General features: G+C 43.7%; 3 protein-coding genes across 13 annotated transcripts; 2 read left to right on the plus strand and 1 right to left on the minus strand.

Moving 5' to 3' along the window:
• Positions 1–1,913: 1,913 nt before the first annotated feature.
• On the minus strand, positions 1,914–51,430 carry Fyttd1 (forty-two-three domain containing 1). Of its 4 annotated transcripts, none has more exons than XM_040750907.1 (9): positions 51,409–51,430; positions 27,145–27,273; positions 17,719–17,867; positions 14,287–14,399; positions 10,646–10,742; positions 10,106–10,167; positions 8,170–8,244; positions 7,293–7,419; positions 1,914–4,456 (listed from the first exon to the last, which is right to left on the minus strand). In XM_040750907.1, the coding sequence occupies exons 1-9, from the start codon at positions 51,413–51,415 to the stop codon at positions 4,358–4,360; spliced, it is 858 nt and encodes a 285-aa protein (XP_040606841.1). In that variant the 5' UTR covers positions 51,416–51,430; the 3' UTR covers positions 1,914–4,357. The 4 variants fall into 4 exon arrangements, with proteins under 4 accessions (XP_040606841.1, XP_040606840.1, XP_040606839.1 ...); XM_040750906.1 differs by lacking the exon at positions 51,409–51,430 and adding an exon at positions 44,889–45,048; XM_040750905.1 differs by lacking the exon at positions 51,409–51,430 and adding an exon at positions 42,214–42,265.
• Rubcn (rubicon autophagy regulator) lies at positions 33,443–93,479 on the plus strand. Of its 6 annotated transcripts, none has more exons than XM_040750903.1 (21): positions 33,443–33,866; positions 54,148–54,301; positions 66,419–66,502; positions 67,861–68,017; positions 68,531–68,637; positions 69,869–70,025; positions 70,973–71,506; positions 72,940–72,984; positions 75,681–75,796; positions 77,576–77,786; positions 78,374–78,475; positions 80,307–80,381; positions 85,964–86,021; positions 86,547–86,679; positions 87,244–87,389; positions 88,001–88,065; positions 88,470–88,708; positions 89,128–89,189; positions 89,591–89,744; positions 90,699–90,792; positions 91,001–93,479. In XM_040750903.1, the coding sequence occupies exons 2-21, from the start codon at positions 54,263–54,265 to the stop codon at positions 91,177–91,179; spliced, it is 2,757 nt and encodes a 918-aa protein (XP_040606837.1). In that variant the 5' UTR covers positions 33,443–33,866; positions 54,148–54,262; the 3' UTR covers positions 91,180–93,479. The 6 variants fall into 6 exon arrangements, with proteins under 6 accessions (XP_040606837.1, XP_040606831.1, XP_040606835.1 ...); XM_040750897.1 differs by lacking the exon at positions 33,443–33,866 and adding an exon at positions 43,595–43,854; XM_040750901.1 differs by lacking the exons at positions 33,443–33,866; positions 66,419–66,502 and adding an exon at positions 43,595–43,854.
• A 24,805-nt stretch (positions 93,480–118,284) lies between these two features.
• Positions 118,285–134,057, plus strand: Muc20 (mucin 20, cell surface associated). 3 transcript variants are annotated; one of them, XM_040750909.1, is made up of 4 exons: positions 118,285–118,440; positions 123,192–124,223; positions 128,177–128,268; positions 133,720–134,057. In XM_040750909.1, exons 1-4 carry the CDS (start codon positions 118,365–118,367, stop codon positions 133,786–133,788), a joined length of 1,269 nt encoding a protein of 422 aa, XP_040606843.1. In that variant the 5' UTR covers positions 118,285–118,364; the 3' UTR covers positions 133,789–134,057. The 3 variants fall into 3 exon arrangements, with proteins under 3 accessions (XP_040606843.1, XP_040606844.1, XP_040606845.1); XM_040750911.1 differs by having other exon boundaries at positions 118,292–118,440; positions 124,101–124,223; XM_040750910.1 differs by lacking the exons at positions 128,177–128,268; positions 133,720–134,057 and having other exon boundaries at positions 123,192–123,474; positions 124,101–124,223.
• The last annotated feature ends 7,892 nt before the right edge of the window (positions 134,058–141,949 follow it).

Genomic DNA, 141,949 nt, shown 5'->3' on the forward strand with positions numbered 1-141,949 from the left:
AACTACCATTCTAAGGAGAAACTGAACAAAAGGCAGTAGAGGACTATTCAGTCTTAGGAGTGGCCAGACGCCCCTTCTTCCTGTTTACTTTATAGGCTAAAACTTAACTCATTCGATACTAGAGGCAAATTTCAGTCCAATTTCAATAACTTTGAAAAGAGTCATTTAAAAATTCATTGTGGGTATTCCTTAAGTTTAAAAACTTGATGTATTGAATCCTCTTTAAATTTAGGAAACTGACTTGGTGAATATTAAACAATGTTTGGCCATTTTGTTTTTAGTTTTGGTTTTCCTGAGACGAGTCTGGTTGTCTGGCCTGGAACTCAAACTGGGACCTGCAGTGACCTTACTGCCTCTGTCTCCCTAGTACTGGGATCACAGGTGTGCGCCATCACACTTGCCTTTCTTATTCCTTTAATAAGGACTGATTAATTAAAAAAACATTTATACAACCAAGTTTAATGCTAGTTTCTTATTAGCGGTAAGGGGATAAATGGTTCAGGGGTAAAGTAGACATTAATGGCTGTATACACTAAATAAATAGCTTCCTATTCATCTTCAGCATAGTATATACACATTAGTATACCTCATGTGAGTATACGTAGAAGTTTACAATTTCCAAGCCAATCTTTATAGTTTCCAAAATTCTTTTCACAAATGCTTGGTGTTTACTGAAGTATCCATCCTGAAATGTCAACGGGGCTGAAGAGGGTTGAGAGAGTACGTCCATGGACACCATCACATACAGTGTATATTCATACATGTAGGCACACAAACACACAAATCAGTCTTTGAAATGTAACAGACTGGGTAGTGTGGCATATACCTGTAAACTTAGTTCTCTGAATGCTGAAGCGTAACAATGTGATGCATAGCCTGGAGAGGAAGGGGGAGATGGAGAGAAGGGGAGGAGGAAGAAAAGAAAAGGGAGATAGAGACTGACTGTAACACCAATCCCACCCAAACCACTAGCTCCAAATAGAATCACCATCTTCAACTAAGATTTTCATAGAGGCAAAATAAATAATTCCGAATAAATGGGAAAGGTCTACTGATCAGATGAGTAAGCACTTTTTTGCTTTAATATTGCCTGCATTTGGAATATATGGAATTCTTTGTAGTGACAAGTGAACTATTTTTTCTAATCTCCTTAGTAAAACAGCTCCAAATTGCATATACTGTGTGAATTACATTACAGATAGCAACTAAACAACTGAGAACAACTCATGTATGTTTCTTAAAGTATTTTATAATTTGATAATCAATGAAGTGAAAAGTTGGTGTGTGTTTAAAAATATGTGTCAGATTAGAACACCAGTCTTTTTCCTTGGTGTATTTGTTTTTTTGAGATGGGGTCTGGAATAAGCAATCTTCTTCTTGGTATAGGCTGGAAACATTGGCTTTTCCTAATGAGCTTCAGTAACTTCAAAAATAAAGTAGGAATTATAATTAGAAGAACAGATTTTCTGAACATGCCACAAATGTTGAGATAGGGCTATTACAGATTTTTAGATATCTGACATGTTAAATACCATAAAGCTACTGTTTATGTGGGAAATGGTTGATTATCCACTGAGAATTGTTAAGATGTGAGGCTAGAAACATGAATGCTTAAAACATGGTTCTCACTTTGCTAAGATGTCAAAAGGGGGCTAACGAAGATATCTCTAAAGGCTCACCTGGTTTCACGCTCTGTGCTATTAACAATTTGACTAGCTTTAGTTCCCCTCAGTTTCCTTATGTTGGAACCCCATGTTACCTATGCATGAAATGGTCAAAAGGTGGTTAGAGGGACACCAAGAATGCAGATTTCACTCCAAATTCTTAGAAATCACAAGTATAATCACTGCAAAATGCTTTGTAACACAGAACAAGCTAAAAACCACAACTCAATCTTTATAGCTCAGAATAACTCATGTGAAACCTGTTACATTTTATTTGTCAAAAATGAACAGCTTCAGAATAAATCTAATGTAACTTTTCCAAAAAACACCAGAAAGTACAGTGTAAAGCACCTCCTCACTAAATACAAACTTTCATTTTGTGATGCACTGCATCAATGTTTACATACACCTTGATGCAAAGGAAAATTTAAGTTGCACCCTGTTTAAATTAAAAAAAAAAAAAGGCTTCAAAAACTGAACAAGGATGACCACAACCACATTCCAAGAAAGGGAATTTTCCTTCAACAAAGCATATTGTTTTGTTTATATACAACATGTTAGCACTCAAGAGTTTTAACTTAGTTGTATCAAAGGCAAAATTCACTTTGAAAGAAAATTAAATTACAGATGCATGAAGAGCAAACATTTACTACACCAAAGACATTGTTTTTCAAATGTACTTAGTGTCAACATTTGGGCAATTTTTAAGATTTTCCAAAAAATGGAATTACTAATACCTCTGTATAATAACATTCAAAACAACAGGAAACAAAGATTTTTATATTGTATTTTCACAAATTGTTCCAAAGATAGTGTTCATGCTCAGTTGTTTTTCCTTTGCTTTAAAATAAGCTACCAGCAAACCACTCTAAAATGTTTTGTTCCTGAACCAAATATAAATATCCATATTGGCAAAAATGTTTTATAATGAGTCCTTGGCCTCAATGAAAAGCATCACAGCTAAGGAGAAACTAGTTTATTTTCAAGTTCTATGATTGGCTTCCAAAAATCCCTTATCAAGTAGAAGTACTAGCAAATAACAGACATTGAGGATCAGATTTGGATCTTTGGTATAAGCATGACATTGTTGCTGATTTTCCATAACTAGAATAAGCCAGTAATAAATTCAAAGAGCATCAAAGACAATGGAGTCTAGGGTGCAATGAAGGCGGGCAGGAAGCATAGTACTTTGTCTCGTTTTACAGGAGAAATCACATCAGAGATGCTTAAACACTCGGAGACTTGAAATCACAGCAAAACAAAAAGTCAAGCTTCAAAATGACCATTCTTGATAATCTGTAGCTGGAATATGTCACTGCATTTTGGCATTTTACTGTAATACAAATTGTACAACTATGTGAGGACTCTCAGCACTTGGCATAGCAGACCTCCAGAGTAAGAGAAAAGCCCTTTCTCTCTATAATGCCTGAATTTTGAGTAACAAGAAACAGTGAGCCGGGTGGTGGTGGTTCACACCTTCAATCTCAGCACTTGGGAGACAGAGACAGGAAGATCTCTGCTGAGTTCGAGGCCAGCCTAGCCTTCAGAGTGAATTCCAGGACAGGCACCAAAGCTACAGAGAAACCCTGTCTCAAAAAAAAAAAAAAAAAAAAAAAAAAAGGGTGGTGGTGGTGGAAAGAAACACAGTGAACGTGTACAGTTAAGTGTAACTTCATTATAACTTTTCTTTTTCTTTCTGACACGGACAAGTAGATTTTTGTTTGGGGGAGTTGTAAATTATTGAACTTATCTAACTTTAAAAAAAAACTTTTGAATATGAAGCAAAGGACTTTATGTCTGGTAAGTGTACTGTCAAAATACCCAAGGATTCTATTCATTTTAAAAAGTGAAATTCTTTTAAGTATCTGTGGGCCCTAAACTCAAGACAGCACTAAATCAAGAGTATAACTATAACCCAGGTTTTTATTTTTTATTGTTTCCAATCCTTTGATTTGCTACTACTTTTTATGTCTTCTTCATTTACTAAAGACAAACTATGAGGGTTTGTATTGAGCATCTCCTGCAAGGCCCTGCCAGATAATTTTGTAAATAAGCATTTCCAGCCCTGACACGTTGTGAGCTGAGACTAGTTCTGAGAGCCACATTCTTATTAAAAGTTCAACACTAAATGCTTAGAACTCAGGGGGTTTAATCCAACAATAACTGAAAAAAACAAGCCAAGTTCTAAGTACTTCCATAAATCTTAAAAGCCAAAACTGAAATTCTCCTATAGTTTAAAAAGTACCACTAATGACAAAAAGGCAACTGTACTTATTACCTCAGCACATTAATGATAAGTGACAACAACACAGGGATGTACTCTTATTTCTGAAGTTTAAGATTAACCATGGCAAAAGTCTACAAACTGGACAAATGTGATGAGATCCTAAATACCACACTCATAAAAAATAATCATTTCTATCTTTCTGTCTTCCTTCTGCTTCATGAGGAATCTAAGAAGTCAATAAAGAATTGCTTTGTTTGGGCCAACCATGAAATCTTTAAGAACAGATAGGTATATTCCCTGTTATTCTTTCAGGGCATTATTTATACATTAAAAAAAACCTTCAAAAATAAAGTTATTTTAGGCTTGTGAATATTCTGAAGTAAAGTTTCTTGAACTTCTCTGACGAACTCTTCAAGCAATTCAACTTTTCAAACAGTCATCACTAAAGAGTTCCTTTGCCGTGGATCTATCCCACAGTTACAAAGCGGCTTCCTCCTTTGTTGAATGCAAGAGTGGCTCTTTGTTCTTTCAATATCCCAAATCGTTCATTCAACGTCATCCCTGTCTGCAGAAAAAGAGGGAAAAATTAAGTTGACTGAAAAAAACCATTTTCTTTATACGTGATTTAAAGATTAATAGTAATTAGTAATAGCCATATGTAACATCTTGAATTGTGTACATAATTTAACTCTAACAAAAATAAGGCATACATAAAAGTTCCCTATCAGTAGCCCTAGAACTTAAAACTACGTAGTCTAAGAATCCTTATTTTCCCGTCACTATAATGCCTACATTGCATATTATGTAAACATATGCATGCTATTATTACTATTGTCTATAACAGACATCCAAGATATTTCTATCTGAATTGATTTGTGGCTCTGCAAACAGTTACAAATTCTAGTGATTCCTTTGGTAAAGAGTTACTTCAAATGGTGTTGGCATACACCTTTGATCTGGCACTCAGGAAGCAAAGATAGGTGAATCTATGAATCTGAAGCCAGCCTGATCTTTACCAAGTTCTAGGCTAGCCCAAAGATATACAGTGAGACCCTGTCTCGCCCCCAACCCCCCCCCAAAAAAAGGGCAACAAAAAAGTTTTTTCTGTCCAGAAATGGCAGCCTACTTTTAATATCCCAAGAGGCTGATGCAGGAAGAAAAATCATGTATGAAGCCAGCCTGGACTATAGTATGAGACTATGACTTAAAAAAATAATAGAACTACTGTTATTTTTAATTTCTGAGTATTTCAAAATGAAGTCTTTAGCTGAGTGCCCTACAAAAATTCAAATAAAACTCTGGTTTGATTAACAACTAACAAAATACTTCCAAACAGAAAAGAAATTAAGAATATGATCAAAAGAAAATAAAACATTTCTCTTTTTTTCCATGTTTGGTGCTAGAGACTGTACCAAGGACTTGGTCTATGATAAACATGTACTTTCTCATTAAACAAAACCAAGTCCGTCTGTGTCCTGTGGGCCCCCCCACAATACTTCTAATTAAATAACAGGACCTTAGTTCCTCATTTCATCCACTGAAGTGTATGATGAAATTCAACATAAATTCATAGCAAAAACTCAGAAAATTAGTAAGATGGGAACTCCCTCAATCTGATAAAGAGGATCTACAATAAACTTAAAGCCAGCAGAGATATGTATTTAAATTTAAGAACTATTTTGAGTTTGATAGGAAAAACTACAGGCAGGCAAGCTGTAATTCCCAACATCTGACAGAGAAGGGAAATGGAGAGTCCACAATGGAGACCTGAAAACTACTATAGAAGAGGAGGGGGTGTTTTCAGAGCAAAGAGCGAGAAGGAACCAAGTGATGCAGCAAGAACGATTGGTATTGGTCAGTATCTGAAGAAAAAGGGGAAAAGGCAAAGTTATACTTTTGAGTTCAAACTCAAAACAGTGGGCAAACTTAGGTATGAAGATCTGTAAACAACAGTATTGCACACATGGTTAACCTTTTTTTGGCACGGGACACACACACACACACACTTTCGAGACAGGCTGTCCTGGAACTAGCTAGCAAACTTAGGTATGAAGGGTATGAAGATCTGTAAACAACTGTTAACAGTATTGCACACATGATTAACCTTTTTTTTCGCGGGACACACACACACACACACACACACACACACACACACACACACACACACTTTCGAGACAGGCTGTCCTGGAACTAGCTAGCTCTTGTAGACCAGGCTGGTCTTGAACTCACAGAGATCCACCTGCCTCTGCCTCCCAAGTGCTAAGGTGTGTGCCACCATCACCCATGGTTAACCTTTTAATGCTTTCCTCAGGCTTTGGAACTCAGCAAGCACATTGGTCCTACTATGCCTATTCAACACTAGTCAATGTGCTAACCATTATAAGAAGAAAAAGTGTTTTAACACTGGAAAAGTATTAGAGAATAAACAAGTATTTATATAGAAAACCCCTAAGAAATCCAGAGATTGACTATAAAATCAGTACTTTTTTAAAAAGTAGTTGATCAATCAAGGTGTTTTAATTTTTATCATTTAAAAATTTATTTATATATTTTAAGATTGTGGGCACTTTGTTTGCATGTATGTATGCATACCAGAAGAAGGCATAAGATCCCATTATAAATGGTTGTAAGAAGCCATGTGGGTGCTGAGAATTGAACTTGGGACCTATAGGAGAACAGTCCATGTTTTTAACCACTAAGTCATCTCTCTAGGCCCCTAAAGTTAAGTAAACTTAACAAGATCAAAGAATACAACAATATACAAACTGTCAAAAACCATAGTGAGATATCAGCTTTACACTTACTTGTCACTATACTCAAAGTGACAGATGACAACAAATGTTGACAGGAATGTGGAGAAGTTTAGAAACCCCACATATGCTATAGTAATAGAAAAGACCATAGCCACCTCTTTGGGAAACAGCTTGGTAGTTCCTAAAAAGGTTAAATGTGGAGTTAGCATACAGTCTACCAAAATATCAAATATAGCCATGGCACTTAAAAAAAAGAAAGGAAGAAAGAAAAAAGAAAACATGCTAACATAAAAACTAACAAAACAGAATTATTTATAGTAGACAAAGAACACAAAAACTTACAACTAATTAAAGACGACATAACATGTGACATATATACGCGATGAACACTACTCAAATAATAAAAGAAAATGCTAATATGGATGAAACTTTAAATAAATTATGGAAGTGTAAGATGCCAGTAACAAAGATCATATATTACAAGATCTGATTTAAATAAAATGTCAAAGCAGGCAATCTATGAGACAAAAAACAGATTAGCAGCTGCCTAGGGGTTGGGGGCAGGGTTAGGCCACCCCATTAAATTTGCTGTAAAATATTGTTGGTTATCAGAAGACTGTCCAAAGAAATACAGAAATTGTTTTTTACCTGTTTCCCCACACTATTTATGTCAAACTGTAGAGGGACACCTTTAGGAACTTTCTTAACATCAGACTGCTCTCTTTTTGTTAAGAATGAGGGCACAGCAGTACGAGCTAATCGTGGTTTCTGAGGTCTAGCAAAAAAAAAGTTTCAATTAGTTTACCAGATAAAATTACTCAAAATGTCCTTACACAAGTTCAAGTAAATTACAACTATTACATTGTGCTCTCTAACAGTAAAAATACCGTGTTAGCTCTTGATGGACTACTCTACCAAAATTTATGACTGTTCCTAGAATACCTTTTTAAGTATAACGAATTTTTTAAAGTTTTTTTTTCATTTTATGTGAGTGCTTACCTCCATGTATTCAACATGCACCCCAAGTGTGCAGCGACCAGAAAGCCACGGAGAGGGTGTTGGGGCCCCTGAGATTCAAGTTACAGATGCTTGTGATATGCCTTGTGGATGCTGGGAACTGAATTCAGAACCTATGCAAGAATATCGAGTCACCTCCCTCTCCAGCCCTATCTACACAACATTTTTAACAAGTTAAATGATTGATGATTTTTAAGTCATGGTCCTTAAATTAAACTAACCTATGCTTTTTAGTGTAATACATATAGTGAAATGGTTAGCCCAAGATAACCTTGAACTCACTATGTATCTAAACCTGGTCTTAGAACACATGGTAATCCTCCTGTCTTAGCTTCCCAAGTATTGGGATTAAAGGCCTGGTTAGTGTCACAATTATTCTTTTTCCTTGCATCTTATTTTATCCTGATTTAGACAGTATACTCTGAGCACAAGTCCAATATTTTTCATTTTCCTATTACATGTAAGAGGTTACAATTTTTGAAGGAAGGGAAGGAAGAAAAAGACTTACACTGGACACTGTACTGCTCCAGGGTTGTCAATGGATACAGTCAAAATTCCTCCATTTGTGGTAGAAGTACGCCATCTAGGATTCAAATTTTTCTTAAAATGCAAACTTGTAAATCTTACAGTGCATCCCAATGGAAGATACTCATCCATCCCGCCTCTGCCCACAACTGTCTTAGTGTACCAGCCAAGTGTTCCACTACCAAAATGAACTCTCAGCTCTAAACTACACATCTGCAAAGGAGCTACTCATTTTTTAGATCTTTCTCTCTCTCTCTCTCCTCTCCCTCCCCCCCCCCCACATACACAAGAGATATGCTGGACCCTACCAGGATGTAGTTAATGCACCAACATATTAGGTGTAGGAACTGCAAACCTGAATTTGTGAGATGTTTTTCAATGTAATAAATATACAGACATTAAAAAAAACTAAATGCAGAGGAGTGTCTAATGAAACTAGCAGTCTCTCATTATTTTACTTTTCATTGTAATTTAAAATTCCAGTTCTTCCAATGGCATCTGATTTCTGTCTGCTTGTATGGAAGTTTAGTAGCCTCTCTACTTCTTTCCCACCTTGTATTTTCCACTCCTCCTTCTCCTCTCATTGGGTCTCACTATATTGTCTAGGCTAGTCTTGAACTTGGAATCTTCTCGTGTCAGCCTTCAAAACACTGGGATTACAGGTGGATGCCACAATAGTGCCAGCCCTACCTCTATATTTATGTTAGCCAAAATCTGGTACACTTTCATTATATTTTTCCCAAACTATCTTTTGTTCTAGCTATGTTTTACTCTCAAAGCTCAAAACACATAAATAATGCATACTGGCACACACATGTAATTCCAGCACTTGAGAGATGCAGGCAGGAAGATAAGCAGTTTAAGACTTAGGTCAGATGTCATTGAATTTGAGGCTGAGTCACACAAGACCCTCTCCCAGCATAAATAAACAGTATATAATACCACTATTACATAAATGTTCATTGAAGAAGCACACACAGGCTATGATTATTATTTATAGGCTATGATTATTATTTTCTTCCTGTAGTTTTTGGTTCCTGTTTCCTGGGCTAAAGGATACTGCCAGCATTAGGTTCAAATAATTTACTATGCTGGCTGCTCAAAATCACACTTCATTGTAGTTATCATTACATCTGGACCGTGACCACCTTTACATTTTATTTTACAAAAACTTAACTTCTTTTTTCTTTTAATTCCAAATTCGGGGGCTGGAGAAATAGCTCAGTGGCTGCTCCTCTAGAGGATCTGCGTTCAATGCCCATCACCCACATGGCAGCTCACAACTACCTGGAACTCCAGTTCTAGGGGATCTGGCACCCTTACACAGACACACACGCAGGCAAAACACCAACGCACATAAAAATAAATAAATCTTTAAAAAATTCCAAATTCTGGTAACTTTAGTAGAATTGGAGCAGCATACAAGTCACACTTGGGAAGAAAAATGGACAGAAGATGACTTTTAAAAGACTTTTTACAGGGTTGCAGGGAGAAAAAATTCTACTGTGCTTTTACGTTTTTATAAATTTTCTAAAAGCTTTTTGGGATTCTATTCTAGACACTCCCTAAACAGGCTCATTTGAATAAAACAAAGTTCAGAGAAAGAGACAAAGAGAGACAAGAAGAGAGGGAGGGAAGGAGGGAGGGAGAGGGAGAGAGAAAGAGAAATCTATACCATTTAAAGTGGACAAATAGTGAAGAATTAGCTTAGTAACTCAGTACTAAATGAAGTCTGAAAACCTGAATCATTTGGGGACTAAAGAAGTGGCTCAGTGATTTTCTAGCACATGGGGTCCTGGGTTCCATTTATCAACTGCAGGAAGAGTTTTATTTTGGGTGTCTCCATTTTTTGCACACTGAGACAGATGGCAATCTTACGAGTTTAGAGAGACATCTTAGAAAAACAAGGTGAAACTTACTGACGAGTTCTCTTTGCTACCACATCATCTAGCAGTTGTTCTGTGTTCAACTGGGCCTGAACCTAAAAGAAAATAAAAATAACAAAAACCCCAGCAGATCTCACAGAAAACAACTGGCCCTGAAACTAAAAGTAAGTAAAAACAACAAGACCCCAGCAGATCTCATAGAAAACAGAGGACTTAAGAGCAATCCTATTGCTATTTATACACTGTAGCTTTACAACCCAGGGTAAATAAACATGAACATGAGCCCAGGAGGGGCCTGCTCCATGTTAGCAACATTCTCAGTTGGGGCCCCTGGAACAGAACAAGTGCAAACCCAAGTTTATTAGTAAATAAGCAAGCTAAATTATTGTAAGATGCCACTATACAAACAATAAAAAGACAGGGAATAGGAAAAACATCTATTAACAGAAAGAACTAACCTAATGTCTTGTTTTCACATCAATACCTACTTCTCCCTCCCAACAATAGTCCAAGCTTATGATTAGTAAAGGATCCACTGGGAGTAAAGGAAGCACAACCAGTGCTTTTTAATACCTTCAGGCCTCTTCTGAAAAGAAAAGTTGCCTGACGAGTGTCTTTCTGATGACTTAGTTTATTTCCGCTCCTGGTAAAGTTAGCTGGAATGGTATTTCTGCAACAAAAAACATGTATAAATAATCTCAGCCTCTTTGCTTTCAAATACCTTGAGAAAAAATAAGCAAAACAGTTAAAACTCAAAAGCTTAAAATCTGATAAGCACATAATAGACCCCAATTTGCTTTCTTACAAAGTTGCTAAATTTGATTTACAAATATTTCCCTCTGCAATATACCACATAGCAGCTTGGTTCTGAACTAATCTATTTCCCAAATAGTTTGCTCTCTAATATTTCATAACTTCTAAAGACATTTACAAAATTACATTTTAGTGCTATTTCCTATCCCTAAATTTTGTTTCTTAAATTACAATTTACAAGATTAGTTCAAAGAAAATCATACCTAAATACACTCATAGTCAGTCTGAAAACACAAATAAAGACGTGTGGCTGGAGAGAGGGCTCAACAGCTAAGAGCACTGGCTGCTCTTTCCAAGGGACCTGGATTTGACTCCCAGCACCCACACAGCAGCTCACAACCATTTGTAACTCCTGTTCCAGGGGATCCAGCATGCCTTTCTGACCTCTGTGGGCACTGCAAACATGTGATTCATGACATACATGGAGGTGAAATACCATACACACAAAACAAAACTAAATCTTTATAAAAAGGATTTGGAATCTGGTGGTGGTGGAGCATGTCTTTAATCCCAGCATTTGGGAGACAGATCTCTTGAGTTCGAGGTCAGCCTATTCTACAAAGCTGAGTTACAGGACAGCCAGGGCCAGCAAGATGCCTCAGCAGGAAAACACACTTGCTGTGCAAACCTGAGAACTTGAGTTTGATCCCTAAAACTCACATGAGGCAAAAGGAAAAAAACAACTCCTCAAACTTGTCCTCTCACCTCCACACATGACATGCACACATGTAATGAATGATAAAAGTTTCAAGTTACACTTCTACTTTTTAATTCTTCCATACACGGAACAACACAATTATTAGTATTATTATTTTTGGTTTTTCGAGACAGGGTTTCTCAGTAGCTTTGGAGCCTGTCCTGAAACTAGCTCTTGTAGATCAGGCTGGTCTCAAATTCACAGAGATCCATCTGTCTCTGCCTCCGCAGTGCTGTGTGCCACTACCTCCAAGTAGAACAACACAATTATATTCGATTTGGTTTTTACCATTAAATTTCATAATTACCTACTACATAATCAAGTACTTACAAGGCTACCTAAATATCAGTTCTAACCATCAGAGGTTCAAATGCAACAATTAACACAGAAATCTTATATAAATTACAAAGGACCCCCTTTCACAAAAGATACCACCAAATGATTTCCAAAAATGATCATTAGGTAAAACTGCATATACATATATGAAGTCGTTATCATAAATTGTATTTTATGAGAGATAAATAACAGCATTTGAAATTCAAATAATTAAACAACTTTATAAATTACCAGCTGCCTTTCTGATTACTTCATCCTTTAGAGAGAACAGAAAGTCTTTTAACAATTCAAAAATTTTAGTATTTTTTTTAATGATCTTAAATTCAGTGTAAAAGCAGTTTAAATTTAAAAAGTATCTATGCATCCTAGGCTGGTGGTATACACCTGAATCCCAGCACCTGGAAGGCAGAGGCAGAAGGACAGTTTGATCTACATGGTTACAAGGCTATACAACAAGACTATCTTTAAAAAAAAAGAAAAGGAAAAACAAATAAAACCCAGAAATATTTATGTAAATTTCTAGAAAGCTTGCCAATCCCCCAAATAATCCATATTATGCTTCAGTATTTTAAGAGTCAAGGCTGAAAATAATCAATTCACCTTTCATAATTTCTAATTGTGAGTAACTATTATCCAAGTGCTAGGATTTTCACTAAAATGACTACTTTTTACAATTTTATTTTATATGTTAAGGGAGGTAAATAAGCAGAGTGAAGTCCAGAGAGAGCTCATCAGGTAAACGCGCTTGCCACCAATCCTGACAACCCAAGCTGGTTCCTTGCAACCCACACGGTAGAAAGAAAGAACCAGTGCCCTTAAGTTGTTCTTTGACCTCCCCATATGCATCATGGCACCCATGTATACACACAATTAAAAAGTAATACTTTTTTAAAAGTTTGCATTAATTGAAATCCTTAATATTATTGTGTCTAAGAAATAAGAAAGTTACTACAGAATGCCTTCCATCTTAGATTTCAGACAGATATTTCAAGTATCTTTATTTTCTGTCCCCCACAGTGTTAGGGACGGAACCCTGGGCCTCCCACATGCTAGCTAAGTACACTGAGCTACACTCCAGACCACACCAAGTAACTACACTGAAATGACATAGAAGGAATCACTGTAAATCCATTCTTCTAAACATCTATCCAAGAAAGTATTTTGATTGGCAACCTGGCAGGATTTATAATCACTATGGAAAGAAATCTCTGGACATGTCTGTGAAGGAATATTTAGATCGAACTGAAGTAGGAAAATACATCCAACATAGAGAGAAGACACCATTCTGTGGTGGTTTGAGTAAGAATGGCCCCCAAGGCTCATACACTTGAACACTTGGTTCCCAGTTGGTAGAACTGTTGGGGAAGGATTAGGAAGTTTGGCCTTGGTGGAGGGAAGGTCACTTGGGGTGGGTTCTGAAGTCTCAAAAGACTTCCCAGTGCTCTTTCTCTTCACCTCCTACTTGTGGATCAAGATGTGAGCTCTCAGCCACTGTTCCAGAGTCACATCTACCTGCTACCATGCTCCCCACCATGATGGTCATGGACTTTGAAATGCTAAGTCCCAAATAAACTCTTCTATAAATTGTCTTGGCCATGGTGTCTCTTCACAGCAACAGAATAGTAATTAAGGCACATTCCATAAGTTGGGGAAAAAGGAAAGTGAGGGCTGGAGAGATGGCTCAGTAATGACTCTCCAGTAAAGGCTAGGCTCAAAACCAAAAATGTAAGAAAAAGGAAAGTGAGCTGAGCAAATGACTCACTCATCTGTTTCATGTCTGTGGACACGGTCACCAACCTGTTCTTGCTGCCACACCTTTCCTGCCATGATCAACTATTACCTAAAACAAAACCCTCCTCAAGTTGTTTTCATCAGATCTTTTTTTTTTTAAAGGAAAGCAAACTTCTTTATTGTACACAGTACAGAATATAACACAGTTTGGCAGGGTGTGCACAGCCCAGCCCAGGGGGAGTTTTCAAATTAACTGGCAGGCTAAAGGCTTTCTACACTGTAGACTTTCCACACTCTGGAAAAGAAGCAAATGAATGAAACACACATCACACTCTGCAGGAAACAGCTATCTGGGAGGTACCTAGTCCAATGGGAATGCAAAGCGATGCTGCTATCCTATTTTCCTTGACAGCACAGGCTGTACAGTCAGTCACAGCAGGGGAGGGGCAGCTCAGGCTACATAAGATTCTTTTCATACCCAATAAACAGAGTAAGTTCATTAAACAAAACAAAACAGCATTTACAACAAATAAATCTCTAGCCAGCTTTCATCAGATCTTTTGGCACAACAAGAAGACAAGTAACTAACACAGATATTTCCAGATAATCCATTCTTCTCTTCTATTTGAGTACTTACTTTCTATTTAACTGGTTAGGTCTCTTGAGAACTGCAACTGGTTTCCTTTGTACTTCATTTTGTCTCAGAAGGCTTGTCTTCCTTTTTAAGGCTGGAAAATATCGTTCTATATTCTTTTAGAAGGTAAGACAACTGTGTTAGTCAGAGTACCATCTGTTAAACACCTTACTACAATAAAAACATTTTTTGTTATTTTTTGCTTTTGTTTTTTTGAGATATAATCTCTATATATCCTGAACTCACTATGTAGACCAGGCTGGCCTTGAACTCAGAGATCCACTTGCCTCTGCCTCCCTAGTGCTGGGATTAAAGATGTGCACTACCAAGCCTGACTAATACTTTCTAACGAGCAATGACAGAACTCTAAAACTCTTGAATACAATAGGGAGAGAACCTAAACTAATTTGAACTTTTCATAAATGACTGAAAAGATGTCAATCATACTACACTTAAAAAATACCTAAGTTACTGGGTGGGAAGGTGACCCGGTGATGGAGAAATGCTACTCTAGCACTCAAGAAAAGAATCCAAGGCACACTGAGAAAGTTCTTAGGTCACTGGGGAACTGTGACAACCCTACCCCCTACTCTTTCTCATTTCTGGCCTTGAGATGAACATTCTGTTCCACTACCATTTCTTGTCATGACTGATTTCTCCAGAGGCCCAAAGCTTTGTGTTCTGTTCCTCCTCAACTCCCAGCAGTAGAACCTAGAAACCCCTAAAAGTAAGGCTTTATTCCTTAATTATTTCAACTTTTTTACAACAATACTAAAAAGCTGACTAACAGTATGTAAAGAATAAAGGCTAGTTTTCAAAACAAGTATGTGAAAAAGATATCTTACTAACAAAGAAGACAGAGTATAGTTGATTGGGGTGGGATCTAATAAAAGTCAAATACATGAAATATCTTTTCTTTCTCCACATATGTAAATTATTTCCATCATACAATCCTAATTCAACCTTCCATATCTCTATGAAGATGTCTCCAAACTCCTTAGTATGGGTCATTTCTTATACATTATCTGCATTTTCCTACTGCTTTAAGCATGAGAAGTTCTTAATAAACATCCACTGACAATGGTTAAAAAACAAACATTATTTGAATATTTTCTTGAATATTTAACTTGGATTTATTTGTTTCCTTCCTTTCTCTCTCTCTCTCTTTTTTTTTTAGACAGGGTCTTTCTACATTTCCCTGGCTATTCTGGTGCCCACTATGTAACTCACTCATTTCAGATAGACTGACTGAATGGCCAGTAAGCCACAGGGACCTGCCTGTCTCCATCTCTTCAGTTCTCAAATTATAGGCTGTTTTACATGCAATGAACTAAGGGTCACATGCTTACACAGCCAGTGCCATCCTGAGCCATCTTCCCAGCATCCCCTCATTGGTTCTTAGAGAAAAGAAGGAACTATCCAAGCATTTTACTTAATTATGTATACTATGTCTGAGTATGGGTTTGTGAATATGCATGCAGGTGCCTACAGAGGCCAGAAGCAGCTATTAGAGGCCCTGAAGTTGGAGTTACATGTGCTCATAAGCTTTCTGACTTAGGTGCTGTGAACTGAACTCAAGAACATGCAAGAGCATCATGTTCTCATATCCCAGGAACAACCTCTCTAGCCCCTATTCCAAGCTTCTTAATTGTATCTTAAGTGACAGCACCAAAGATAAAGTGAAGGGCTCCTCTATGAAACATAATTATTCTTGTAAAGTACCTGGCATGTTGTAATCATAACTTTACTTATGCCAGATACAGTGGTGAAGTCTAATCATTCAAGCCTCCCTCGGCAAGTAAAGGCAGGAGGGATCAGTTGTTCAGTGGTCTTTGGCTAAACAGTGAGTTCAACTTTAACCCCACTCAAAAACAGGAGACAGAAACTAAGTTTACTAAATGTGTATATGGATATTTCTTGTCATTGTTTCTTAAATACAGCAAAACAATTATTTATACAGTGTTTATATTGTACAGGAATTACAAGTAACTGAAGGATGACAAGGTACACAGGAAAATGAGCATATTTCATATGCAAATACTACACTGACTTTGAGCCCTGTGAAGATCTAAGTATTAAAGAAGTGTCCTGGAACTAATTCCCACAGATATGGAGGGACAACTTTATTAGAGAATGAGGTATATTTATGAATGGCAAAGATCTTTACTTAGCTATTAAAATGTTTATGTAAGGCCCAAAGTACTTCATCTAAAAAAAATAAAGATCAGTCTGGGAATAGTAGCACATACCTTTAATCCTAGCTACATGGAAGGCAGAAGCAGGCTAATCTTTTTGAGTCTGAGGCTAGCCTGGCTTACATACTGAGTTCCAGTACAGCTAGTATGTAACAGAGAGAGGCTATCTCAAAAATAAATAAACCAAAATAAATAAATTACATATTAGTATGGGCATAAAGGAACATGACTGTAATTTCAGCATTTGAGAGGTGGAGGCAGGAGTCCAAGGTTAGCCTTGGTTACATGAGATCCTGATTCAAAAAGATAAATTAAAAATCAGGGCTGGAGCTGGGCAGTGGTGGCACACACCGTTTTTTAATCCTGGCTCTCGGGAGGCAGAGGCAGGTGGATCTCTGAGTTTGAGGCCAGCCTGGTCTGCAAGAGTTAGTTCTAGGACAGCTAGGTCTACACAGAGAAACCCTGTTTTGAAAAACAAACAAACAAACAAATCAGGGCTGGAATACAGTTCAATAGTATAGTGGTTGTCTAGCTCTGAGTTTAATCTCCACCATCCAAAAGAATAAGTACATAAATAAGAATCTAAATTCTTTGAGGTTGGTGAGATGGCCCTGCAGCTGTGAAAGCCTGATAGCCATCAGTTTATTCCTGAAACTCACCATAAAGGCAGAAGGAGAAAACAGACTTCCAAAAGTTGTCCTCTAACCTTCACACATGCATCCTTGTGCATATGTGCCTGCACAAACACACAGAACATTAATTTCTTAAAAATTAAAGTGGGTGGTAGAGAGATGACTCAGCAAATAACAGGTCTAGCTGTTCTTGCGGAGGACCTGAATTTAGTTCCCAGCACCCATGAAAAATGGTTCACAACTGCTTATAACTCCAGCTCCAGGGGATCTGATACTTCTGACCTCCAAGGTCACCTGCAAATACACATAGCCGCCTCCCCCCTTAAAAAGATAAAATCCTTAATTTTTTTGTGAAAAGAATCAAAAGGCTGTAAAGCTTATTCATAAAAACATTAATACAGGTGGCACACATCTTTAATCCCAGCATTTAAGAGGCAGAGGTAGGCAGATCTCTGTGAGTTCAAGGCCAATCTGTCTACATAGTAAGTCCTGTAGGTCAACAAGGCCTTTAAGACCTTGCCTTAAAATCACTACAAGTATGTAACAGTCTCACACACACACATACAGAGGACAATGGTATCTAGCCCAGGATTAAGCTATTATCCTACCTTGTCACTTAGAGGTGGACGATTCATAGGACTAATTCCTTTTCGAATTCCAGTTGCTTTCCTAGCTGCAAGGCCAGTGATAACTCCATAAGGACGTCTCTTTCCAGGCAATACTCTTCCTCTACGGCTCACACTAGTCTTACCAAAACCTACAGAAAGAAAGGATAGTAAAAATTTAGGAATACAACTGCAAAGTTGATCAGCTATTTCACTTCTGAAACAGGGTATATGTGGTGATGGGGATCCAACTCACAGCCTTACATGTGCTGTGTAAACATTCTACTTCTGAGATACACCTCCAACCCCTAACATTAATTTCTCAATAGGAGAGTCTAAACCAACTTATGCAATACAGTAACTACTCATTTATTTGTTTTTGAAACAGGGTCTCACTACATAGTCCTGGCTGGTCTTGAAATGCTATGAAGATGGGGTTAACCTTAACTTCATAGCAATCTTCCTGTTTTTGCCTCCCAAGTCTAGGATTATAGATGTGTGTCATCATGTTCACCAGTGGTCACCAATTATATGTGGTTAGTTTAATCTAAACTTAGATGGTACATAGTGTTTCATTAATGGTTTTGTATTTTATGCTAAAATGGTAATATCCTGAATATGCTTGTCTAAATCAAATTCCTTAGTAATGGTTCGATTTACTTCTATCAGTGTTGAGTCAGTAGCTCATCTTCCATTTACTAAGTTTTGTTTTGTTTTTTTTGGTTTTTCGAGACAGGGTTTCTCTGTATTGTTTTGGAGGCTGTCGGTCCAGCCTGGCCTCGAACTCACAGAGATCCGTCTGCCTCTGCCTCCCGAGTGCTGGGATTAAAGGCGTGCGCCACCACCGCCCGGCTTCAATTTACTAAGTTACAACTTGGTTGCTTTACTTTTTAGCCTTACTCTATTCAAACTGCTTTTGCTGAAATCTTTATTAGAGCCAATGAACTTACTTTAAATTCTGTGGCATGTAACATCACTAAGTTTGCTTTCCTGTTAAAAAGTTCTCTAATTTATATACTTTTTTAATGATTAAAAAAGCCATATATATATATATGAAATTATCAAAGAACAAAATATTCTAAATAAAAAAAGCTTGCTGCATATTTTTAGTTTCAGCTATATTTAAGTTAACTCAAAAAGTATTACCACACAGTAAGCATTCTTTCTGTATTAGTAAAGCACCAAAGGGTGAGATGAACCAACTTTTCACATAAACTAAATTCATACACTTGTGTAATATTTTATAGGCTACATTAATACTACACTATGAATATTATTCCACATTTTTTTGTTTTGTTGTTTTTGTTTTTCAAGACAGTGTTTCTCTGTATTGTTTCAGAGGCTGTCCTGGAACTAGCTCTTTTAGACCAGGCTGGCCTCGAACTCACAGGGATCCGCCTGCCTCTGCCTCCGGAGTGCTGGAATTAAAGGTGTGCGCCACCACCGCCCAGCTTATCCCACATTTTTATATCTTTTTATTATATTACTTTAAAATATGCTACACTCAGTCTAACCAACTTAGTAATCACTTCAGTTATCTGTTTTGTCTTTTTGAGATAGGGTCTCAGGTAGTTCAGGCTGACTCTAATTTAATCTAACAGCATGACCTTCAACTTTCACTTCAGTTACTTCTAACATTTCTACACACATCCATCCTCAACATATTTCTAGAAGGTGAAACACTAGGCCAAAGAATAAGGCAAACTCTTAAGTTGTTTTACTTACCTTACAAAAAAATCCCATATGATGCATTTACCTGTATTTTTAGAAACATATGGTAGACCTCCCTTTTCTATATTATTAACAACTTTTAAATGTTTTCATTATGAAAAATGTTTTGTGCAGTATATGTTTTCTAAAGATTTATTTTTGTTTTATGCATACAAGTGCTGTCTGCACATATGTAACCATACCCCATGTGCACAGTGCTTGTGGAGGTCAGAAGAGGGTGTCCAATCCCTACAACTGGAGTTACAGATGCTTGTGAGGCACCATGTGGGTGCTGGGCACTGAACCTGGTCCTCTGCAAGAGCAGTCAATGCTCTTAACCACTTACCAATCTCACCAGCCCCAGTATATCCCAATCTCACCCCTTGTGCAACTCAGTTTTTTTTTTCTTTAGTATTTTTGTGTTTTAGGTTCTTGGGGTTGAACTCCAAGTCTTGTACAAGGCAGGCAAGTGTTCAACAACTAGTCACACTCTCAGCCCATTTTTCATCTGTATTGCTTAGTATTTAGGAGGAAAAATTATGCCTTACTTGATAACTTTATTACCACTGAGAATAAACCTGTATCTTGGGTTTTTAGCTATCTATACTCTTTCATTATGAATTATCAACATTCATAAAACATATTTCTGTGACTAAGTTATGTATTTCAGGGGTTTAAGAGGGAAACTGGACAGTGGCACATGATTTTAATCCCAGCACCAGGAAGCAGAGGCAGGTAGATCTCTGTGAGTTCCAGGACAGCCAGAACTATGTTGAGAGACCCTCCCTTTCTCAAGAAAAACAACTCAAATAAGAGAAGGGTTTTATTTGCATTCATTTATAATTAACTTTAAGCATCTTTACTAAATTTTACTGTCCACCAACATGGTATATATTTCCACTATACAGATACTTTTGTGTCACTAGGCTGGTTAAGTGAAATTGTTTTTTGTACATTTCTTACCTTATCACTAGATATGATTCATTTCTCCTATTAATTTTCACACTGTCATTCATGGCATCATAGAAAGTTATTAAGGTTTTAACTGCTACTATTTTTTGAGCTGAGGATTAAACCCAGAGTCACACACATGCCAGGCTAGTGCCTCTCACAAAGCTACACTCACAGCCCTTAATTACTTTCTTTTCTGTTGATGAGGATTTAATCAGGGTCTTATATATGCTAAACAAGTGTTCTACCACTAAGCTACATCCCAAGTCCTCTTCCTTCCCTCAAATAGTCCTCCTTAGCTTTCATGTCATATGTTTGTGTATATGTGTACACACACACACACAATCTTGGGGGCTGGAGGATGGCATAGTGGTTAAGAGCACTGGCTGCTCTTTTATAGGTCCTCAGTTGGATCTACTTCCAGGAACTGCATGGTGGCTCACAACCATCTATAGTGGGATCTGATACTCTCTTTTGGAACAGAGGTATACATGCAGATAGAGCACTCATATACATAAAATAAATACAATCCTTAAAAAATAATTTGTTGTAGGATGCCTCAGGGCTAATATGCTATGTATCTCTAAGGGGAAAGTAATATAGTCATTCCCAAGCTTATTAATTTCTGAAATCTTTTTGTGTGATACTCTTACCAGTAATTTCGAAACCAGAGTACAATCTAGGAAAGCCTGTTATGCTATGGGATCTGTGAATTGTTATTAATTTATTACCTCTCAGATCATCCTTTACTACCTGCCTCCAATAAGAATACCACTTTATCAGTGGGCATGACACTGTTGTCAGTAGAGGAGGCTGGGGAGAGTCTAGAGAACGAAGGAGCTTTTCTTCCAGGTGCCACCGTGCTTCTCAAGGTTTGTTCCTGTGCATGGGACACTAAATATTCACCAGCCTCCCTGCCCCTGGCTGATACTATTTGGCTATCAAGGCTAATAGTACAAAATTTGTGAGTGGTATGTTAAATTTTATACCCTAGGAAGCACTTGTCTAGTTCCCATTCTTGTTCACCTCCCAGTAAATGTAAGCAACATCACCACATATCCATAGGCAACTTCCCGTTGAGTCACAGTAGGACAGAAACTCAATGCACTTCTCCTGCCATCCAGGAGACTATGTCATGGTCTCACCCTCTTCTAATAAGACCAATTCTTGGGTAGTGGAACTGCGTTTTGTCCAGGCAAGTTCCTTCTCAGGTATTCTCAGTCCTAGAAGTATTGGCTACTATTAATTTTAAGAGAAAAAAAGGAGTAAAGATACAACATTTCTAATTAAATCATGTGACTTTCTATTGGAATGATTAAAATGTTGAATGAATTTGTATATAAAATCTGACCTGTCATTTTATTTGTGTCAACTACTAAAACAGCTCCCACTTACAGTGCTAGACATGGCACTGTCAAATGCTAATTTCCATGAGAACCTAATGAGACTGATGCTTTCATCTTACTTTTGTAGGTAAGGCAAGGAACAATGATGACTGAGAGGTCGAAGAGAAGAATAGAACCATGCTGTAAACGCAGGTGTGTGCAGCTCTAAATATGGTGAAGGAAAAAGTAAGCTTTGGACAAGCTGTTATAAAATGAGCAGCATTTGAATAAGAAGGCAGACACGAAGAATTTTCAGTTAGTTTAATGACAAGACATGAGTGACCATAATATATTGAGAGATGTAAGTCTAGGGGAGGGTAAAAGTGAATGGAAGTACTGGGCATAAATCATGTAAGGCTTGGAACAGACATAGTTCCTGATAATATTACATCAGCTTACTATCAGTGTCTTAGACCCACTGGAAGAAAGGAAGAGAATGTGACAAGACCACTTAGGATAAATTCCATAGTAATACTCAAGCAAGACTTGATAAAGGACTATGAGAGGAACAACAAACTGAAATAACTACACAGGAGTTGGACTTTTATCTTATTTCAGTTTACTTTTCAATATATATTTGATCATGTTCTTTCTCCTCCCCACCTCCTTCCCACTCAACCCCCCCCTCCAAGAGTGAATTGCAAAGCAAAAAAGAAATGTTAAAAGAAGACAGAATCCATTATTATACCATAGTTTCAGCGTCAAATGAAACAAACAAGACTAACAGGAATAAAGTTGAGAGCAAGACAATACTGGTCAGAGTCTACCCTTTAATCTTTTCTACTTCTCAATGTCTGTGTATAGAACACTGCTCCCATACACATTCTTTCCACCGTGTTGTGATTTCTAGACACAGTGGATGCTGGGAAGAAGGGCAGAGATGACAGGAGACACAGAGTGAGCAGTATGAGCACTATGGAGATAACGTAATAAAGCCATAAGGCAGAAAGTGAATTAATAAAAATGGGTTGGTTACTTTATGTAGTGATATTTTGTTTGTAATCTAACAAATAAAGCTTGCTTGCAGAGCTGAGTCACTAGTTAGCCACACACCTCTAAGCCATTAGTTAGCCAAAAAGGCCAGATAGTAGTGGTACGTACCTTTAATCCCAGCACTCAGGAGACAGAGGCAGATGGATCTCTTGTGAGTTCAAGGCCACTCTGGGCTACATGAGAGTAAATCAGTCTAAAAGAGAAATAGAGTTCACACCTTTGATCCCAGCACTAGAGAGGAATACAAAGCAGGAGCTCAGTGCAGTCTCAAGTCAGTCTAAGGATTCTTGGATTCAGGATCACCCATTTTGGTCTGAGGTAGAGGTAAGAGCTAGTGGCTTGCTGCTTTGCTTCTGACCACCTTTTCTGATCTTCAGCTTTAACCCCAATACCTGTCTCTGGGTTTTTATTATTTGTGCTACATATAACATCTAGTTAGAAACAAGCCTAAGCTATCAGCTGAGCTTTCATAATTAATAAGAAGGCTCTATGTGGTTATTTGGGAGCTGGCAGGCGGAACAGAGAAAGATCCACTTTCACCATTCTTCCACTTCTCTTATCCATGAGAACTAGACTAGACACAGAAAAGTTGTCTCTTTTGAAACCCCACACTGGTCCTTTAATGAATTTTTTTCACATATACATCCTTTGCTTTAATCATTTTAGGAGCCTCTGAGAAATAACTGAAGTTATGAGGAGAGAGCTTTGACACTCTTACACAATGGACCCCAGAGGGTTCTCTACCCTCTTTCCACCACATGAGATTAACATAAGAAGTCCATGGGTTTCACCCCAGAAGGATCTCATCATAACTTGACCCTGTTGGAACCCTGATCTAGGACTTAAGACTCCAGAACAAAGAAATGCACTTATTTGGATTATAAACTACCTAATCCATAGTAGTATGTTTTAAAGCATGAACTAAGATACTGCTTCTGTATTCAAGCAATTTAAATTATCAGGAAGAGTCTATGTGCATGAGAGAATGACAATGCCTTGATATAAATGCAGTTTTCACCTCACATAACCCTCAGTCTTTAGGATTCTCTACAGGTATCCAGATAACATTTTGGTCACCTCTGTTGTTTGGTTTAATTTTGTTTGGTTTTCTACCACAAAACATTAAAGTTGTTTTTACAAGTGTTTAATGAGTTTCTAAGTTAGTATTTTAGACAAGGGGTTAAAGGCTTCAATTATGTTTTCCAGCTAACAAAATCATACTGCTTATCCAATGGTCATTTGCTGTTATTCTCTTCCCTCAAATTAATGTCATTACTGATACCACAGGTGGACATCTAAACTCTTCTCAGTCAATTGGATAGTAACAACAATCCAATAGCAGCAGCAGCTATTCTATTTTAAGCTAGCATGTCAGCAGAGAGCCTACCCCGTACAACATCCACTGTACGACTTGCTAAGCTTCCCTAGATATCATTTACCTCAAGGCTCATATCATAACCCCATAAAAGGATAATTTTTCTGATGTATCATGGATCAAATTTCATTTTAGTTATCAAATTACACTTTCCCTTAGCACAAATTTCTTATGTGAAGTCTATAATACTATATCTTTAAGAAATTATTTTATGTGCATGAGTGCTTTGCTCTGCATGTATGAGTGTGTGTGCCTGGTGCCCACCAAGGATAGATGGTGTTGGATGTTCTGGAATTGTAGTTACAGACAGTTTGAGCCACCATGTGAGTGCTGGGACTCCAACCTAAGTCCTCTGGAGGAGCAGTCTGTTCTCTTTCCTGCTGAGTCACACTGTAACCACCCAGCCCCCCCCATCTTGTCCCTACTTTGCCTGTTGTTTTTTAGGCAATCTCACTACATAGATTAAGCTGACCTTGAACTTGCCAGACATCTCCTATCTCCACTTCCCAAATGCTGAGATTACAGACATGCATTGCCATGCCCACCTATGACATTTTTTAAATTGTATCTTCTCTAAGTTATTTGTCACTAGAAATTATCTCCTTAAGTAAGACACTGTATCTTTATGCATTTCCAGAACGAGGAAGGTTCAAATCATTTATCAGGTATGTAAAATATTAATAAATTATATTTCTAGATACTCTGAACTCTAAATGATTACTTCAAAACAAAATATATAAACACATCATGGTATATTAAACATGGCAAACTGAAAAACATTTGCACAGGAATCTTTAAATCAAAAGAATTACATATTTATTTCTAACAACTAAATACCTATCACAAAATGTACTAACTAGATTCAGCTACTCAAAAACTATTAGAGGCTAAAGATATGGTTCAGCTGTTAAGAGCACTCGCTCAGTTCCCAGAACCTAACTAAGTCAGGTGGCTCACACCCACATGTAACTCCAGCTCCAGAGTCTCCAATGTCTGACTTCCATCAGCAGCTGTACTCACAGGCACACACCCCTACATAAAAATAAAAAACAAATCTTTAAAAACTCATTAAAGAACATTAAGTTTCCTGTAGGTTCCAGTCTCAGTAATATTTTTTAATACATGCTGTTAAATATATGTTATACTCAAACAACTGAAGATTAATTTTTGCTTTTCAAAATATAGAATAAAAATTAGTGGCTGAATAATTTGGAAAAGTTATTTATTTATTTATTTTTTTGGTTTTTCGAGACAGGGTTTCTCTGTGGCTTTGGAGGCTGTCCTGGAACTCACTTTGTAGACCAGGCTGGCCTCGAACTCACAGAAATCTGCCTGCCTCTTCCTCCCGAGTGCTGGGATTAAAGGCGTGCGCCACCAACGCCCGGCCTGGAAAAGTTATTTTTTTTTAATTCCATCTACTGTTAAATACATAAGATTCTCTTATTCCATCCCTTCCTACCTCCAACAAGTGTTAATTCATTGCTAACCCTGTTTTATTTTATTTTTTATCTGTTTTTATTTTTATTGATTCTTTGGGAATTTCACATCATACACCCCAATCACTCTCATTTCCCAGTCCTTCTTGTCCACCATTGTGCACCCCCCAAAATCTAAGATAATAATAATAATAAAAGATGTACTTTTTAAAAGGCCAGCTTGGTTACTCACACATTCACCGGAACATGATCAAATCCTCACTGGCCTGCCCCTTTGGTAGAACTGAGTCATTCCCCTCCTGTACCCCACCAGAAGCAATCAGTGGTAGGGAGCCACCCTCACCCTCCTTATCACACTTCCTAATACTTCTCTTCCATGGGTTCCTGTTGTTTAGGCTGGTACCTTTTGTTTGTGAGGTGGGGAATGGGGGTGGGGCTGAGAGGCAGGGGTTTTCCCTTCCTCCCAACTTCGTGTCTGCAACTGTCAATACCATTGCAAATGGAGCTTCCAAAAAAGTTACTTTTCTGTGAAAAAGACTTAAGTTTCTTTTTATTTGAACAAAGGTGCTGGTATCATTGCTAAAAAGTTAATTTATAATCTATGTGTTTAATTATTGCTCCCAATCTATTTTAGAACAAAATGATTATAGGTAAAGCAGCTGTCAGATTATCAAAAATGACTATATATGCACATTATCTAATTACATCTACAGCAGTCTATTTAGTGCCACATTTGAGAAATTTACAAATAAAGTTCTTGGATGATAAGATAAAGAGTCTGGAGGAAAGCTGGGCAAAGTGGCACAGGCCTTTAATCTCAGTACTTGGGAGGTAGAGGCAGGCGGTTTCTGTGATTTTTAGGCCAGCCTGGTCTACACAGCTAGCCATGGCTACACAGTGAGACTCTGCCTCTAACTAAATAAATCTGCAGTAATTTTCTTTGCAGAATAGCATTGTCCTTTACAAAGTGAGTTTGTTCCTGATATACTTAGACATGCTTTAATTCAAACTTAGAATTTTCTAGTAATAGAGCTGTCTCACAAGAGTCAGTTATCTTGTGGTGCAGTATGTTCTGTTGCCGGACAAACTCAAGCTGGAGTCAGTTAGCTATTCGTCAGACTGTCACTGGGGAGGGAAACAGGATCTGATGATTTTTGGCAATTCTAAACTCTAAATCTAATTTAAACTATTTATAAACTGAGATTACTCTTAAACAACTTAGTATTTTAAGGATCAATCAATCGGCTATTTCAGGAAATTTTTTTTTTTTTTTTGGTTTTTCGAGACAGGGTTTCTCTGTGGCTTTGGAGGCTATCCTGGAACTCCCTCTGTAGACCAGGCTGGCCTCGAACTCACAGAGATCCGCCTGCCTCTGCCTCCCAAGTGCTGGGATTAAAGGCGTGAGCCACTAACGCCTGGCTAGGAAATGTTTTTTTTTTTAATCAAGTTTTCAGAACTAAACAAAAATCTGAGAGTAAATAAAATCACAAAGTGGTACTGATGTATTCCTTCCAGGCTTTACGTCTATGCTGAACATATTACATTATGAATCCATAAATAACAGCATTTTAAAACTTACCAGAATTCTGCTGGATCCCCCACCGTACTTTCATCCTGAATTGCCGGGTACCACTTTGCTGAAGTCTTCTATTTAGTCTTGGAAAATTTTGCTTCTTTCCTTCCTTTCTATTCAGTTTGATAATATCATCTACAAAAGAGGTAATGCCATAATTATTTTCATTTTAACATGATGAATAAATTGCTCGGTCTCTTTATAGTCAATAGATTTCTCCTATATTTGTAAATTTAGTCCCCATTATTATTATTTTAGCTTTTTCAGACAGCTTCCATGTGTACCCAAGGCTGGTTTTGAACTTACTATATAGCTTCAGCTACCTGGACTCCAATCCTTTTCCCTCATCACAAGCTTCAATCAGTCATTTTATCTGATGAAATGCTTGAAAAAAGTTTCTCTAGCAAAAGTTCCAATCAACAGCGAAAAGAGGATCCACCATCTAATGAGTTCTGACAGGGAGATGGGACAGCAGGTAGAGTTAGCTCAGTAGTAGTGTTTGCCTAGAACACATAAGGTCCTGGGTTCAAACCCAGTACTAGAAACAACAAAATGTATACTCTTGCTGTTGGAGGATCAGGAGTTCAAGGGCTAGCTTTGACTACATATTGAGTTTAAGGCAAGCTTTGGCTCTCAGAAAGACCCAACCAACCAACCAACCCAAAAATAGCAATAAAGACCTCAAAAGACAAAATTTCTAAATTCACCTGAATTCAGAAAACATTTATTAGGTGTACACTTTATGCAATTAATTCATGTGTAAGTATACCATAAAGGAAACAAAAGTTTAAGATAGCCCTCATTCTCAGTAGTTTAAATTATTTATGGAAACAGGCAAGCAAAGAGCAGCAAAATTAACAAGTATCATCATAAAGGTATGGTACTCTGAGATTCTGTTTTCCTCTAGCAAAGTCATTCATAAATACTTCTTTCTATTCTGACCTCTCTAACTCTGTAAACTTCATTATTCCAAACACACCATCAAACCACCTCAGAATAATTCATAAACACCACCCTGTATTAATACAACAGTGAACAATGTAAAAGATGAGAAAATTAAATGTATTTCAAATTCTTATTAAGTGTCAAAGGTTACTAGAAGCCAACAATACACTCATTAAAAAAATATCTTGTGCCAGGGAGACAGCTCTTCAAATAAAGGCACCTACCTCCAGGCCTGATGGCTCAAGTTTATTACCATGGTCAAAGGAGAGAACTGGTCCCCGCAAACTGTCCTCTGACTTCCATACCTTTCCATACCATACTCCTCATGCTATGATGTACAAGCCCAGACCCTAAAAATAAGTGTTTAAAAAAAAAGGAAGAAATATCCAAACACAGCTGGGTATGGCGGCATATACTTGTAACCCTGGCACTTGACAGAATGAGGCAGGACTGCTGTAACTCCAAGGGCAGCTCTGGCTACATAACGTCATTCCATCTCAAGACAGAGAGGATGAAGGAGGGAAGGAAGAAAGGAAAAATTCTCTAGTCCCTAAGCCAAATATTAATTGCAATGACTGACAATGCAAATAACTAAAGAAACCGCATTCTCAGCAACTTCCTACTAAAGCTAAAGGCTAACTGCAATTGTTTTTCCAAATGACTTTAACCATAAAGATGTCAATAATTATTTTTCCTAAATCATACAAGAAAAAAAGATTAGAAGGATCATTTTTTACATGATTTATATTATTTCTCCCATAAATTGCTCTCTGAACTAAACACATACAGCAACATGCACACATATACACAAAAATATATGTAATTTAAAGTACTTCAAAGTACATAGTTGTCTTCTTGAGACCAATCTCCAATTGCAAAATAGCTTGCTAAATGTAAAAACATAAGGGCTGAAGGTGTAGCTCAGTGGTAGAGTGCTCCACACTAAGCACTCCTAAGAACCTAGGCTTGATCCTCACCACCACTTAATAAAAGACACTAAAAACCATTTGTCCATTTGTGTTAGTCACGCTCCTCCACTGAACACACACACACACACACACACACACACACACACACACACACACGGAAAGGTGTTTTTTTTTGTTTTTTTGTTTTTGGTTTTTCGAGACAGGGTTTCTCTGTATTGTTTTGGAGGCTGTTGGTCCAGCCTGGCCTCGAACTCACAGAGATCCGCCTGCCTCTGCCTCCCGAGTGCTGGGATTAAAGGCGTGCGCCACCACTGCCCGGCTAGGAAAGGTGTTTTTTTGAGGGGGCGGAGCTCATAATTTCAGAGGCTTCATTCAGTCTGTGGTGACTTGGCCCAGTTGTTTTTAGGCCTGTAATGATACATAACATCATGCGGGAAGAGCATGGAGGGGAAAGCTGACTGCCTCCTGACATCCTGGAAAAGAAGAGGGCGCTGACCTTCAAAGGCATGCCTTTGGCAACCTGCTTCCTCTAACTAGGCCCTACCTCTCCTAAATAACTCATTGAGTTGTGAACTCTCCATGCCTAGCCCATCGAGGGCATCAGTAAAGCTCTCAGTAACTCACCAGCTGGGGAACTAAGCCTTCAATTAGGGGCCTTTTGGGAGACACTAATTTAAACCATAACACTAGATTTTAACAAAAGGTCTCATAAATATCAGATATATGAACTTATTAAATTCTAATTGAGTAGAAAACAGGAATTTTCCCTTAATAGGCTACTATTCACATTCCAGTAGACATTCACAACCTCAAAGCTTTGAAAATATACCCAAACAATCAATTTGGTAAGGAGATTAGGGCAAGGAAGGTGTTAGTTTTGACTACTAGGCTAATTTTTTGTTGTTTTTGAGACAAAGTCCCAGTATATATTCCTGGCTGGCCTTCAACTCATAGACCTGAACTCAGAGTTCTACTTCCCTCTACCTCCAAGTGCTGAGATTAAAGGCATGTGCCACATTGCCCAGCATACCAAGATAATTTCTACACAGAGCATATACAGCAGAAATATAGTTGAAATTAACTGGAGACAAGGTCTCACTTTGGCCCAGGCTAGCCTCAAATTCATGAACCTCTTGCCTCATCTTCCAGAGTGCTGGATGCTGGATTACTGGTGTAAAACAATTCTTGACACAACTAAAAATTAAAAATAGAAAAACATTTTATTATCTAAGTCCTTAAACAAAATCTTTTGACATGAAAGGAGAAAATGGCCTCTCTGACCCAGTGAGTACACAGGATTAAGTACTAGAAGATAAAAGATCCATTACAATGAACTACTTTATAAAGTTTCTTCTGGGGCCAGAGATTGGTCAGCAGTTAAGAGCACTTGCTGCTCTTCCAGAAAACCCAGATTTAATTCCCTGAGACCACATGGCAGCTTATAATGAGCTACAACTCAAGTTTGAGGGGATTTGATGCCCTTTCCCAGTTTCCACAGGCACCAGGCACTCATGTGATGTACCAGACATTTGTAGGCAGAACACTCATACACATAAACCATTTCTTTTTTTAACAAAAGGAAAACATTTCTTCCAGGGCATTCTTCATGTGTCTGAGATAATTATAGTGCATTCAATTATTCTCACAGCAATCCTATGAAAAAAGGGTTACAATATTAATTTTTAAAGTGAGAAACTGAACCAATGTCAGTTAACTTGGTAGATAATCTACATAAGTTCTCATATAAATCCAATAGAGTAAAAAAAAAAAAAGAATGAATGAAAGCCAAATTTTTGGAGGAAGGGTATCTCACTATGCAGCCATGGCTGACCTAAAACTTGCTATATAGACCAGGCTGGCCTAAAGATCTGCCTGCCTCCACTTCTCTGCTGGGATTAGGCTGTGTCTAATCACACCCAGATGCAGATCCTAAAACTTCTGCAGACTTGCAGACTAACCATCTCTTTCTCACAAACCTCTAAGATTAAACTAAAAGAAAAGCACCTGAAAGACGGACCTACTCTCTTGAGGAAAAGACAGTTCTATTCCAGCTCTCCACAGCACTTTTCTTCTACTTTGAAAAGAATCAGCCCTCTTTAACTGATGTCCTAATTATCAAACAAAATACAAAAGGACTAGAGGGATGGCTCAGTCAGTAAAATGCTCACCCAACAAGCATGAAGACCTCAGTTCAGATCCCTAGCACCCATATACAAAAAGCTAGACGTTGTGGCACATGTCTGTAATCCCAGCACTGGAGAAATAGACACTAGACCTCTGATAACATGCTGGCCAGCCAGGTTAGCCAGAATGACAAGTTTCAGACTCAGTAAGAGACCCTAACTCATAAAGGTAGACAGAGATTAAAGACGACGCCAGACTTCTGGCATCCACAGGCATAACACCCACACATACACCTCAGTGGGCAACACACACAGGCATAGCACCCACACCCACACCTTCTTTCAAAACACAAAATGGCTAGTGGGCAAAAGTCGGATGACCTGAGTTTAATCTCTGGCACCAATGGTGGGAGAGAACCAACTGTCTCTAGTTAGTTACTGTCACCTTTCTTGAACTTTTATTTTTAATTATGTGTGTATGATTGCAGGTTTGTGCATGTGAGCAGTGTCTATGGATGCCAAAAGAGGGAATGGAACTGGAGTTCCAGGAAGTTGTGAGCCAAGCTGCGAAAAGTGGGTGCTGGGAGCCAATCTTTGGGTCACTGCAAGAACAAAATACGCTGTTAACCACCAAGCCAATCTCTCTAGCCCCCACCATCTCTTTTTTAGACAAAAAGTACTAACAAGTAATTTGTCCATAGTCATGGGGTTAGAGGTGTCAGAGGCAGGGGCCCACTGATATAGCATAGTTCTAGATTACCTATCACTAGGAGCACAAGGCTTGTGAGTTTATTAGGAAAGTAAATGTATATAAATGTTTAGTTCACTGCTTAGCAGCCTGTATACATCTAACATGTTATATGGATTCACGGTTTTCACGCAAAAGCTGCTCTCATTTTTTTTTTTTTTAGTTTATTACTGATCAGCAGTGTCATCAAACTAGAGGCCAAACATATTCCTGCCAATTTTCTAATTCAAACACTAGGCTCTGATTTGAGGCAACCCTAGAAACCAAGAAAGAATTCTCAACTGCTAATCAAAAACTTTCCAAATTAACAGAAAAGATAACACTGATGTAGAGAAATAGCAAACAAAACAATGTTTCCAGGCACAGTATTACCCTAAATATCATCCTCAGCAAAGGTCACACTTGAATTCAGCAGTCAGGTATTTCATTTTTAAAAAATCTATCAAAGTGGGGTGGTGGGGGGAAGAAAAGACCCGGAAAAAGAAAAGCAGGCAACTTGATTCTACAAAAATGGAATTACTTTGGAACCCGCTAAGCCAAACAGAAGCCTTCGCAGTGATGGATCTGAATTTTTTTACGAAAATAAAAACAACCATCATGCTTTTTAATTAATTTCTTTTTACATAATCAAGAGCAATCACGGCATTCTTTTTTATTACGTGTGCTGTACCCCTCGTTCTACCTGACGTTTTAGCAATCTACGTACATCTCTCCCTCCCCGCCCCCAACTGGCTAACTTTGAAACGCGGCTAGGGAACATGCTTCAGTAAACATCTAATGCAACACAGCAATACGGTCCTCGCCTAACGATGCTCAGAGCGCCCGTTCCGGGACCGCGTCCCCGCCCCCGGCGCTCCCCCTGGAGCGCCGGTTGGAAATCGCCGGTGCCGGGCGTAAGTCACTCCAGGCAAACCCTTCTCGCAGCCGCTGGCTTTGGCCGGTCGCAGCCCTGGCGGAGTTCAAGACTCTTCGTAAGGAAAAGGCCAGGGCTGCGCACACGCCTAAGGGAAACCGTGGCCCGAGAGACCGCGTCCCGCATGGGAAAAGGCCAGCACCCGCCGGCCCTGCGGGCCTCGCGGCCAGACCGGTCCTCGCCATGGCCCCTCCCTACCCCACGGGGGGTGGGCACGCACGGGTCTCCCCGCCCCACATCGGGGGTCCCCGCCGGTTCCGCCCACGCGCGAACCCGCCCGACAACCACGGCTAACCGCCCCTTCCCCCACAGGGACTCCCGCCCCCTCCCCCACCGCGACGCGGCCGCCCCGGCCCCTCACCCAGGGACATATCGATTTTATCGAGGTTCTCATTGCTGCGGGCTTTCGGCGGCGGCGGTGGCGGTATCGCCGTGGCTCCCACCAACCGGGCGCCGAACCGGTTCATGACTGGAGATGCGGCGTCGGAGCAGTCAGCCGGGAAGGCCGGAGTCGCAGGCCCGCCGCCTCCCACTCACGCACGCAGACTAGCTGCAGCGCGGAGCGCGCACGCGCGCTGGCTGCGTCCTCACCCTCCCACCCTCGGCAGAGGGAGGGGAGAGGGGCTACCGAGACGAGCGGAGGGCCAGAGCGGCCCACGCGCAACTGGCCCCTAGCGGCCCTTGTCGGCCGGGGGCTCGGCTCCAGAGCCGCAGCCTCTGGCGCTGTGGAGAGCCCCTGTCCTAGCGCCTGGACGTTCCGCACCAGCGGCAGCGACTGGACCCCAGCGCCTCGGACACACAACCTAAAACACTAGCCTAGCCCTGCTTGTTCTCCGGGTCCCTCCTGCCGCGGAAAGGCTCGGCACGCCCCTCTGCAATGCAGCTTCAGGAGACTGCACAGACCCCCCGGAGTTGCCACGTCCCGGTAGCAAAAGCTGCAAGGACAATTCTTGTGTCACCTTAACAATAAAAGTAAATGTTAATGTATCTGATCACCTCTCAGTCAGCACTCTATAAACATTTGGCCCGGAACTAGCTACCTTAGTCAGATCTCGTCTTCCCTTGGGAGGGTAAGTACTTCTGTTTATTTACTTGCATTTTTCGATTACTCAATTGAGTTATGAGAAGAATGAATATATTTATATATATATATATATATTTCCCTAATCATCTTTATTGGAAAACTTGGTTTGCATTCTTGCTTCATAACTCGTTTCCCATTTACAAAATGTCATATTCTACCCTTTTAACCTTATTTCTCCCACAACGCATTTGTGTGGAAGCATTCCTGTTACTCAACGCCCCTTCACCCAAACAGCTCAAAACAATCTCATCATCTAAGGGGGGGGCAGTATCAGATGTTCTTTTCTTGTAAAAATCTCTGTCACAATTTTCTCTATTTTCTAAAATTTCTTTAGTAGAGACCTGAGCCAGAGTTTTGTGGTGACCTAAAGTATCTAAAAACTACAGTAGCCTATGTTTAGTTTAGTAATGCCATGTGGTTCGAAAATTCAACAGCAGTGACACATTTTACTATTTTTTGCTTGGGACTCCCATAACTTAAAATATCTCTTATCATGCACAATTGCATTTATAAGTATTGTATTTTTTGACTTTTTTAACTTTACCAACTGAAACATCTGCCCTTTCTAATAAAGATTGTGACAGTTATTGAGCTATCTTAAAAATAAAACTACATGCTAATGCTTTCTATATTTGTAGTATGGTTAAAACCAAAAGCTATCCCAAGGTATGATTCCAGTCAAAAGCAAAGAACCATGACACACACACACACACACACACACACACACACGTGTGTGTTTGATGAACCTCGGCAGTCTCATCTTTTAAGACTTTGAGAAATAAAATTCCTTATTCTCAAAAGTCAGGTTGGGTCAGATGTGGTATTGAGTGCCTTTAATCTCAGCATTCTGGGACAGGGACTGTTGAATTTCTGTGAGTTGTAAGCCTGCCAGATCTACATAGTGATTTCCAGGACAATCAGGGCATTGTAAAGAGACCCTGTCTCAAAGCAACAAAAGTCAAGTTGGTTTTCTTTTCGTGACAAAAAATAACTACATATAGTCAGTTAACATAGTGTACACCTATGTAGGCATGCAAGACACCAATGGTGAAAGGTTTGAGTTCATCAAGATCCAGCAATCTGGTATATCAAGTAGAATAGCCTGGTGCTCTTGGCACAAGGTTCTTGAGTTTGCTATTCTACTCTCCAAACCCATCTCCATTGAACTGCTAGCAACTAGGGAAGCTAGATTGCAAAGAACATGAATGGCACCAGGCATGGTTAACAATGCCTTTGATCTTAGCACTCAGGAAACAGAGGCAGGTGGATTTCTGTGAATTCCAGGCTAACCAGGGCTACATAGTGAAACTGTCTCAAACCAACAAGAAAAAAAAAAACCCAATCAACCAAGCAAAAAAGTTACTATGGTTCCTTCCTGATTTACCAAGGTATACTAAATTACAAAGGTTGTACATTTATCATTTCTTTCAGTCATTAGTTATATTACCTTGTGAAATTCTATAGGCCTTAGTCATCTTCAAAACAAGAAAGTAGATATGCTTTTCTAAGTTATCTTAAGATTCTTTGAAGGTCTAAATTGGTCAGTGGTGGTGTAGGCCTTGAATCCCAGCACTTTTGAGGCAAAGGCAGGAGCAGGTCTTAGTTTGAGGCCAGCCTAGTCTACAGAGTGAGTTCTAGAATGGCTAGGGTTACACAGAGGAACCCAGTCTTGAGAAAGAAAATAAAAATTCTTTACAGTTCTGAGATCCTCTAAGCCCAGACATTTCTTTCTGCATTAACCCTTGTCATTAGTTATAACTTATATAATCTCTGCTCATTTGTAGGAGTAAACTATAGAGAACTGCAGATTGTTTCCTGTTTTCTTTTTTAACAGCAGCATCTCCCTGACTAGCCTGGAACTTCCTATGTAATCAATCAGGCTGGTCTTTTTTTTTTTTTTTTTTTTTTTTTTTGGTTTTTCGAGACAGGGTTTCTCTGTATTGTTTTGGAGGCTGCCCTGGAACTCGCTTGGTAGACCAGGCTGGCCTCGAACTCACAGAGATCCACCTGCCTCTGCCTCCCGTGGGCCACCAACGCCCGGCCAGGCTGGTCTTTTACTCACAAAGATCTACCTGCCTCTGCCTTCTTAGTGCCAAGTGTTCACTACCATATTCAGCCTGGAAATTCTGTTTACATTCATTCGTTTGTTTATTGTGTCTGTGTGCCTGTGTGTAAGCACATGTGACATGGCACATGTGTGGAATCAAAAGACAACTTGTGGAGTCCATTCTCTCTTTTACCACACAGGGATCCAACTCAAATTGTCAGGCTTGGCGGAAATTCCGCTCCCTTGCTCACTGAGCCATCTTACCGCCTTCTTTTCTTTCTTTTTTTGTTTTGTTTTTTTGATACAGTGTTTCTTTGTAGCTTTGGAGCCCACCCTGGAACTCAGGCTGGTCTTGAACTCACTGAGATCTGCCTGCCTTTGCCTCCTGAGTGCAGGGACTAAAGGTGTGGGTCACCACTACCTGGGGCACATCAACTTTTTAAGGAATTTGCAGATTGTTTTTCATAACACCTACATTATAAACATCCCAAACAGCAGCATATGAAGGCACTTGTATTTCTGCATGCTACATATTCATTAGTACTTGCTGCTATTTTTGTGAAGAAATTTGACTTTATACTTGTATATCAGTTAAAGCTTAAATATGAAGTTGTGATCAGAGAAGTGTTCTACTGGTACAAACTTTACCATAGAGGCTAGATTTAGAAGTAATCAATCCAAATCAATTAGATAGTATAGTCAAACTGATCTTTAAATTGATTTTAGAGTTACAGATCTGATTGATTCCCACAGGCTGTTACTTGTGGTAAATTGTGGTGATATATTGTTTATAATTCAGAAAGCAAAGTCAGCCACAAACCATAGAAGCCAGGCATACACCTTTAATCCCAGCAGGCGGAAGCTAGGAGGTGGTGGTACACACCTTTAATCCTAGGACTCCTTTAAGAGGTAGACGGATCTTTCTGAGTTCAAGGCCACTCAGGGATACATGACATTGAATCCTTCTAAAAGAGTAACAGATCATATGCCTTTAATCCCAGCATTAGAGGGGTACAAAAGATAGAAGCAGGGACTTCAGCAGTCAGTATCAGGCATTCATTCTCCAGCCAGAATGAGAAGAGGCAGCACTTTGAGACTTGGTGAAGAGCTTGTGTGGATCAGCCCTTTCAGCCTGAGATAGAGGTGAAACTTAGAGGCCAGATGCTTTTCTGATATCCAGCTTGAAGTTTGAACCCCAATATCAGTATCTGGGTTCTTTTATTTTCCATGCTACGGTGAATATTTAAACTCTCTGAATCACAATTATGCCTTCCTCATATCATACAAGTAAATTGTAGTGTAGGGGTGGCACACACCTTTAATCCCAGTACTCAGGAGACAGAGTCAGGCAGGTCTATGTGAGTTAAAGGCCAGTCTAGTCTACAGAGTGAGTTCCAGGACAGCCAGAGCTATTACACAGAGAAAATCTGTCTCCAAAAACCAAAAAAAGGAAAAAAAACCTAAGAAAATAAATTGTATTTCCAGACTTTACATTCTGAATTTTACTTTATTTTGAGGGTTCATATTGAAAGAAAATAATTTAAAGTTATCAATATAATATTAGATATTAATAATGCTTTAGTTCTGGCTATGCAGTAGTTGATACTAATTTTCAACTTAGGAGGATTTAGAATCACCTAGAAGATAAACCTTTGGGCATGTCTATGAGGAAGTTTCTAAACTTAATTGAGTTAGCATGCTCACACTATACGCGGGCGGCACCACTTTATGAGCTGAGCTTGGCCTTTCATCTCCTTCTGCTTTCTGACTGTGGATGTGACCAGCTGTCTTATTGCTCCTTCCTCAGTGTCTTCCCTGTCATAACTGTACACACACACACACACACACACACACACACACACACACACACACTTGTAAGCACTCAAGCACACACAAACGACAGCAGTGTTTATCAGCCAGGTACAAAGGCTGGAGTAAAAGGTCAACTGTGCATTTGTAGGTGCATGAGTGTTAGCTATTCAGTTAATCAAATATTCACTTTTGCACCAGGTGTTGTAATAGACTCGGGGGAATAGCAGTAAACATTATAAATGTCGCCCGTATTTTCACACAATCTGCAAAGCAGTTGCTACTTTCTGAGTACCTGTGTGAATGAGGTACTGTTGGATGTAGCATGTATCTTTGCCTGGAGTGGAGCAGTTCAGAATCCTCCTCCAAGTCAAAAATAAATAGAATTCAAGTAACCACCCCTTTGTAGAAGCTTGATTTCATACAATATAGATAAGACAACATCTAGTATGGCTGAGAAAATAGAGGACCAATTAAATGAGTATTTCAGATAAGCAAAGACAATGTCACATGTTTCAGATAAACAAAAATTTTTACTGTTTGTATCTGTTATAGTATTTAAGGTTATATCTTATATATATGTGTGTGTGTTTAGTATTTGGGGTATGAATAAGTGAGCACATATGAATGGGTAGGATTTGAGTGCCAGATACTGTAATATGCTCAGAAGATAAACAGTAAATAACACGAACATATCTTCATTTTTTAAGATGCTTTTTGTTAAGTATCACATTTTTAAAAGATGTTCTTTATTAGGACGAGGAAGTCCCCGTCTGTGCCTGGTTTGTTGAATTTTAATTATGAATATTGAACTCTATTTAATGCCTTTGCTATATCAAGTGACATAATCAAATGGTTATTTGAAAATTATGTTAACAGGGTAGATGAATTTGTTTATTAAATTATGTGTATTATTATGGCTAGGTGGAGTTTTTTTTTGTTAGGACCACTGGCTCCCTACAAAACCACTCTGAGACTTATAAGTCACTATAAATGTCCAACCAATAGCTTAGGCTTGTTACTGACTAGCTCTTTCAAGTTAAAATAACCCATATTTCTTTTCTATGCTCTACCATGTGGTGGTACCTTTTTTTTTCAGCATGGCATGTTCATCTCCTGCTTCCTCTGCATCTGGTTAGCATCTTCACCCTCCTTCTTCCCCAAATTCTTTCATGCTGGCTCTCCTCACTAAATTCTTCCTACCTAGCTATTGGCCAGTTGGCTTCTTTTTTTTTTTTTTTTTTGGTTTTTTTTTTGGTTTTTCGAGACAGGGTTTCTCTGTGGCTTTGGAGGCTGTCCTGGAACTAGCTCTTGTAGACCAGGCTGGCCTCGAACTCACAGAGATCCGCCTGCCTCTGCCTCCCAAGTGCTGGGATTAAAGGCGTGTGCCACCAACGCCCAGCTGGCCAGTTGGCTTCTTATAAAACCAATGAGAACAAAACATCTTCACAGTGTACAAAAGGATCATTCCACAGCACTTCCCCCTTTCTGACTAATTAAAAAGGAATGTTTTTAACTTTAACATAGTAAAATTATATACAACAAAAACAGTTATCCAGTAACAATCATAGTTACAGTATCCAGTCCATTTGTATTTGGCAAATTTAGAGAAAATACTCTATTGTCTATCTTTATCTTTGTGAGTTTAAAGTTTTGTATCTAATTTACTTTTTATCATAACTAAGGAAAACTGTCTATTTAGTCTTTAACTCCATCAAAGACCCCAGAATGATGTAATATTCCATAACAACAGGTACATCTGACTGCCTGGACAGTCACCCAATGTTCCTCTGTAATGTTGGGACATCCATCTTTGGCCTACAGGCCTAGAATATCTGACAGACTTTTTGTGAAGCAGGAATTTTGAAGGACTGTCTCGCCTTGTCTTGGCAAAGTCCAGTAGTTGCTTTCTTTTGTGTCCTGCTTGTCCAATTTGGATAGTGTATTGTCAGCAATTGAGGCAAAGGTAGCTTTCTATGCCTATCACCTTCTTTGAAGTAAATTGTGCTGTCAGGAGCAGATTGTCATGAAAAGCCTCAGATTATTAAATATCTTAAATTCCATATTCTGTAGGTCTTTGAAACGTTTGAAGATCATCTATCTAGGTAAATATCTGTTTAACCTTGAAATCATACCTAATATGACTACAAGTTTGATTGTTATAGATGACTAACTATTGACCTGTATTTTTTATTATAAATTACATTTTTAAATGAGCTATATAAGCACAATACCCCAAATAAGTAGAAACATATATATAGTATAACAAAAATAACTTTAAATATGTATCAATAAGCCAAAATCTATACCAGTGTATTTTGAGATCAATTGTTGCTTTTTGGATTAAAGTAGATTCAATAATCTACTCTTTTATCCCATCGTTTCTATATTATATCCCCTGTTTTTTTCTTTAGAAAGAGATCTTTTTGGCTGGAGAGATGACTCAGAGGTTAAGAGCACTGGCTACTCTTCCAGAGATTCTGAGTTCAGTTCCCAGCAACTACATGGTGACTCACATGGTGGTTCACAACCATCTGTAATAAGATCTGGTGCCCTCTTCTGGTGTACAAGCATACATGCAGGCAAAACACTGTATACATAATAAATAAATAAATCTTTTAAAAAAAAGATATCTTTCTTTCTAAAGACACGATAATAATCAAGTGTTGGCTGGAGTAGTCTGTGAGGCTGCACCGTCTCAGCGAGCAGCCGTGAAGCTATTTTGGATGCAGAACTCTGAGCAGACTGTAACAAAGACATTCTGAGATGTCAGATCACCAGGGCCATTTATTTTTATTGGTATCTGGTCCCCTTATTCTAATAATGTATACATTTTCAAAGGTAACTTCTATATCTTCATTAATATAAGTATAGACTGTATATTGTACACAAGTTAGTGATGTGGCCCATAGTCAAATGTTAGGATGTTATTAATTTTAACCGGGCATGTTAATTAGCGCAGCCCAAGGGGGCTTTTGATTGCTGGACATTGGTAGTCAGCTTCAGGAGAAGTAAGTGGCCAAATAAGGAAATAGCCCTTGGTGGCAGTTTTATGAATATAATCTAATGGTTCCTTAGCAAAGCAGAGGCATGAGGCAGAAGGGCAAGTCTTGCCAGAGTCATGTTTGCCGAGCCAGGGCTGGCTAGAGTCCCTTCACTCAGGTCCTCTGGAAGAGCAGTATTTGTTCTTATCTTCTGAACCATCTCTCCAGCCCAGGATATTGCATTTCTGAGACAAATGGATCTAGCCATCTTGTATCATCTTTTAAAAACAATGTATTTGTTTTGAAATACATTATTGTATTTATATGAGAAATTTTCAAGTTTTTTAAACTTTTCAATTTATAAATGTTTTGAGACAGAATCTTACTATGTTGCTCAGCTCACAGTCCCCCCCACTTCACTCTCTTGACTGATGGGATTATAGGCACCTGATACCACAAAGACATGGATTTTGTCTTTCCTCGAATGAAACTGTATTTCTTTCTTTGGACACAGGATGTCATATGGAGCCCAGGCCAGCCTTAAACTCAGTACATAGTCAAGGACGAGCCTGAACTTATGATCCTTTGCCTCTCAAGTGCCGAGATATACACTACTGTGTCCCATTTATGTGGTGCTGGGGATTGAACCTTGGAGACTACTGTTGTTTTCAATAAAATCTTGATGGTTCCATTTTACCATTAAAGACTCAGGAGCTGAAAGACTACTAGCTCAAAGAGGCAGAGGAAGCACCTAGCTGATGTTCCTTCTCTGCTGACGGGATCCCAGAAACCCCTTTCTTCCTACATTGTCTCAAACTAGACCCTCAAACTGAATGTCCCTCCCTTATACTTTCTCTGTGTCTCTCCATGCTCCCGACTCCCCCTTACTCTCAATGGCTTTTTCTTAACAATTCTATGTTCACTTCCTGTCAACTGGTTGCTGGCTCTGCCTCTTGACTTGTGGCTGACTTTATTTAATCCTGTTTACAACAGTCAAGCAGAAAGCTTTTGGATTAAATCGGTGTGCTAGGGCTAAGCCACAACACAAACAGAAGCAGGTTTTTCCAGTAAATAACACAATCTTGGGGTTACAGTGTGATCAAATATCATGCAACAGTCTTCCAGCTGAGCTACATCTCCAGCCCAGATGAGAGAAGCCTTGGAAGCTGTGTTATCTTTATCAGTCCTTAGTTTTAATGGCATTGCCCATGCTCTCTTCTCTATCCTCACGAGCTTTATCAGACCCTTCACAAAATAATGCTCATTCTCTTACCTTAATATTGTAATCTTAACCTCCTTATTCTTCTAGCCCCTGCTCTAGCTTAGGTCTGGGCTTGTAAATTAGCAAGCAAAGGTTCACCTTCAGCCTAGAGACAAGTTTTCCTTGGTCTGAACAGTAGTCTGCCATCATTTAGAAATGTAGTTAATTATACCTTAAAGGACAGATCCTAGCTTGTTTTGGAAAAAACAAAAACAAAACAAAACTCCAGTACCTGGCAACCTGAGGTCCCATTGTCCATTTGTCAACATTCAGTCACAGCTGAGATGAGAGTCCCTTCTTGGAAAAAGGCTGAAACTTTCCAGTTCAGAATTTCTGCCATTCTCTCATTTCTTGCAACTGGCTCATTTCACTCTTTGCCACCAACCCACTGACTCATTACAGGATTTCTTTTTTTTTTTTTCCCAGACAGGGTTTCTCTGTATTTATTGTTTTGGAGGCTGTCCTGGAACTCGCTCTGCAGACCAGGCTTGGTTTCGAACTCACAGAGATCTGCCTGCCTCTGCCTCCCGAGTGCTGGGATTAAAGTTGTGCGCCACCAAGGGTCATTCCAGGATTTCTAATCCCCTCTGTCCACTTTCCTCTTACCTCTAATGTGATACCTACTCCATCCCCTTATCACGTCATCAAGTTTAGCTTTGTAAGCAGATTTGACCATAGTTCCTCATTTGTACATCTCTGATAAAGCTCACTGTTTTATGGCTAAGATTCCAACTTACCACCTTCCACCATGGGGATCTAGTAGTCAGACTTTGTAGCAAGCATCTTTACTTGCTGAACCATCTTGCCTTCCCCTTACTTTGGTTACTAAGAAGCAGCAGTTTTCAAAGCAGCCTATTTTCTTAGTATCTGTCAGAGCTGTTTAGTGTATCTTTCCCACCCCTTCTTTTACCCCCTTGTTAAGTCATATCCTAGAAACTGCTGTGCCTGGTTTTGATGGTGTATGCTTATGATATTAGCTCTCAGGAAGCTGGGGATCCTGAATTCAAAGTCGGCCTGTGCTGCTAATCCAAAACGGGGTGGAGAATTGGCTCAACGGTTGAGAACTACGCCTTCTTGCAGAGGATCCGGTTCCCGGTTCGGGTACCTGTCCCGGAGCCTTCGCGGGCACCTACATGCACACGATGCACACACATACACATAAAAGGATAGTTAAAAACGAAGTAGTAACCTGTACTGTGACATGACTCCTGCAGGAGACCGCCCCACGAAGCCTATCCTTTCTACTGTTCTTTTGCTGTTCTGTTTGTGATCTCTTCATTTAAATGCTTGAGTCTCCAACACCAACAGGTGTTAAATCAGGATGGACTGAGGTGAAGTTAATCGAATTTGGATTATATCAGGTGTATTGTCTATCTTAACCTCCGACAGGGTCCGATTTCCAGAGTAAAGTGTGACAGTAGTGCACCCTCGGCTTCCTGACCGTCATTAGCTGGAGTTTTCAATCCAGGTACCCGACCTGAGTAAAGTAAAGTAGCCTGGCACGCGGCTGGAGTCTGGGTGTCCTGGTTAGCTTCAGCCTGGGATTGGGTAAGGCAGTGCATGCCGGGAGTGGCCAGTCTTCGAAGGGCTTGTTGGGAATTGTAGTCCTTGGAGCCGGAAGTGGGGGTGGCAGGAGTAGAACGGCAGCTGAGGCAGCAGTCCTTGGCGCTGACGCCGCCAGGGTGTAGCGCATGGTTCCGAGCCCACCGACCCCGGTGCCTCCCCTGTCCTGAGGGTGCCCCGGGCGCCCTGGCGTCCATAGCGGCCGGGAACCTCCCTTCAGCCCGGAGACGGCCTTGCAGTCCCGGATGCGTCCGGAGGGCGCGGGAATGGATCTTGGCGGCGGCCGGGAGCGCCTGCCTGAGGAGAGCAGGTGGGCTGGGAGCGGCTGGCATTCGGGGCTGCTGGGTGTGCGCGAGCACCGGGAGACTTGGCAGGGCTGGGATGACACACAGCGCGGGCACGACAGACCTGAGAACGACTACTGCGAGTGACTTGTTTGGGAAGAATTTCCAAGAGGAGGGACTGGCAGGGCGTGTATAAGGACCAGAGAGGAGAGTTTGGGGACCGTGAGCGAGGGTGGGTATGGCTCGTTGAAGGTCTGGAATAGAAGACAGTGAAGCTAGGACCCAGGACTGCTGGAGGAGAGGGGGGTATTGAGAGTCTGCGAGAAAGGACTGAGGTGTTGTAGTGAGATTTTATAGGCCAGACTGTATAGATAAGAGCAGGGCACAAGGTTGGTGCCCTGCCTTAAAACTTGTGGTGACACCCCAAGGTGATGTAAGAATTTCTGGGAGCTAAGGTTTAGGATTATGATTGGCCCAGCAAGGTTAGAAAGGGATGAATGTGGGCGAGGAGAAGAAGAGGGCCTGTGTGTGAAAAGCCACTGATTGCACTGGGTGTGGGCTTGCTGAAGGGACAGAAATTGTGTCCTTTGTCAATGAGATCCCACTGCTCTAAAGGGACCGCTGTCATTTCCTTTTCATCTTCAACTCCTTTGCTTCTTCCCCACAATGCAAACTAAAAGCAAGTACAAGTTTATGTGGAACTATTGTCAGGAAGCCTTAGCTTCTAGAAATAGGGGCATCTAAGATTTTCTTTTCTTTTTTAATTTAAACAATTTCCTATTTATCCATGTGGGTGTGCGTGCATGTGTGGAGGTTAGAGGACAACTTGGAGGAGACTGTCTTCCATCCATCATGTAGATTCTGAGACTAGAATCAGGTTGTCAGGCTTGACGGCAAACACCTTTACCCACAGAGCCCTTTTGCCAGCCCCAATTAGGATTAAAAAGCTACTTTAGCTCTATTATCATTTGGACTTTGTAGAGATGTGTCTCCTACTTAGGATTTGCTTCATAACAACTGGTTTTAGGCTTGAGAGTGTAATTCATGGTAGAGCACTTACCTAGCATGCAGACAGCCCTGGGTTCCATCCCCAGCATCACAGGAACAACAGAGGCAGGGCTTAACCTCCTAAGAGGATACAGGAACAGAAACACAACAGAAATATGGCAGAAGGGAGTCTTTCTTGATGCTTAGAAATAGATTCAGATACGTGAAGATCGCCAGAGCAGGTGAAGTCCAAAGACTAGAAGCAAAGTAAATATTCTCAGGGGAGATAGGAAACTGCTGGGGTGAAGATATATATATATATATATATATATGTATATGTATCCCTACTATGATGTACTTTCTTGAGTACAAAGTGGTTGAACTTGGACTTTTTGCCTGAGGTCTTTGAATGATGTATACTAAATGAAACTGAATGTTTTACTTCCCTTTTCAACATTTTCATTTCTGCTTTTGTATATTTGGCTATGTGGTCTTCCTCCAGATGTGTCTGTGAAGTGTTTGTATGTAAAAACTTTAGGGCTATTTTAATTTTCCTGTGCTGTTTCACATGGCGCAGTCTGGGTCAGATATTTTGAGTTTGGGTTTTCTTCCCCGTTTAGCTGGAGCCGTGTTAGTCGGTTACCCATTACTTACTTGTTACATGCCAGATATGGTCTTGACAGCATTCTGATTATTAACTCATTTAGTGCCTGGACAATGTGTGAGGTACCTGCTACAATATTATCACTTCCCAGATGAGGGAGCAGAAACACAGACAGGATAAGTAATTTGCCGTGGTTATGCGTGGATCTCAGGTAAAACCGAGACTCACACCCAGTTATGTGCCTGCCATTTAGGTGGGTGGGGCAACTCCTTTGCAGGTATATTTTTTTCTGTCAATTACCACATTGACACTTGCTTTTTAACTAGAGTATGTTAGTTTAAACAGTTTCAGCAGTGGAATCCCCTCCCGCCCCACACACACAGTCACTCACTCAAACCGTTGTTGTAAGGCTACTCTCTCTGTTGGTGGCTGACTAGTTCAGAATGTGTTTTCACTGAAGCTTCATGGCACGGATGACCTCCTTATTTCCAGATAGACACTGGTAAATGCATGCCTTATGTGTGAGAATTGAGGCATTGTGGCTGGGCTACTGCAAACATTACCTTTTCACGGTCACTACAACACACAGTTCAGAGAGTCTTCTTGATGAGGCAGGCCGCAGCAGTTTTTAAGCATGAAGGAAGGATATACACTTTTCCAATGAGAGCACTTGATAGTGAAGTATGCATAATTTAAATCCACCAAGAGCTTCTCTCTCTCTCTCTTATTTTTTTTTTATCTCAGTTAATAGCATTTTCCACTCAGTCAACCAAGCCAGAGCCTCACAGTGAAATTTCAGACTTCTCATTTCTTATATCCAAAGCTACAGTAGAATCCTAGCTTGGCCATCTTACTGAGCCCTGCCTGAGTGAGGCACTTCTTCCCTGCTGGGCGATGGTAAAAATCAACAAAGTAATGAGCTCAGGCTCCTCACAGAACCCTGGAATGTACTCAAGTCCAGAGGGCTGTTTACTTTATCCAGTCTCCAGTTTCCATACGCTAGATACGTTGTCCACAGGTTATTATTCACACCGCTGCAATTGTTTCTTCCTATTTCCATGGCTCCTCTAGCTAAGCTAAGCACATGGGAGATTGGGGTGTTACCTGGCTCTTAACAGCACCCTACGAATGGCTTACATAATAGATCCTCTATTGTTTCCCACGTAGTTAACAATCTGATAGCAGAGTACCACTGTGCTTAAGAATGACATTTATCTTCCCCCTAGAGTTTTCTTAAATTCCACTTGTTTGGGAGTTGTCTCCTGAAACTGTCAGCTAAAACAACAGTCCTTCCTTCATTGCTTTGTCACCCTCAACTTCATTAAGCTATGCAGTCTACCTGAGAGCAAGGAACTCTTGTCTTATCCAGTGCTCAGTGTTCCTGGTACAGTGGCCACATAGGGTCAGAATTAAGTAGTAAGTTCTATTTTATAAGTCTGAACATTCATGGATCAAAGTCTTCCCTTCTTTGTCCTCAGCCCTAGTTTGTAGCAGAACCTCATAGTAATTGGATGCTTTACTCTTCCCTGTGTCCCTTATCTAAGCAGGCACTAGTTTCTGTGAAGTATTCCTTGATATTGCCTTCAATTCTTTTTTGTTTACATTTCCAGATATAAAAGTGTATAGTTCTTAAAAAAAATTCCAGGGCAAAGTATTGCTCTTAGGCATAGCCAAACCTTAGTGCTGAAAGTCAGGTGTTTGCCCTGTCTCTAAGCTGGGTCTTGGTTCCTTGCTTTTCTTCTCAAGGAGACTTCCCACAGGGAAACCTTAGCAACTCCAAACCTGGCAGTCTCAACAGCAGTAAGAGAAAGGATGCTGCCCAGCAGCTCCAGCAAAAGCAGACATGCTGGGGCCGAGAGGCATGCTCTCACAGTCAGGATGTAGAGCACACTGCTCACTTGGCCCTGGACCATTTTGGCCTTAAATGATGGATCCTCCGGTAGGAAGAAGCCTTCGTAGAACTTCACTGACCAAAATAAGTGATGAAGATGGTCCTTTCTGGAAAGTAGTTCTGTTTTCAACAGGCCATGAATTCCAGGTAGGTGCAGGTACAGATGGCCATTTGCGGATACAGTCTCACGGTGGAGATTGTTCTAGCAACTCTCTAGATATAGTCTCCCCGTCCAGGTCTCCATGCTGTTACTTACTTAATTTTTCAGAAACAGAGTTACTACAGTGTTTGTCCAGGGATGTTCAGTGATTTCTTCCCCTTGTAGTATGTATATACGATGGACTTTCTTCAGGCATAGTGAGGGGTGAAGTTATTCTGTTGGTAGGAAAATGGATGCTACTGAGGATAGTCATATAAAGTCAGTCTCAGAAGGCTAAGTATCCCATTGCTTCTTGTTTTTCTCTCATCCTTATCCTTTATAGACACATAAGGTCATAAATACACTGACAACATGAAAGTAGAAGTGAAACTATCTGGGGGCAGTGGGAGGGATGAAACGGGGAGGGGGATGTAGTGGGGTGTGCGGGTAATATGCTCACAGTATGTAATATACTTTCATGAAAATAGTTCTTATGATGGATATCAAGTTGTAATATGTAGAACACAGTCCAAACCCCTTACTCTAGTACTCAGTTTGAGTTTTAGTCCTCTGACGCTCCTAGTCACAGGTTCCTAACTCTCCATCAGCTGGTCTTTTTTAGCCTTCTCATCCTTGCTCCTGTGCACTCCTTGCCTGAAAAGCTTAGTCATCCTGTAAATGATGCTCTTTAGAAGGCACTCCTGACCTGTTCCTCTCCACCTTTCCATCACAACCTTCTCTTTTTCTCCATTCATTCTCACTTATCATCATTTTCCCCCTCCATGCTTTTCCAAGGATTGACTGCATGGTAAAGCAGGTGATCACGTGAGCTTGAGCATCTACATGATGTAGTTCAGTTGTTTGTGTCAGACACCTCCCACTCCTCCCCCTTCCCTACTCCCTGGCCTGCAGATACCCTTGAAGCTTTTAGGAAATTGCTTTTGTCAGAGTGCAGGAGGGGAGGGTTGTCAGCTGACTGCAGGTGCTATGCCTGAAGTCCTCCACAAAAGCCTTTACCCTACAGCTGTTTCTGTTTATGACCATTTATTAGTTCTTCTACAAGATGGATTTTCTCTTTCTCTCCTTCCTCATCTTTGCCCCCCTTCTCTTTTAGTTAACTTCATTCATTTATTTTGGTTGTAAAAGGCAGGGTTTATGGTTTTTAAATTATTATTATTTTGGGGGGCTCACCATCCAGCTACCAAGTAAATACATGGAGACTTATTCTTATTTATAAATGCCCAGCCTTAGCTTGGCTTGTTTCTAACCAGCTTTTCTTAACTTAAATTATCCCATCTACCTTTTGTTTCTGGGCTTTTGCCTTTCTCTATTCTATATACCTTTCTTTCCTTGTTACTCTGTGGCTGTGTGTTTGGGTGGCTGGCCCCTGGTGCCCTCCTCTCTCCTTTTCCCTTTGCCGCTACTCCCCCTTCTCTTTTTCTCCTATTTATTCTCTCTGCCTGGCAGCCATGTCTATCCCTCTCCTGCCTAGCTATTGGCCAGTCAGCTCTTTATTAGACTATCAGGCATTTTAGGCAGGCAAAGTAACATAGCTTCACAGAGGTAAACAAATGCAACATAAAAGAATGCAACACATTTTTGCATCATTAAACAAATAATCCACAGCAAAAAAGAATATAATACATCTTTAACTAATATTCCACAACAAGAGCTTCTCTGTTGTAGTGATGACTGTGGTGCAACTTGTTCTGTAGACCAGGCTGGCCCCAAACTCAGAGATCCACTGTCCTCTGCCTCTCAAGTGCTGGGATTTAAAGGTGTGTGCCACTATTACCCACTTCACCCTTCTCTTTTAAAATTATTTCCTACAAATGTTTCATCAACTTGTCTGGTTGATTATAGAACCTGCTTTGACAACATGATTGGCACTCACCACCGGTGGTAATTAAGATAGAAATTTTTATTTATTTTGAGGGAAAATGACCTATTGCTAGCATGGGATATGGGGATCCTAATAAAGAAATCATAGTGAAGCACATAATTTGAGAAGAAGCTGAGTTAGAGCTGAACCTGAATCCCTCAATAAGGTGATAAGAGAAGAGATAACTCTTAGTGGGAAGATCTGGTGAATAAAATCACAGAAGTCAGTGAGGTTGGCATATGTGTGATGTAGGGTATTCTAAGTAGACCATAATGGTGAATGTGTGGACTCCATACTGAGGAGCTTGTATGTCAGCCATGGGTATAGTTCCTAGTGTAAGGAATTCTCCTGCCTTCTGTCAAATCTGCTTATCATTGATTCAATAATTTCAGTATTATTCAAGTTTGGTATGACTAGTGAGGCATTTGTTAAATAAATATGTTATAAAGCTGTCTATAGATAATACTTATTTCTTCTTAGTTATCAAGATATTGCCATTAAAAGAACAGGGTTGACCAATGGCTAGGCCTCAGAGTTGAGAGACTGTACAATAGAGCCAGTATATTTTTCTATAAGCATTTTATTTAAGGAGCAGTATAAATATTTAATTACAACATCTAAAAGTTAAATACCATGTAATTAAAAACAAATTATATAGCCAGGTATGAGGAAATATTAAATTCTTTGGGAGTCTTTGCTACCTTATTGTTATTAATAATTCTTTATCTTTTATTTTATGTTTTTTTGTACCTAGAGGAGGAACCAGTTTTTTTCTAGAAAAGTCCCAGAGACTTGCTGAGTAAGAATTTCAACTCAAGACACCTTTTGACATTTGAGCATTTAAAAATCCTTTATGGTATTTTCCAGCTCTTGTTTGCTAACTTGGTTCAGATTATTTCTGCTTTTTAAAAATTCTGTTTATTTTTATTTTATGTATATGAGTGTTTACTGACATGTCTATGTGTGCACCCTCAGAGTCTATAGAAGAGGGTGTTAGATCCCTAGAATTGGAGTCACAGACAGTTGTGAGCCACCATGTGAGTGATGGGAACTGAGTCCAGTCCTCTGCAAGTGCTCTTAACCACTGAGCCATCTTCCCAGCCCCTGTGCTAATCTTAGAAAAGGCCTGACAACTCCTCTCCTGTGTAGTCCCCTCTTGTCACCAAAGTAACGTGTTTGGTTTTTGTGTTTTTTTTTCCAGTATTTTTACATTGAGATCAGTTATCTTTCTCTATCATGCTATCATAGCTTTGGAGAAAAATTTAATTACTTTTTGTTGTTGTTGTTTTTTGAGACAGGGTTTCTCTGTGTAGCTCTGACTGCCCTGGAACTCGCTCTATAGACCAGGCTGGCCTCGAACTCACAGAGATCCTCCTGCCTCTGCCTCCGTAGTGCTGGAATTAAAGGCGTGTGCCACCACTGCCCAGCCAAAATGTAATTCTTTTCTGGTGTTGTATCTTGTGGATATCATGTCCCACCTTCCATTTTAGGGATCAAATCATTGCTTGACTTGGTACAACCTGACCTCTAATTGTAATCTCAGTATGATACCCATCCTTGATAAATAACATCCTGTGAAAGGGATATGCTAGAGTAACTTCCCACATTAAAAACAAGCAAGCAAACAACAAAACCAGATGTGGTAGCATGTATTTGTAATCCCAGCTCTGGGATACTGAGACAAGCAGTTCCCTGGGACTAACCAAAGCATCAGCCAGCCTAACCAAAGCATCAGGCCTCAGATCCAGTGAGAGATCTTATTTCAAAAAACAAGGTGTATGATCCCTAAAGAACAACAGCTGAGGACCTCTAGCCTCCATGTGTACCTGTACACACACACACACACACACACACACACACACACACACACACACACGGTGGGGGGATACTTGATTCTCCATGGTGTTCTCTTTACTTACATCTAAGTTTCAGGCATGAATGGATTAACTTCAAGTTAATTTAATATCTCAACTCTCTGAAAATATTTCCATTATTAAGATAGACAATACTGAAAGGCATAATCAACTATGTAAATACAAACTTTACAGGTTTGTCATTCTTCCAAATGAGTACCTACCAAGCATGGAGTGCTTGGGACGCTGCAGGAGGAGAGCCACCTTTCTTTGTTGCTTTGGTATCTCAGGGACACTTGGTTGTCGGGGAGGAAGGTTCTTTAACTTTGTCCAGAGGACGTTATTGGTAGACCTGAGTGCTCAGAGGTTCTAGGACTTCCGTGTTCTTTGTAGAATTTTGGGAGGAAAGAATGATGTCTACCTCGGTGATAGTCTTTAAGAAGTTAATGTGGCATTGCCCTAAAATGAATCAGAACACAGGTATGCAGCCCCTTGCCAAGCCACACTGGCTGTTAGGGCCTGTAAGGCTTGATTGTAGTTTGTTGGAATGTGAAAACTGAAACTGTCAAAATAGACCAGAGGCTGATTTGCCCTGCTGAAGCATAGTGGTGCAGACAGTGAGCAACAGTTGGTAGTCAGTCAGCCTCTGGAATGGTTGTCTCTCATAATATAGAATAAATGGCATTTTAAGTGGTTACTTTAGTTCTGTGGGCATTTTAGGACTGGTATAGATATACAAGAGAAGTCTGGTGACTCGAGATTTTTGTTTTTGAGACAGTGTCACTCTGTTGCGCATGCTGGCCTGTAACTCTCTTTGTAATACAGGCTGGCCTTGGTTTATGGCAGCCCTCCTATTGAAACTTCCTGAGTGCTGGGATTATGGGTATGAACCACCATGTCCAGCTAGTGATTCAAATGTTTAATAAGGAAAAAAAAACCTGAATGTCTCCCAGTTCAAACAAGGTCTTATTCACAAGGCCTTCAGAGCAAAAGTCCAATCCGCCTGACCCTCCCTTTATGGATGATTCTCCTACCCTATTCCTACCACTCATTTTGTCTATAGATTTTACTTGTCTGCCTTTACTCATCCACTTTTCTAAAATTGCTCAGAAAATGCACAAGATTAGTTTTGTGTTAGTAGAAAGGATTATAATTCAGGATCCATCCTCTGCTGGTGTTTACATGATATAAAATAGTTATGATGAAGTTTCCTGAAGAAATCTTTACTATTTCCTGTGATCACCATGAAAAGAGGAAAAGATTGGTAGTCTGATAATGGAAAGGAAGCTAATGTATGCAGTGTAACAGTTGCGGGCCTGAGAGGCCAAGTGTGACGCATCATCTCCTTATGCTTTCCTGTCCAGTTTGATCAGGACATCCAGGTCCTGCATTCAGTTGCACTTGGTTTTGAGTTTTTACTGGCCAAAAGCTGTGGAGAGAAAATGCTGGGTTTTGAGTTTTTACTCATTGAAAGCTGTGGAGAGAAAATGCTGGGTTTTGAGTTTTTACTCATTAAAAGCTGTGGAGAGAAAATGCTGGGCATTAGGAGGAACCTGGAAGATGATTGGGGCAGCAGTTTTCTGACTTTTCCAGTGAAATACATCAAATAGTCTAGGAGAACGAGGTGACAGCTGACTGGTTTGAGGATGTGTCTCAAAGTGACTTGAATGCAAACGTAAAACCTTTTTAATTTTAATGTTCACTTAAAAAATCACAGAGGGAAAAAATTCCTGGTTGGCCTGGGGATGCAGCTCAGTTGGTAGACAGAGTGTTTGGCTAGCATAAGAGAGCTCGGAGTTTGATCCCTAGTACTGCATAAACTCAGAACTGGTAGTACACAACTATAATGTCAGCACTTGGAAGGGGGTGACAGGAAGATCATGAATTAAAGTGAGATCAAGGGAAGCCTAGAATACGTGAGACTCTGTCTCAAAGAAAAAAATTGCAAGTAGTTTGTGTTCTTTGTTTTTTTTGAGACTGGGTTTCTTTTTTCTTTATTTTTATTTTACTTTGGGTATGTTTTTTTTTTCCAGACAGGGTTTCTCTGTGACTTTGGAGGTTGTCCTAGAACTAGCTCTTGTAGACCAGGCTGGTCTAGAACTCACAGAAATCCTCCTGCGTCTGCCTCCCGAGTGCTGGGATTAAAGGTGTGCGCCACCACTGCCTGGCATAGTTTGTGTTCTTACCGATGGTATTTGTGTGCATGTGTTTGAAGCACCCTCTGCCCTTTACTGTGGTCCACTTAGTGCTTGGGAATACAGTGAAGAAGCAGGGAGGGGTGGGTTATATAATAACAGATTTCTGATTTGGGGCTGGAGAGATGGGTCAGTGGTAAGGAGCACCTCCTACTCTTCTGGTGGACCTGGGTTTGATTCCCAGCACCAACATGGCAGTTCACAACCATCTATAACTCCAGTCTTGTGGAATTCAGTGACCTCTTCTAGCCTTCACCATTACCAGGTGTGGCATGGTCACAGACATACATATAGGGAAAACATACATATACATGAAAATAAAATTTTAAAAAAGATTTCCGATTGTGGGTGAGTGTTCTTATCTTTTGTCTACGTATTATCATTATTCAGAAATAGATATTTTATTTTGTTTTATTGTTTTTCAAGACAGATTTTCTCTGTGTAGCCCCAGGTGTCCTGAAACTCTGTAGACCAGGCTAACCTGTGACTCAGAGATCAGCCTCTGCTTCTCAGATGCTGGGATCAAAGGCATGTGCTGCCACTGCCCAGCTCAGAAATGGATCTTAATGGGTTGCACTCCTAAAATCACAAATGCTATGTAAGTGTGAGGGTTTGAGTATAACTATATTACTCCCAGAGTGGAATTTTGTTGAATTTAATAGAAGAGAGAATGCCAGGGTATAGGGCAGGAGACTTTTTTTTTTTTTTTTGACATGTGTGGTGAGGCTCAGGTCCAGCAAACTTAACTAACCATTGGTATAATTCCAGGAGAGAGCATTGGCAGTTGCTGGGTAATTTGAAGACTACTGTGGAGGGTTTGGTGTCAGCCAACTGCCCCAATGTCTGGTCCAAGTATGGTGGCCTGGAGCGGCTATGCAGGGACATGCAGAGCATTCTGTATCATGGGCTCATCCATGACCAGGTATGTAGAATTCATTTTCCCCCACCTAATCTGCGGAATCACTTGGAAAGCAGTTGCATTAGGTTAGTTGGCAGAGAAAAAATGAAGCCCACTGGTTTGTGTGAGTTCTTGAGTCCAGAATTGAGGCTGTGTGTGTGCTTGCATCTACCTCTCTCCCCCTCCCTCTCTCCCTCTCTCCCCCTTCCTCTCTCCCGCTCTCCCTCTCTTCTACCCTCTCCCGTCCAGAACATCTCACTTAGTGCCTGATATGCCATAGATGTCAGAGGAAGGAATAATCAGCTGGGTTGAGCAGCACATGGGTAAGAGGTTAGGTCAGTTTGTTTCCTGTTGATTCTGTAACAAAGATGAATTTACTGACCAGTTAGAGATTTATATCTTTCCTTTCCTGAGGTCAGAATTCTCAAATAAGTTTCATTGGGCTCAAACCAGGGTGTCTGCTGTGTTACATTCTTCTAGGAAGTGTTAATCGTTTCTTCTCTCATCTTTTTCAGCTTTCTGTGTGTCTGAGTTCTTTGACTGGTGGCCCCACTTCTTACAAACCAGTAGCATAGTGAAATTTATTTCTGCTTTTATATCACCTCTTCTTTCTATGAGCGCTCTCTCTCTCTCTCTCTCTCTCTCTCTCTCTCTCTCTCTCTCTCTCTCTCTCTCTCTCTCTGTCTCTCTCCCTCTCCCCTTCTCCCCCTCCCCCTCCTTCCTCCTAAAGAACCCTTGTAATAACATGGGCCCCACCTGGATGACCTCTCCATCTCAAGATTACTAAATTAATCACATCTGAAAAGTCCCTTTTGCCATAAAAGGTAATGGTCACAGTCCTTCTCTAGATTCTAGGGCCTCAAACTTAGGTGTCTTAGAAGACTTTCAGTTTTGTTTGTTTTTCGGGTCAAGGTTTCTCTGTGTGGCCCTGGCTGTCCTAGAGTTCACTCTGTAGACCAGGCTGGTGGTGGACTCACAGATATCCACCTGCCTCTGCCTCCCAAGTCCAGGGATTAAAGGCATGCACTACCACCGCCCAGATTTTTTTTTTACTTTTGTTAAAGTGATTATTTTAAAATTTTTATTTGTTTATTTTTATGTTTATGGGTGTTTTGTCTAGATGTATGTTTGTGTGCTGCATGTATGCCTGGTGTCCTGAAAGACCAGAGGAGAGCATCAGATGAACTAGAGTTACAGATGCTTGTAAACAGACATGTGGATGCTGGGATTAAACCCAGGTCCTCTGGAAGAATAATCAGTGCTCTTAACCACCGAGACAGCCCCTAGAAGACCATTTTCATCATCAATCACACTCAGGAAGATTTTCCTCCCCCTTAATTTCAGTCTTATTTTAGCACTGTGCTTTTGATCTGGGCTAAAGCCCAGTGGTGGTAAAGCAGTCGCTGTATACGCAGGGTCCCAGCAGTGAAGTCACTCACCTACTCACTCTGTTAGTCAGTAAATAGAAAAACCATGCTTTCTCTCCAAGCCCCACCCCCAAATATGGAATAAAGGAAGAGTGAGCCAATGCAAACATGTTCAGTCTCTTTTATCCAGGAAATGTTTCTACTGAGTAAGAAGCTGAAACTCCATGTGGTCAGTTATTCTGTACTTGGAAGGCTTTGATCCAGAGACCAGTGTGTGCTGTGGAGATTGACACCTAGGCTTGATGAGTTTCCTGTAATTAATGTTTCTTGTTTGATGCAAAACCACCCTTTCTTTCTCTGAGTCTGGAGTTCCTTAAATTTAAACTTCTGTTGTTACTTTAAATTAGTAACAGGGTAAAAGAATTGTAGTGAGGATTCTTTCTTGAAATAATTAGAAAGCTTTTGCAGGTGTAGAAGGCCTAGTGAAAACAGGAAGATGGCATGAGTATCAGTTTGATATGATTGGTTCACTTGGATTTCCTCTTTAGAAGCATCCCAGGACACATCTGAGAAATAATTTAAAAGTTTCATAATATACTTTGAGATTACTTTGTAGACAACTGCTTGATGTTTCTGAATGGTAGTTTTTAGAGATTTATTTATATTTTTATGTGTATGGGTGCTTTGCCTGCATGCATGTCTGGGCACCATGTATGTGCAGTGCACACAGAAGCTGGGAGATGGCAGCACCTCTCACTTTGCTGTTTTCTTTCATATTTTTGTTGTTGTTTTTGTAATTTAAAATTTTTAGCTTAGTTTTTAAATTTATTTTTATTTTATTGGTGTTTTGCCTGTACGTATATCTGTGTGAGGGTGTTGGATCCTTGAGTTACAGACAGTTGTGAGATATCATGTGGGTGCTGGGAATTGAACCTGGGTCCCATGGGAGAGCAGTCAGCCAGTACTCTTAACCACTAAGCCATCTCTCCAACCCCCTTGTTTTAGTTTTTTAGCATGTATTTTATCTACTCTTTGATAGTTTTTACATGTACACAGTGTATCTTGAGCAAATCCACCACTGACTTACCATTTTAGCATGTATTTTACCTATTCTTTGATAGTTTTTACATGTACACAGTGTATCTTGAGCATATCCACCACTGACTTACCATTTTCATCTCCCTCTTTACCTAGATTCTCCCTGACAGTATATCCCCATCTCACCTGCATGTCCTCTGGGGTGGGCTGCCATGTAGATGCTAGAATCGAACCTGGGTCCTCTGGAAGGGCAACCAGTGCTTTTCACCACCGAGCCATTTCTCCAGCCCTGAATGACAGTTTTGGTTAAATCTTTCTCAGTATAAACTTTAGCAGTGTTTATTTTTGTTTGTTTTTGTTTTTTGAGATAGGGTTTCTCTGTAGCTTTGGAAGCTGTCCTGGAACTCACAAAGATCTGCCTGCCTCTGCCTTCCTAGTGCTGGGATTAAAGGCTTGTGCCACCACCACTTGGCAAGTGTTGATTTAACTTTCCTTCAAATTCTCAGACTTTCTAATGCGCTCTGAGTTTTGAAAATGAGTGGAATCCAGTAATAATTGTTTTTGCTTTGACAGTTACTCCGTGTGTAATGATTTAGGTAAAGTTTCTTAGTTCTAGATAGAATTGTCGTGTGAGTTACTGATATTTAGTATAATGCATTTGCAAAATAAACCTTAAGTCTGAGGTGAGTTACTGATATTTAGTACTATCCATTTGCAAACTTAAGTCTGAGGTGATAGCTAAAGCAGTTTTTGCCTTTCAAGCATATGAATCTGAGTTCTATCCCCCAGAAATCATATTTTTAAAAAAATCTAGATGTGAAGAGGTAGAATGAATGAGTCATTTGGCAACAGCTGTTGCCTTTTTATTTTCTTTCTTTTTGTTGTTGTTTTGTAATTTAGATTTTTGTTTTAGGGTTTTTTAAGTATATATATATATTTTGACAGTTTTTACATGTATATCGTGTGTCTTATCATACTCACCAGTGACTTGTCCTTCTCATCTTCCACTCTACCTGGATACTCCCCAACAGACAACCTGTGCCCCCACCTTCATGTCCTCCCCCCTTTTTTGTTAGTTTGTTTTATAACCCACTGAGTCCAGTTGGTGCTGCCTGCTGGGATGTTGTCCTGAGCTGTGCAGATAACTGCAGCTGCAGTGAGCTCACTGCCCTGTCCAGAAGACAGCGTTTCACAGGCTCCTCTCCATCCTCTGGTTCTTACATTCCTCCTGCCTCTTCTTCCTCAGGGTTCTCTCAGTCATGGTGGCAGCGAGAGCGGGTGGTGATACAATGACCTGTTCAGGACTGTGTCTCAGCTTTCTGCCTAGAAGAAATTCTGAATTCCAATCTCCTAGCCCAGGCTGCTCTTGAACCTTAGACCCAGAGAATTGACAGACTTTTCTTCTGGGATAGCTTTCAATATCTTAAGTTCCTATTTCCAAAGCAGAGCCAAACTACTTATAGAATGGTAGTAATTCTAGTCTCTGGCCATCCAACCTAACCTGTTTGACCAGTGAGAAACCCTGTCTCAAAAAATAAGGTGGACAACACTTGGAATAACACACAAAGCTGTTGTCTGATCTCATGCATGTACAAAGGCACACATATGTGCTCCTGCACATATACAAATTCAGATCTCACTAGTACACACATAATTGAGTGTCCTTAAACACTTATCTGCCTATGCCAGAGATTAATATTCTTCTCAGGAAGTGTAGGAGGCTTTCTATGGCCTCCAAATCATAACACAGATATTTATTATTAGTTATGAATGCTCAGCCTTACCTCATGCTTGCCTCACTAGCTTTTTTGTTTTTGTTTGTTTGTTTTGTTTTTTTGAGACAGGCTGTCCTGGAATTAGCTCTTGTAGACCAGGTTGGTCTTGAACTGACAGGGATCCGCCTGCCTCCTGAGTGCTGGGATTAAAGGCATACGCCACCACCGCCCAGCCCCACTAGCTCTTATAAATTAATTTAACCTGTTTCTCTTCATCTGTGTTTTGATTGGGGATTTTTACCTTTCTTTCATTCTGTATGTCCTGCTTTTGTGCTTCCTCCTTGACTGGCTTAGATAGGCAGCTGCCTGGCTGGTTGGCGACTGCATTGCTGGCTGACGACGGACAGTTTCCTGTCTTTCTCCCTCATTCTCTTCTCTCTTGAGCCTAGATTCCTCTGCCTACTTATTCTGTCTGCCCACCACCTCTACTGTCTAGCTAATCGGCCATTCAGCTTTTTATTAGACCAATCAAGTGCCTTAGGCAGGCAAGGAAAAAACAAATGCAACACATCTTTACATAGTTAAACAAATATTCTTCAGCGTAAACAAATGTAACACATCTTTGCCTTGTTAAATATTCCACAAGAAAGTCCTTTTTTTTTGCCAGAGCTAAGTTTCTCTTTTCTTTTTTATCTGAATTCATTTTCTGCTAGCAATCACATGGGAAATTATCTCTGAAAAGTTTCTGCACCCCATAAGCCTCTCTGCCCACACAGCAATCCAAATCAAACTAAATTAGGAAAAGCTCACGTTTAATGGATACAAGGCTCCCAGATGGTTTTTAGAGAGGAGATGGGAAAGAGGGACTGGAAAACCACCCATCTGTTTTCTGGGGGACAGTTTAAATGCCTGTGGGGGTGGTCTTGAGCATTTATGGGGGTGGGGGAGTCATCATTTGACAGGCTTTCTGAGATGCAGCAGGGTTTGGAGAGAGATAGGGGTGGGGGCTTGGGGTGGAGCTTCCACCAGAACATTCCAGACTCTTTGGGTATATGGGTGCCAGGGGCTGAGGTGAAGCTTCCATCAGAACACTCTGATCAACTAATTGGCATAAAATAAACTTAGTATGTTGCCCATTCTAAAAATAGGATCTCTTACCTCTGAACAGCAGCTTTGGTTCTGTTGAACAGTCTTAGGATTCACTGAAAAGGTTAGCTTAGTAACTCTGAAGGTAAGGCTGTATTTTTTTAAAGGACTTTGAAGACTCCCACCCAAACTTATACTTTAAAGAACTTTAAACAAATACCTGTCTAGGAATTTGGAGGCAACATCATATCCTAGATTGGCAAACACCTACGGAGTCACAGAAAACCTAGATTAAAGTCTAGGCTCAGTGCGTACATTCTTGGAAAATAAAGTGACCTCGTGGTTTTAAAATTATGGACATTGAGTCATATTACTCACATTTTACTCTTACCTCAGCATGATTAGTATGAGGTAGGTTACAGAGCTCCTCGTGCCTGTTTCTCATCGGTGAAACAACACTGTTGCCCACCTTTCTGCTTTGAGAACTATGATGTAAAGCCCTAGAAGACACAGCTGTCTGTCAGCCTCAGCCGTCCCATTCTGTGGCTAAACATCTCATCTGTATAAATAAGGGGAATGGCATTTACGTCTTAAAGCTGATCTATAGAACAAATGAAGTGGCATATAAATTTGTCTAGCATAGCTTGTGACATATAACCAGAGACGCTCAGCAGGTAAAGGTGTATGCCACCACACCTTACAACCTGAGCCAACTTCTGAGACACCCTTGGTGGAAGGAAAGCACTAACCGCCACACGTGGTCCTCTGACCTCCACAGCAGGGGTGTGAATAGATGCAGGAAACTGATTAATAAAAACTTAAAAGAAGTAATTAATAGAGTTATTCCCATTACATGTTGTCCTGTGGTGTATATGATTAGGAACACTGAAATTTGAAAGCAGCTTATCTTAACATATTCTTCTTTACCACTGGTGACCTTGCAGTGCTGTTTAAGAAAATGACATCCATGTTACCTAACTCAAGGACCATTTTGCCTCTGACTATATAACTTTAATGACATTGACCACTATCATTTCTTGATATCTCAGGAGCACTGTTCTATATGTGACTGTTCTTCAATTTATATCCCTGGAATTTCTTCTTGGATTAAACATTTTCTTTTCTGTCACTTGTTTATTTTTTTTTCCTTTTTAAAAATTTAATTTAGAAACAATCTTGTTTTACATGTCAATCCCAGTTCTCTCTCCCTTCCCTCCTCCCTGCCCCTCACTGACCCCCTGTCCCATCCTCTTTTTGTTCCCCAGGGAGGGTGAGGCCTTCTATGGGGGATCTTCAGAGTCTGTCATATCATTTGGAGCAGGGCCTAGACCCTCCCTCGTATGTCTAGGCTGAGAGAGTATCCCTTATGTGAGTGGGCTCCCAAAGTCCATTTGTGTACTAGGGATAAATACTGATTGGATTAAACATTTTAAAATGAAATGCCATTTATTTATTTTGGGGGTACATGCATATGAAGGTCAGAGGTCATCTTGCAAGAGTCAGTTCTCTCCTTCCATCATGTGGGTCTTAGGGTTGGCACATACCTTTTTCCTCCCTTATTCCTTACAGATCTTTAAATTGGATTTTTAAAATTGGAGTCACTCTCTGTATTTGTGCCTCCTTGCTCTGTTTTCTTGAAGCGTCTCGGTCTCACCTGTGCATCTGTGACACTCAGCTCAGATCTCAGCGCTGAGTTCTAGGTCTGGACCAGCTGTCTCCTCTGTATTGTAATTTATGTCTCTCATACCCAACCAGCACAGCCAAGACTAAATATACTTTCTCCCAGGAGACTGCCTTTCATCTTGGTGTTCTCTATGCTAATTTGTAATATTGAACTACCCAGTGTTCCGTTCAGAAATTTGGGATTAGTGCCAAAATGTTTTGTTAAAAACAAAGTGCAAGGTTCCCAGGCTGGTGACCAAAATAGCTGCCAGATTAGCAGTGCTGCCATTCAGTGGTTCAAGTGGTCTCATCTTGACAACAAAAGTTCTTTTCTTAGCCCTGTTGCTAATTTTGCATCCTCACATAGTAACCTAATCAGATTGCATGGTAGTTTCGCCATCTGTATGTACCACAAAAGGAGAAATGTTGATGAGATCCTCAAATAGAACAAGCTTGCAAATGCAAAATGCTACTAACATACCTTGTCAGAGTTCTCAGAAATGATAGCATCTATGAAAGCGCCTGTGCTTCAGAATGAAAAATACTAAGGAATGTGTGTGACCACTTACAAAACTAGCTAGTGCCAGCAAATTGAAACAGAGACAACCACTTGACACACAGACACACTACAGCACGTAGAGGCACAGAGCACATACAGGCTCTAGTAGAAAAAAACAGGAACAAAAGCTCCACATCAATTTTGTTGCTGCTCTGTGCCTTGTTACAGTCTAAGAATTAAAGTTGGTGTCGGAATTTTCTCCCTGTTGTTTTCTTCCAAAAAGCCCAGTGCTTTCAAAGGTTTCAGCTGCTGTGTCATCAGGAAGCTATTCTGAGTGCGTGTCCTTGGAAGGGACACGATGATTCATGTTGGTCATATCTCCCCTTTGTTTTCATAAGGATGTGTTGTGGGTGTGAATTCTGTTTTGTTTCAATCACTCCAGGCCCCTGGGAGGCTGTACCATCATGACCATTTTCTTATTTTTGTCAGCCCACATCTGGGACACCTTTTACCCCTTTTGTAAGGCAAGGCATGATGATACCATCTCTCTCTGTTCTGCTGCTTAGAAATGAGGAGACTGTCTGACCTGGCTCAGCTGAGTAGGATTCCCTTCCCTAGCTCCAGGAAATTGTGCTTAGCAATGTAAGCCCAGTCAGACTTTTTAATGTGTCCAAGTATATTATCTACATGTTATATACATGTGCACCATGTATATGCCTGGTACCCATGGAGGCCAGAAGAGGGCCTTGGATGCCCTGGAATTGGAGTTACAGGTAGTTGTGAGCTTCCAAGTAGGTTCTGGAAACCAAACCCAAGTCCTCTACAAGAGCAACCAGAGCTCTTAGAGCCATCTCTGTAGCCCAGAGGTAGCCTGATTTTGTTTGTTGTTGTTGTTGTTGTTTTTTTCAAGATACGGTTTCTTTGTGTAGCCCTGGCTGTCCTGGAACTCATTCTGTAAACCAGACTGGTGTTAAACTCACAAAGATACACCTGCCTCTGCCCCCTAAATGCTGAGATTAAGGTCAGGGGCCACCACTGCCTGGCCCTGATTTTTAAAGTAATAATAATGAAAAAAGATCTGTTTTTAAAATATGCATAATATATTCTTATTTGTTGAAACTTTGACATATGCCAAGAAGACTCAGAAAAATAAATGTCACCCGTAATTTTAATACCAAGTAAAAATATCTACTGTTTAACGTTCTGATGAATGTTATTTTTCTCTTATATTATGTCTTTTAAAGTATTAAAATTGTACCATATGTATCACTAGGTAAGTTACTTTAAAATGTTTAATTTTTGCATAGATAATACACTTTACATGGTTACTTGGCTAAAACATTTGAGTATAAAACCATATAGTGGAAAGTCTCTCTTTGATTGTCTTCTGATAACCTAAGTTACTACCTTTTACTAGCTTCCATCCAGAGAATGTATAGTTACGAAAGTAAAAACAAATAACTTTTTGCTATACATCCTCATTTTTGCTTTTTTGTGTGTGTGTGTTTTTGAGACAAGATCTTGTTATGTAGATAGGTTAACCTCCAACTTGAGATCCTCTTGTCTCTGTCTCCTTTGTGCTACATTTATAGGAATGAGCACTGTGCTCAGCTCCTGGTTTTTGTAATGTGTGCATTGAATATGTATATATGATTTAAAACAACAACTAAAGGGCCAACAAGATGTCTCAATGAGTAAAAGTGCTTTCTGCCAAGCCTGACAGCCTGAGGGACCAACACGGCAGAAGCAGAGAACCAGCTCCCAACCAGTTATGCTCTGACCTCTACTTGTACACTGTGGCAAGAATGTGAGCAACACACACACACACACACACACACACACACGCACACAAATGTAACATTTTACAGTCATGCTTTGGGATTCATTATAAGATATGTTAAATGAGAAGAGCAGAGTGTAAAATAGTGGCTACAATATGTCAGTGTCTTATATACAAACCTCTAGAGAAGAATGATATGTTCTCTTTCAGTAGCTGTTGATTGTCTATAGCTCTTCATCTAGGAACGAGGCCCTAGGAAATCCTCCCCTCCACTTTGACATTTCAGCTGATGTCCTTGTGCAGATCTTGCTTAGGCAACCATATTGTTAAGACCTCATGGTGCAGCTTCCCTATCAAGTATAGAAGTCACTGTCTCACGGCAGACATCATAGTCCTCTGGCTCTTACATTTTTTCTGATCCTCCTCTGTCCTTCCATCATGTTCCCTGAGCCTTAGGTGTAAGGGTTGCATTGTAGATCATATAATCTTTTTAAATAGTTTTTTAACATGTATTTATTTATTGGGGGTGTGCACTCAGAGAATTGGTTCTCTCTTTCTACCATATTGGTTTTGGGGCTCAAATCAAGTTGGCAGACTTGGTAGCAAGCACCTTTACTCACTGATCCATCTTGTTGACTGGTGTACAGTCTTTTTACTGTGCTTCTTAGTATTGTGCTGAGAATCTTTGTATTAGTGTTCATTGGGGATTTTGATTAACAATTTTTTTGTGCATTTTTGTCTGGCTTTGATATCACAGTTTTTAGAGCTTTGGTAATTTATCAGTGGAGCCATCTGTTCCTGAGCTCTGCTATATTGGGACATGTTTTATCAGTGATTTAAATAGTGTCATTCATTTCTCTGTTCAGGTTTTCTCTGTCCTCATAGTTCAGTTTTGGTAGATTAAATGTTAATAAAATTAGCTAATGTTGCCAGGCAGTGGTGGTGAAAGCCTTTAATCCCAGCACTCAGGAGGCAGAGGCAGGCGGATCTCTGTGAGTTCAAGACCAGCCTGGTCTACAAGAACTAGTTCCAGGACAGCCTCCAAAGCCACAGAGAAACCCTGCCTCAAAAAACAAAACAAAACAAAACAAAACAAAAAAAAACCAAGCAAACAAAAAAGACACATAATTGTTTATAGTGGTTCCTACCATTGGCCTCCTCTCCCCCCATCCTTGGGAATGGAACCCAGGGCCTTGCTCACACCAACAAACACACTTCCTCTGATCCACAGTCTCCTCCTTTACCATTGATTTTTGAAATGCTTTTTGAATCCCACATTAAGTTCTGATGTACTTTAAGGTCTCTTTCTGTTTATTTTGTTCTGTTATTTGGTTTGTCTCTTGATATTTGTGCCAGTAATATGTTTGAAAGATTATTTAAGGGCTAGAGAGATGGCTCAGCAATTAAGAATTTTGGCTGATCTTCCAGAAATCCCAGGTTCAATTACCAGCACCCACATGGCAGCTTACAAATGTTTGTAACTCCAGTTCCAGGGGACCTGACACCCATGGCAAAACAGCAATGCACATAAAATAAATAGTTGAAAAAAAGAAAGACTATTTAATATAAATTCAAACTCCTGCCCAGTAATCTCAGAAGGGGGTGTCTTAATTAGGGTTTCTATTACTGTGAACAGACACCATGACCATGGCAACTCTTATAAAGGAAAACATTTTGGCTGGTTTACAGTTCAAAGGTTTAGTCCATTATCATCATGGAAGGAAGCATGGCTCTGTGTAGGCAGACATGGTGCTGGGAAGGTAGCTGAGAGTTCTACATCCTGATCTATAAGCAACAGGAAGTGAACTATCCTCTACACTGGGCAAAGCTTGAGCATATGAGACCTCAAAGCCCACCCCCACAGTGGCACACTTCTTCCAGTAAGGCTATTCCCTATAGGCCAAGCATTCAAACACATGAGTTTATGGAGACCATACCTATGCAAACCACCCCAGGGGGTCCAAAAAAACAATTAGGTTTTCATTATAGAAAACATTTTGTTGTCGTGTCCGGGCCTCTTACAGTGTAAGACCATTTAATCTATCAAGGACTTCACATTTCTTTGACTCTTAAATGCAGCCTTTTTAAAAGACAGCATGCATGGCAAAACCAAGTGTTTCTTATTTCATTTTGCTTGCAGTAGGTACTAAACACTTTCACCTCTTTGCACTAGTTTTAAGAATTACCTCATAGAAAACCGAATGGTGCCGGGTGTTGGTGGTGCACGCCTTTAATCCCAGTACTCGGGAGGCAGAGGCAGGCGAATCTCTGTGAGTTCGAAACCAGCCTGGTCTACAGAGCGAGTTCCAGGACAGCCTCCAAAGCCACAGAGAAACCCTGTCTCGAAAAATCAAAAAAAAAAAAAAAAAAAAAAAAAAGAATGGTAAAGAGAAAAGGAGTAGAAGACAGATTATTTCCACTGTATACCTTTTATGTCATATGCATTAATACCTATTCAGAACAGTTTGGGGATCAGTGAGTGAGGTACTTCCACACAAGCTTGAGGACATAAGTGTGCTAAGAAGCCAGTGTGGTGGTTTTCATTGTGATCCAGTGCTGGTGGGACAGGAGTCAGGTGGCTCTTTGGGATTCACTGGCCAGCCAGTGTAGCCTGCTGAGTGAGTTCCAGTGAGAGACTGTCTGGAAACTAAGGTGGAAGATGCTCCCTAGGAACTTCACCCAATGTTGGTCTCTGGCTTCTGTGAACATGCGTACACACGTGCACATATATATGTGCCCATCCACACGAGAACAATTTAAATCATTTTAACAGAATAAATGTGTATGTATTCCTTTGCTTGCTGCTGGCAGCCATTGTTGAAGCGAAGGAAGGTTATTCTTACTTTCTCTCCCTCTCCCTTCTTCCCTCCTCCTCTTTCCTACCCCTCTGCCTCCACCTGTCAAACACTAATACTACTATGTCTGGCTTTTATTTCTCTCTCTTTTGCTGTCAACAGTCAGGATCTGCTCATCATGTTGGTGTTTGTTTGGCAGGTGTGTTGTCGACAGGCGGATTACTGGCCGTTTGTGAAAGACATTCGGTGGCTCAGTCCGCACTCAGCCCTTCATGTTGAGAAGGTGAGAGTGAAAGGAGCTGGCTTACTGGGGTGTAGCTGCAACCTTCACTGGAACACGTACAAGTCCATTAGTCTAGGTTGCCTTTTCATCTCCTGGAAAATGGGTGAAAATGGTCTAATGACAAATGGCAGGAATTTCCCTAAAAATTAATTTTTTATTGTAGGGAAATGCATGCATCTAAATTAGAATAGTGAAATAACTCCGAAATATCCATCCATCATCCCTCTTTCTTTGTATGGCCTTTCTTGTTTCATGTGTGTCCCAGCTGTTGACTTATTGCTAAGATGAGGTCAAGAAGTGTACCTTTTTCCCCTAAACATGCAGAGAACAAAGCCACAGGGCTTCATACTGGCCTTACTGTATATGAGAAAAGGCCAGAACCTGCTGTTTTCTTGTACCTTCTCATCTTTCCTCTGCTCATTCTGTTCTGTTGTATCTGCTGAGGTAGAGTTTCATTAGGTAGCCCAGGCTGCCTGTGAATGTGTAGCCACCCTTCCTTAGCTTCCCGTGCACTGGGATTAACAGGTGTGTGCTCTCACACCTCACATGTGGTGCTGTGGCCATTTCCTCCGAGGAGCAGCCTGACACTGCTGTTGATGCGTTTTGTTGTACTGATCCTGGCTATGAGACCTTGCCTTAGAAGACTGAAGGAGGAGGAGGTGGTCCTGAAGAGAGACTGTTATGGCCACAACCAAAAGGCAGCGTTCAGATGACTTTCTTAAGAGAATCTTTAGACTGGAGAGCTGACTAGGTGGTTAAGAACACTTGCTGCTCTTCTAGAGGATCCAGGTTCAGTTACCATCACCCACATGATGACTCACAGCCACCTGTAACTCCAGTCCTCAGGGATATGATGCCCTCTTCTAGCCTCTGCAGACACTCATCCATGTGCTGCACAAACATATATCCAGGCAAACCACTCATACATACTGAAAACAAAAAACAAAAAAAATTTTAGTGAATTTTTGGTCAGTTTTTTCCTAGACCAACCCATCCACATATACAAATGCCAAGATTTTTTTTAACCACATTTCTCTCTAGAGGCTCTGGAATAGAGGACTCTGTGAGAAGCCAAGAGGTCAAATGCCTTTGGCCCCTTCTTATGAATATCCTAGAGGTACCTCTTTGGAGATAAAGAGCCAAACTTAGCAGGCTTGCTTCACCTGAGGTCTGGTGGAGTGGAAAAGCCATTTATCTCTCCACTGTCCTCCTGTGTCTCCTGGAAGCTAGCTGGAGGAGAAACCTTGGGTAGCCTCCCCTCACCTGTCTTGAGTGTAGTTCTCAGGTCACTAGGCCTTCGCTGCCGTGCTTTATCTGCCAGGTTATGTGTTTTGACTCCTGCCTCTTTGCCTCCCCAGTTCATCAACTTGCATGAGAATGGCCAGAGCAGTGCTGATGTGAGCGATCGTGCTGTTGCAGAGCTCTGGCTGCAGCACAGCCTGCAGTGCCACTGCCTCTCGGCCCAGCTCCGGCCTCTGCTTGGGGACAGACAGTATATCAGAAAATTCTACACAGGTAAGTAGAAGCTCCTCAGGGCTCCGAGAGTACTTCCTGTGATCTTCTATCTCTCTGTTCTCCTGTAGATTGCTTCTAGACCAGGGTCTCCTAAAATTTACTTGATGCCGTAGACTACTCAGAAACACATAGCCAGGCTTCCTCACACCCTCCTTGAAAAACACCCATGACAAGATGTTCCCGTCTCATCCCCACAAACTGAGAAGAAATACCATGAATTGAGTTTCCACTGCCCTCTTTACAGCTGCTCCCAGAGCTGGGTAGTAGGATAACTGTGTTCTAGTCAGAGAGCCTAGGTGACTTGGCCAGAGTCTAGTCAGAGAGCCAAGGTCCAATTCTGGGCCTTTCTGATTTTGGAACTTCCTATGCTAGACTTTGTACAACTGAGGTTCTCCTATACTTGTCCCTGAATCCTTTCTCTCCACAGTAACATGCTTTCCCTCAATTCCTTTTTATTCTGTCTCTTTCTCTAAGCTTCTTTCTTCATCACTGTGGTACGTTTTTTCTTCCTAGAAACTGCTTTCCTGCTAAGTGACGCCCACGTCACAGCCATGCTGCAGTGCCTGGAAGCAGTGGAACAGAACAACCCCCGTCTCCTGGCTCAGATTGATGCGTCTATGGTAAAGGGGCAGAGGACTACCCGTGTCTGTCCTGGGTCCCTTCCCTTCACTCCTCAGTAGCACTTGACTTCCATACTGAGACAGCTGGGAGATAAAAAGGATTGGGAAGAGCTGGGTATGGTAGTACATGACTGTTGTCTGAGTCTGCTCTCTGTTGCTGAAATAAAGCAACAGTTTATTTGATTTACATATCCTACAGGTCAACCTGATGGAGGCATTTTCTCAGATGAGATTCCCTCCTCCCGGATAACTCTAGCTGTGCCAAGTTGACATAGGCATAGGACTAGGCATAGTAACTCACTGTTGTAAATCCCAGCACCTGTAATCCCAGCACTTGGGAGGTTGGGGCAGAAGGTCAGACTTGGAGATCTATATAATAAGTTTTAAGATGGCTTAGACACGAGCTTGAGAGGGCAGGGCAGTTTGAGCTACATCATGAGTACCAGGCCAGTCAAAGTGACATAGCAAGGCCCTGTCTAAAATGTCAAGAAGAAAAGAAAAGGTCACCGAGCCCCACACACACTTGCCTTCTCCCCAGAGCTTGGATCAGGTGCTTGTGACACAGTGGCTTAGACCACCACTCTGTCTTACTTTTGATCCACATGCATCATTTTTGGTATGTATTTATGTGTGGTGTATATACATGTTTCTATACCTGTTCCATGTGCATGCGTGTACATGTGCATGCAGGTGCACACGCACTTATATGTGTGTATCTGCCTGTGGAGAGCAGAGTTCAGTATTGGGTGTGTCTTTCTTTATTGCTGTCTACCTTATACATGGAGGCATGGCCTCTAGATGAGCCTGGAGTGTGTTGATGGCTAATACAATTAATCAGCTTGCTCCTGAGATCCTCTGTCTGCTTCCCATGCAGGCTGCCATGCTCTCCTGGATTTTACAGTGGTATTGGGTTATAAATTCCAGTCCTTATGCTTGCAGAGCAAGTACACTTTCCTCCCTGTGCCATCTTCCCAGCCTCCCGTGCGCATTCTTGATTTCTTTATTGCACTTCTAGGAAACAGTATCCTAGAAGGATCCAGTGCAGAGGCTGTAGTGTGCAGCAGCATTTCACAGTTTCAGTGTTGTATACTACGATAGAGGGCCGCTGTGTGGAGCTCTCATAGTCCAGCATACTGTCAAATACTAGCTCCTACCAGCATTTCTCTGGTAATGAATGTCCCTCCTCTGAGGGCCTCTAGGCTTCACTTTGACTCGTTTTCTTTTGTTTTAGTTTGCCAGAAAGCACGAGAGTCCACTGCTGGTTACCAAGAGCCAGAGTCTGACCGCTCTGCCTGGCTCCACATATACCACTCCAGCCAGCTGTGCTCAGCAGTCCTACTTCGGGTCCTCCTCTAACCTGCAGCAGTCCATGCCCCACCACAGCTCAGGTATGGGGCAGATAACGTGTCATTACTGCATCTGTTTTAGGACAGGAAAATAGAGGGCTTTCGTGAGTGCTCACAGGCCAGAACCTGCTTGTTTGGTTGGTTTTGGTTTTCAGCTTCTCATCCTTTCGTTTGTTCATTCTGTTCTGTATTGTTTACTGAAGGAGTTTCACTAGATATCCCAGACTGGCCTTAGGTGTAAGGGTGGGAATGGGCTTCACTAGGTAGCCCAGGCTGGCCTTAGGTGTAAGGGTGGGAATGGGCAGTCCTTATATGTATTTTCACATCTGAAAAGTGGAGAGCCTTGTGAGTGACCACAGACTGGGAGTTGAAGCTAATGCTGGTAGAAATTGGTATAAATGTCTTTGTAATAGGCATCATAAAAAGATATGCAGCTGCAGTTGCTTGATGTGGTGGCACAGGGCTGTAATCCCAGCACTCAGAAGATAGAAGCAAGAAGATGGTTACAGGCTCAAGGGTATCCAGCGCCACACAGTGTGACCCTGCCTCACAAAATAAAACAGAAAGTTACCCAGCAGCATTAATAAAGTAACAGCAAAGAGATGTCCTTAGAGGCTTTTGAGCTGTTGGTTGGCACTGCAAATGAGGTCTTTAGTTGCTAATATCTTTAGAGTGCTGGTATCATGCTGGGCTTTGTTACAGTTTGTGTGTATTACCTCATTTGATCCTTAAAACAGTCCTGTGGGGTGGCTATTCTCATTATTCCTCTCATTTTGCAGTTGAGGGCTTCATGCTGAAGAGCACCGAAGCACTATACAGCTTAAGTGTCCATGCCCTCACCTTAGCTGCCTCTAAATCATTGCTTTGCTTTAATTGACTTACCTTTTCTGAGTGACATGTATCCTGGGTAACATACCTGGGGACCGATATACGTACTGTAGATGTCCAACTTACCTTTCTTTCCCCTTACCCTTTTTTTTATATCCTAGAGAGAAGATCCACTTCCTTTTCACTTTCTGGCCCTTCCTGGAAACCTCAAGAAGACAGAGACCTCCTCTCACCAGCAGAGAGTCAAACTGACCAAGCTCCACTGCTTCCAGACCCAGCTCTAGCCCAGGATTCCCCACTGACCACACATGAGATGAGTTCCAGTACTCTTACTAGCCCCATAGAGGCATCCTGGGTCAGCAGCCAAAATGACTCCCCAAGTGATGCCAGTGAGGGGCCCGAGTACCTGGCCATCGGCAACCCAGACCCCCATGGCCGGACTGCCAGTTGTCAGAGCCACAGCAGCGACGCCGAGAGTAGCGGCTCTCACTTGTTCTCCTCCAGCAGTTCTCAGAAACCAGATTCTGCTGCTTCTTCTTTAGGGGACCAAGAGGCAGGTAGGCAGAGTCAGCCAGGCAGTGTCCTTCGCAGGTCCAGCTTCTCAGAAGGGCAGACAGTCTCTGTCGCCAGCGGGACAAAGAAGAGCCATATTCGCTCCCATTCGGATACCAACATTGCCTCCAAAGGAGCCACAGGTAATGATGAGCACCAGCTACTGGTTAGCAGGATGTCGTCCCCCCAAATTCAGGGCTGGAGGGAGGGCTTGCTCCTGAGCTCCTGGGGCTTTTCACGTGGCAGAGAGGGAAGAACCGTTTCTGGATGATGTGTTACTCTATCATGAAAGACATTTAGCATGCACTACTGTAGAAGCCCACATATGTTTTGTGTCTTTCCTTACATGATGCTAAATACTAAATGCTTCCCTGATTCTTCTGTAGTTCCTTAGCATTGGGATAGTATGAGCATCACAGATTATGTTTTAACTGAATCTCTCAGACTTCAGCAGAGTATTCAACAGGTTTACAGATAGTAATGTTAGTGATCCTTCTGTTGTGAGTCCTTAAAAGTTAGGTCAGGATGTAAGATGAAGCAGACACTAATAGGGTTTTCCTAGTTATAATAGGGATAGAAGTGAGTATACATGGGTCATTTGACCCTGGGCCAAGTAGATGGGGTGACTGCTGTCATTAACTCAGATAAGGGCCATTCGCCCTGTACCCTCCCTCACAGAATGCCTGCTGGTGGTGGGGAACAAACTAGACATGAGGAAGGTGAGTCTCCTGCTTCTGAGTCATATTGCCACCCTCTTCCCTGGGAAGTTGGTGTCTTTAGGCTTTGCTTGGGTATCATCTGCAAGTATAACACTAATTTTTGTGCTCAAAGCTATTCTGGGTCAGAAAAACCCCAGATACAAAAACATAAAATAAAATAGAAAGTATTTAGTGAGAGAAAATAAAACAGATTTCCTTTGGCAACTGGAGCTGCCCTTGTCTCTGTGTAATTCCCAGAAAGATGAAAACTTAAGGCCTCAGCTAAACCCTGGATAACAGACTTTCATCTCTGTTTTCCTTCAAGAATTTAGCATGACTTATACTCCTTAGGAGGGAAGTCTCCAGGCCAAAGCCTCTTTCTATGAACTTCCCCACATGGAAAGAGTGTTGGGGTTAGAACCTCAGTCCCATCTGCTGCAGTCCTGGTGCCTACTCTCCACTAGGGCACTGGCCTCTGAGCGTACAACACCCCCTGCTCACTGCATCCTACTGTATTTTTCAAAGTAGCCCAGGGATTGAACCCAGGGCCTTATTCATGCTGGGAAGAGCTCTACAGAGCGACATTCCCAGCCTCCCTGGCTCCATTCTTGAATCTGTGTGGATTCCAGAAACCATGGTAACCTGCGTGGGAAAAGGGAGCCAGAGAAGACCTGTGCAGAAGGTCTGAGCATGGGTCTTGTAGCTTCTTGTCCAAGTCACCCCTCCTGCAGCCCCAGTGTTCCCACTTGGGAGTTAATGGCACCATTTCTGCCAGGTAAAAGTCACTGGGTTGTTTTGGGTTTTTCTCTCTCTCTTTCTTTCTCTAATCTTGTTTGTTCTGTCCGGATTCTCCTCTGTACCTGTGTGTTGATCTGCAGGAGGCCCCAGGAATATCACCATTATAGTTGAAGATCCCATTGCAGGTTTGGGAGCCGGTCCCCCACCTCTTCTTCCTTCTGTTCCTCTGTGACCACTTTGCTTAGTTCAAAACCTCCTTTTCCAGTCTGGTGTCAAATCAAGTCTGTCTAGTTTTGATCCTGTCGTGGTGCTGGGACCCATCGGCAACAGGATACGTGTTGTGCCAAACATGCTTCTGCATGTCCTACCCATTCTCCAACAGCTTCTGGAAGCCAGAGTCAAGATAAAGCAATTCCACTTTGCCCAGGGGTGAAACTGAGGCCTGCTGTTCATCTAAGGCCTCATGATGGCTCAGTGGCAGGATGTTCCTTACCTGAAGACTCACTGTAGATGACTTTATTTTCCTTGACTTAACACCAGAATGTGTTTTATTCCTTGTATGTGGTCATGGATGTACTTGCATGATTTTTGCCTGTCCAAGAGTCCCTGTTTCCTTTTCCCTTCACCAGTCTTCATTCCCTTGTGAACCTGTAAATTCCATACTGATCATTGAACCCTTTTTTGTTGTTGTTTGTTTTTCCCTCATGGTGGTTTTCAAACTGAGGTTTGTGTTCCAGTCTGAGTGCTGTAATGATGGAGTTCTTAATGTGTGGGTATGTGTTAGTAAAGCAGTGGGTGGGGCGGGAGACTGAGACCACAACCTCCTGCAGAGACTGAAGGGGACAAAAGCCTGAGAGAAAGCAGATTTTGAGTGAGTAGAAGGAAGTGCTGAGTCAGTTGATCGGGCAGCCTTAGGAGCTGGTGACCTCAGTACAAAGCCCAGTGGCTTATGTAGTCAAAGAACACAATTATGTGGTATGCTGTCTCCTCCATTGTTTCTTATCAAGGTATCGTGGTGATTGCTGACTTTTCCTTAGCTCGGTAGACAGAGCAGAACCTACTGTCAGGGCCACAAGAACACAAAAGTTACTGTGTGTGTGTGTGTGTGTGTGTGTGTGTGTGTGTGTCAGCTGACACGTCATTGTTTGCTGGGGAAACAGTTGGATATGGCTTAGGCATCTGCTCTTCTAGTGCACGCTGCTCATATCTCAGGCATCCACTGCATTTCTTACTCTGGTACTGAACATTGTTTATTTACTTTTGAAGATGAGTTTCTGTCTTAGGGCCCCTTTGCCAACCTTCCTATCCCCTTTGCTTCTGAGACGAAATTTGCTATGTGGACCAGACTGGACTTGAATTCACTGTGATCCTCGTCCCCTGATTTTCCAAATCTAGGATTACAGGTATATGTCACCGTGCTCAGCATTGGCCTTCTCTGGAAGCCTCTTATTTTCTCTGGTGACTAAATCCTCTGGTTTTAAAACCACCATCCTTGGCTTCTCCAGAATTGACTTGATGTTGCTTTTAAGCACTTTTCTGAGTTTCATTTTCATTATGAATGTAAATTTTCTGATAGTGTTTTAAAACATAGTGTCAAGATATTGGAAAACGTTCATTCTAATTATTTTTATTTTACAATCTAACTAGTTTGTCAAGAATTAGTAATTAAAACTGGACAGTGGTAGCAGAACATGCTTTTAATCCCAGCACTTGAGAGCCAGAGGCAGGAGGATCTCTGAATTCAAGGCCAGCCTGGTCAACATAGAGAGTCCTAGGACGTTCAGGCTGTTACACAGAGAAACCCTGTTTCAAACCAACAAAAAATTAGTGATTAGCTAATGCTTTTGTAACATTTGGTTAGAAGATGGAAGGAAAGGAAACTAAAACCCTTTCTGATTTTTTTCATTTTTGAGTTGTCCCATGGTGTTGTTTCTTCCCTTTGGACACACTGACATCTCATCTCCTCCATGTGTTCTGTATTCTTGGACCCTTTGCCTTTGGTGTGCCACCTCTTGCCTGTTTGGGAAGGCTTTGGAAATGAGAGAATTAAATACTGAATTTAAGGGTTGGAGATGTGTCTGTTGTTTGCCTGTATGTGCGTTTTATTTCCTGGTTTGGTCACTGACACAAGACTTTTGCAATGATACATTGAATTTGAGAGACCCCCTTCCCCTCCTCTGGTCAGAGCAGTGCAGTCAGCAAGTGCCCCCAGCTCCCTGTGAATGGAGAATGGTTCATGAGTACTAGGAAAGCAAGGGCTGAAACTGTCTTGCTCTGCTCTCTCCTTGTGCCTGCTGCTCACTCTGTGGAGGACACTGTGTGCCCTCACCTGCCCTTCTGTCATCTTCAACACTAAGAGTCCACTTCTCGTGTCCTCACTGACTTAGGGGTCCCCCTCTCTTATGCTCTGGGTGCTATCATGTGTGTCTGTAGTACTGTATGTGACATGGCCTGAATGAGCGAGATCCTTGACAGAGGCTCCGTGTTGTTCCCAGAAGACAAGTTCCACATGGGAACTGCTGGCAGGTGGAAGCATTCATGTCCTTTCCTAATGCTCAACACTGAGTTAATCCTCTTTTCCTTTTTAGTGGAGTAGGAAGGGCAGACTGATACCTATAACTTTAGATTGTAAAAGAACTGTCTCTGAGATCTCTATTCTTTCATTCTCCATCCAAGAGGTTTGGTGCTCTGGGACTCTTAAGAGTCTAAGTAATGCCATTAGAAGATAAACAGATGTCTTCTATCCAGTTTCTGTTCCCCATTACCTGGGAACACTTGAGAGCACCTTTAGTAGTAACATTGTAAGACTTCTTGAAGGAGCGTGGCTGGTATAGGTTTTCATTTCAGTTCAGACATTTTACACCCACTCCATTTCCCACAGAGGGTGCTCAGGACCTGTGCTCAGGGGAAGGCATGTTTCGAAGACCATCAGAAGGACAGTCCCTCATCAGTTACCTCTCCGAGCAAGACTTTGGCAGCTGTGCAGACCTGGAAAAGGTAAGGCATCAAAGGGGTAGATGGGGAGCTAGTGCACTGGGGGATGTGGCCTGATGGTCTCTGCTGCCATTGTTTTAATGAGGTTCCAAGTACACGCAGTACCTATGAACTGCAGTAAAGCTCAGTGGGCTCTGCTAGGGAACTCTGCAGGGAGCCTGTGCTTGTCATTGGTCCAGTGCTACGCTGTGCAGAAACATTGAGCTTTAGCCACGTGATTATTGTTCTTTGAACCTGTGACCTCACATAAATACTCCTTCTAGAATCAAGTTCTACATTTATTCCTGGACTCAACTATGTATAAATAACATCTGTACACTAGTCTCTTATCTTGGGACATATTTACCTTACTACGATGTATATGGGTATATGACTCTGAGAAAAGAACCTTTTGGAATTCCTGGCATGTTCTCTTGTAACATGAGTTTTAATAGGTCTTAATAATAAAAGCCCAGAGTCAGAAATAAGGGGGTGAAAGCTGAAGATCAGAGACATAGAGCAGCCAGACACTAGAGCTCTGAACTCTATGAAAACCTCAGACTCAAAAGACAGCGAGTTCCTGTACCTATATTCCTCTCTCTGCCCAGCCATCTCACTTCCCATCTGTCTGTATAGACCTCCAGACCTCTATGGTTAGCTAGTGGCTAGATCTGCCCCTGATCTTCAGGCAGGCTTTATTTGTACAAACAAGATATCACCACATTCTCTCCCTTCATTAGCTCTTGTTTCAAACATGATTGCCTGGTTTCATCAGCTTAGTTAGTGGCAAAGAGTGAATTATATATCAGCAATATATCTGAAAAGAACTGCTGTGTCCAATAGGCTTAAAAATATTACACACTTAGACTTGATCCAGTTTATAAACATATTGTTGTTGTTGTTGAGGCAAGCTAGAGTCCTCAAACCTTAGACTTCTGTCTCTGCCCTCTGGGAGCTCAGATTCCAGGTATGGGACATCATAGCTGGCCTGAGTAGTTTTTAAAAGCTGTCATAAGAGAAAACAGCAACTGATAAATCTTCAAGTTTTATCTTCAAATTTAGTTCAATTTGTTTTATTCTTAGAATCTCTAGGAGGTCAGAAAGTGTCTCATCATCTCCAGAGCAAGTGGTGTTTCCATCCACACACTGGGCAAGAGCTTCAGATAGTCAGGCCACATGCAGCAGGTCTCCGTGCCACCCTACCCAGTGGTGTCAGCTGCATTTTCTCAGTGACCTGTAATGGATCATTTGCTGCCAGACACTCAACAGATCTGTGAAGGTTCCTTGGTGTGTAAATACTCACTTCAGTATCGGGTGCCATTTTATGCCTATCATCTTTAAGGAACTAATGCTCTTTACCATCTGCTGTGGGGGTCTGCGAACCATAGCTGTTTCAAACAGTTCCTCTCTCATCATTGCGCCCTGTGCCTGCAATTTGGTGACTTTTTTTTTTAACCACATTTCTTTCATGTGTTGTGTTGAGTGGAAATGGGGCAGTGCAGGGGACTAAGGTCGGCACTGAGGAGATCTTGGGATGACCAGCTGAGATTCTCTTTCCATTTTTTTATATAGAAAATGGAATAGATGAGGAGACAGTCATGGCCAGCTGAAAGAGTAGAGAGATTCTAGAACAGGCCATCTGCCTATCTGCTTTCCTTATAGCAGACAAGTGCATTTCCCCTGTGTCTCCGTTGAGGAAAGCACATGAATTGGGAGCTCTGCTTCCCCACATTGCACTCAGCAAGGTGTTCAGTACTTCCAGTCCCTTAACAAGCAACTTCTTCCGTGCCCTTCCTCCTCCAGGAGAACGCTCACTTCAGCATCTCAGAGTCCTTGATTGCAGCCATCGAGCTGATGAAATGCAATATGATGAGCCAGTGTCTAGAGGAGGAGGAAGTAGAGGAGGAAGACAGTGACAGGGAGATCCAGGAACTGAAGCAGAAGATCCGTCTTCGGCGCCAGCAGATCCGCACCAAAAACCTGCTCCCCGCATACCAGGAGACTGAGCATGGAAGTGAGTGAGGCCCGTGACCATCTGTATGTGTGCCTCTTTTTTTTGTTTTGTTTTTTTTGGTTTTACGAGACAGGTTTCTCTGTTTTGGAGGCTGTCGGTCCAGCCTGGCCTCGAACTCACAGAGATCCGCCTGCCTCTGCCTCCCGAGTGCTGGGATTAAAGGCGTGCGCCACCAACGCCTGGCTGTATGTGTGCCTCTTTACAGCACCACAAAGCTCAGGGTTGTGGGCTTTCATCTTGGTTTTTGTGTGAGGTGTTATGCCTAAGCTAAGGGTTCCTCTGCTGTCAGAAGGAAGTACCATGGTGTTCTGTTTTTGTTTTTGTTTTTCCTGTGCTAGACTAGGAATACTGCTAGAGCTCATGTTTGCTACATCAGAAATAGTGTTCTTTCAAAATGAGTTTCCAAGAAAGAACTAAGGCCAGGGGTCACAGATGGACTTCTCTAAAGTAGAATGAACCAGCAGGGAGTACCAGTTCCACTTTGGAGCTTCAACCCCAGCCATAGTTCTGTTCGCTGTCCTCTGTTGAAGTCTAGGTTCTTTATTGTGGCATGGAGAGGGGTGATGATGAGGTCTTTACTGTCACAGGCTTCCGGGTCACCTCCAGCAGCTCCCAGTTCAGCTCTCATGACTCCACACAGTTCTCGGACTCTGGCTCTGCTGATGATGTTGACGAGTTTGAAATCCAAGGTAAGAACTGCGGGTCTGTTTCAAGGCAGCATTCATTCCTTGTTTCTTTTAATTAGGAATATTAGGCACCCAAAGTAGATCTTCATTGTGACTCACTGTGGAATATTGTTAGTTACTGTAAGGCATGGCTGCTCTTGCTAAAAACAGAACCCCATTAAAATCCGTGCAGACACGAGCCTTGAAAGGAAGCAGGTGATTGGCTGTTGAAGTCACCCTGATTTTTAGTCCTCATGTGTTTATCTTTCTCTTGGGTCCTTATTCTCTTTCTTCCTTCTAGCTCTTTGGGCTGAGCCAAACTGCATGAATTAGAATGTTCCCCTGTGCTCCACACACATAACACAATTGAAATTGTTCCAAAAGGAGTTTTATAGTAATGGGGGGGGCAAGAATCATTAAAGGAAACAAACAAACAAAAAAGAAGCAGTCAGGTTTGCAAAGTGGAGCTGTAATGTCTGTCTTAGCAGTTTTGAGGCAGAGCCCAAGCCTCATGTTAGAAGCATCAGTGCAGTGAGAGAAGAGGCTACCATCTGGGAAGGGTTTATAGTAAAGAAAGCTAATGCTCCTTTTGCATCACTAGTCACCTCAGAGGTGACAGCAGACCAAAGAAACAGTCTCAAGTCCAACCTGGTGAGTCAGGGAGTTCATTGGTTTACTTACAGGCTGCATCACCAATGATAATTATTGTTATTATTATAGTGAAACCATACCCACATGAGTGACAGCCTCCTGAGAGCAGCATAGCTGGAGTCCCGCCTTCAGCTCATCTCCCACCTCCTATATAGTCTAGCACCTCCCTGAGATCACATGCAGTTGGCACAAGCATTACTCGAAGCTGGGGAATGAGTGGCTGAGCTCTCAGGCGAGGGTCTGATGGTCTTCCATCCCAGTTGTATGAAGGAATGTCAGTAGCTTCCATCTTGGGAGTCTCGTTGAGTCTAGCCAGGGATCAGCTGCACTGACTCCAAGGTGACAGTGGCCACATCATGCTTGAGTGATATGCTTCAAGTAGCCTTATACTGCAAACCATGGAGTTCTCCAGGGCCCAACAAAGAGACAGACAAACAAAACAGTTGAGATGGAGAAACTCTTCACATGGTAGAACTAAGAGCAATTTCCTTATAAAGCTGAATTGTCTGCATGCACTCCATTATCACTGTAAAATGATAACCAATAGGTATTTTGGCTATTTTAGTCTTCAGGGCCCTCCTGAGTAGCCAGGGAGCTTTCCCACTCAGAAATTCAGAGTTTACATAACTTTTACAGGCCTCAAGGAACTTCGCTTTTGGTTCTTCCTAATGTATTTGATTTCATGACAAGAATAGTAGTTTAAAACTCCTTTCCCCCTCTTAGTTTGTATGTGTTTTTTCATAATTCTCACAGAGTGCACTCCTGTTGGAAACCGTTGCTTCAGTTGTGGGTCCCAAGGGTGTGTAGTCAGCTAATTCCCTGTTGGTTCAGAATAGAAACCCTTAAAGGAGTCAACCATAGGATGGGATTTCTCAGTCTCTAGGCCCTGTCATTTTTTGTAGTGAGGGGCTACTTGAGGATTGAGATGTTTACCATCGTCTCTGGCACATGAACTGCTAGTAGTGCCCCACTTCATACTCAATAGTCAAAATGACCAGATATTCCTAACATCACCCTTAGCTGCTTTTCAGGAGGTGTTTGAGGCTGAGCTGGTTTGGGGAAGCAATGGTGTTTTCCAAGCCTACCCATGTATGTGGGTTCCTAAAAGGAGCACAAAAGTCACAGTCTAAACCTTAAGGCGTGTGGTATGGAACTGTCGGTCTCAGCAGCTTTCTAAAGGGCCCTCTTTATAATTATTACACAGATGGTAGTGAAGGCTCTAACCTGACTCACATGTCCAAGAGTGGACTCTCAGTGTCAATGGCCTCCATGTTCTCAGGTAGCCATGCTGAAGTCTGGGTGTGCTTCTACATGCATGCGTGTGAATGTTTGCACCAGCTTTTGTACTTGTTTGATCTTGTGATACTTGTCAAGGTCATGAGAAGAACTGCATGGACTAGAGAACTAACTGGAAACGCTAGACAATGCGGGAGCAGCTCAGATATTCAGATGCCATTTTACATAGGACTCAAACAGTCCTTGCTGTCTCCTCTTACAGAGGTGAGATTAGATCAGGTAGTCATGTGACTGAGGGGGCCAAAGCTTAGACAGGAATAGTCAAAACTAGAAAAACAGTTCTTTCTATCTTGGGTTTTTTGGTTTTTGGGTTTTTTTGTTTGTTTGTTTGTTTTTGGTATTGGTGGTGGATAAAAGCATAAAATATTTCATACCGAATAAAATCTAATGTGGAGCTTATCAGCTTCCTTTTGGAATGTCTACTAACTATAGAAATTCTCTAAGTTGTGTAGACTTTGAATCTGGTTAATTTTAGTGTTTGATGCTTTTACTTACAATTTTGGGGGGTTTTTGTGTTTTGCTTTTAGTTTTTGGTTTTTTTGTTTTGTTTTGTTTTTGAGAGATAGGGTTTCTCTGTATTGTTTTGGAGGCTGACCTGGAACTCGCTCTGTAGACCAGGCTGGCCTGGAACTCACAGAGATCTGCCTGCCTCTGCCTCCCGAGTGCTGGGATTACAGGCGTGCATGAGGCATAGTTTTTCATTTTTTTTTGAGACAGAGTTTCTTTGTGTAACAGTTCTGACTGCCCTGGAACTCACCTTATAGACCAGGCTGGCCTTGAACTCACAGAGATCTACCTGCCTCTGCTTCTCGAGTGCTGTGCCACCATACCCTGTTTATTTGCAAGTTGTGTTTTTTGTTATTGTTTATAATAAATGTTATATTAAAAACAAAGTGCTCAAATTAGGAATTTAAATTCAGGGGCTGGAGAGATGGCTCAGCAGTTAAGAACACTGACTTCTCTTCCAGAGGACCCAGGTTCAGTTACTAGAACCCTTATCAGGTGCCTCATAACCACCTGTAACCCCAGCTCCAGGGGCTGCAGTGCCTCTGGCCTGTGTGGGCTCTTACACTCGGGGACACACACACACACACACACACACACACACACACACACACACACACACACACACAATTTAAAAAATAACAAAAGCAAATTTGAAAAAAAATTCCAGCACTTGGGAGGTGGATTCTTGTGAGTTTGAGGCCAGCTGGTCTACATAGTGAGACCCTGTGTCAAAGAAACTTAAAAAAAGAATTTAGGTTCCAGTCCTGGATGAAGACTCAGAGGTTAAGAGTGGTTGCTGCTCTTCCAAGGACTGGAGCTCAGTTCCCAGTGTGCATACTGGGCACCTCACAGTCGTCTATAACTCCAGCGTCAGGAGATTTGATACCCTCTTCTGACATTCTGCTGGCAAATTTAAGTTTACACCTGTTGTTCGGGACACCCACAACCAGTAGGACAGAATGGCATGAGGCTAAGAATCTGTCTAGAGTTTTGAATTTTCAAATCAAACTCCCAGAAAGTAATCTCTTCTAGATAGCTCCATACATAATTAAGAGTTACTGCTGTAATGTTTGACATCCAGGGAATAGTTGGTATGATTAACTGAAAGAGAAGAAAAGTTTTCTACTCAAAAAAGTTTAAAGCAAAAACTCTGAATTTCAATCACAATTCTTTTGGTTTCATCGTTAGAATTTTTAGTAATACTAGTGCAGTTGTTTATTACTACTAATACTGTGACCCATTGGAATGTGAAATAATTATATAAGGTTAGAGCAAGATTTAGAGAAATGTAATGAAGTAACGAGTTTCTCTTTGCTCTGCTTTGAGCTGCCTTCTCCATAGAGCATATCATAAGGCACTGTTCCTTGGTTTTCTTAGAATCCTCCGTCCCCAGTCTTGGGAGCCTTAAAAGTTTAGCGCACTTGAGGCCAGTGCAGTGACTTGGTTGGCTGAAGGGACTTACTGCCAAGCCTGAAAACCTGAGTTTTAGCCCCAGAACTCATATGATGAAAGGAGACAACTAAGTCCTGTAAGTTGTTCTCAGTCTGCACCCACGTACTGTGGCACTCAAGATTGAGTCACACAGTCCCCTAAGTAAATAAGCTAGAGGAATAGAAAACTTACTCATATTGTTTACAAAGGTAGATGATGACACCAGATCATCAATAGATAGTCTAAAACTATTCCAAGTCCTGTGGAAGTAGCTGCAACCAAGATTCCCATATCCAAAGAAGTTATTTAAAATTCATAGATCAGGACAAAAGTTTAGATCCTCAAAACCCATGTAAAAGCCAGGGAGGCATAATGGTAGGCCGAAACTAGATTGCCACTAGCCAGCTCTGGGGTTAGTAAGAGATTCTAGCCAGTAAATAAAGTGGAGAGTGATTGGGGGAGACACCTGACATCCGCTTGGGACCTCCACATGTGCGCGCACACACCTCACATGTAGACATCCATACACATGTGGACATGCATTACACACATGCACACACTTGAAACAAAGAAACAATTATCAGAGAAAATCTTCAAGGAGAAGCACAAACTAAAACAGCAGATGACCACCAAGGCAGCAGTATAGAAGCCATGTGAAGGGATCCTGCACAGGAGGAAGACAGTCACAGACACAAAATCCCCTGAAGGGAATTATTGAACAAGTAAGAATCAAACATGCCCAACTCAGCAAGCAAGAACAAACATTTGAACTAACCAGGTAAACAGTCAACAAGGTCACAGAAATAGCTGATGGGATTAAAAACGAGCCTTGTTGTTAAGAGCAAGCCTCACTAGAAAATACACACAGATACCGGAAGTGAAAGAATAGAAAACAATTCCCTGGTAATTCAACCACTACAAGTGTACAACTCAGTGATATTTGACAAATTTGCTGAGTAGTGCAGCCTTCAACATAATCTGGTTTTGGAGTGATGTCCTCCTTCCAGTAAAATCTCCTGCATAGGTATGAGCAATTCTCTTGGAAAATCGTATTTGCTTTAAAAATATATTTGTTTTTGTTCAAAAGGTTAAGAAGACATTTTATAAGTATGTTAAACTCCACTAGGAAGGTGCAGGCTTCTTTCCATTCTCTACAGAATTCTTTCCTTAACTGTCTTAGACCTTGGTGTGGTTATATCATTGTGGTCCACCCACATTAACTTGGTCATCTGCTTGAACTAACTAGAGTTAGCAGGATGCTTCACAGGCACAGTAAAGACAAGGTATCTGATGGGTGTCGGGTGCCATATCCACTTTGATATTGGGCTGCCTCAACCCTCTGCTCTGGGGTAGGATACTCACCTAAGACAGTGTGGTCTTCCTTATTTGCCAAGATGAAATGCTTTTCTTAAATACAGAGTCACATTTTGAGAACTGTATCCCTAGGTGATTTTGTGTAACTATAATAGATCATAGAATTTACTTACACAGACTGAGAAGGCTACTGTGTCTGAGATCCTATCCTAAGGTGATCTCAGGGAACCTCTGTCATATACATTGGCCACCATAGGCAGAAACACCATTATGTGGCATGCATGGTTGTAGCTTTGTGGAAATAATGGTTTCCTTAGCAACTGCTATCAATTACCTCCTGGACCTCTGGTATCAAAATAGGTTAGTTGCTTATTCAAAGAAGTCTGTCTAGGATTTTCTTTTCATTTTTTCCATATCATTCCCAAGCAGAATGAAATTTGCAAAATTTTAATTGATTTTAGCCAGTCACTCATTCTGGAACTACTCTCTGAAAATCTTTTATATAGAGAACATCATGAGTGCTATCTGACAAGACAAGATTTGTGTTCAACCCTAGCAGTATTTATGATCCCCAAATCAATGGAGCAAACCAAACAGTTGTGTGAAAGTCTGGTTGCTGTTGCCCAGACATTTTCATCCTCATCCCTCCAGCACTAGTGGCAGTAGACTAGGCAACCAGCACTGCTTTGGGCTCTCTAGGCTTTGGGTGACTCAAATATGACAGCTTTTAAAGCAAATCAGGGCTTGGATGTAGCTCAGTACTAGGGTGCTTGCCTATCAATCACGGTCAGGCCCTGGCTGCTTGCCTATCACAGTCAGGCCCTGGGGTTGTCTCCAGCCTGCCCCAGACAAGTAGCATATGAAAGCTGTGTGAAGCTTTGAAGCCATTAGCTTGTGAGCAGTATTGTTGGAGTTATACTTGTATCCAGAACTAGGTATTAAATGTTGTAAAGGCCAGGGAATTAGACATAATCCTATTTCCTCACAGAGACATTTTGTAATCCAGTTGTACAAACAAAAGAATCTATGTGCAGTTAAAGCATGAGGCACAGTCGAGCTACTGGTGGCCAAGTGCAGAGTGACGTCACATAAGCCTAGTGCTCTGCAGAGAGCCTCGGACACAGGAGATTAGAGTGATGTCACATAAGCTAGTGCTCTGCCAGAGCCTTGGACACAGGAGATTGATCATTGTCAGGGTTGGTGAGGGAAAAGTGATCCTCTCAATGGGCACCAAAGGAAGTAAGAAATGAGATTGTCAGAATAGCCTTTCCGTGACTTGGTTAGGCTCTGGCTAGCTTCCTAGACTATGACTTCAGTAGCATTTGGTCAGTGAGGTCTCTGGGAGCTCAGGCCTCTCTTAAGAACTGTGCTTTGGGAAGTCTCATTTTTCTGCAGTTATGCATGAGATTTCTACAGCTATGATTATGTTGACAGGTCCTGTGGAAAGTTGGCTACCAAGCCATGGAGAAGTTCTTTTCCTCCCTGAGCCACTAGACAGGAGTAAAATTTTCCCACAAAACTTTATTTTAAAGATAGAGAAAGCATCTAACATTCAGGGTGTGATGAGCAGTTAAACACAAACTTCCAATTCCACAGACATTTAATGGGTAACCTCTATGATCTAAGTTTTGTGTTGGGTGATAATTCTTTCATTAAAAAAGCTAGACAGAGCCGGGCGGTGGTGGCGCATGCCTTTAATCCCAGCACTTGGGAGGCAGAGGCAGGTGGATCTCTGTGAGTTCGAGGCTGGGCTGGACCGATAGCCTCCAAAACAATACAGAGAAACCCTGTCTCGTAAACACCAAAACAAACAAACAAACAAACAAAAAGCCAGACAGAGCCCTTACCTTTAGTGCTCTCTATAACGTATCCTCCTACCTCACCTCTCCAGTGCTGGAATTAAGGCACAAGCTACCTACCACACCAGTTTTGGAAGGATATTATTTAAGAAAGCTTGAGATTCATTCGAAGGGGAGATTTAGTCATCATTGTACTTGTGCCTGTAGTGTGTCCCTGTGTGCCTGCAGATCTCTTTTTCTCACTTGCTGTTTCACATCAAGTCTGAGTCCCTGTTTCCCCCTCGATTTGTAACCACTTTGACCTCAGTGCTCTGCATGATGTCACTAATTAGCCTGGTTGTGATGTGGATGGAGATGGAGTAAGTAGCGTGTAGAGCTTCACCTGTCTCCGTACCCTGCATAGAATGTAGCTACTAGCTGCCACCTTAGTGCTTAGCTGCAGCACCCTATGATGGTTCCCAAGCTTCTCCTCCTTTCCCGTTTCCTGCTCCCCTTATCACTGATTTCCATGCAGATGCTGACATCAGGAGGAGTGCAGTCTCAAACGGGAAATCATCCATCTCCCAGAACTTGTGAGTATTTCATTCATTTTAATAACCTTGGGGCACATGGACAAACAAACTCAGATCGTGGCCCGCGCTTGAGAAAGGTAGCAGAGAAAGCCATCCCATTTCAAGAAGAGGCAAGGTTGGAGTGATGGCCCTGCCTGGTGGTGGCCATTCAAGGGGAGAAAGACCTCAGCTCTGAGAGGTGCAATAGCAATTTTACTGACTTCTTTTATAGACAGGCATAGTGTCCACTTTGTGATGAAAGAAACTGAACCTCGGAGAAAGGAAAATACAGAACTCTTAACTGCAGTACCACTCAATGTTTGTAGGTGAGATAGGGGTTTGTATGTAGACTTAGGACAGTTAAGAACAGCAGTATTTTTTTCACAACATGTGTGTCTGTCATTGGGTAAAGAAACTGAACCGACTGTGGGTGCAGCAAGTGTCCCCTCCGCTGTAAGGTTGAGGCGTGTTGTCTCAGGTCCTAAAAGGATGCTCCTGTCTTCCTGACATCATGCACTCAACCCTCCTTGATTCTCTCCTTCCCAGCTCCCATTGCTTCCTGCACTCCACATCCGCTGAGGCAGTGGCCATGGGGCTTCTGAAGCAGTTCGAGGGCATGCAGCTCCCAGCTGCCTCGGAGCTAGAGTGGCTAGTTCCAGAGCACGATGCCCCGCAGAAGGTAGGCTCTTCCACGCTTCCCTGCCAGGAGCCTATGCACTTTATGATCCTGTGTTCCTTTCTCACATGACCCCAGTCCAGAGTGAACCTGTGCCTCGTCCTTACCCATGGATACCATTTGTTAAAGTGTGTTGAGCAAGTGAGTGAATGAGTGAATGCTTGCTTGCCTAGGTTTTCCCTAGCAGCTGCTCCTTCACTGTCCTCTTCCACAAGAGAAAAACTCATGTTTTGTGGATAATTTTAAAACACTGTGAAAGCAAATTGTTCAAACTCTTCTTGGCTCTTTTAAGGAACGCTGGCACAGTAAAGGCCCTGGGAAGCATAGATGGGGCAGCATCAGCAATGGGTGCCAGCACCCTACAATGATGTTTCTACTTGCTTCTTGGAACTCAGGGTCCTTGTTTCTAGTACCTACTAGTTTGTTTTTAAATCAGGGTTCCTTGAAGACTCAGCCTGTCGTAATTATGAATGTGTTTCATTGCTGTGCTTCTGTCATGGCCAGAGAGATAAGCACATGTGTCCCCTAGACTGTTCAGGTCAAATCACACGCACTTTTCTCCTGTAGCTCCTGCCTTTCCCCGACTCACTGCCCATCTCACCAGATGACGGGCAGCATGCGGACATCTACAAGCTTCGTATCCGTGTCCGTGGCAACCTGGAGTGGGCTCCACCCCGGCCTCAGATCATTTTTAATGTTCATGCAGCCCCGACGTGAGTAGCCAGTGGCCATGCCTTTGGCAGAAGGGTTCATCTTCCTTGCAGTAGCAGAACCATTGTCTTACCTCTTGTTTCCACCTCTGGTTGTACTTTCTACACAGCTCTGTGTATTTAAAAGCGTAGAAAGAGGATTCTCCATTTTATTTTTGTTCTTAAATTCTTTTAGCCCTTCGGTTTTTCCCATACCTAACTGGACCCCACCCCACCCCTTCACCCTGGTCTTTTAAATCAGCATTTCCAAACTGTTGCCTTTCTCCCCATACTTTGTGGGTTTACTAGGATTTCTTCTCTTTTTAAGATAAATGTTTTTCTCTTCCATTGTTCTTTCTGGGTTACTATTCCTCATGCCCTGCATTTATACAGAAATGTGGTTCATATTGAGGATAATCACTTAGTCACTGCCATAGCCCAACCCTGTAAATTCTAACCTGATAGAACCTCACTTTGCATTAGTTCTCCCAGTAGAAATGAGCTTTGTCCAACTCTAAAAGGAAATTGCCGAGTTCTCAGCTCTCCATCCTTAATGAGAGTTTTTGCACCTCACCCCTTATTCATCTGTGCTCTATGTAGTGCCCTGCTAATCCCTCTCCTTCATCCTTCTGTAGGAGGAAGATTGCTGTGGCAAAGCAGAATTACCGTTGTGCAGGCTGTGGCATCCGGACTGACCCTGGTAAAGCTTTGTCCTCTCCCATACCTGTCAGGGGTGACCTAGAGGAGGTGATAGAGCAGATATGGGGAGTAAGAGGGGAGGTCTAGGCAGGAGTTGGCAGTTGTGGGGAATTAACCTCAGGGAACAGTACCCCAGAACCACATCCTGGGGACACTGGCTCCTTGCAGCCAGGTTCTTAGAGAGCCGATCTCATCAGCTCTGGAAGGTTTTGAGTCTTTGGTGGTCTCTAGGATGGGATACTGGAGCCATAGACTTCACTATATAAGCAGGATTTTTTCCCAGCTTTAGAAAATCCACAGAGGAGTGGCTGGAAGCCACTTGGCCCTCCCTGCCTGCCTTTTGAAGGGTCACCAGCTTCTGGATGCAAAAATTACATGTACCCTTTGGTTATCTGGGTTTCCTAGATTATATCAAACGGCTGCGGTACTGTGAGTACCTGGGCAAGTACTTCTGTCAGTGCTGCCACGAGAACGCCCAGATGATCATCCCCAGCCGGATTCTGCGCAAGTGGGACTTCAGCAAGTACTACATCAGCAACTTTTCCAAGGACCTGCTCATTAAGATCTGGAATGATCCTCTCTTCAATGTGCAGGACATCAACAGCGCCCTCTATAGGAAGGTCAAGCTGCTCAATCAAGTCCGGGTAAGATGCCTCAACAAGCCACAGCACAGATTCTCCTCTCGTAGCTCCTGTCCCTGTTGGTGCCGTTCCCTTAGGTCACCACACTTCTTGTCACAGTCACCATTCGTGTTGGTCTGTTGTTCAATGCTGGGGTTGGAGCCCAGCATGACACCCGTGGTACTACCACCTTCCACTGAGCTACACTTCCACAGTCTGGGCACCTGTCCTGCCAGTCTCAAGCCTCGCTCTAAGGTGTAGCTAGCACTGAGCACAGGAGTGGGAATTTGAGATCACTTGAAGTGAGTTGTTGAAGTCGACATTGTTGACGGAGAGGTGTGAGGGCAGTCTTGCTCTGGTTACTGCTTGTGAAGTTTGAAGGCACCTGCTGGCCCTTGTAACAGCTCCTTCTCTCCCATCCGCCACCCCTGTCTTGCCTCCAGCTGCTGCGAGTTCAGCTGTACCACATGAAGAACATGTTTAAGACCTGCCGACTGGCCAAAGAGTAAGTCTCAAGGAGGCCAGAGTCCTCTGGTGCGCTGTTGTCTCTGAGAGGAACATGTCCCAACAGTTGGCTCTGTTTTACATGAGGAAGGGTGTGCAGAAATGTCTGAAGTAGTAAATGAGAAGTCATGGCAGTAATTAGACCTGCGTCCTCTCTCAAGAGAACTGTCTGTCCAGGGCCAGACACCACTCCCCAAGCTCACTCGACAGGGTGTGGAAATAAAACACTTTTGTCCTCTAGGTACCTGGTGTGGGGAAGTTGGGGTAGCCAGGGTACCTGGGCTGGCTGAATGTCACCCACCCCCACGAGCTTCTCTCCTGCTGAGTAAGGATTTTTGCACTGTCACGTGCCATATGAAATGTTTATTTCCAGGCCTTCCCACGTCCTCTCATTTCCTGTAGGCTTTTGGATTCCTTTGACGTAGTTCCAGGCCACCTGACAGAGGATCTCCACCTGTACTCACTGAACGACCTGACTGCGACCAAGAAGGGGGAGCTGGGGCCCCGGCTGGCTGAGCTCACCAGAGCAGGAGCTGCCCATGTAGAGAGATGCATGGTGAGGAGGCTGTGCTCTTCCTTGCAGCTGATCCTGTGCTGGGGGCTTAGCAGTGGGGTAGGATTCTTGACATTTAGCTCCAGAAACTTGATATGGCCAGTTGGCACTGAGAGAGAAACTACAGGGCTTGCTGTTGGCTGAGGGGGTGAGCAGTAGGATCATCTGAAGGACCAGAGTTAGAGGAGGAAGTACTGGGGCGCTGAGGCAGGGGGACTGTGAGTTCAGAGTCAGCCTGGGCTACATAGCAAGACCCTGTCTCAAGAAAACAAAAATACAAAAAGAATTAGGAGGGGAGTTGGTGCTGGTGTTGCGGCTTCACTGAAGGATCGCCGTACTCAGGAGGACCTTTGACAGAATCTGGGCTTGTTTCCAACCACCGTTCCAAACAGTTTGCTGTGTAACCCTCAGTCTTCTCTCTGAAATGAAGGTAATACTTAGATGAACTGCTCTTTCCTCTTGAGAGTCTGAGGTTTAATGAAACAGCTTATTTGGTAGCATTTTTGTAAATCCTATTTACACATGTAACTTACTAGTGTTCATGATAGGATCAGCACGCTAGAAATTCAGGAGTAATGCTTTTTGGTGATCCTGTGCTGGGTGAGGGTATTGTTTTGTGAAGCACTCTTGACTTTACCTTTAATCTTAATCACTAGTGGTAATGTTTCAGGATAACACCGCTGCCCAGACTAGATTACAGACTTTAGGCCCCTTTTCTCAGTACCGCCCTTTCTCCTAGCCTCTTCGCTGAGAGCTGCTCCAGTGGCAAAGGCGTCTCAAGCTTGTGTCTCTCTTATCCTTACCTTAAGTTTGTGTGATAGTGCTTGGCTCTCATGCTCTACACTGTAGATAGTAGACCTCTTCACCCTGCTCAAAGTGGCGTTTATGGTTTACTCCCCCTCACTGAGTCCTCCCTCTGGGCCAGTCTCTTACTTTGCTACCTACTCTCCTCCACAGCTGTGCCAAGCCAAGGGCTTCATTTGTGAGTTCTGCCAGAATGAGGATGATGTCATCTTTCCTTTTGAGCTACATAAATGCCGGACCTGTGAAGGTGAGGACGGAGGCTAGCATTGAAACAAGGAAGGCTGGACCCCAAGTGAATGTATTACCTGAGAGTTCTCTATTAGCCAGAGTATGGTGTGAGTAACTCCACACTCCACCACCGCCATACACGAGCTATGGGGACAAGTGGCTGAGGTAACTTGCTTCTAGTCTGATAATACAAATAGTTTTCTTCTCTCTCTTTTCAACCTGACTAGAGTGTAAAGCATGTTACCATAAAGCTTGCTTCAAGTCTGGAAGCTGTCCCCGGTGTGAGCGGCTACAGGCCCGGCGGGAGTTGCTGGCCAAGCAGAGCCTGGAGTCCTACCTGTCAGACTACGAGGAGGAGCCCACAGAAGCCTTAGCTCTAGAGGCCACCGTCCTGGAGACCACCTGAGGAAAGGACCTAACTCTTTGTATAAGGGGCTGGCTACGGTCAAACGATACAGAACTGAGCCATACCTTCAAGGAAGGTGGTGGACTTTTTAAAAAAATACATTGTCATTTTTTTTTTATGAGACTTGTCTGCTGTCCAGGTGTAGGCACCCTTTATTGGTTGATGGGTCCAGTCTGTTGTGACAGTATCTGTATGCATTGGGTATTTCCATCAGAACTGCCACTTGGAGTGCCTCTTGTCAGGGGAGTGGACAGCGAGCGAGACCCAGTTCTTCTGACAAGCTTGGCCTGTCCTGCTAGGACCAGATCTGATTGCAGCTGCAGCCCGGCTCATTCCCACTCTTGACTTAGTTCCCCAGCTGCTGAGACAGGGGAATGTCCCAGTCCCGAAAGAGAACAAGACTGTGCCCTGAGGCCAGGAAGAGAATGGGGCTACACGGTGGACATTCTGTACAACTTACATGGTCACTGAGGGACTGGTAAGAACACAATCATTGCTGTCCTGGAATCCTTGGAGACCTCGAGGAGGCAAACACAGTTTCCCTGTTTCAAGTACACCAGGCGTCAGTGGACACAAGCTGGCCTGTGTACTCTGATGGGCTTGAAGCAAAGAACAGACCTGAATCTTAGGCCAGGCCCATTTGTGGCCAACACCACACACAGAAGTGAGGCTGCAGCTGGTGCCTGAGGCATGTTTATTCAGATAGAGGATAATGGCCGCCTCTTGGGTGTCGGTCTCTCCGTTAACTAGCTTGAGTGCAGGTGCACGTCAAGCTCAGGCAAGTCTCTCGTGCCAACCTAAGGTGAGGATAGAAACCCCACCCACCATCTTAACAGTGGGTTCCTTACTGCTCTGTGTGATTATGTGACCCAACTCCATTCTCTGTCCCCTTTCCCCAGCAGAGTGGGGCCCTCCCGTTGACTGACCTCTTGCCTTAGGTTCTTTTCTCAGTTGAGAGAAGCCTGCCCACTTAGTAGCATTGGAAAACTCAACAGTTTGTGAATGTTTCTGTTTGTTCAGAGGAACAGGAGCCTTTATGCCATTTATGCACTTAACTCTTCAGCCTCGGTAATGTATGTTAAGTCATCTGTTCATATTACTAATTTTAACAGACTCCTCCCATCACTTAATGTGCATTTTATGGGGTTTCCTAGACTAAGCCAGACACTTGCTGTAGCTCTGTAAACACTAGTCGGAGTTACATCTCAGATCCTGGCAGTTCTGGGAACTGATGTCCACAGTGCTTTTGTTCTAGAACTGACTTCTTCCATATACCTGTCTTCCTGTGCTAGTGAAATAATTGGCCCAAGCACTGCCCCAAGAAGCCAAAGTTGCACGTGGTTGGTGCAAGCCAGCAGGTTCTGAGCTGGAGGGAACAAGGGATCTCCCAGAGGTTCAGAATGGACTGATATAACAGCCACACTGAGCTCTGGCAGAGGAAGAGGAACATGTCAGAGCTGGCCCATGGTTTGGTTCCTGTGCCTCACATGTGGGAGCTGACAACAGTATTGGACAGGTGACTAGTATTGGACAGTTGGTGGTGAGACAGAAAGCTGAGGCCAAGACCGCTCTGAAGGGCTGGGTAGAAATCCCCCTTCCTTCAAGGAGATTTAGGAATGACGCCTTCAAACTCAAGTGCCACTGAGTCAGACCATGGATTCAGACCCTGACTCCGCTTCCAGTTTGTGGCTGACTTCCAGCTGCTCACTCTAAGTCACCACACTGGAGGAGACTGCCACCACCCACACCCCCATCAACACAGGCTCAAGCTGGCCTCAGCCACTGCACTGAGTTTCAATGTCCCCCACCCCCACCCTGTCCCTTTAGATCACATGTCTTTTAGTGCCCCCGATTCTGTGCTGTCATTACGTCCAAATACATGTGTTTATTTATTTGGGAGGGGGGAGAGGGACAGAGGGGATGTTGGGAAAGCACTTTGTCACTTGACAGTATCTGAGAATCCCCTGCTGTGGAGATTCTGAATGCACTGAAGAGAGCTTGCTGGAGGAGGCGGGAGGGAAGCATCCTCTCTGTATAAAGGGAAGCATTTGCTCCTGAGGTGGAGACAAGCTCCAAGGCACCTAGAGACAAGGAAGCCTAGTGCTCTGCACTTAGGAGGCTCCTACTAACTCCCTCTGCTGAGGGTTGAGAGCTTGGCTGAACTAATAGAAAAGATGCAAGAGTCTAAATAAAAACATCTGTTTCTGTACAACTTGTGTCTTGAACTGGATTTTCACCTGCTGTATTTCGTGTACATCCTAACAGTTCATGGTCATCTTTAATAAACTAAGGACATGAAATCTTGCCTTCTGTTTACCTGCCTTGATGACTGTGGAATGCTATTGTGTATCTACTGAACAGCAGTGGTGTTTGAAAACTACACGTGTGCGACTATTCTTGTTAGCTGTCTCATTGTTGTTATTATTGTTGGTTTTTAAACACAGGGTCTCACTGTGTATCCCAGTCTGGCCTCAATCTTGGAATTCTCCTGTCTCTTCTCTCCTAATTCTGGGATGATAGGTACACGCCACAGTACACAATGCACGCGACTCCTTGGAGGTCTAGTTATGGTCTCCCGCCACTATCTAAAACCAGCATTTTTCTCTACAGACCTAACCATGAATGACTCAGGTTTGAAAGCTAGTTGTCTTTGATGTCCTCTGAATCAGGTCACATGTCAGGCATTATCTCCTCCCCACCTGCCATCAAGGGTGTTGATTGTCTTTTTCTTTTAAATGTATCTCCTTCCATTTCTCCCACTCCCACACAAGGTAAGTTCCCGCAGTTGTCCAGGGTCCCATCAATTTCTTCTTGTTCGTTCACTTTCGCCAGTATTCAGGTACTCACTATATACCATTTTTTGTGGTAGTCTATGGAGTTCTAGCAGAGAGTGAAGTAGAGACAGGCCTTACCCATAATGAAACACTTGTATGGTAGACAGACATTGCACAAATCACCAGAGTGTGTATAGTCAGCCATCTGTGCCTGCAGGTCTTGAGAGCATTTGATTACAAAGCCGGACATGGTGACATATACCTATAGTCCTAGGACTTGGGAGGCTTAAAAGGTCAAGGAGTTCAGAAAAAAAATACAGTAAAGCTAACACAAATTTAAGAACACACTGCAATAATTATTTCCATTATATTAGACATTATGAGCTATATAGATTATTTAAATGTGTTTATCATGTATACAGAGTTCTGTCTGCATGTATCCAGACAGGTCAGAAGAGTGCACCAGATCTCATTACAGATGGTTGTGAGCCATCGTGTTGTTGCTGGGAATTGAACCCAGGACCTCTGGAAAGAGCAGCCAGTGTTCTTAGCCACATAGCTATCTCTCCAACCTATATAGATTATTTAAAACATACAAATGATGTGAATAGATGACATACACTACTAGGCCATCTTATATAAAAGACTTGAGCATTGGTGGATCTTGGGAACCCTACAAGCAGTCCCCTGCAGATAACGAGGGGCAGCTAGCCAAAGCTCTGCTAATGGCTGCCAGGGAAAAGAGCAATTCAAAACCATGCTACCTAATTAAGTCTAGAGAAAGGGGAAGCCCACAAGAGTGCTTCTATAGTTCTTTCCCCAAGAATGCTACTCAGATTGTAATTGTGGTGTAAATACAGCTTTTGAGGGTAAGACACTGGTGGATGAACAGTTTCTAATGTACCCTAAACCTGCTTCACTATGGAGCTGGGGGTGACCTTGAGTTTCTGATCCTCCTACCTCTGCACCTCCCAAGTACTGGGTTTACAGGTGTACCTCCATGTCCAGCCTATGTGGTGCTGAGGAGGAAATTTGGAACAAAGCAATGGCCCAAGTGGTGGTCATTCCTACATGGCAGTGAGACCACCATTCCACTTAGACTCTGGGGGTGCCCGTGTCCTAGCCTCCATCTCTAGACTGTCCCTCAAGTGTATGATGTCAGAGGCTTACCTCCAGATCGTTCCCCCTAGAGTCTGCTCTATTACTGGAAATGAAGAGTTCTAGCACATACAATGAGAGGACACAATCACTTCAGTGCACATGCCAAGGGAACCCGGGCACACACTGGGGGGGGGAGAGAGAGAGAGAGAGAGCCCTGATATACACTGGGAGGAGAGACAGAGAGAGAGCCCTGATACTGGGAGAGGGCAAAAGCAAGGGCAGTATCTGAAGTCAGCCACAAATTATGAAAATATTGACTTTGCTTACACAACTTAAAGTGATCCAAGCCACCAGTGTGTGTGTGTGACCCTTTTCATGTATGTGTTTGTAACTGAGTGCTTGACTGAAGTTCCTGCCTTTTAGGAAGTTACTGTTTAGTTATTTTAGTTATTAAGATGTGAAAGTATTAGACATGGAAAGCTTTCTGTGTCCCCGGCACTACTCTAAAGTATTTACATATGAATGACTCACTAACCCTCCCAAATGCTCTTCGAAGCACACAGAATTATTATTTCCACTGTTAACCAGTAGCCAAGGTACAGAGAGTTTAAGTAATTTGCTTAACACATCCCGGCTAGCACACAGGTGGCCTGACTCCAGCTCCACTCTTATGCCAAGATAAATGCCGAGATAAAAGGCCAGAGAAATGAGCGCTGAGTGTGTCCATGCAGGACGGGGGGAGGTCCTGTGCCAGCTCAGATTCTTAAGACTTTGTGGGATTAAGATGTCATTAGCCAGGATTCTCTAGAACAGTAAGACTACAGGGCTGAACAATTGGCAGGTGTGTGGGGAGGGTGGGGGGGGAGTGGGTGCAACCGACAGAAGTCAGGGTGGGTCATGAGACTAGGAGAGGGGAAGTGGGGAAGCCACTGGTGAGAGACATCAACAGTCTTGATTTCTAGACCTGGGAATCCTGGATGTGGGGGAAATGGTACAACACCCTTCGATGCTGGCTCAAATCATGTGCTGCATTCTGGAGAACCCACCCCAGCCCTGCAGGCTAGTGCTACCTATTTGACTCTGTAACTCTGTCTTTAAAAGACCACTCCATTTTTCTACCAGGCTAGCTGCTTCAAGATGGTGGGGGGGGGGGGGGGGGGGTACGTGGCAAGACCAGTGAATTCCATCATCATGGGTCCACTGTGGCTCCTCTTTGGCTCTGAAGTGATTTCTTTGGTCTGAAACAATGCATGGGAGTGGACAACGCATTCTGTAAGTTCATGGACAGTAGTTAGCATAGAAGTATTAAAGCAAGAAAGGCAAATCTAGGGCTGGAGAGATGGCTCAGAGGTTAAGAGCACTGACTGCCCAGGCATCAGCCTGGGAATCCAGCATGGGACTGATCAAGACCCCCTGAATCTGGGTGTCAGTGAGGAGGCCTAGGGAATCTATTGAGCCTTGGGCAGCAGATCAGTACCCATCCCAAGTATACACACGGACTTTGGACTCCCATAGAACAATGTGAGGTGCACTCTCACCCTGAACTCTTGGGGAAGGGTCTAGGCCCTGCCCTATATGAAATGACAGACTATGGACACCCCCATGGAGGGCCTCACCCTCCCTGGGGAAATGAGGGGATAACGGGGGGGGGGGAGTTGGGGGGAGGGCACGGGAGGAGGGGAGGGAAAGGGAGAGGGACCTGGAACTGACTTGTGAAACAACCTTGTTTCTTATCTAAATTTAAACTGGAAAATAAAATTAAAAAAAAAAAAGAGCACTGACTGTTCTTCCAGAGGTCCTGAGTTCAATTCCCAGCAACCACATGGTGGCTCACAACCATTCATAATGAGATCTGGTGCCCTCTTCTGGTCTGCAGGCATACATGCAGATAGAATACTGTATACATAATAAATAAATAAATCTTAAAAAAATAAAAGAAAGAAAGGCAAGTCTATTCCAGTGAGGAGAAAGTGTTAGTTACCCTTCCATGCCAGAAGTAAGTGGTCCAATGCAATCAATCTGATACCAGATCACTGGAGGGACACTCTGGGGAATGGCACCATGTTAGGTGCTCAGTCTTTAGCCAGGTTCGGCTGTAGCCACGTCAGCTGTGGTGAAAGGAGTTATGGAGCCCATTCATGACCTCCATGCATGGCCAATTTGATGATTCCCTGGGCTCACAAGGCTCACAGGGCTGGCAGGGCAAGGGGCTGATACTGAGGATGACTCATCCTAGCTGCTTGGTTGCTGAACTCAACTTCCAATCAGAATTCTCACAGGACGCAAGCACCCCCTGTCCTTTACACATTTGTGGGGAGTTATCCAAGAACCACATGGTCAGGTTCATCACCACGATGGCCCCACTCACTTCCCAGCACCAATGGTCTACATTGGCTTCTTTTCCTGCTTCTCTGATAAAATTACTCTGACAAAAGCAAGTCAAGGTGGGAAGGGGGTTTATCCTAGCCCACAGTTAAAGGTTTAGTCCACCATGGTGAGGAAATAAAGGCATATGGGAGCTTGAAACACTGGGGACATCACAGGCCTTGAACTCAAAATCTTTATCTGAGGGTTGAGATCGAAACAGACAAGCCTGGCCCACTGATGCCTGCCTCCAATTCTTTCTTCCTATGGCTCCTATAACACAGGTAAGAAGGTCTGTGTACATCTGTATCAACCCATCCAAAACTTGGGGAACATCATGGGGGGTGTGGAGCATTCTAGAATGTTGTCTGGGAAGCATGGCATGGCCTTTGTACTCTTGAACTCCCAGCAAGTGTAATCACCTGCAGCAGACCAGGCTGTCACCATTCCACTGTGGAGCCAGGAGGGGTTGGTTCATGAAGCTTCCCTTCTCCCTGAGGAATTACTAATCAACCAGTAACATAAATCAATTAATGAAGGTCCATTCTTTAGCTTAAAAAATAAAAACACAACAGCCGTGTGTATGTATCTGTGTGTGTGCACGTGGGTGGACAGGCACATACATGACGCATTGCATGTGTGGGTGTGGGAGTCAGTTCTCTTCCTCCGCCGCGGGCACGGAGGGTGGGACTTCCTCAGTCTTGCAATGCAAACCCCTTTGCCCATGAGCCTTCTTGTCCGTCCTCTTGTTCCTGTAATCTATGGTTTAAAGGAAAGAGGTGGAATTGTGTGTGTGTGCCTACGGAGTCAGCTCTGCTCTTTCATACACTCATACCCTATCTGCTCCAAAGGGGATTTTGAACATAGGGTCATTTTACTGTAATTGGGTCTTTGATCCACCCTGAGTTCGTAGACCGCCTCTAAAGAGGCTCTTTGCTAAATTTTACAGGCTTTAGAAGGTAAATGAAAGAGAACAGGGGTTCTGGGCATGCTCCAGAAAAAGGTTTGACTTGGGGTAATAAAAACAGTAAAGACCCCAGGACTCAACAATTGGCAGGTGTGTGGGAGTGGAGTGGGTATAACCCGCAGAAGTAGGGATGGGGCTTGAGAGTAGGAGAGGAGAGGTAGGGAAGCTACCGAGGTTTCAAGAATAGGAAGAGGTTAAGTCTGGTGGCACACGCCTTTAATTCCAACACTTCGGGGGTAGAGGCAGGCTGATCTCTGTGAGTTCAAGACCAGCATGATGTCTGGTTGTACATAAAGCGTTCCAGGACAGTCAGAGCTACATAGTGAGACCTTATCTCAAAATGGGGGGGGGCACCCTGGTCTACAGGACAGCCAGGGCTACACAGAGAAACCTTGTCTCGAGAGTAAAAAAGAAACAAAGAGTAGGAGGAGTAATACATTGGGTTATTGAGTTTTGGAGTGCCTGCCCCTTACAAACTGTTGCTCCCTCGTATACTTCTGGAAGATAACTGCTATGTAGAGGTGAGCGCTAGGGTCAAATTCCAAGGCTCACTTGCAGCTGAAAAGCACAAACGCCTCCCCCTCCCCCAAGATCCAACCCTCTCCACTTCCCACTCCCCAGCCCCCTGCTGCTCTGTCTGTCTCTTGTGGCTTAGCAGCTCAGCGGAGCCTCCTTTTTTATAGATCATGCTCACCCTAAAGTTAGCCAGGAATGCGCAGGCGCTCCGGCCCAGGCACTCCCTCTACTCAAGTTTCCAGAAGGTCGCTGAGTTGTGGGAGGCCACAGTGCGAGGGTGCCTGACCCGAACTCTGACCATGGAAATCACAGAAACTTTGATCCTTTGTATTTTCTTAGATATAAAAAGCTCACACTCCAGAGCACGCATTCTCCGAAGCGCTGGACAACGGAGGCACCCGCCCAACTCCTTGAAAAGCCACAAAACTTGTCCCTTGTTGCAGAGGGTCAGCAGGGCGTTAAAAAATGAAAGTCAGCCACTTCCAACGGCAAGCCTGGTTTTCGTTTACGATTTTTCTTTTCATTTTTTTGGGGTGGGGACGCGTGCCACGGTGCACGTGTGCCCCTCAGAGGACAATCTGCGGGAGCCGGTTCTCTGCTTCCACCTTGTGGGGCCTGGGTTGTTAATCAGGAACTGTCTCTCATTCTGGAGTCCTCTGTGTGATGGGGCACGGGGCGAGGTGGGGGAGGGGAGGGGGATGACGGGGTGGGGGGACGGGGAGAGCTGGAGCTGGCACAGTTGCTCCCCGCAGTGCTTTCCACGCACCTGCAGCCCTCCTTCATCTGCCGAGGCCAGGGCACGCCTAGCCCTTCCGGGCGCCCAAGGTGGTTAGGGCTTCTCTGTGTAGTCCTGGCTGTCCTGGAACTTGCTCTGCAGACCAGGCTGGCCTGGCCTCTGCTGGGATTAAAGGTGTGCACTACCCCTGCCCTGCTCGGAGGTGGCTACTCTTAAAGATTTTTCTCAACCCCTGCTGCCCCGCAGTCCAGTTCCTTCCGTGCGCATTGCCCCACCAGTCCCACCTACCTCATCCCTGGTCCTAAGTGCTGGGACCAGTTTCTCTGGCAGGGCTGGGAAAGCATGCACACAGGCGGGGATCAGGCTACTGTTCAGTCTTCACCTCTCCGTGGTCTGGTAGGTTTCAGGCCAAGGCAATACTGTCTGGAGAAGGCTCCTCACTTTTCCATTTTTCTCTTTTAAAAGATTTCCTTTATTATTTTAAAGTATGTATATGTGCGCATTGCGTGTCGGGGGTTGGGGAGCATGCCAACCAAGACCGGAGGCACAGCATCCCCTGGAGCTACAGTTAGGAGCAGTTTTGAGTTACCAATGTGAGTGCCGGTAAGGAAACACTTCTGTAGGAGCCCAAAGCAGTCTTCACTGCTGAACAGTCACTCCAGTGCCCACTCTCCCCCCTCTCTCCCTTTCCCCTTCCCTCCCTCCCTCCCTTTCCCTCTCTCCCTCCCTTGCTCCTTCCCTGCCTCCCGGTCTCCCTCCCAACCTCCCTCCCCCTTCCTCTCTCTCTTCCTCTCCCTCTTCCCTTCCCTCCCTCCCTCCCTCTCTGCCTCCCTCCCTCCCTCTTCCTCTTCCTCTCTCTCTCTTCCTTCTTCTTTCCTCTCTTTCTTTCTTTCTTCTTGTCTTCTTTTTGTTTTTTGTTTGTTTGTTTGTTTTCAAGACAGGGTTTCTCTATGTAACAGCCCTGGCTATCCTGGAACTCGCTCTGTAGACCAGGTTGGCTTCAAACTCACAGAGATCCGCCTGTCTCTGCCTCCCAAGTGCTGGGATTAAAGGGGTGAGCCACCACTGTCCAGCTTTCACTTTCTTAACAGAGACCACCCAAATGTTTCCTTCTCAATACCCCTCGGATTCTGTCAGGCCCCCCAAGCATTACCTCTTGTCACAGAGAAAAGGCAGCACTCAGTGAAACTCCCTCATCCTGCCCCTAGAGTTCAGCTTGTGCTGGCCCAACCTGTATTTTTCTGCCCTGTGGCTAAATTACAGGGACCAGAATGCAGAACGCTCTGTGGGGTGTGTTAAAGAGCTGAATCATCTTTAGAATAGCAGGTGGCAATTTTGAAATTATTCCAAGCCAGGCAATGGTGGCTCATGCCTTTAATCCCAACACCCGGGAGTCAGAAGCAGGCAGTTTCTTTGAGTTCGAGACCAGCCTGGTCTTCAGAGCTAGTTCTGGGACAGCCAGAGCTACACAGAGAAACCCTGTCTCAAAACACCAAAAATTAAAATGAATAAATATAAAAATAGGAAAACATTCTACACAGCTGGATGTGGTGGCACAGGCTGTAATTTTAGCTCTCCAAAGGCTGAGGCAAGATTCTGAGTTCCAGGCCACCATAGGCTACATCACCAGACAAAAATATTCCACAGACCCAATGTGCACAGAAAATGAATGATGTCCTGGGAGAAGGTGGCTCTATCGGCTGTGGCCATTTCTTGCATGTTTAACTTTTTAAGGGAGAGTAGAGGCACGCTGATAAAGTATTGACAAGTTTTCCCATTTTAAAAGTCCAGGCTCGGGCCAGAGAGATGGTTTAGCAGTTAAGAGTGTTCATGGCTTTCTAAGAGGACCTGGGTTTAGTTCACAGCAAGACATGGCAGCCACAATGACTTCTAACTCCAGTTCTGGACCATCTAATGCCCTCTTCTGGCCTCCATGGGTCTTGCATATATACATTTTAAATCCTAGCACGTATATACATTTTTCAGGCACCAGACATATATACACATAAAAAACGGAATAAATAAATAATATTTTACAATTACATTCTCTCTTAAGTTATTTCCTCGTTATGACCTAACTCCTCTAAAACAATGACCTTTCTTTGCCAACGTCTGAACTTCTATCTTCACTGAAGCCAATGCTACTTCCTTCCTACTTCACTGGAAAGACACCGGCCTGAGGGTCCCTGTGACATCTGGAGGGGTTACCCGAGTGGATTCTTCTCAGTGTGAACCTTCCAGAACACCTGTGCAGTGTTTGAAGCAGCCCCACGCTGTCCCTTTATAGCTGGCTCCCCTGGAGAGAAGACTCTGTCTTCACCTGGGCTGGTGGCGCCATCTGCTGGTATTCCTAGGGTTATACTCGACTTGCTTTCTATGCCTCTCCTTGGGGTCTGGAGCTCCTCCCAAGGCTGGCATCTCTCCGCTTCCCCTACCAGGTGGGTGAAGAGACAGTCAAGTCATCTAGAAAAATAGCAACCCCTAAGTCTTTGCTTTTACTATGTGAAAAACCCCACATTGAAGTCAGCATGATGACACCCGTAGAAGCAAACAAAAATCTTCCTCCCTGCAAATCTCCACAACCCAAGGTCCCAGTGTCAAGTAATTCCTCTCAATGCTGAGCTCACTCACTGAAACATGAATACTATGCCTGCTGCTGAAATTGTACTTAATTCTTCCTAGTACTGGAGTAAAGAAAGGGTGCTCACTCTCGACACTGTAACTCAACACAGTGTAACTCAACACAGTGTAACTCAACACAGTGTAACTCAACACAGTGTAACTCTACACAGCGAAAGAAGCTCTATCCCCTCTGTAAGGCAGGAAAAGGAAGTAAGATGGATCTCTGTCTGCAGCTGACATGGTTATGTAGAAAATCCCAGGGAATTTGTTTCTAAAAACAAATACATTTAGAATAATGGGGTGAGGCCTGCTGACACCTGCTGTATGACTTCTGACCTTTGTGAGAAGATAAATCACTTCCATTTATTTGTTTGTTTATGCATTTACTTTAGAGAACAGATATCACTAAATCATTGCAGTCTTCAGCACTTTAAAAATGTATTTAGTGGGCTGGAGAGATGGCTCAGAGGTTAAAATCACTGACTGCTCTTCCAGAGGTCATGAGTTCAATTCCCAGCAACCACATGGTGGCTCACAACCATCTGTAATGAGATCTGGTGCCCTCTTCTGGTGCGTAGACGTACATGGAGGCAAGATGTTGTATTCATAATAAATAAATAAATCTTTAAAAAAGAAATTAACCAAAATATTTTAAAAATGTATTTAGTGTTGAGAGACCCCAACTCAACATTTTTAGACCCCTAGCAACTAGCCCATCACAGAGTAACTTGTCCTTCTGCCTTCTCCCGAGAAACCGGTGACCTCAAGATAAACTTAAAAGATAACACTTCTTGATCCAGGAACTAATTCACCACGTTCCTGCTCAATGTTTAACTGTACAATGCCCAAAGAATGCTTGCTTGAGATAACCTTCCTGTTAAGACATAAGCTATCATTTAGCTTCCTCATCCTTTATGATGTTTTCCTGACTTCCCCATCCTTTATGTTTGCCTAACTCCCCCATTCTTTATGGTTTTTCCCTTTTAAAAACCCCCGACTTCAGCTACTGGGGATCGAACTCCTCTGCCCCTGTGAGGGTCATGAGCTTGGCCCCAGTGCATTGGTTCCCCGAATAAACCTCGAGTGCTTGCATCAAGAACAGTCTCTCTTGAATTATTGGGGCATTGGCTTATCCCGAGACTTGAGTGAGGGTCTCCCCACTCTGGGGGTCTTTCAGTGTGTGTGTGTGTGTGTGTGTGTGTGTGTGTGTGTGTGTGTGTGTGTGTGTGTGTGTGCTCTGTCTGAATGTATGCCTGTGTGCCAGAAGAGGGCATCAGATCCCATTACAAATGGTTGTGAGCCACCACGCACCATGTGGTTGCTGGAGAATTGAACTCAGTACCCTTGGAAGAACAGTTAACGCTCTTAACCACTGAGCCATCTCTCTAGCCCATGGCCTCAACATTTCTAAAGATTATTACTATACCACCATGCTTTCATCTACACATCTCGGCTACCCCAACAAGATGCCAGACAAATGTAAGTTTGATTCTCTGTCATTGCAGGAGCTCCAAGGAAGACACATCAACTGATAACTCTGGTTCAGTTGCATAGCATTTCTTTGGGTCCCAGGCTCCTTCCATCCTTCTGCTGAGTCAGGCTCAACAATGTTGCCATTTGCTTCATCCTTGTGTTTGCTACCTCGTGACTGTTGTTGCCACAGCCCTGAACATGAAAACCCAGTAAGGACAGGAAGGGGCAGGTGACCGCTCTCAGAGGGTAGAGAGCTTGCACTACTGCCCTGGCCAGCAGGGCACAACGGGGGTTGAGCCCATAGGAACCTGGAATGATGGAACAAGAGATCCAAAGAACGGGCAGCAAGACAGACTTTCTGATCAAGTTGTGTTTATTTAGGGCTTTGTACAAGCTTATATAGAAGAATGCAGCATTGGCCATGGGGCAGAGGTTGTTAGACGGAGATGTTGAGAAGTGGGGGGGGGGGCTGTTAGGATGGGGGAGTGTTTGATATGTGATGGGCAGGAGATCTCACCAGGGAGTGCAGGTGTTAAGGAAGCTTTGTTAAGTGATGGGTTATCTCTATAGTGCCAGGCCAACTGCGGGAAGGTGCCTGAATTTTGGGAAGTGCCTTGGGGTAAGAAATAGAGATTTACAGTGACCTGGTCCTCAATACTCTACAAGCCTGACAACCTGAGTCCAACCCTCAGAACCCATGGTGGGAGGAGAAAAATGATTTTCAGAACTAGTCTCTTGACTTCCAAATGTATGTTGTGGCATGCATGGTGTGTGTGTGTGTGTGTGTGCATGTGCATGCATGCATGCGTGTGCACGTGTGCACAAACAGTAACCATAACTAAAATTAAATTTTAAAAAAGCACAAATAAGTATGTTGAAGATACAAATAGGAGAAAAGGGTGATGTATTAGGGTTTATTAAAGAAACAGAACTGATAGAATTCAAAGGGGACTTATTAGAATGGTTTCAGGCTGTTGGTCTGGCTAGTCCAGCATTAGCTGTCTCCTGATGGAAAGGTCAAGAATACAGTAGTTGTCCCATCCATGAGGCTGGATGCCAGAGCTGGTCTTCACTCTGTTGGAATCCCAAAGAAGTGGGTCCTGTAGCCATCAGAAGAATGCCTCAGCAGCAGGATAGATGAACTTGCCAGTAAGAGTGAGCCAGGCAGGCAGAAAAGCAAAAACATCCTTCTTCCAGAGCTTTTTATGTGGGCTGCTACCAGAAGGTGTGACCCAGATTTAGGGTGGTCTTCTAACCAGTGGAAGCTAACATTGGGGTTAGGAGTGGCTATTTTCTGCAGTGGATACCCACTGTCCCTCTTAAAGTAGATCTTCTGCTACATTCTGAGATTAATCAGAACTTTCTTGGGCCAAATATATAACCAGTTTCAAGTCATGGTTAGTCATTTTCCAAATGCCCTGCAGTCAATTCTTTGTATTATTTTTAACTACCAACTAGGGGAAAAACTCTCTGTCGTCTCTGTCTCTCTCTCTCTCTCTTTGGTTTTCAAGACACACTTTCTCTGGGAAACAGCCCTGGCTATCCTGGAACTCACTCTGTAGACCAGGCTGGCCTTGAACTCACAGAGATCTGCCTGTCTCTGCCTCCTGAGTGCTGGGAGTAAAGGCATGAACCACCGCTGCCTGGCCAAGGGAAAAACTCTTTATCCCTTAACCTTGGCGTGACTTTCCCTCAGCCCTTCAAGTCTGTGTTTGAACAGACTGAGGGCCTCTCACTGCCAATTCTGGAAGGGAGCAGAGATGCTTCCCCACTGCTGTCTTTGCAGGACCGCTCTTACTATTCCCCTCATTTTGACTGGATAGAGCTGGACTGGGAGCTGGGGACCAGTTTTCTCACCTCAGCTCTTCATAGTAAACTGTGTGAACCCACAGGATTCCTGGTCTCCTCAGGCCTCAGTGTCCTTGTCTATAAAATGGGAAGGTCAGACACCCTCTGAGGTCCGTGGAACCTCTACACTTTGGCATTTCATATTCTTCCCAGAGCTTGGTGTCATAGATGTGAAAATGACCTCGGTTTAGGTCAGCTAAGCAGCTGGAATACCTGAGCCACACGGCTGTGGTACCACCCCTGTGCCAATTTCCAGGTGTCACCTGGCTCCTCCTCTGTGAGTTGACACCTGGTGAGCTCTCTCAGGTGGCTGGCTATTGAAGCTGGGCCTTGATCGCTGAAGCGCGTCTGCTTCTGCTGAGCTTGAAGCCATGTGGCTGCTCTTTCTCCTCCTGCTGTGGCTGGGCCCTGCGATTCCAAAACAGAAGACAGGTAAGGAGCTGAGCTGACCCCTATTGGAAACCCTGCATTTATCCCATCGTTTGTTTCTGGTGGGATATACCACCTCCTGGTGACTAGCTCTCATCCACTGATCACCTCGTCCCAGATGTAACTCCTCCATGTGTCCACATGATGTCTCTGCAGCAAGCCTAACATCTGGTTGGGGAGGCAGCTCTGGTATGCACACTTTTGGCGGAGTGGTGAGGGATCAGGAGGGACAGTGAGTGAGACAAACCCAGGTCCAGATTAGCAGCAGCCTGGTGGGTCAGCCATTAGCTAAAATGTACCTGGAAATGGGGCAGGAAATGCAGTAAAGGAGTGCTTCCCAGAACGTTTGTTTTGGAAGAAAAGTGGATGTTGTGGGTAGGCAACCTTCTTGGGCATATTGGAATGTCGTGTGATGAGACGGAGTTACGAAGTTGGATGGCTTGTAACGTTTCTGGGCAGGGCTTCGGCTCTGATGAGCACGGCCTGAGTCGGGGCTGGAGCCCGACCGTGCCGGGGTCTGGGGGAGTGGTGGGTGCTGCCCAGTGCTCACCTCCACACTCTCCACCCTTTCCGCATCCCTTGTAGCACTCTTACCTTCTCTAGAAACTGCCAAACAGAGCCTTGCTAAGGAGGGAGCCAAACCAGTTGCCCTGGGTCTTCACAGTTTTTCTTTGCTTTACATTTTCAGAAAGGGTCTCACTAAGTTACCCAAGCTGACTTGAACTCAGTCTAGTCCAAGCAGCCCTTGAATTTGAATTTGAGGTTCTCTTTCCCAGTCTCCAGCCAGCTGGGATTACTGTGCTATCAATACCCATCGATTTGTATGCTTGTTTTGAGACAAAGCCCCGGCTGCCCCAGAACTCACTAAATAGATGAGGCTGACCTTGAACTCACAGAGATTCTTCCGTCTCTACCTCCTGAGTGCATATGCCACCACCATCCAGCTACAATGTTTGTTTAACTCACTTTCTCTCTCATTTTTTCCTTCCATCCTAAATTTCATTTTTGCCTACATGTATGTATGTTTGTACGTATGTCTATGTGAGTGGATGTACATGAGTGAAAGCACACAGAGGCTAGAGGCATGGGGTCCCCCTGGGTTTGGAGTTACAGCCATGAGCTGCCTGATGTGGGAGCTGGGAACCAAATTCAAGACCTCTGGAAGAGCAGTAAGTGCTCTCTCTTAACCACTGAGCCATCTCTCTAGCCTGCCCCTCCTCTCTCTCTCTCTCTCTCTCTCTCTCTCTCTCTCTCTCTCTCTCTCTCTCTCTCTCTCTCTCTCTCTCTCGCTCTCTCTCTCTCTAACCTCTTTAGCAGCGTGGGCTCATTTGTCTCTTTAGTATGTAATTAGCATGTAAAGTATAGATGTCTCATTATGGCATTTTCATTTTCATTGCTCTCCTCTTTCCCTCCCCCAGCTCCTGGCCTCCATCTTGTGAGTCCCCTTCCTCTCCTCACTGTCCCTTCCGCTTTAGGGTCACACTATCCTATTATCCCATTCATTGTTCTCTCTTCCCTCCTCTCCTCAGCCTTCCTTAAAACTTCTTTCCCTCTACCCCCATGGTGCCCTTTCTAGTTTCAGGAGTACACCCGCCATGCTCATACATCATCACTAAAGTCTAGGCTCGGCGTGGAGGAGAGAGCATGTGATCTTTGTCCTTCTGAGTCTGGGGTTCTTAGCTCAGCACTCTCCAGTCCCACCCATTCCCCTGAAAATGCTGTGGCTGCATTTTCCTTTAGTGCTGAAGGCATGCTGGGCTCAAGTGATCTTGATACGGAAGAACATTTCCTTCTAATGGATTTGGAAGGGTCAGACCTCCAAGGCTGATGGCATCGCACACACCAAGGCTCGGAAGTGGGTGCAGGCAGGTGTTTGGAGGCTAACAGACTCGGGTGGCATAAATGACAGGCACCTGTGTGAGTGACACTCCTGGGATACGGTGGTGGGGAAGAAGTCAGAACAACGCCTCTTCTCCCAGCTTTGTGGCCATCTCAAGCATGGCCTAGGGGACATGCCTGTCCTCCATCTACAGAATGGGGGCATCCTTTTCCACCAGGACCTTCAAGTCCATATTCATAACTATGAATGTTTCTGTGACCTACTTCCTTCGCACATGTAGTTAAGATAATTTTGAAGGCAAAATTCTTGTTATATATAAGGCATGCAGGTCTATTTAATTCGATTTAATTCAGTTTGGTACCATCCCATCTCATCCTGTCCAACCCCACTAAAGTAAACATTAGTGCCATTGGATTGATGTTTGATCCATGAACAAGGCCAAACTTAATTTGGGTGCTTCTCCCACTCTTCCCTCTCCCATTGATTCTTGGTGTTGGATGCCAGGCCGGGTACTCGGGAAGAGGGCAACAGGTCTGTCTGCTCCCTGAGCTGACTGTGAGGTGAAACCAGGCAAGCTCAGAGGCTGCCAGCCCAGCCCAGCCCAGCATCACCTTGAGACGTCCTAGGCCACCACGATCCTTCATGAGACTCCTATTTTCACAACACGTTAACTGGCCTTGCATCCTTTCAAAGGCCTGCTTCTGTTGACCCTGTCAACGCTGGAAGGCCTCAAGTTTATCCTTAAACAAGGCCCTAGGCAGGTGCTAAGCTATCAGGAATCAATTGAGAAGAAAAGTGAGAATAAATAGCATTAAAATATCTGGGGCCCTTCCCCAGAACCACTTCTCTGGTTACTGACTCCTCCATCCCTACTGCCCGTGCTTTTTTTCTCTACCTCTTAGAAAAGATGTGCTGGTATACTTGTGGGTTAGTAAGCAGACAGTTGCTGAGAGGGCAACTTAGGGAGATGGGTAGGGAAACAGTTGACAGATCCTACTTGTGAGAATGGCATGCATATCTTCCTCTTGCAGCTGTTCCCTTCAAAGCTTCACAGTTTTAGGTCTGACAGTCAAGACCGTGAGTCATCTTGAACTATTTCTCTGTACACAGTATGAGCTCGGACTCCATTCTTCTGCATGTGAACCTCCAGCTGTCCCTGCACCATTTGCTCAGTCTCTATTTAATATCTCTTTTCCTCCAGGTAGTTGTTCCCAGCCCCAGCCCCTCTGCTGCCCCGGAGCAGACCACCATTGCAAGAGCGGAAGCTGCTATTGTGATGACTTCTGCCATGTGCTCTCAGACTGCTGCCCAGACCACACGGCTCTCTGCAACCCCGCTGACCTGCATGCAGGCTCACTAACACCCGCAGCAGAGCTGGGTGCTGTAACTGACAGAGGCAAGCCTGTCCTTTGATGGTGGCTGGCGGGCGGTGTGGCCCGGATGGCACTAGTCTCTGATAATCCTGCAGTTCTTGTAGTCTGTGCATTTCATGGCCAAAGTGTTTTCATATTCCTCTCAGCTTGGCTTCTCCCAGGTGCCTTTCTGCCTAATGCTCTCCTTCGCCTTTTTTAGGTCCCACAGGGAGAGGCTGGTGGTGAGAGGCAGGATAGGGGAATGTGGTGGGTCCCTCCAGTCTCTTGCTGTGGTTATGCCGCTTGACCTGCTCGGAGACTTCAGAGCAGAAAGGAGCCCATAGAGAAATGTCTGGGATGGTGAACAGCAAAGGGTTGGGAGGCAGGGATGGCAGCAGTGGGCTGGGAGGCACAGATGAAGACCAGGGCTTTCACCCTCTGTTTCAGCGGCTCATGCTCCCAAGATGGTGGTGCAGATGGTGCTGAGGATGAGGAGCCCACTCGGCTCAGCCAATAGAGATCAAGATTGGGTGCAAAGCATGGTGAGTGTCTGCAAGGGTCTTCTGCTGGGACTGGATGGCTCCTGCCTCTCTGGACTTCTGGGTCCCTAAGTAAGGGGAGGGAAGGGGAAGGAAGGGGAGGGAAGGGGAGGGAGGGGAGGGAGGGGAGGGAGGGAGAGAGGGGATGGGTCCTTTGAGCTAGAGTAGAGCGCCCTATTTGAATCTCATATAATTTTCATGTGTCATAAACTATTCCCTTTTTCTCTACTGCCACTTAAAAATACACAAAACGGGCTGCAGAGATGGCTCAACGGTGAAGAGCAACCAACGGGATGGGATGCTCTTCCAGAGAACAAGGTTCAAATCCCAGCCCCACATGACAGCTCACAACTGTGTATAATTGAAGTTCCAGGGGATCCAACAGCTTCCACAAACATGCATGCAGGCAAAGCACCAATACACATAAAACAAAATAAACATTAAAAAAAGAAAAAGACCTGAAATATCCTTAGCTTGTGAGCCGTACAGAAACAGGCAGTGTGTCAAATTCACTGGTTTGTGTTCTAACCTTCCTCTGTCCTTCTGCACTGTGGTCCCAAAGTGCTCAGCCCAGAGGAAGGACACACCTCTGATATAGTAGAGGAGGGAGGGGCGTGGGGGTCCCGGCTCCCGTCCTTGCTCCCTGGGAGACCAGACTTGACTCCTCCAGCTCTGAGCCTGTTTGCTCTTCTGGATCCTAGAGCCTGCCTGGTTGGGCATAGCTGACAACTGATGGAGGGGCATGGCTCTTGCTGGCACAAGAGATGGTTAGAAAATGAGACCACGCTGTGTCAGCAAGAGCGAGGACTGGCTTTGTTGCTCGCCTAGGTTCTGCAGCTCCTCCATACCAGCCTCAGCAGAAGGCCGCTCTCCATAACTGTGAAGGGAATCAGGAGGGAAGCCTGACTCCTCCTGAGGCTCCTCCTCCAGCCCCACGCCAGCAGGACACACAGAACCACCATCACCTGTGGTTGGCTGGGGTCAATATGGCTGCCAGCCAAGGGATGTCCGTCTCTCAGCTGCTATACTATGAGCCCCCACATTGGCTTAGCCTGGGGAAACCAGAAACCTGGAATTGTTGTAAACATATCTAAAAGGACACAGAAATAGCCATTAAAAATTACAAAAACACACTTGGCTCAGAGTGTTATTCATTGTGTTGAGATGATATACATATATACAATTAGTATATATAGTACAACATAACAGTATATACTACATATACAATGTAACACATATAATTACCATGTATATAGTACAATATAACAATCACTTGAAAGTAGAAAATAAGGGAGCTGGGAGTGTAACTCGGTTTGGAAAGTGTTTGCTAGGCATGTGTAAAACCCTGTGTCAGTGCTCAGCACCCCAGAAATCAGGTATGGTGCCACACGCTGCTTATCCTAGCACTAGGGAGATGGAGGAGGTAGAAGCAGGTAGATCAGATGTTCAGGGTTATCCTTGGCTATATAGTGGGTCAGCCTGGGCTACACTCATGTATACCCATCTAAAAAAAATAAGCAGAAAATAAGAACCCAAACCAATAACCCTTAGTTAAGTAACCCACCCTCTCTCGCCCATATTTTCTCCTGGGCCATGAGTTATTCTACATTCAATCTTCTGGACTCAGCTGCAGGGTCATCTTTTGTTTCTCTCTGCCACTGGCCTTCTTGTAATGCCCTGTCACATTGTCCCATCCTTCCTATTTTAGTCCCATGGCTACAGTCTAAGGTCAGTGGCTCCATCCTGGTGCTCTTGCCTGGCACTGGTTTCTGGCTGACTTCTGGCCAGATTGCGTCACCGTCACCAAAGCTCTGGTATGTGGCCAGCTTCCTGTTTAGAGGCCATCAGTAGCTTTCCATCCTCTACACAACAAAGGCAAAACTGGGCCTGGCCTGCCCCAACCCAGCTCAGGACACAGCTCTAGCTCTGTCCCCAGCTCAGGACACAGCTCTAGCTCTGTCCCCAGCTCAGGACACAGCTCTAGCTCTGTCCCCAGCTCAGGACACAGCTCTAGCTCTGTCCCCAGCTCAGGACACAGCTCTAGCTCTGTCCCCAGCTCAGGACACAGCTCTAGCTCTGTCCCCAGCTCAGGACACAGCTCTAGCTCTGTCCCCAGCTCAGGACACAGCTCTAGCTCTGTCCCCAGCTCAGGACACAGCTCTAGCTCTGTCCCCAGCTCAGGACACAGCTCTAGCTCTGTCCCTGCTAATTTCTTTCACCCACTCTTGGTTGCAGCTGAACAGAATCGCCCATTCTCCCTGCCTGCGCCTAGCTCTAGGCCTTTGCTAATCTGAACATGGTTTCTGGGCAACTGATTGCAACAAAGATCTGTGTTGGCGTAGGGCCCAGCTCTTGGCTAATGGTTTTGTGTTGGCTTCATTTCTCTGAGTAATTTATTTAGGAACATAACCCCAAAGGGATTAGGGTTAGGGAAGTGAAGCAGGAATGAAGAGAGGGCCAGGACAAAGACCTGCCCTCCAGTCTATTCTGGCTGACTGGTTACTTCACCTGTGGGATCTTCTAAGAGGCCTTGGGAAATGTGTCTGAATGGTGTTTATCTGGAGACAGATAAGTATGCCTGTCCCCTTTCCCATGGGTTACAAGTTGACCCATGGAGACCTGGAAATATATATTCAAAACATGAAATAAAGCGAGTGACATCTTTATGCAGATTAGTGAGAAACTGGAATCAACCCCAACCCAAGCATCCTTCAAGAAGAAAACAGTCACACATTACCAAAAGGATAAAACAGGGTTATACATGAGAGCTCTGGTGAGTCCTGCAGATGTAATGTTAAATGAAAGAAGCCAAACACCAAAAAGTATATACACAATCCCATTTACCTGTGGTTCAGGGCCAGAACTCATCCATGGTGACAGAGAAAGGAAAATGCTCACGTCTGGAAGGGGAAGCTAGTGAGAGGCTGCCCTGGTTGTTGTTATTTTGTGTCCGTTTGGTGATGGATCCAAAAGCCTCACGCTAGGTGAGCTCTCTGCCATTGAGTCGTATACCCAACTCTGTTTTGAGCTGTGTCCCCAATTCTGTTTTCAATGTTTACTTTGAGGCAAGGTCTTACTAAGTTTCCCAGGCAGGCATTTAACTCATGCTACCCCAGACCAGTCTTGAATTTGCAATCCTCATGTGTTCTTGAATACTGTCTGTCTTTGCACAGCATGCAGAACTTGTAGCATGAAGTTTTTTTTAATGTGTGTGTGTGTGTGTATGTGTGTGGTGTTTGCACACTTATATGCACATTCATTTGTAGGCTAGAGGACCATCTCAGGGGGCATCCTCAGGGACACTGTCTACTTCCTTTGACTTAAGCCCAGTTCATCTCAGAGGCAAGCACCCCACCCACTGAGCCATCTCCCTAGTGTTACATGAAGATTTTTCTAAAGGGAAAATATTGGGGGCCGGGCAATATCCTATCCTGATTTATCTGGTTAAAACACAGCCCTTCGGAAACACAGGATTAGCACACTTTCTTGCCTCTCTGTCTGCCTTGGAGATAGACTGTTCCGTGAGCATAACAAAGCTCATAGTTACTTTCACAGTGTGCCCATCGCGGCCCAAGCCCTGTACTCTCTGCTAAGTTTGGTATATAAACATCTCATTCTGGCTGTTCGGTGAGCTATTGATAATGAGCACACCCAAGTGCACTTCTAATTAAAGTTTGCCCTTTTCTTGGCTGCTATGCAAGCCCCAACTCTGAGACCCAAGTTGGGAGAAGGAGAAGGTATCTACATAAGAAACCAGACTAACTCAGCTGAGGCCTGCCTGCGGAGCTGGGGATCAGCTCCATGTCTATACACGAATGGCTTTGCAATTCCAGGACATTTGTGCTGAGTCAATTAGGCCTGTGCCCCATGTCAGAATCACCCTCCACAATATGCCCTGGTTTTGTGGGGGGAAGAGGGTGGGTGAGTGGATTCTAAGTGGTGCTGATGGCTCCAGGATCCTTCCTGATGTTCAGGCTCAGAGTCTGCACTGGTCCCTGACCCCGCTCTGACATCTCCAGTCCATCAAGGTGGTTGCTTTTTGGTTCTACTTCCAAAACACGCCATTAATCGGAGAGCTTTCACAGGCCTTTCCTTCCCCATCATCCCAAGTCACACACTGTGGCAAAAGCCACCCAACTCCTAGTCTTTATCACGTTCTCAACACAGCTGCAGGAGTCCCAGGGCCTGGCCGTCACTCTGCTCAGAGCTCTCCAGGACCCCTTCCACTCACTTGCTGCCATTGTCTCAGACAAGGCTCCCAAGTGAGTCCAGAGCGAGGCCAACAGACCATCCCTGAAACTACGCCATCTGAACTTAGAAGTCAGAAGTCCATTGCCGGAGTTTGAGAACAGGCAATGAAGTTCCTTGTGCTTAGCTCTTACCAAAAAGACACAAACAAACAAAGAGACCTGATATTAGCCAGTCAGCATTCATTGTCTATTTCCCTGTTCCCACCTTAGCAGGAAAGTAGCTTTGAAGTTGCCGAGCCACTATTTGTTTTCATTTTTCCTTTGCTTGCAGTGCTGCAAACCCCATCCGCCCATGTGTCCCCACCCCCACCCCGTCCTTTTCTTTTCCCTCATCTGTCATTCTTTGTTAGCTCAGCTCACCCTAAGGAATGCTCATTCTGTTTTATGGAATAACGCCACCGAAATTCTATTGTGATTTGTATTTTGATAGAGGAAAGCTTCAGATAGGCGTGAGATCCCCATTATCCTCCCGGTAATTCTGCCGTCCCCACGCCCGTGTCTTAAACTCCTGTGACTCCAGACACACCGGCTCTTTGGTGCTCATGAGCCTTCCTGCTTTGACTGTTCTGGGGCTGTGCCTACCACTGCCTCTCTTGCTGTTCAGTACCGAAAGCTGTGCACGGGCACACACACGCACACATGCACACATGAACACACTGAACACACGTCACACATACACACATGTATGTACATGCACACACACATACCCGCATGCCCCCCCCCCTTGCTCTGTCCCCTCTCTTCAGGAGTTAGCTCTGGGGTGGCTCGCTCAGGGTGAGCTCTGAGTTGGGCTGCAGAGATGGTTCAAGAATTTGCTAGTGAAGGTTGTGAGGTCCTCAGAGCCACCAGCCCAGGCTTCGAAGTGACCCTGCTTACAGAAGAAACTGGCCTGGTACTTCTAGTGCTTTGTTTGTTTGTTTCTCTTTGTGCATAAGTGTATAGAGCTCTTGACCACGTCAGGTGAGAAGGAAATGGAGTGGGGGAGTTCCTTGTTGGGGTGAAAAGGTGCCTGAGTGCATACTTGCCAGTGGATTAAGCTCAGAGGTAGGGACCTGCCTGCTCCTGGAATGAGGAAGCCCCTGGCCCAGCATGGGTGCGGCAGGAGAGGGGAGGAGTGCCCTCCTGCTGCCTTCCCTCCAACTACTTGCTGGGAGAGTTTCACATGTGGTCATGGCTTCTGTAAGGGAGGTCTCCCAAAGTCCAAGTCACAGCAGCGACCCCCTCCCCTCTCCTCCAGTGGAGATCTGAGTTTGGGTGGAGAAATGAAGAGGCCCTGCCTACACACTGTGTTACTACACGCTGTGCTCTTGCACGCTGTGCTCTTACACGCTGTGTTTTTACACGCTGTGTTCTTACACGCTGTGTTTTTACACGCTGTGTTCTTACACGCTGTGTTCTTACACGCTGTGTTCTTACACACTGTGCTCCTGCACGCTGTGTTCTTACACGCTGTGTTCTTACACGCTGTGTTCTTACACGCTGTGCTCCTACACGCTGTGTTACTACACGCTGTGTTCTTACACACTGTGTTCTTACATGCTGTGCTTTTACACACTGTGTTCTTACACGCTGTGCTCCTACACGCTGTGAGTTCTTACACGCTGTGTTACTACACGCTGTGAGTTCTTACACGCTGTGTTCTTACACACTGTGCTCTTACACACTGTGTTCTTACACACTGTGCTCCTGCACGCTGTGCTCTTACACGCTGTGTTCTTACACGCTGTGCTCCTACACGCTGTGTTCTTACACGCTGTGTTACTACACGCTGTGTGTTCTTACACGGTATGTTACTACATGCTGTGCTCTTACACGCTGTGCTCCTACACGCTGTGAGTTCTTACACGCTGTGTTACTACACGCTGTGCTCTTACACGCTGTGTTCTTACACACTGTGCTCTTACACACTGTGTTCTTACACTCTGTGTTCTTACACGCTGTGTTCTTACACGCTGTGTTTTTACACGCTGTGTTCTTACATGCTGTGTTCTTACACGGTGTGTTACTACATGCTGTGCTCTTACACGCTGTGCTCCTACACGCTGTGTGTTCTTACACGCTGTGTTACTACACGCTGTGCTCTTACACGCTGTGCTCTTACACACTGTGTTCTTACACTCTGTGTTCTTACACGCTGTGTTCTTACACGCTGTGTTCTTACACTCTGTGTTCTTACACGCTGTGTTCTTACACGCTGTGTTACTACACGCTGTGTTCTTACACGCTGTGCTCTTACACGCTATGCTCCTACACACTGTGTTCGTACACACTGCTCTTACACGCTGTGTTCTTACACACTGTTCTTACATGCTGTGTTCTTACACGCTGTGTTACTACACGCTGTGTTCTTACACACTGTGTTCTTACATGCTGTGCTTTTACACGCTGTGTTCTTACACGCTGTGTTCTTACACACTGTGTTCTTACATGCTGTGCTTTTACACACTGTGTTCTTACACGCTGTGTTCTTACACACTGCTCTTACACACTGTGTTCTTACATGCTGTGTTTTTACACGCTGTGCTCTTACACACTGTGTTCTTACACGCTGCGTTACTACACGCTGTGTTCTTACACGCTGTGTTCTTACACACTGCTCTTACACACTGTGTTCTTACATGCTGTGTTCTTACATGCTGTGCTCTTACACGCTGTGTTGCTACATGCTGTGCTCCTACACGCTGTGCTCCTACACGCTGTGCTCTTACACACTGTGCTCTTACACGCTGTGCTCTTACACGCTGTGCTCCTACATGCTGTGTGTTCTTACGCGCTGTGTTCTTACACGCTGTGTTTTTACATGCTGTGTTCTTACATGCTGTGTTCTTACACGCTGTGCTCCTACATGCTGTGCTCTTACACGCTGTGTTCTTACACACTGTGCTCTTACACACTGTGTTCTTACACACTGTGTTCTTACACACTGTGTTCTTACACGCTGTGTTACTACACGCTGTGTTCTTACACACTGTGTTCTTACACGCTGTGTTCCAGAGACTGGTCCCAAGACACTCAACTCCATGTAGCTGGCAACCCTACACAGATTCCATCAGCCCCTTCTGACATACCTCAAGATGACGACAACTATTTTTCCCAAGCTGTGCAGCCTGTCACCTCAGTATGGAGTAAAATTCTAGCCAATAGGGTCACATATCCAGCAGCTAATCCAGACTGCTGGGCCAAGGGCCCTCAGAGTTCTTCTTGACTAAGGCCCAGAGTGGGCAAGCTACTTGTCAAGGTCACACAACTTCTCACTCACCATGAAGGACAGAGCTGGACACAGGACAACTATTTTGATACAGTTTTAAATTTCTTTCTGGTTCCTGGTTTTGTGAGTCTGTGACATCCATTATGTCTGTGAGTCTGTGACATCCATCATGTCTGTGAGTCTGTGACATCCATCATGTCTGTGAGTCTGTGACATTCATCATGTCTGTGAATCTGTGGCGTCTATCATGTCTGCTCCATCCCAGAACTACTTTCATCCAATAGCACTTACTGAAAATTCCCAAGGAACCTTGTCTGGCCAGCAGGTGTGGCCATAGGAGCCCTTGACCTTGGTCCTTGAGGGATGAGTGCCCTCTATTTCGGGGGAGGTATATTGGAAATACAGTCTGTAACTCTTAAGTGTCCCTAAGTCATCTCCCTCACTTTGGCCCTCCTTCCCAGGCCTTTGGACTCAGGGTATCATGGCACACTATACATCCTGGTACCTGAAGGTTGGCTGGAAATGTGGTCCTGGCTTTGATATGGAGGCAAAAATCCCAGGATGTTGAAAATAGAAATATTAGAGGAGAGAGCCCTGCCCCCATTCTGGAACATTGTCACCTTGATACCCAGGAGCAGGCACATCTGCTGGTGGGAAAGGGGGCTCCCACTTAGATCTTGGGCACCTGAGATGTATATGTTTCCTATGAGCACCAGCAATGTACAGGGGATACTCTGTAAGAACTTTAATGGCCTCCTGAGTCAGACAGCATGCCCATTTTACAGACTAAAAAGTTGAGACTCAGAAAGGTTCTTTCATTTGCCCATAATCCCTAGAACTAATAAAATCTAGGCTCAGCAGAGAAGCTTGGGTCCTACCACGAAGCTCAGGCCCCAGGTATGGATGAGTGGGGTAAACATCATCTCTTCCGCACCCTTCCCAGAGCAATGGGAATGATGCTGTATCTTCAAATCAGAGAGACTAGGCTGCCGGCAAGGGGACAGGGGTGGAAGGGCAAGCTGTGTTCACCTGGCTGTATCTGGAACCTACCCAGTCATGCCTGGGCAGGTGGCTGCCCCTCCTCTCTGGATGGAGGAAGCAGGAAATGATGGTGAGGAGAGGCGGCAGGCAGGTCTGCCAGGCAGCAGTGGTCAGTCCCAGGCAAGATGGGCTCTGTCTTGGGCTTAGCTTTGCCTCTTCTTTTCTTCTGCTGGGAGGCTGGAGTCACTGCCAGCTCTGAAGGTAAGGGACAGGGCAGGGTCTGAGGGTCCTCTCTGGCCAGGCTCTGGGTGTGAGTTTTGGCAAAGACAGCCCTTTGTGGACAAGGGTATAAATGTTTGTTAATTGTTAACAGCCTGCTGAATGTAAAATACGGTGGCTGTGGACAAGTGTGCAGGATGACAATGTGTCAACTTAAGCTTGGTGACATGCAGCCATCACTGTAAGGGAGTCTGGGAGTTGGTCTTCAGGCATGGGACAGTGGGTGGGAGGGTAGGAGGGCAGGGAGAAGCCAGCCGGTGATAATTCCACTGGGAACTGACAAATATGGCCTAGCAAAGCTCTGGTTCATCCAAGTTTGCTACCCAGCAGTTACTCTTTGAAATTTACCCTTTGAGTGAAGATTTTGTGACAAACTGCTTGGACAGGGAGATTCTGAGAGAGGTGGCCGTTTCTGAAAGATGGGAGCTAACACTGGTGTGTAACTGACAGGCACTGTGCCAGAGTCACCACACACACTTCAAATGGGTGGTTTTCATAGCAAGTTTATGCTCCTAGCAAAACCGAGCAAGGGTACTGAGACGTCTCATCTGTCCTGTCCCTACCACTTACCGTCCCCTGCTGTACATGTCCTGTCCCGTCTCATCTGTCCTGTCCCTACCACTTACCGTCCCCTGCTGTACATGTCCCCATAGCATCAGCATCAGTGTTGTTACAGTGATGACCTCACGCTGACACATCACACCAGACCGTACCTTTTAATTCTATTTGTTTATCGACCAGTATTCCTATGCAGGACCATGGCTGCCTGGAACTTGCTATATAGACTATGTATGCATGTATGTATGTATGTATGTATGTATGTATGTATGTATGTATTTTCTTCATTTTTTATCTGTGTGTGAGGGAATGTTTTTACATATGTGTGGAGTCACATGTATTTGACTGTGTGCGAACATGTGTGCATTGTATATGGAGACCTGAGGTTGATTTTGTGAATCATCCTTGAAGGCTCTTTCACTTTATTTCTTGAGATATGGACTTCCTTTTTAAAAAATTCTTATTTGTTTATTTTATGTATATGAGTACTTTGTTTTCACCCATACCAGAAGAGGGCACCAGATCTCACTACAGATGGTTGTGAGCCATCATGTGGTTGCTGGGAATTGAACTCAGGACCTCTGGAAGAGCAGCCAGTCAATGCTCTTAACCGGTGAGCCACCTCCCCAGTCCCTGAGATAGGGACTTTCAATCAAACCCAGAACTCATCAATACAGCTAAAGAGAGAGAGGTGGAATCTACATGTACTTGGCACAGGTGTGGAGGCCAGATGACAGTTTGGGGATTAAACTCAGGTCATCAAACTTGGTGGCAAGCACCGCCACCCACTTGAGCTACCCAGCTGGTCCAACATTACATTTTTAATTCTCATAACTCTGAGGACTAGACATTCCCATCTAAGATACTCTAAACTGCTCGTTTAAGGGAAGTGTATAGGGAGTCATTATCCCCGGAGCCAGCATGTGCTGCTGCCAGTGCCTAACCACTGGACCACACACTCACAGTTGACCAGGCGAATGCTGCATTTTCATTCTGTTTAACTGCAAACTTACTAGCCCATGAACCATGAACCCCAGGTGCTCCTCACTCCGTTTGGAGCCCAGAGACTTAGCTTGTGTCACAGAGGCAGTACACAGCAGAACAAGGCACGGAGAGGGGACTCAAAGCTGGCTCTAGGCCCACACTCTCCTCACCCCCAGTTTGGACCTGGGCTGAGTTCCGTGGACCAGGAGGCTCAGAGAAAGAGCATGGACTGGAGAGTGGAGAGTGGGGGAGGTCTATGAAGAAGGCAATCAGCCGATTCTGCAGGTGTGTGTGTGTGTGTGTGTGTGTGTGTGTGTGTGTGTGTATAAGAGAGACAGAGACAGAGGTCTATGAAGAAGGCAATCAGCCACTTCTGCAGGTGTGTGTGTGTGTGTGTGTGTGTGTATAAGAGAGAGAGATACAGAGACAGAGACACAGAGAGACAGAGACAGAGACACAGAGAGACAGAGACAGAGGTCTATGAAGAAGGCAATCAGCCGATTCTGCAGGTGTGTGTGTGTGTGTATAAGAGAGAGAGACAGAGACAGAGACACAGAGAGACAGACACAGAGAGATAGACAGAGAGACAGAGACAGAGAGTGTGGTTGGGTTGACTGAGTGAGTACAGAGAGGGTATGTGTGTGCTCATGCTCAACTAATGGATCTCCTTACCCAACTGAGTTGTCTTCGGCTCTCTGACTGCTGGCTCTGCTAGGACACATTGCATTCCGACTGCAGGCTCCTCTCTCTTATCCTACCAGCTACCTCTAAAGATGAGACCTTGGTCATTCTTGAATTTTAAGGAAATGCTTCCATGAGAAAATGTTTTTGGGGTGAACAAACTACCCATGGAGGAGTGACAAACATCCTACAGAAGGTTCTGGAAGTCCTCATTCCTGTTCTGCAGTTCATGGCGCATGTGGATTTGTGTCTCCTTTGCCCACCCTTGATGGCACATGCTGAGACACTGAGGTGCATCACAGTGATCAGCTGGGGTCCTGGGGCTGCCTGGCCTCAGTGGGGTTATCAGAACTTCAGAGGGCACTAGTCGGGGCAGCCTGTCTTTGGAGCTGCCATGGCTTCTCCGTGTTGCCTTCGTCATCTTTGTTTCTATAGACAAAGACCCTCTGTGCCATCTGGTAGCACCCAGGGCATAAATGCAAACACTCATGTGAAGTCAGCCTATGGAGACTCACCAAGTTGTTCTCACCCAACACAGGCTTGAGCATGAGCAGTTCAGTTCCTTTGGTGACAACAAACAACACAAAAGTGTCTGCCTTTACTCAAAGGGACAAGCCCAGCTCAGCAGTGACTTTCCAGCCCTCACTCAGTATGATCCTGGAGACACTCAAACTCTGAATGCTGAAACTGTTTCTAACGCCTTAGTTGCAACCAGTACCAGTTCTGAAGTCAATTCCAGGGACACCCAGACCATGTTTCTTTTTCTTTTTTTTTTTTTCAGTTTAAATTTAGATAAGAAACAAGGTTGCTTCACAAGTCAGTTCCAGGTTCTTCTCCCTTTCCCTCCCCTCCTCCCGTGCCCTCCCCCCAACCCTCCCATTATCCCCTCATTTCCCCAGGGAGGGTGAGGCCCTCCATGGGGGTGTCCATAGTCCGTCATTTCCTATAGGGCAGGGCCTAGACCCTTCCCCAAGAGTTCAGGGTGAGAGTGCACCTCACATTGTTGGATGGGAGTCCAAAGTCCGTGTGTATACTTGGGATGGGTACTGATCTGCTGCCCAAGGCTCAATAGATTCCCTAGGCCTCCTCACTGACACTCACATTCAGGGGGTCTTGATCAGTCCCATGCTGGATTCCCAGGCTGATGCCTGGGATTCAAGAGTTAACCTTTGTCAGGTCAGCTGTTTCTGGGGGTTAAACCAGCCCAGTCTTAATCCCTTTGGTCATCAGTCCTCCTTCTCTGTTACTGGCTTTCTTGAGTTCAGCTCAGTACTTAACCGAGGGAGCCAGCCACTGAATGAAGGTTCTGTTTCCCAGACTCTCTGGCCATGGGATTGTAGGCTGGCACTCCCCAGATCTATGTCTAAAATCCATATATGAGAGAGTACATGCCATGTTTCTCTTTTTGTGACTGGGTTACCTCACTCAGGATGGTTTCTTCTAGTGTTATCCATTTGCCTGCGAATCTCAGGATTCCATTGTTTTTTCTGCTGAATAGTACTCCATTGTGTAAATGTACCACATTTTCTCTATCCACTCTTCGGTTGAGGGACATCTAAGTTGCTTCCAAGTTCTGGCTATTACAAATAATGCTGCTATGAACATAGTGGAACAGACATCTTTGTTGTATGAATGGGCATTTTTTTGGATATATGCCTAAGAGTGGAGTTGCTGGGTCTTGTGGTAGGTTTATTCCCATTTTTCTGAGGAATCTCCATACTGATTTCCAAAGTGGCTGAACCAGTTGGCACTCCCACCAGCAATGGAGGAGTGTTCCCCTTTCATCACATCCTCTCCAGCATAAATTGTCGTTGGTGTTTTTGATTTTAGCCATTCTGACAGGAGTGAGATGGTATCTCAGAGTTGTTTTGATTTGCATTTCCCAGATGGCTAAGGATGTTGAGCACTTTCTCAAGTGCCTCTCAGCCATTTTAGACTCCTCTATTGAAAACTCTCTATTTAGTTCTGCAGCCCACTTTTTAATTGGGTCCTTTGATGTTTTGGAGACTTGCTTCTTGAGTTCTTTGTAAATTTTGGAGATCAACCCTCTGTCAGATGTGGGATTAGTGAATATTTTTTTCCCATTCTGTGGGCTGCCTTTTTGTCTTGCTGACTGTGTCCTTTGCCTTACAGAAGCTTCTCAGTTTCAGGAGGTCCCATTTATTAATTGTTGATCTCACTGTCTGTGCTAGTGGTGTTATGTTCAGGAAGCTGTCTCCTGTACCAATTCGTTCAAGGGTACCACCCACTTTCTCTTCTAAGAGGTTCAGTGTGGCTAGATTTATGTTGAGGTCTTTGATCCATTTGGACTTAAGGTTTGACCATGTTTCTTATAACAAAGACTAGGAAGACCACTTCTTCTATAACGTCAAACCTGGAGACCCAGACTAATTCTGCAGCATCAACCCTAGATACTCAGACCACTTCTCCTGCACCATCAACCCTGGGAACCCAGACCATTTTCCCTGCAATAGAGGCCCTAAAGACCCAGACCATTTCCTCTGTTACAGAGACCACAACTCTCGCAGTAAGGATACCTTCCAACTTTATGGTTGTGCATCCCATCCCTACGGATACTTCAGATACTTCTGCCACAAGTAGCAGCCCCAGGACTGGAACGAGCTCTGTCAAGCCTAGCACAGAGAGGGATCCCATAGAAGCCATCTTTGACACCCTTTGTACTAATGACAGCTCTGAAGAGGCAAGGAAGATCGCATCTGACCTCTTAACCTTGGCACACACCTCCACAGAAGCTGAACACCTGCACCCAGAGAGCAGATCCTCCTCAGACAGGTCAGCTGGGGTCCTCACCAGGCCACAGGTCCTGGGACCCAGCGTCACAACTCCAGCCAAGGACTCGGTTGCTTTCAGTGTCACCCACATTAAGCTCACCACCTGCACCACAGAAATAGAAACATCCATCATCTCTGGGAACTTAGACACAAACCATAGCCCTACAGGGGCAACAGCCTTGTCCACTTCTGAGACACTAACTTTGCCTCAATCCCCTGAGGCAAAACCACTTAGCCCCAAGATCACAAGCTCACCTGGGACCCCAGCCCTTGCCTCCACCCTTGAGGGTACACTGCCTATTAGTCATGTCACAGAAACAGAAACAACAGTGCCTCAGATTCCCACCTCCGGTGGAACTTTGGTGACAGTTAGTATGAGCACACTGAAAGAGACCTCAGCATTCTCTACTGAGACACAAAGCCACACCGAGGTCTTGGGAACAATTACAGTCCCCTGGGCTGCCAGGTCAACAATGGGAGAAGCAACCACCTTCACTGGATCCTTAGCTTCAGACAGCAGTGTTTCAGCAGGGGCCACCACCAAGAGCTCTGCTACCTCAGAGGATATAACCAGCAGCTCCTTCCTCACAGGTAGTAGCACTCTTTCTTTTGCCTATTCAACTACAGCTAGCACCAGCAAAAAACCAAACATCACCTTAGCCAAGCCCACAGCATCACCAAAGACCACAGAGAAGCCCCCAGCATCTACACCCACTGCTGCCTGGACAAGAACCACAAAACGTGATCCAGGTAAGTGAAACCGCCATGTGTGAGCTTTGCAGATTTAGGTTTGGAGTATTTGTAAGGAGTTGAGAGGAAGGAAGGAGCTCAAGACCGATGTTGCACCCTCTTCTGACACTTCAGGATTTCCTGGTAAGGTTAAATAGGCGGTTAAAATGTATATGTTATGAAGTGATATGTATGTGATGTGTGATGTGTACATGATGTGGAGATGTGTACGTGATGTGGTGATGTGTGCCTGATGTGTGATGTGTACATGATGTGTGACGTGTGATGTGGTGATGTGTACATGATGTGGAGATGTGTGATGTATTATGTGGAGATGTGTGTGTGTGTGTGTGTGTGTGTGTGTGAGATGAGTGTGAAGCTGAGTTTTTGAGACATGGTTGAGATCTTGACTGTTTTAACCTGAGAGACCTTGGACCTGCCCCTATCTCTGAGCCTAAGTTTCCCCACCTTGGCTGGGGAAGGGGCTGCATCAGGACCATCTTTTCCAGACCTAACCTCTACAGTGTCAACTATTGAGCAACTACTGTGCTTCAGGTGAGATCTGAAATGTTATTTAAAAGACTTGGCCCCTAAGCCAGCCATGCCCCACACAGACAGGAAGAGGCATGTGGACGGGAGACTTGTCCACACTGCTGCCGTGCATGCTGTGTGGAGCCCCAGAAGTAGGGCGCGGTGGCCACGTTTGTTGTGCTCTACAGACCAACAGAACAACGTTTGGGGAGTTTACATCTTCCTTTCTGAAAAAACAGAAACTCCTCCGAGGGGTCACTGTCAGCAGGTCTGTGGTAAGAACAGCCTGTGGGCAGCTTGGGGCCTCAGCCCGGGCTGCTTGCTCCGTCCTTGTGGTCCATTGCTGTGGATCTGTCTTGTCCCACCTTTTGGGGCAAGGGAAGTAAAAAATCTAATCATGAATTGAGGATATAGCTCAATAGTGATATTGATAGTGATATATAGTGATAGAGCCCTTGATACCGCTGAATGTGCCTGAGACCCTACATTGGACTCCAAGCCCTGGAAGATCCCCATCTCTGTCATCCTTATCTCTCTGTCTCTGCCATCTCTGTGTGTGTCATCTCCACCTCAGTCTTGATCTCTGTCATGTCTTTCTACGTTCAGATCCACCAGTACCATCTTTTATCTTCATCTCCATTATCTCTCTCATCTCTTTATCAACTCTGTCTCTACTCATCATACATCTTCAGGCATGATATCACAGGCCTTCAACCCAGAACTCAGGAGGCAAAGGCAGCACTGTGAGTTTGAAGCCAGCTTGGTCTACATTGTAAGACCCTATCAAAAAACCGGAACCAACCCAAAACAAAAACGTTCAACCACAGCCATATTATTGAGTATCTTTTATATTCTGGGTAAAATAATATAAAAATACTTCATAGTCAGTAGGCAGAACCCCAAAATGGCTTTACCAGGTATTCTAGTATTCTATCTGTGGCTGTGTTGAAACCATGACCAAAGCAATTTGGGGGAGGAAAGTGAGATTCCCTCTTCCCAGGTGTGTGTAGGCCCTTGTCAAGTTGACAAAAGCTACTACCACACCAGAAAGAGGTGAATGAACCTACTTGGCACAGGGAGTAGACCATTGATAGGATAGTTGCTGTCATGAACTCAATAAATGTGCAAGAGGGGAAAAAAACATTTTAACCTAAGACACACCACCAAAGAAGTGTTTAGGAATCCCAGGGGAAGCTTGAGTTTGAATTGAGTTCCGCCCAATGCTATCATCCAGACCCATTTTCAGAACAGCCCCTCTCCCACCCCCTCACCCTCACCGCCTAACCAGGCTCTAAAGAACATTTGGTTCAGGCAGTGTTACCATAGAAAACCAACTTTTTCCTTTTCGTAGTTATCTACAGTTAGTCTCAAAACCTGCCTCAGTGGGCTTTTCCTTGGGGGCTGATGACATACTTCCCATTCTGGTACCCAGAGGTGAAGCCACACACATGGGGTGGTCCCGGGTGAAGTCACACACATGGGGTGGTCCCGGGTGAAGTCACATACATGGAGTAGTCCCCAGGTGAGGTCACACACATGGAGTAGTCCCCAGGTTCTAGGCACAAGTCCTCTTGCTGTCCCCACTCCCACAGAGCACTCCGTTAGCAAAACTAGTCTGCATGTAGAATAGACCACAGATAGCTTCATCTCACAAAGAGGGCAGCCTTGGAGTGAAGGAGAATCCTTTTCATTTCTTTCTTTCTCCCTCTCCCTCTTTCTGTCAATCTCTCTCTTCTCCAACTCCTTCTTCTCCTTATCATCATCATTATCATCATTGTGTGTATGTGAGTGTGTGTGTGAAAGAGAGAGTGTGTGTGTGTGTGAAAGAGACAGAGAGAGAGTGTGTGTGTATGTGTGGTGAAAGAGACAGAGTGTGTGTGTGTGTGTGTGTGTGTGTGTGAGAGAGAGAGAGAGAGAGAGAGAGAGAGAGAGAGAGAGAGAGAGAGAGAGAGAGAGAACAGGGATTCATGTGTCATGGTGTCATGGTATACATCAGGAGTTCAGAGGACAGGAACCATACTCAGATCGCCAGGCTGGTTCCACAACCCCCTTTACCCATTGAACCACCTCAAAAACTCAGAAGAGAGTTCTTGGCACTCATCCCAAAGAAATTTACTCTACTTGAATTCCAAATCTATAACCTCACAGATAATCAATTTCCTTGGTCCAACCATCAGGCACACAATCAGTCAGTGCCTGGTCAGGGGGTCCAGGGAAAGTTCTCTACAGCAACAAATGACCATGTAAGCTGCTGGGACTAACCAAGGAATTCCTGCCCAGGACTGACTAGGTATCAAGATTTATTTTTTCTCAAGAAACATAATGTTTATTTCTATACACCCCAGATAGTGAGGGCTTTCATGATTCTATCCAGTCCAGCATGGTAAAACAACATACTCAGTGGTGTTATTTATAGAAGCCTGGATGACTCAGAGGCAGTCACACCACCAAAGAGTCCCACCTCTTATGTAACCTTGGGGAGAGGCAAGGCCTGAAAGCCTCCCTGATCCCCACATGAGGGAATGTTTATAGACCTGATTTAGTAAGGGTCTTCTACGGGTGGTCACAGCTGATGTGATCTAAGGCATCTGTTACCATGCCTAACCCAGAGGAAACAGAAACACAGCACTAGCTGCGAGCAAAAAGTCGGGAGGTCCACCCCAAAAAGCTAACGACTTAAGGACAAGTTATTGGGGCGGGGGAAAGATTAGTCTGGAAACCTAGAGAATACAGGGCATCTTGGGGCTCTTAGGTATTGGAAGTGTTTCTTAAGGAGAGAAGGAAGGAGCGGGAGTAATGAAAAAAAGGATTCCAGAGACTTCTAGGAGCTAAGTCAGTGGCCTGCTTAGTCACTCTTATATGAGGTAGATTTAAGAGAAATCAACTTTGTGTTACAGTGTATATGAAACAGAAATCTGACCCAAAGGTTAAGGTGGCAAAGGAGACAGATGAGGCGTAGAGGTAGAGAGGTCAAGCATTTCCATCTTGCTTTAGCAGCTCACCGGACACCTGCAAATCCAAGCAGAGTCAGTGCTTTTAGCAAAACTGGCCCCCGAGTCTGGAAAGGTAGCACGCTCAACTGGTGTCATCAAAGCACACGATGGAGGTGCTGTCTATAGTTAGTGAGGGACTAAGGATATGCTGCTCTGCTTCCTGACCTCCAAGATCTGTGATTTTAAAAGTCAACTGAAATAAATGAGGTTTGGCAGGGAATTATTTCCCAGCACTCTGAAGGCAAGTGGATCTCTGTGAGTTCGTGGCCAGCCTGACTTACAAAGAGAGTTCTAGGACAGCCAGAACTGTTACACAGAGAAACCCTGTCTCAAAAATACAAAAACAAACCAAATAAAAGACAAGCAGGAGTGTAGACACGTATGGAGAAGGGCCCAGGTTGGAGATGACATGACTGTTTTCATCATCTTTCATCTATACTCAACTTTCAGAAGAAGACGGAGGCTTCCTCTTTGTCAGGCTAAGTGTGGCCTCCCCTCAGGACCTCACTGAGCCAAAAGCCACAGAGAAGCTGATACACCAGGTAAGTTGTGCATCAGGCGAAAAGTGAGGGCTCTCGGAGACTTCAGGAAGCATCTGCAGGACATAGGAGGGTGGTTACGACATGAAATAGTGTTTCATAAAAGAGCGTTAGGAGCTGAACCTGGGGCCCATGTCTGGCTTTGATCTTGCTTAACTTCTCAATTCTTCCCTTTCTGTGATGAATCTCCCCACCCCCGTATCCAGTTTCTTCAGGTCCCAGAAAGGCCCTTCTGACCTTTGAAAAGGCCGTCGATGTTGATGGGAAAGTAAGCAGAGATCTTGATAGTTTACATGGAAAAGGTGAAGTCTGAGACATCTACAGGTGTCTCTCCCACTGTCGCAAATGGCTGGAGCCAGCAACGTAAACTCATCATGAGTATTTTCCCTGTAACCCTGTGTCCTTCGCTATGCATGGTCTTTCTCCATACATACGGAAGGGGGCATCGCAGGGGTAAAACTACTCAGCCTACCTTTGCCACTCTTTTTTTTTGAGGGGTGTGTGTGTGTGTGTGTGTGTGTGTGTGTGTGTGTGTGTGTGTGTAACAGCCCTGGCTGTTCTGGAACTCACTCTGTAGACCAGGCTGGCCTCAAACTTACAGAGATCCACCTGCCTCTGCCTCCTGATTGCTGGGATCAAAGGTGTGTGTCACCACCGCCCAGCCCTTCTCCACTCTAATACATTCCCTACCTAAAGCAAGGAAATCCTGCCACCAATAGTAGGCTAGCTCTTCCCATATTAAATGTCTTAATTAAGACAGTTTCCCATAGGCAGGCCAATGACCCAGACAATGCCTCATTGAGACTCTCGCAGGTAATTCTAGAGTGCATTAAGCTGACAAACATCGCAGGCACCATGACTGACATCCAATAAACATCACATGGATGGGAAAGGGTAGGAAATAGGGATGTTAGATATAAAACCCCTTGGAGATATGCTCTAGACAGGGAGGAAGATGTTGGTGCATTTACATGCTGTGAGTCTAGGCCATTTGTAAGGTTCTGGGGTCAAGGCTTTTGGGGGTGCTGTGAATGAGTGGAAAATGGGTCAGCTCAATATAAAGGCTATAGGCCTAGCTCAGTGCAGGTTGTATGAAGTGTCCAAGCTCTACCCATATTGTGAACAGTGAGAGCAGACCTGGGGTATTCCTTAAGACAGACTGCCCCTTCCACCCTGTTTCACCAAATGTCTTAGTCTGGCAGCCAGCACCTTTCATAGTCAATGAGGACCACAGTACTTCAGGCTCAATGTTACCTCTAAAAGAGGGACTGACAGGTAGCATTATGCCAGGAGTAAAGTCCTACAGCCAGGATAGACAGGTGAGGTGATCCATTAGCAGACAGAAGTGGGTGCTACCCCTAACAGTAAGATCCCTCAGTGAAGGCAAAAGAGGCCCAACATCTGTCACCATCTGGTCTTGTCTGGCTTCTTTAATTTGTTTCTATTCCCTTTTCATATTGTAAATAAATCCCTACTCATACATCTAATTTCTGTTTTTATCTTATTTTATGTGTAGGGATATTTTGCCTCCATGTATTTCTACGTACCACGTCCATGCCTGGTGCCCGTGGAGGACAGCAGAGAGTATCAAACCCCCTGGGACTGGAGTTACAGATGGTTGTGAGCCAACATATGGATGCTGGGAACCAAACGCAGGTCCTCTGCAAAAGTAACAAGTGCTTTTAACTACTGAGCTGTCTCTCCAGCCACAGATTCAGTTTGTGTCAGGTCCTAGATGTCCAGGCTTCCAAGGAGCTAAGGGACACTGATGGGGAAGAAAAAAGCAAAGCTTCCAGCTGCAAATGAGGGAGGGGCCCCAGATGCACAGAAGCAGAGGAACGGCAGAAGAGCATCTGTGAAAAAGCGTGGGGACACGCTCCCTGGGACGCTGTCCCCTTACTGGGCACGGTCAGCAGGCACCATACCCCATGGGCTGTCACATGGCTTCCCACTGGCACTTTGCCTTTGGGTTGTTTGTTGCAGGGCCAAAGTTCTAAGCAGGAACATCCAACTGACCAAGCCTGGCTCTGGGGTATCAGGAGGGAATAAACATGTAGGTCTTCAAATTCTCTTAGTAGCAAGGAGGCCGGGTAGGGAGTACCATCATGAGGATTTCTGTCTACAAGGTATCCAAGTTTGACATAGGACAGATAAATAGATGACAGATATCTTTGTCATGAACATCAAAGTAGGAAGCAGGGGTTCTCATGGGAGAGGAAGGCCGCAGTGGATCATAGACTTGACACCTGAATTGGCAACTATTTCAGGGGTCAGAAAGCAACCTGGAGCTCAGGATTGGGTCAGGCAACTGTGTGTGTGTGTGTGTGTGTGTGTGTGTGTGTGTGTGTGTGTGTGTGTGTGTGTGTGTTTATTGCACGGAAGGAGTAGCCTTATATACAGACTTACAGTACAGTAGAAAACTCCAGGTGTAAGAGTTCTGTGGTTTCATAATTAGAGGTTGATGCCAGTGGGGCAGTGCTGGGGCTGTAAGTCAGGACTAGCAAACAGGATGCACCTGTAATTATTGGCTAACAAGCAACTTACAGAGACCCCGTGGGGGTTGGAGCCCAACACTGCTGTGTGTTTTAAGTGGCCCTTTGTAATGTGCAATCTTCCTGCTAGCCGCCTGGGTCCCAAGCTGTCAGCCCCCAAATAGCACACGGAACACTATATTAATTACGAAGCTGTTGGCCATTTTCTTGGTTTCTTATTGGCTAGCTCTGACTTAATTATCAACCCATAACTACTAATCTGAGTTTTTCCATGCGGTCTTCTCTTACCAGAGAAAAGGATCTGGACCTCTTACTTCTCCAGCATCCTACATCGTGACTCTGTTTCCCAGAATCCTCCTCGATTCGTAGTTCCACCTAGCTTGCTTCCCTATTGGCCAACAGTGCTTTATTTAATCAACCAGTAAGACAACATACAAAGAAGGCCTTCCCCCATCATGTCCTCTTTCCTGTCTAAATAGAAAGAAAGGTTTTAACTTAACATAGTCAAATTACATTTAACAAAACAGTTATCAAGTAAGGACTATTGTTACAATATTTTATCCGTTAACATTTAGCAAGATTCAAAGAAAATATCATCTATCCTATCTTGTGAGTCTAAAGTCTTATGTGTAGCTTATCTTTTATCATAACTAAGGAAAACTATAGCTATAACTATAACTATCTGTCTTCAACTCCATCAAAGACCACAGAAGGGTAATATATAAACACTAGAATTGACAGAGACATCTCACTACCTGGACAGTCACCTGAAGTTCCTCTGCAATGTTGGGGCATTCATCTTCAGCCCATAGGCCACAGTGTGTCTGACAGACTTCTCAGCAAAGCAGGAAATTTTAAACTGTCCATCTGTATTGGCAGTTTGTCAGTTATTTTTCTGTGTCCTGCAGAATGTCTGGCAGACTCTTCCATGAAGCAGAAACCCTTTGGACTGTCCCATCAAGTTCAGCAGTCACTTTCCTGTGGGTCCTGCATGTTCAAATTATACAGCAACAGTCAAACGGTTCAGGCAAGAGCAGTTTCCTGCCCAAATGGCTAGTCTTGCCTTGTCAAGGGCAAACTCCATAACAAGTTTCTTCGATGCCCATCTTCCTCTCAGACGTAATTGTGTGTCAGGAGCAGTTGTGTCTGTCGTGAAAAAACTAAACCATTTTAATTGCCATTTTCTGAAGGTCTTTAAAAGGTTTGAAGAATATCTGTCTCAAATACATCTCTGTATATCTAGAAAACCTAAGTAACCTAAGTTTTGACTATTATAGGTAACTATCTATAATCTGTATTTAATTGCACATTACATTTTAAATGAGTTATACAAACACAATACCATATCACAAAATTGATCTTAAATTTTTTTCAATAATGGAAAATCCATTCCAATACAAAATATTCATTTCTATACCATATTCTCCCTTTTACCTTTAAAAAGATATTGGTTGTGATAATTAACCATTTATAAGCAACCCCATTTAAATGAAAACCAAGTTTTATAAGCAATATTTGGGAATTTGGGTGTTGTTCATTCCAAACGGCTTCCTGCTGGTTGGGGGAACTGTCCATACCCTGGGGATCATGACATAACACAGAAACCTTGCCAAGTCCTTGTTTTTTGTAGTCTGTAAGGCTGCATCATCTCAGCTGTTTTAGATGTTGGACCACCTGGGCCACTGCTTCAGGGGATCTTGCTTCATCAAACCATAGAAGTCTGGAAGGAATCCACAGCTTTTCATTTTCTGTGGAAACACAAATAAAATCTCTTTTCCAAAGTAACATATATATTTTTAAACTATATAAGTTGGAGTAATTTAGCAGCATTTATAATCAAGTATATTTCAGAAGTTGTTCCTTCCTTAGCAATTGAACAACTGAAAAACACAATAGCACACAGTATCCAGACTCCCTGTGTATTTTCTATCTTTATGTGGCTTTTTTATTACTCTATATCTTTTAAGTTTACTTCTTACTTTTTTGAGACAGGGTTTCTCTGTGTAATTTGACTGCCTTTAAACTCCCTCTGGGCTGGCCTTGAAATCAGAGATCTATTTGCCTCAGTCTTCTGAGTACTGGGATTAAAGTTGTGTGCTACCACACCCAGCTACTCTCTTTGTTTATTTTATTTCACTATCCTGTTTCTTTTTTGTTTCCCAAGCCTATGTATATTTTTAAACACACTATAAATCTCTTAGAGGTTTTACTCCATCTGAATCTGACTTTACTGTAAATCTTTGTTTTTCTGGCCATGTGTCTTTTATCTGCTAAACAGCATTGCTAAATTAACTGCCATCTTTCCAAGATGGTGGGCATAAGTTTACCGCCAGCACTGGGAGCGTGCTCACCACCTTAGTCTATGCCGCCATCAAGCAGCATGGTGCCAGTTTGGAGATGTGGTCACTGCCACTGTCAGCTGCTTGTACACACCATTCTTGTTTGGTAGTGGGGCCTCTTAAAAGAGCCCCATAGTTTTTTTTTTGTTTTGTTTTGTTTTTGTCATTTATGCCGAGTCAGAAAGACTCCCATAAGGGAACCACATGAGTCTGCTTGTCTCTAGCAAAACAGAGCTCACCTGAGAAAAATGCTGCTACCAAGAAGCTGTGCTTCTCTCTGTTCTTCTGTTTCTAAAAATCCCTTTAAAGCTTTTGCCATTCTACGTGGAAATTCAGGATCCCACTTCTAACACCGTATGTAACGTGTATTCTTCCCGCCAGCCGCATGGGTCCCGAGCTGTCTCAGCCCCCAAATAGCACACGAAACACTATATTAATTATGAAGCTGTTGGCCATTTGCTTGGTTTGTTATTGGCTAGCTCTGACTTAATTATTAACCTGTAGCCCTTGCTATCACGGGAGAGGCCCAGGAACATTGTTGCTGTCCCCCCCTTCTTGTCCTTGGCCTGTGGTGGGCTCTGGGCAGATAGGCTGAGCACCTAACCTGTCCTTCTGCTTTCCAGATCAGCTGTGAACTGCACACCCACATGCCACTTGTCCAGGTGTCCTTGCTGAAAATCAGAAGGGGCTGAAGAGTGTTAACTGCAACCAGGCGTGTCCTCTACACCGGAAGAAGAGTAAATGCTGCCTGTGGCCTGGACCCCAAACCGACCAAAGCCATGGTACTGTGCCTTGGGCCCACGTGCCATGGGAAGGTCAGCTGGCTTGACAACCCTGCCCCATACCTGACCATAAGACCTTGGTCCACTATGCCTGAATGTGTGTGCAAGCGGGGAGGGCTGGGTGTCCTTCACGTTCTCTGACTGGTTATTGTATTTCAGTAAAGGGAAAACTGATCACCCACCTGTGTCCTTCCATTTTGTACTCGATGACACTCAGTGTGACCCAGAGATTGTCTATAGTGAGCCCATGTGTCTTAGATGTTTTTATTATGTGAGAATTTGGGGACTGCTTTCCTGTGGCCTGGTTTGGTTTGGCACTGACCAAGACTTGCCTTGGAGCCTGTTGAACCATGAGTTCTGTGTTAGTCAACTTATTGTCAATATAGCAAATAGAAGATCCTCAACTTGCAATGTGAAAAAGCTGATTTCTAGCCGGGCGTTGGTGGTGCACGCCTTTAATCCCAGCACTCGGGAGGCAGAGGCAGGCGGATCTCTGTGAGTTCGAGGCCAGCCTGGTCTACAGAGCGAGTTCCAGGACAGCCTCCAAAGCCACAGAGAAACCCTGTCTCGAAAAACCAAAAAAAAAAAAAAAAAAAGCTGATTTCTGCTCACAGTTGAAAAGGTTCTGGGTTGCTGGGCGGTGGTGGCGCACGCCTTCAATCCCAGCACTGGGGAGGCAGAGGCAGGCCGATCTCTGTGAGTTGGAGGCCGGGCTGGACCCACAGCCTCCAAAACAATACAGAGAAACCCTGTCTCATAAAAAAAACAAAAAACAAAAAACAAACAAACAAAAAAGGTTCTGGGTCAAAACAGGAGAAACCCGTTGCTTTGGGCCCAGATCAGGTCAAAGTAGGGCAGCAATCCATTTGCTTTGTGTGTGGGGTGGGAGTGCCAGGTGACAAAGGTGGGAAGTGCCTGGCAGAGCCAACTGCCAGTCTTGTTCTCAGAAAGCAAAACAAAGGAGGAGGAGGGGCTTGGGGCACCTGATTCTTTCCAAGGGCACATCCTGGTGATTTAAGAATTCACCCTTAGGCTCCATCTCCTAAAAGCCCCACTTACAGAGAAACTACCCTGAGGACCAAGCCTTTAACACTTGGAACACATCCAAACCATATCCAGATCCTTCAGGGGCAGAGATCCTATTTGTTCATCTCAGACTCTTTGAGCCTGGGAGAACTTGGTCTGAGGGAGGGAGGACCTCAGAACATCAAATTGATTTAAATGTCAAGTTGTGAACTTAGCAGATTTAAAGGAAGTCTATAGATGCAACTATTCCTGCCATAGTTTATGCTCACCTGCCATTATTTAAAAACTAAATGTGGTTTGTTTTCCTTCTCTTGTAAAAGCATAACTTGCTTATGATTTTAAACTTTTGGAAAATCTAAAAAAGGAACCAGAAAGAGTAAAGGAGGAATAGGAGGGGAGGGAAGAAAAAAAACCCTGAAATACCAGCTCCTACACAGTTGTTGATGCGAGTCCAGGTGCTCACTCAGCCTGCCCACGCAGCCAAGGAGACGCCGCACACTCAACGCTGCTCCCGGATTTGAAGTTTTTTTTTTTTTTTTTTTTTTTTTTTTTTTTGGTTGTACGAGACAGGGTTTCTCTGTATTGTTTTGGAGGCTGTTGGTCCAGCCCGGCCTTGAACTCACAGAGATCCGCCTGCCTCTGCCTCCCGAGTGCTGGGATTGAAGGCGTGCGCCGCCACCACCACCTGGCTTTGGATTTGAAGTTCTTAAGCCCACTTGCTGCGTTGTCCTCAGCTCAGTTCATTCCACTTGCACCCTTCAGCTGCTCCAGCCCAAAGCCTCAGAACCGCTAGTCCTTCTCCTACACCAGAAAATTCAGCTGGCTTCTCGTCCTCCAACAACACCCAGCACCTGACACTCCCCACACACTCAGCATCTCTGCTGCTGCCATCGCCCAGGTGGTCTGAGAGGCCAGCGTCTCTCCCCTGCATATTACTCCAGCCTCGCTGTTTGTACCTGTGCCCATCCAAACACCCAGTCCTGTTCCCAGACATTAGCCGGAGATGTCTTCTCATAACATTTGGCACGCCTGTGTTTCATACGCTTCCATTTCATCATAGCAAAAGCCAAGTCTGTAGAACTGCCACACCCACCTCTCTTGGCTGCCCCCCCCCCCCCCACAAACCGCCAACTGCTTTGCTGACCTTCAGATGCACCAGGCCTACTCGGGTCTTGGGGACTGTGTGTGCAATGTTGAGTCTGCTTTCAGAGGGCCTTTCCGTTCAGCACCCCCCTCCCTCTCCACCTGCATGCGTCCCTCCTCGATGTACTCTACCCACAATGCCCTTCTCACCCTATACCGACGGCCACTCTGCTTTGATATACCCGATCGAGTATGTATTTCTTTTATTTGTCTTCATCACCCGAGTGAGTCCTTCAACTCTATTGAAATCTGTTGCTCATTGTAGCGCCCCTAGCACCTTGCACATAGTCAGTACTTTGTGTGCTGGGGATATAGTTCAGTCTGAGAGCATGTCCTAGCACCTTGCACATAGTCAGTACTTTGTGCGCCGGGGATGCAGTGCGGTCTCAGAGCTCTCAGCTCTGAGTCCTCAGTGTGAGCGAAGCATGGGGTTTAATCTCCAACACTGGAGTGATGACATAAGTTGCTCTGTAAATATGTTAACTAGATAATGAAAACAGCAAACAGCTGCTCTGGATAAAGGGGGTGTTTATACTCAACCGATATCCTGTGTTCTCAGAGTGGGCCAGGAAGCAAATAACTCAAACCCTTTCCCTGGTGTGTTTGGTGAGTCCCTAAGACAAAAGAGAGGCCATGCTGTGTGCCGAGGAGTACAAAGATGTCTCTTGGGCTAGGAAGATGCTCACTGGGTAACGGTGTCAGCTGCCAAGCCAAAGGACCTGAGTTTGATTCTCAGGACACACATTATAGAAGGAAAAGTAGAACGGGATCCCTCACAGTGTCCTCTGACCTCTGAGACGTGTGCTGCTTCCCCTTCCTGAACACAAAGTAAATAACAAAACATTTTTCATAAAAAAGTCTCCTACCACAAAGAGTAAAGTTAGTAGGTGGATGTTTAGCATCAACAAAGATAACAGACTGGGGAAAAAAGTCTACTTACAACAATTTAACCAGAACAGAGTGTCCTTGCCTACAGAAAGCTCCTATAAGACAACAGAGACAAACCAGCAGAAAGGCGGACAAACAGTTGTGGTGATATATTGTTTATGATCTAACAAAGCCACTGGAGATCAGTTTACAAAGCCAGCCACACTTGTCAACTGTAGAAACTAGACAGTGGTGGCACACACCTTTAATCCCAGGACTCGAGAGACAGGCAGAGGGATCTCTCCGATTTCAAGGCCACCCTGGACTACACAAGAGTGAGGAGTAACGGAGCTCACGCCTTTGGTCCCAGTACCTGGGATGACAGGTCTTAATCCCACCACCAGGGAGGTGGGGTGGTATGGGAGAAAGGAATATAAAGAGGAGGAGACAGGAGCTCAGAGCCTTTTGCCTCTGAGGATTTGTGGAGACAGGATTGCCATTTAGGCTGGGTAGAGGTAAGAGCTACTGGTCTGGCTGTTTTGCTTCCCTGAACTTCAGTTTGAAACTTGAGCCCCAATATCAGTCTCTGGTATTTTACTTATCGTGCTACAAACAGTGAGGAGCAGTAATTCGCAGAAGAATGTGAATGCCTTCCCATGAAAAGAAAATGTGACTTTGCTACCAAAGATGGGAAAATTAATACAGTTAGATATTATTTATTGTGTTTCAGGCAGATAGGTAAAGATCTATAACTTTTTAAAGATTTATACAGTTTTAACACTAATAAGAGAGCACACAATAATAAATATTTTTATCATAGATGAAACTCATACGAGATTTTGAAGGCAAACATGCTACTTGACAATTTAAAGACTTGGAAATATATATCCCTTCAACCCAGAGATTTCTTTTGTGTGTGTGTGTGTGTGTGGTTTTTCAAGACAGGGTTTCTCTGTATTGTTTTGGAGCCTGTCCTGGAACTCGCACTGTTGACCAGGCTGGCTTCAAATTCACAGAGATCCGCCTGCCTCTGCCTCCCGAGTGCTGGGATTAAAGGCGTGTGCCACCAACTCCCGGATGATGACTCATCAGTTAAGAGTGCTTGCTGCCCTTGCAAACAATTAGAGTTTGGTTCCCAGCATCCTTGTCAGGTAACTGCTGCCTGTAACTCTAGCTCCGGGATCTGATGCCCTCTTCTGGCCTTAATGAGTATTGCACTCATGTGCACAGACCTCACCACGGATGCACACAACACATGCTACTGAAAGTGAAATAACTTGGGGCCGGAGAGACAGCACAGAACACGCACTACTATTCCAGAGAACTCGAGTTGTAGTTATTAGCACAGAAGGAAGTGCATAAAATATTTTTGCTCTTATTTTCTATAAACGAAACTATTTTATACTTTTCACATCATCTCTAACATTTTCCTTCCCAACATCAGAGCCGCTTCCATTGCTACCTAGAAGACAGACAGACTGCTTGGTGTACAGGCCTCATGATGTGGCCTCAGCTGCTTCCTCACCCCTGGTCCTGCAGCTCCTGGTCCTCTGCCCTGTGTCCCTTCTACAGGTGTGCCTCATGCTCCCATGCAACGCCTGATTTGATTCCTTCCTGCTGGAATAGTCTCACTTCATGGTCCCTTCACCTGGAAAACTCCTTCTCATTCTCAGAAGCCCAGTTCAGATAGGACCTTTCCATGTCTCTATCAGATTCCCCAGAGAGGGGCTGATTTCTTCATCTCCTTGGTTACATTTTTGTGACATTTGATGTGGTGTGTTATAATTTAGGCATTTTTCAGGTTTCCTAACTTATCTTTGTTAGGATAAGTACTAACTAGTTGAGTGTTTGTGTCTGTAGTTACAGAACTGAGCACAGAGTCCTACACAGAGGGGCCCTCAAATGTTTCAGAGTGACTGAGATGGACGATGAGTTGGTTATATGGTGATTCTAATAAGAATGGCCCTCAATAGGCTCATACATTTGAATGTTTGATTCCCAATTGTGTAGGATAGGTTAAGAGGTGTGGCCTTGTTGGAGAAGGTGTGTCACTGGGGGCAGGCAGGCACTGAGTTTCAAAGCCCTTGCCAGGCCCAGTCTCTAAGTCCTGGATGAGATTCGAGCTCTCAGCTACTGCGCGAACGTCATGCCTGCTGCCATGCTCCCTGCCATGGTGGCCATGAACTCACCCTCGGAAACTGTAAGCAAGTCGCCACTTAAGTGCTTTCTTTTGTAAGTTGCCTTGGTGATGGAGTTTTACTACAGCAATAGGACAGTGCCTAAGGCTACATGAGCAGATGTCCCTGAAATAGTGGCAGCGGGCTCAGAAAGCTAAGGAAAGAGCTCTCAGCAGTGCAGTCAAGCTGTGCAACCCATGATGTAGTCACAAGCTGTGCTGTGACAAGGCATGGAGGGAACACAGCTAGCTTGCCTGGTCACAGTGCCACCGTTAAGGGAGCCCTTGCCACTGAGTCATTTTTCTTCTCTCACTTTGTTCTGCCTTAAGTTAGTGACACCTACTCTAGAGGACAATTTCACATTAGTTGCATGCACACAATGTTGATGATGATTACTACTGTATATCAGAAAAATTATAAGACATAGGACAGACCAATTGGAAGTATTTGGAAATTCTAGAATATAATTATAATTGTGTGGAGAAGGGAGGAGAGGGTCAAGGTTAGCAGAAATAATGTCACCAAATCATCGGGAAGCAGGACATGGAGAAAATTCTCTAGCCATTGAGATTATGAAGGGATATGTCGACAAGGTAAAAGCAGCATCATGGACGGGGAGATGGCTCGGTGGGTAAGAGAGCTTGCTTCAGAAGTATGATGGCCCCAGTTCAGATACCCAGCACTTGTATGAAAAGCCAGTCATAGCCATATGTAAACCAACATCCCAGCACTACCAGGGATAGGACAGAGACTGGAGGATCTAACCAAAACGTCAATCTCCAGGTTTGGTGAAAAACCCTGTGTCAGAGGAATAAGACAGAGGGTGATGGAGTAGGCCACCCAATGTCCTTCACCAGCATGGGCACACACACACACACACACACACACACACATACACGCGCACACACACACACACACACACACACACACACACACACACACACACACAAAACCTGTGTCAGAGGAATCAGACAGAGGGTGATGGAGATGGAGTAGGCCACCCAATGTCCTTCACCGGCATGGGCACACACACACACACACACATACACCACCACCACCACCACCACACATTGCATAAAGATAAAAGCATGTGTGAGCCTAAATAAGACCATGTGCCTTGTCACCTGTGACCAGATATGACCTCTGATAGTCTAAAGCATGAAGAAAGCAGCACGAGGGACTTTTCTGACAAAGTTACCCAAAGCCTGGCCATCTAGTTCTTCTTTAGTCCCTCCAGAGAGGGCTGGCCACCATGCCGTGTGAAGCAGTGCCTGGTAGCCAATTCATGGGTGTGCCCCAGCTGCAAGTGAGCGGATACCACCTCACTTTCTAGTGGCATTAAAGTTTAACGTGGGTGGTGTATCATGCCAGCCAGCTACTGTCTGTCATCCTGGCCATTTAGCGCCTCACATCAGGCCTGCAGGAGGCTTCTGGAAGTCTCCTATAAAGCAGAGAAGAATGAGCAAGGACACTGGTATGTGGGGCCCCAGATAGTTCTCTTTGTCCTTCAGTGACCCCTCAGGATATCCTTGCTGCCTGTACCCAGCTGGGACTGGAGAGCGTCTGTTCATTTTCTCAGCTAAGCCTAGAACCCTGAAGAAGGATCAGTCCCCCCCTTTTTTGAGACAGGGTTTCTCTGTATTGTTTTGGAGACTGTCCTGGAATTCACTCTGTAGACCAGGCTGGCCTTGAACTCACAGAGATCCCCCTGCCTCTTGCCTCCCCAGTGCTGGGATTAAAGGCGTGCGCCACCAACACCCGGCTGATCAGTCTCCTCTTTATCCCTGGTGCCAAAGTGACAGAATCCAAACCAAAGAGCTAGTTGAAAACTCATGAAAAATTGCAATAGAGTCCTTGATCTAGTTCTGCCATTCATAAAGGTAGCTCTCTGGCAGCCACAGCCTGGTGTCCCTGGGACACTGTCCCTTTCCTGTCAACGTCCCATTCTGTGCTCTCATTGCCTCAGCGATTGTGACCCGGGCTACTAATACAGAGTATCAAGTATGTTACAACTTCAGGTGAATAATTTAAAAAAGGAAAAGGATGTCCTAAACATTTCCTGGACCATCCTTATACTACAACATTAGTTGTGCTGGTGACTTGTCAGAAACTTAATTTTAGCTAGGCATCCTCTACTTTTTATTTGCTAAATCTGACAACTCTCCTTTTTATTCAATAATAATGTATATTTGTAGAGTGCACAGTCCAAGCCATGTAGGTGCTTTGTGTGCCGAAGAGCCAAAACTCCAGATCAAGCCTTCCCTCAGCCTTCGCTCTTAGAGGCTACGCTGTATGCAACAGGCCTAGGGCCAAAACTGAACACAAAGGAACTCCAAACCCCTAGCCTCTAGGTACTTGGATCCTGGGGACTGTTTGACCATAAAGGAAACTCCCTTGTAGTCTCCAGGAAATTCAATTCTGAAAAATATTAGTACAATGGACCACCTGCAAGCCATAGAAACCACAGAATGTTCCCTCCCAGTACCAACCTATGAGAAAAATGGGTATGCTGGTAGTATGAGCCAAAAACATGACTTTGAAAAATCTCTTGATTGTTCCCCAAATGTCAACCAATCAGAAACCAACCCGTACCTACTGATGTAATCCTGTAACTTTTGTCTTTAAAACCTAGCAGTAGACAGGGACCTTTGCCCCCTCTGGAGGCTGCTGTGTCAGCTTGCTAGACCGGGTCCCTCCCACGAGGAAGGATAGAATAATGAATAAACCTTGTGCACTTGCATCGGTGGTCTGTCTCCCTGGTCTCTTTGGGGGATCCTTGTGACTCGGGCACAACATGTGCATTAGCAAACAGTGCTCCTTTGGGAGATAATCTCGCTGTAAGCCCTGGCAGTCCAGAC

The sequence above is a fragment of the Mesocricetus auratus genome, unplaced genomic scaffold (genome assembly GCF_017639785.1).
Source record: "Mesocricetus auratus isolate SY011 unplaced genomic scaffold, BCM_Maur_2.0 Super-Scaffold_100008, whole genome shotgun sequence".
Classification (NCBI taxonomy): Eukaryota; Metazoa; Chordata; class Mammalia; order Rodentia; family Cricetidae; genus Mesocricetus; species Mesocricetus auratus.

Coding starts and splice junctions, on each gene's coding strand:
- Fyttd1 (XM_040750904.1), bottom strand. CDS start 33,263: ATGAACCGGTTCGGCGCCCGGTTGGTGGGAGCCACGGCGATACCGCCA. Junction 17,868..27,144: donor GGGGATCCAGCAGAATTCTG/GTAAGTTTTAAA, acceptor TTCTTTCTGTAG/GTTTTGGTAAGACTAGTGTG. Junction 14,400..17,718: donor GTCCACCTCTAAGTGACAAG/GTAGGATAATAG, acceptor ACCTTCTAAAAG/AATATAGAACGATATTTTCC.
- Rubcn (XM_040750897.1), top strand. CDS start 43,790: ATGCGTCCGGAGGGCGCGGGAATGGATCTTGGCGGCGGCCGGGAGCGC. Junction 75,797..77,575: donor GCTGTGCAGACCTGGAAAAG/GTAAGGCATCAA, acceptor TTCCTCCTCCAG/GAGAACGCTCACTTCAGCAT. Junction 86,022..86,546: donor TCATCCATCTCCCAGAACTT/GTGAGTATTTCA, acceptor TCTCCTTCCCAG/CTCCCATTGCTTCCTGCACT.
- Muc20 (XM_040750909.1), top strand. CDS start 118,365: ATGGGCTCTGTCTTGGGCTTAGCTTTGCCTCTTCTTTTCTTCTGCTGG. Junction 118,441..123,191: donor AGTCACTGCCAGCTCTGAAG/GTAAGGGACAGG, acceptor CCTCTGTTACAG/AGACCACAACTCTCGCAGTA. Junction 124,224..128,176: donor AACCACAAAACGTGATCCAG/GTAAGTGAAACC, acceptor CTCAACTTTCAG/AAGAAGACGGAGGCTTCCTC.